General features: G+C 50.8%; 1 protein-coding gene and 1 long non-coding RNA gene across 4 annotated transcripts; both read left to right on the top strand.

Annotated features, from left to right (window-relative positions):
* Positions 1–365: 365 nt before the first annotated feature.
* On the top strand, positions 366–74145 carry B4GALT5 (beta-1,4-galactosyltransferase 5). 3 transcript variants are annotated; one of them, XM_081293137.1, is made up of 9 exons: positions 366–642; positions 56177–56311; positions 62565–62678; positions 63789–63913; positions 65239–65355; positions 66793–66980; positions 67625–67747; positions 70605–70706; positions 71144–71387. In XM_081293137.1, the coding sequence occupies exons 1-9, from the start codon at positions 528–530 to the stop codon at positions 71199–71201; spliced, it is 1077 nt and encodes a 358-aa protein (XP_081149263.1). In that variant the 5' UTR covers positions 366–527; the 3' UTR covers positions 71202–71387. The 3 variants fall into 3 exon arrangements, with proteins under 3 accessions (XP_081149263.1, XP_081149262.1, XP_081149264.1); XM_081293136.1 differs by lacking the exon at positions 71144–71387 and adding an exon at positions 71396–74145 and having other exon boundaries at positions 374–642; XM_081293138.1 differs by lacking the exons at positions 366–642; positions 71144–71387 and adding exons at positions 42929–42947; positions 71396–74145.
* A 26350-nt stretch (positions 74146–100495) lies between these two features.
* LOC308646675 lies at positions 100496–101957 on the top strand. The gene is made up of 3 exons (XR_014021447.1): positions 100496–101055; positions 101272–101442; positions 101544–101957. It is a non-coding gene; the product is annotated as an uncharacterized lncRNA (long non-coding RNA).
* Positions 101958–118622: the final 16665 nt, after the last annotated feature.

The following is a 118622-nucleotide window of genomic DNA, read 5'->3' as shown; positions in this document are numbered from 1 at the left end:
TACCAGGCCGAGCCCCCCAAGCGGTACAATCCCAGTTCTTCTGCCGCAGTGGGCTACCAGACGGTCAGACTTTGCAGATGGCCCCTTGGCCCCCTTCTCGAGGAGCCCGAGCGCGAAGCCGGCTGGCTCTTGAGAGACGCTCCCCGCAAGCCTGGGCGGTGGCCCCGCGGGGAGATGGGCTGTCGTCATTTGGTGACGCTCCCTAAAGCCGCCGCGCTGCCGCAGGGGCGACGGGGGTCGGGCGGCGAGCGCGCGCGCGGGTCTTTTGCGACGGTGCCCGGCGGCGCTGGCCCCGCCCCTCCGCCCCCGTGCGACCGCCCGCCCCGCCCCCGTCGCTGCGCTCGCTCCGGGCCGAGCGGCCCCCGCCCGCTTCATGTGGCCCGGCCCGCGGCGGCCGGCGGCTGGGATCGGCGAGGCGGCGGCGGCAGCGGCCCGCGAGGCTCGGGAGGCGGCGGCCGAGGCCCAGGCGGCGGCGCACGGGAGCGGCGGGAGCAGGCCCGGCCCTCGAGCGGCCGCCCGGCTGCAGCATGCGCGCCCGCCGGGGGCTGCTGCGGCTGCCGCGCCGCTCGCTGCTCGCCGCGCTCTTCTTCTTCTCGCTCTCGTCCTCGCTGCTCTACTTCGTCTATGTGGCGCCCGGCATAGGTAGGAGGGGGCCTCCCGGGACCCGACCCCGACCCGGGCCCGGCGCGCCTGAGGCCGCCGCACCTTCCCGCCCGGCGCGCCCGGCCCCGGGGCCCCGCCCGCCGCCCCGAGGACCCCTTCCCGCCGCCCCGGCGCGGCTCCCGGCATTCCGCGCACCGACCGGGCGCCGGCGGCAGCGCCCCGTCGCCCGCGCATCCTCCCCCGGCGCCGGAGCCCCCTGCCCGCCCGAGCCGCGCTCCGGCGCCGGGTCCCCGGGTCCCCGGTCCCCCGGTCCCGCCCGACCCCTGGCCCGCCCGCGCTGCCCACTCCCCCGCCGCGTCCTGCGCGCCCCCGGCCCCCGAGTCCGAGCCCGGGGAAGGGGGGTATCCGCGCCCTCCTTTCTTCCACTCGCCCGCTCCCAGCCTTGCGGGCGGGGAGGAGGCGGCTCCTCGTGTCAGCCGGTGCCTGCTTGGGGGACCGAGGGGAAGTTTGAATTGGCCCCAGAGGAGGGACTGTGACTAGGGCCTCCGGGAGCCGCTGCCAGGTGGAAGTGGGGGGAGCGTGGCGAAGACAGGGAAGGGGACTGGTTCTTCTCAGAGGCTCGTCCTCCAAGGAAGACGGCCCCGAGGAGCGCACCCCGCCCGCACGCACTGTGAGAACCGAGCCGGCGGAGGACAGAGGACATCCAGGTCAAACCTGGATCGCAGCCCCTGCCCGGGATGACCTTGGGCAGGTGACCGAGCCTCAGCTTTTCTCCTCTGTAAAATGGGGGTACGAACCCCAACCCATAAAGATTTAAGGGTGGAAGTAGATAAATGCTTTTTAAAGCTATTATCACTATACCTGGTGCATGAGAGTTTTCAAAATAAGTAAAAACATTGATTATGTGTAAGTTTCAGAAAAGAAGGGAGTAGGTGGAAGATTTAAAGAATATCTTTACCTGCCTTGGCATCACCATGGAACTCAGATAAAACCTCAGTGTTGGGCGAAAAATGAGCAGAAGATGCTGTTGGGGGGTGAGGCAAGGACAGTAAATTCTGCTAAAAAAATTCTGATTATTTGGGTGTCAGAGATGATGGTTTAGCTATAGGGAAAATGCCTTTTAGTATTGTAGTAGTAACGAGTGCCATTGTCTGTTGACTGCCAATACTGAACTGGCAGAACAGAGAAATTTCCAGATAGAGCAGGAGATTCTCTCCTGATTATTTAAAGAAGCATATTTTCCCTTGATGGTTAATATTGATGTTTGGTACTGTGAACTGGATCTGGGAAGCTGGAACAGGCAGCATCAGATTACCCTAACCATTTATTTACCCAGTGTCTTAGGGAAATGCATCCCTCTAGGGAGGTAGAATATGTGGCTTGTTGGCACTGAATGATTAGATGGTAAAAAGATAGGGATTCTGGCAGAACAAGAATAGATGACTAATTAGTGGAATTAATTGAGAAAATAATTCATTAGCATACTGGATATTAGATTTCTTAAAAGTGGATCCAAAGTGATGGGTTTGGACCCAGAGGCAGTGGTAGAGCCATTCTCCCCCTCCTTTTGTGAAAGTGACAGGTATTTCTGGTCTGGTTCCATAAGTCAGCTATATCTAAAGGGGAGACTGTGTCCCATGGAGGAGATAATCACCCTTTTGATTGGAAAGGTTCGGAGCCAAATTCTTCTACAGAGTTGAAAATTAGGATTAATCAAGATTCCCCAATGGTAGACTTTTGGTCCATGGAACTATGCTTAAAGTGCCATATATTGTATGACTGAAAGATGTAAAGCACTTCAATTTTCATTAGTGTCTCCTTGGATCTAAGTGTTTGCAAAGGCTGATCTACTTAGTTTTCGGTTCTGTTAGTGGGAAAGAGGAACAGTAAAAAGGATGTGGAGGAGTCCTGGTCTTTACACAACCACTGTTAGGTTTAGCAGTTTGTCTTGCCTTGTTAATAATGAACTTAATTTTCTAAATGTCTAGCTTTGGACTGTGGGGAGGCAGATGCTCCCAAAAGGTTAAGGCAGCCTGAAGGAATACATCGTCTCATGTGCCTTGGGATATGAAGACCTTATTTGAGACAGTTATTAAAATGAGCTTAGAAAATATATTAGTTTGAACCACATGAAATTCTGTTTCGTAGGTCAAAACAGTGTATTAACTGTTTCATATAGTTTGGTCTGAAACATTTGCAGATAATGACACATCTGTTTTCTGGCACAATGGAAAGTGGCAGACTCCTGTTTTCTCCTAAGTTTGATTTTTTTTTCCCGTCCTTGCTCTTGATTTATTTTGTATAACTTGTGGCCATGTGCTCAAGGGCAAAGAGAAATTATCACTCCACCAGTACAACTATATTCAGAAATAGGTAGACTTGAATTTGGAATGAAAAAAAATCATGTTAGTTATAAATGTTTTAAAGTTATTTGTGTTTAATACCACCTAGACAAAATTTCAGCCTAACCATTAACTTAGTATTTTTTAGATGATTGTAGTTCTTAACATTGTTGATCCATAATCAAAAGCAAATGGAAATTTTCTTGGACTTGAGAGTTTTCTGTGAAATGGGGGTAATGATACCAACTGACCTAGAAAATTAGGTACATGGGAAATTCCTGAATGTGACCCTAGTGTGTTTGCAACAAATCCAAAGTACTCTAATATCCCTATCCAATCCAGTGAGTATTTTAAAAATATGGTTGCGCTGGATGTTATGTTTTTTTAAATTCAGAGGTACTGTTTTAGGGCTATGGTTGTAGCTCAGTGGCAGAGTGCTAGCCTAGCATGCGAGAGGCACTGGGTTCGATCCTCAGCACCACATAAAAATATATAAATTTTTTTTTTTTAAAGAAGTAGTGTTTTATATCAGCACTGTAGGAGAAATTAAAAGGATGGGCAGAAAGTATGAGAAAAGTGGTGGATTTGAAAAGGGAAGAGGAAGGTGATAAGATCATGAACATGTATGGCCTCTGCCCTCATCACTAACATCTGTTTCACCTGTAGGTTTGAGGTATCCCTTTTCCTTTCAGGACTCTGAAGAAAACTTTGAACATATTAATGGCCCTTTAACTTAAAAAGAAATCTAAGGGCTCAGAGTACTTCTAATGTTCTAGCTTGATCAGGTCTTTTAAAAGATAACAGGAGTGAGCTATTTACAAATATACATAAAAGTGCTGATTTTAAAACATGATAGGGACTTTATGGTGCTATCATGGCAAGGTACAGGTTCTTGACCTCTGCACATTGTTAACACAGCAACCAGTACTGTGTGGTTAAGGGTAGTAGTTTATACATTAATGGAATTTTGTTAATTCTGTTCTGCCATTAATTAAGTTCTGTTCTGCCATTTAAACTACTTTTCTCTTGTTCTTTGATTGCTGAAAAAAGGAAATGAATGATTTTCTTTTTTTTTTCTTTTTTTTGGCCTGTTTAGTTTCAAGAAAAGTTTGATTTATGGCTAGCTTTTAGAAGGCAGGAACCAGGACTCTAATTTCACCTGACTTGATCAAATGACCTTGAGCAAGTCACTTGACTTCTGTGATCTGATACTTCAAAAAACAAAATGAAACTATTTGAAAAAGTAGATAGAATGGCATCTTAATACAGTTTTTAGTCAGCTTTGAAAAAAATCATACCTCAATAGAGCTAGGGAAATGTTTTAGTATGTAGAAGGTTGATGATTCTTGTACGTGCTATACAAATATTGGACCTAAGGTTTTAGAGAAGATACGTGTTTTATATAATCAATATCATTTTTTTTCTAATAATCACTAAAATTTTTTCAGATCTCCTCCAGTCAAGTATATCATGAAATAGACTTTTTTTGTTTGTTTTACACCAACATACCCTTTGACAAACACCAGGTACTTAATGCCTGGGCTTTTCTTGAATGAAATGTGTATGGGGAAATGTGGGTTATTTCATTTTAGAAAATTAAAAAACCTCATCCTGCTAAAGACACCTTCTGAATTTCCCTCAACCCACACACACTCTGGCTCACATATTTGAGTATAGTGTTGTGCATTCTTTCTTAGAAGGAATCCATATTTGGAGAACAGGTTGGAGTTATAAAACTGAGCAGCACCACCGTTGACCAGGGTTTCTCGGGGGTGGTTTCTGTTCTCTATGCGGAGGTTTATTATTTATTTATTTTTTAGGTGTAGATGGACACAACACAATGCCTTTATTTTTATGTGGTGCTGAGGATGGAACCCGGGTCCCGCTTGTGCTAGGTGAGCGCTCTCACAATCCCAGCCCCTATGCAGAGGTTTTGCTATATTGGAAGCAAGGTCTTGGGTTTGGAGTTGAAAGTTTCCTTTTTTTTTTTTTTTAAAGAGAGAGTGAGAGGGCTGGGGATGTGGCTCAAGCGGTAGCGCGCTCGCCTGGCATGCGTGCGGCCCGGGTTCGATCCTCAGCACCACATACCAACAAAGATGTTGTGTCCGCCGAGAACTAAAAAAATAAATAAATATTTAAAAAAATTCTCTCTCTCCTCTCTCACTCTCTCTCTCTCTTTTTTTTTTAATATTTTATTTTTTAGTTCTCAGCGGACACAACATCTTTGTTGGTATGTGGTGCTGAGGATCGAACCCGGGCCGCACTCATGCCAGGCGAGCGCGCTACCCCTTGAGCCACATCCCCAGCCCTCCTTTTTTTTTTTTTTTTAATACTTATTTTTTAGTTGTAGATGGACACAGTATCCTTATTTCATTTTTATGTGGTGCTGAGGATCGAACCCAGTGCCTGTGCCTCATGGGTGCTGGGTGAGCGCTCTCTACCTCTGAGCCACAACCTCAACCCCGAAATTTTCTTTAATAGCAAAAACAGGCTAGTCCTGGACAGTCTGTGGGAGCAACTGTTCACACATTCCTGGTCACTCTTCTGGGACATGGGTACTCTAGTCAGTGAGCAGCTTCTGCCACAGGCCTGTTTTCCCCTCCTGAGCTGGACAGGCTAGTGGGAGCAGTGTGTGATGAGCCCCAGGAAGGAGGTCTCTGTGGCCTTGCCTCTCAGAGCTCTTTGGGAAGGTAAAATGCAAAGAGGTGGCAGGACACAATGCTGCTGGCTGTCCTGCTGCCTTGTATTTTGTGCCTTTTCGACCCTGGAAGATGTGCTGCGCGCATCCAGGGATGTGAAACAGACACAAACTTGTAGCAGGCCAGAAGCGGGGAGTGTAAAACGGGACCTGTAAAAGGAGCGAGAAAAGTGGAGGTTAACAGTGGTCAGGATCAGAATAATCGAAGCCAGCAGATTGGGCGTGGGTTAGGGGAAGAGAGAAGGCGGGCCTGTGGGTGCTATCAGTGAAAGCACAGTTATCCTTCAGGTTTCACGCTCCCCAGATGAAGGCTTGCCTGCCTTGCACACTGTGTGTGTTTTGTAGAATATTGTGAGAAAGTTAAAGAAATTTAAGGTCACTGGGTCGTTAATCTGGCATTTGAGTGTCTTTCATGTTCCTAAATATGGGGGATCTTTGAATTCAGTTTTTTTTTTTTTAACAAGAAATTTGATTACTCTATTAACAAAAGTCTTCAAGTTGGCAGTTCCAGGGTGAATTCTAAGGTTTGAACTGCTGTTTTTATTTCATAGATGATCATATAAACCCAGGCTAGGTTAGTATCTTGCCCAAATTGGGGAATTAGTAAGATATTCCTGAGTATGATTGAAAAAATGTCACAAGAGACAGAGTAATAGAAGGCAGTGTGTAATTAGGTGCTCAATTGTGCGAGACTGGCCCTTAAAAAGATGGGGTTCAGATCTGGGAGAGAGGCGTGTAGAAGGTGTTCATTTGTTTTTGGTACCAGGAATTGAACTCAGGGGCATTCAGCCACTGAGCCACATCCCCAGCTATTTTGTATTTTATTTAGAGATAGGGTCTCACTGAGTTGTTTAGCACCTCGCTTTTGCTGAGGCTGGCTTTGAACTCGTGATCTTCCTGTCTCAGCCTCCTGAGCTGCTGGGATTACAGGTGTGCCCCACTGTGCCTGGCTCAACGTGTTTTTTTTTTTTTTTTAATTTAGTTTTATGGTTTTTTTTTTTTTTTAATGTGGTTCTAGGTATCAAACTCAGTGCCTCATGCATTCTAGGCAGGTGCTCTACCACTGAGCCACAACCGCAGCCCTCAACATAGTTTTTTAGTACCTCCTCTTGTCAGATGTGCGTTGGGGAATTGAGTGATCTAGAAGGGGTGAGGTCGAGCTATCTTTTATCATAGTACTGTGATTCTTGCGGGAGGGTTTTGTACCTGTGCTTTTACTATGATGGGGAGACAGCTAAGTACAGGTTACTTTGTATCGTGCTGGGAGTGACTTGGGAGAGCTTTTTGAAGAAGTGATGTTTGACCTGGGGTAGAGCCAATCACTCACCAGTCTCGGATGAAATGTTAGGGGCTGCCTAGCACACAGAAGGGCTCTGAGACAGGAGTGAGCTTGGGTGGAGTTGGCTGCAGTTTTGTGCGTGAGGGGCCTTCCTGTTCAGGAAGGTAGGCTGGGTGCGAGTGCAGGCCATGGGAAGATCACAGAAGAGGAGTGAACCTGAGCTGAGAGATCACCCGCCCAGTCAGCCCTGACTGAGTGGGCAGATTGTTTTCCATTTTCTTACTCATCAAATAGAGGATACTCTTTTCCCAGGGTGGCTGTCAGAATTGAGCACTGAGACTGGTACAAAGCCCTTCATGCTTGTCATTATTTCTTACCGTAGGTGATGTCCTCCTGCTCTGTACGATTCCAGGGTCCCTTTGACGTCTGAAGTTAATGATTTGGAGCAGGTGTGTGATTGGGACCTTGAAGTAGAAAGCAGGGTAGTGATTCCTTTTATCCAGTAAAGATCCTCCCCGCCTTTTCGTGTGTGTGAGATGCAGGGGATGAAACTCAGGGCTTTGTAAGTGCTGGGCAAGTGCTCCACTGCTGAGATACATCCCCAGCTCTCGGACCCCCCCACCTTTTTTTTACCCTAGGGGAGCTTTACCACTGAGCTACATCCCTAATCCCCCTATCCCCCGCTTTTTTTTTTAGAGAGAGGAGAGAGAGAAAGATAATTTTTTAATATTTATTTTTCAGTTTTCGGTGGACACATCTTTATTTTATTCTATGTGGTGTTGAGGATCTAACCCAGCGCCCCGCGCATGCCAGGCAAGCGCACCACCGCTTGAGCCACATCCCCAGCCCCACCATCCCTTTTAAAAATTTAAGTTGCAGATGGACACAATACCTTTATTTTATTTATTTATATGTGGTGCTGAGGATTGACACCAGTACTTTACCACTGGGTCACAACTCCAGCCCCCCTAGTCCTTTTTTTTTTTTTTTTGGTGTGTGTGTGTGTGTGGTACTGAGAATCGAACCCAGGGTCTTGTGCCTGCAAGGCAAGCACTCTACCAACTGAACTATATTCCCCCCACCCCAAGTCCTTTTAAAATTTTTATTTTGAGACATGGTCTTGCTAAATTTTTGGGGCCGGCCTTGAACTTGCAATCCTGCCTCAGCCTCCTGGGTTGCTGGGATTATAGGTGTGCACCACCACCCCTGGCTAAGGAACTCCAATCTTAAAGGTCCTGCCGAGGGGCTATGTCTGCTTCAGGCAGCATAGCCTCCGTCCTTGGGGTGAGGGAATAGCCCCCTGTGAGCAGCCTCTTTCTTTAGGACATTTGCCTGGGAACAGAGGTCTTAGAATTTCTACACTGAGTCTGTCTTCCAAAATCATTTTGACAAAGAAAGGGGAAAAAAGAAGGTGTGTTGTTTTGGTCAAAGGGAAAAACTGAAAGAATTTTACAGGGAATATTTTTGGGAATTTTATGGGAATATCTTTGGGGTGTTAAGAGCATTTTCCCCCCTTTTCCTTTTCAGTCCTCTTTTGTCCCCAGGGCAGTCCTTTTAAGTTTCAATCTGCAGAGTCAGTTTTCCCCCTTCAGCTGCTAAGCATGGAGCAGAGCCCTGGACTCCCCCTCAGTGCTCCAGGAGGCTGGATGTTAAGTGGAAGTGAGGGCTGCATTTTGACCCACTCATTCTTTTTGCAGGGTGGCTTTATGCTGAGGAGCATTCAGACTCCTGCCAGTCCTGTGGATTCATTCTGTTTTCCCAAGCATGGGAATCACATTCAATAATTTACGGTGCTACTTTTCTTTTCAAAGTCCTCTCTCTGTTTGTTAGTTGGAGTGAACAATTATTTGCCCCTGGGCATTGTCCTCCTTCTTTTGAGGTTAGAGTTGCCCAAAGACTTTGCTGCCATCAGAAGGGAGTGGGCCACTGTTTCTGAGGTGCCTTAGTTACAGCATCAATTATGGACAGCTCTCCCGGGAGTTGGCCTGAGGGTGCTGGTGGAACTGTGGTGCTGAGGGTCAGGTGCCAGAAAGCAAAGACCCAAGCAGGCCCAGGGTTGTGTCTGAAACTTAAATTAACTTGGGGTACTAGAGAGCATAACTAAATAAATATTAGTACCCAGGGAGCTTTTTCCGCCCTCCAGGGGTCCTAAAAGTACAACTAATAGATATTGAAACCTTTTGCTTAATTCTCCTGTGTTGAACAGCCAAAAACTTGGAAAGATGGGTGAAAAGAAAACAGAACAGTTTTTTTCTCCTTAAAAGCTGCTGGTTATTTCATCCTTAGTCCTGCTGTTAGGCACTAAGCCTAAAGTGTATTCGTGATCGGATGTGTGTATTTTTCTGTTTGTTAGCCCATCAACCTGTGATCGTGATTGTGTGTGTGTGTGTGTGTGTGTGTGTGTGTGTGTGTAGTACTGGGCAATGAACCAAGGGGCGCTCTACCACTGAGCTACTTCCCCACTCCTTTTTATTTTTAGTTTTGAGGTAGGCTCTCGCTAAACTGTGGAGGCCTTGAACATTTGATCCTCCTGTTTCAGCCTGGAGTTGCTGGGGTTACAGGTGTGCACCCACACCTGGTGCTGTGGTCATTTTGTGTAATTTAAAAAAGAAAAATCCTTTTTTTTTTTTTAAATATCTTTAGTTGTAGGTGGACACAATACCTTTATTTTGTTTATTCTTTTTTTTTTTTTTTTAATGTGGTGCTGGGGGATCAAACCCAGCAACTCATGCATGCTAAGCAGGCGATCTACCCTTGAGCCACAATCCCAGTCCCCCCCCGCCTTTATTTCTTTTCATAAAAATAGTCATCAGCTTAAGGAAGTCAAAACAGATGAACCAAAAATGATAGTAGACTGACTTGGGGATTTATGATGTATTATTTATTCCTCAAATTTTCCTATTAGGTTCCTATTATCTTCCCAGCACTTGTAATTTTCTTTCTTTTTTAAATTAATTATGTGGCTCAGTGGTCAAGTGCTTCCCTAGCATGCCCTGGATTCCATCCCCAGCACTGGAAGAAAAAATACCCTAGGCGTCCTAGTAGATGTGAAATGGTACCTCACTGCAGTTTCAGTTTGCATTTCTCTGTTGACCTACAGTGCTGAGCATCTTTTCCTGTATTACTGGCCATTTGCATATCTTGTTTAGAGAAATGTCTACTCAGGTTGTTTGCCCATTTTTGCTTTTTAATTTTTTGGTACTGGGGATTGAACCCAGGGACACATATCAGATTTGTGATTTGCAAATATTTGGTCCCATTCTATGGCTGTCTTTTCATTCCCCAGATAGTGTCCTTTGATGCACAAAGTGTTTAAAATTAAGTTTTTTTGTGTGTGTGTGTGTGTGTGTGTGTGGGGTCGGGGGGAGCGGTGCTGGAAGTAAATCCAGGGTCTTGTATGTGTTGGGCAAAGCTTTTAATTTTAATGAGGTCCAATTTATTTATTTATTTATTTTTTCCTTTGTACTTTAAAGATACCCTATCCTGCAAGTAGTATCACTTAACTTTTGGTCTCTACAGTGTTCCCATTTCTTTTTCTGCCCATGAAGCTACTGAGTTGATTGTATTTTATGTTTTTGGTACTGAGGATTGACAGTAGAGGTGTTCATCACTGAGCAACACTCCCAGACTTCTTACATTTTGAGACAGGGTCTCATTGAGTTGCTGAGGCTGGCTTTGAACTCGTGATCCTCCTGCCTCAGCCTTCTTAGCTGCTGGGATTATAAGCATGCCTTGCAGAGCCTGGCCTGATCTGATTTTTGAGAAAGCTAGAGTCAAAAGTTTTGTTTTATTTATTTATTTTTTCTCTTGTGCTAAGTGTAAGCTTAGTGTTAGTTTCTTGATTTCAGGTTCTTTGTCTTTAATATTGCTCCTCTGTTTGCCAAAGCTGAGATGCTCTCTATTGTTAGATGTTTCAAGTGTTTGAAGGAAAAGTCTTCTGGCACCTCTTCTGGGGGCAGTGGGTAGCCATATCTTTTGTATTTCTTGTTTGTTGGTTATTTTGTTCAGCAGGACCTAAGTAGAACTCAATTATTTTTTTTAACATTTTCTGCTTCTAACTGCAGTTCTGTAAATGCATGTAAGACAGGGCTAAATGTTGGGACACATTTAGCCCTGTCTTAATTTTTGGTGTGGGGGACTGTACCATTCACAGGTTATGCATAAATACAGAAGAGAACTTTGTAAAATACGGGTTGGTAAACAGTTAATGAGACGGGGCTCATTTTTTTCATATGGAAATAAAAGGGAAAAGTAAATTGTCCTTGGCATCTGCTGGGTTCTCACCTGTTCACGTGGTGCTACTTAATAATAAGTGGTGATTATAGTAAAGACGCTGAGGTGGGACGTCAAGCCTGCTATTGTGGGAGTTTGTGTGTGTGCCTTCAGATTCTAAATTCTTTATTCCCTAGAACATTCCATCTGTCTCCTCAGGCTTCCCTAGTCCATGACACAGACACAGGCTCCCAAGATGGTCCTTGATGACCATAGACAGGTGTTGTGTGACCACAGAATTTTTTTCCCCTTTTCCTTTATAATATCAGAAAGTGAATAATCAAATAATGAAGAAAAAGGACAATCTAACTTAGAGAAACCTGCTGGACCCCTGCAACTCTGATTTGGTAAAACCTGGCAATTTTAGTGTGTGTGTATATGTATGTATATATATATATATATTTTTTTTTTTTTTTTAAAGAGAGGAGAGAGAGAGAGAGAGGATTTTATTTATTTATTTATTTATTTTTAGTTTTTCGCGGACACAACATCTTTGTTGGTATGTGGTGCTGAGAATCGAACCCGGGCCGCACGCACACCAGGCAAGCGCACTACTGCTTGAGCCACATCCCCAGCCCAGTATATTTTTCTTGATATCAGCTGAATTGTATGTGGTGTTATCCAAGTGAGAAGGATAATAATAGTGATTATAGGCAGGTGGTACTAGGAAATGTTTAATATTTGGGGGCTTGGGTTAAAAGGTTAAATTACAAATTTGGCTTTGCATGTATTTGTCTGATTTGCCGCCTATTTGTATATCTTGTTTAGTAAATAGTCGGTAAGCAAATGAAGGCAGGTGAAGGTTGGCAGATCTGAAGTTCTAAGGTGTAAACTAACCTACTGTTCCCTGCTCATTTGTGTATGTTGAAACTTGCTGCACAATTGAGCCTTTAAGGTGAGGAACTAAGAGGATCAAATAAAAACATGGATTTGTAAAAATGTTAATTACAGTTGGAAGTATGATTCACAGCACAATTTCAGATTCAGGTTCATGATGCCCCCTGCAGTCAGATGCTTGGAGGCTGTTCGGGGGCCAGGTTTGTGCACAGTTGAGAAGTGTTTTCTGGCCCACTTAAGACTCAAGATGAATTTTAACATTAATTTCAAGTCGCAGTACTTTTTATTTTATATAGCATGTATAGTGATACTGTAAATCACAAATCTGTGTATTAATGGTTTGTCTTATGCCTAAACCTGAAATCTATATAAAAAAATTGACAAACATAAGGAAATAATTAGTACTGACAAGGATTGAATTTAGGCCTTTTCAAAAGCACTCTAACTGAGCTACAGTTCAGCCCTTCTAAAATTTTTATTTTGAGCTGGGCACAGTGGTGTACATTTGTAATCCCAGTGATTCAGGAGACTAAGGCAGAAGGATCTCAAGTTCAAGTCCAGCCTCAGCAATTTATCGAGGAGGCCCTAAGCAATTTAGTGAGACCCTGTCTCAAAATAAAAAACAGCAACAGCTGGGTGGAAGGCGCACGCCCTGGATCCCAACAGCTCAGGAGGCAGAGGCAGGCGGATCAAGTTCAAAGACAGCTCAGCAACCGCAGTAAGGCCCTCAGCAACGCAGGGGCCTTACTCTAAATAAAATACAGAAAAGGGGCTAGGGATGTGGCTTTGTGGTTAAGTGCCCCTGGGTTCAATCCCTGGTACCACCAAAACAACAACAAAAAGGGCCTGGGGATAGTAAATGCTCCTGAATTAAATTCACAGTACCTTTTTTTTTTTTTAAAAATTTTGAGACAAGGTCTTACAAAATTGCCCAGGCTGACCTTGAACCTGTGATCCTGTCTGCCATGTCCTAAGTAGCTGGGATTATAGGGGTGCATCACTGCACCCATTGTTATAGTAATTCTTACATATTGCTGAGAACATTGCTTCCAATTTTAATTAGAAAACACTTAAGTTTTCAAGTTTATGGTAAGATATATATTTATGGCTTAAATATGCTTGCCAATCTTTGCTTTGGATATGAAAGATTGTTTTATTCTTTATTTCTTTGAAAGAGGGACAAAGAAGAAACACTTTCCGAAAATGAAGTCCGAGCAGGTGATGTGGAAAGTCAGCCATCATTCACAAACAGCTGTTTTTTTGTGTTCCATATTATTGAGTAGAAAGTGGAAATAATTTTCCTTCTGTTGCTGCGATTATCTAAGCTAGGCCAGGCCCGAACCTGGTGGTTGCTTTGTCTGAAAGTGGCCACTGGAATCCTTCGCTGTGTGTGCTGGGCCAGTGTTGTGTGTGGGAGGAAGTTCAATGTTTGGGTTTTGGTGTTGGATTGATTTTCTGTCTCATTGTTGACTTGGCACGCCTAGCTTTTTTATTCTGGTTTAAAGTATTAGGAATCTTAAGATTTGTAGGAATTAGAAGATTTGAATTTCATTTGGCACTAAGGGGAAATTAACTCCAGGTTAAGGGCTGCTTTTTGGGTTGGCTTTGTGATCAAGGTAATTTTTTTTCCTTAATAATTATAGAAAATTTCAAACATATAAGTGTAAAGTGCATAGTAGAATGGGCAAAAGTAATTTTTTGGTGTGACCAGGGATTTATCACGCAACACATAAAGGTGAAAGGGCCCCCGCCCCCAAGTAGAACATAATCACAGACTCATCCTTAATCTTTTTTTTTTTTAACATTAAAAAAATTTTTTAAGCTGTAGATGGTCACACAATATCTTTATTTTTATGTGGTGCTGAGGATCGAACCCAGTTTGATATGTGAGGCAAACACTTCACCACTGAGCTCAGCTCCAGCCCATTAGTCTGGGTTTTTTTAAGCTTCTTGGTAACAGTGCATTTTTTTTTTTATTGTTGGTCGTTCAAAACATTACATAGTTCTTAATATATCATATTTCACAGTTTGATTCAAGTGGGTTATGAACTCCCATTTTTACCCCGTATACCGATTGCTGTATCACATCAGTTACACTTCCATTGATTTACATATTGCCATTCTAGTGTCTGATGTATTCTGCTGTCTATCCTATTCTCTACTATCCCCCTTCCCCTCCCCTCCCCTCCCCTCCCCTCCCCTCCCCTCCCCTCCCCTCCCCTCCCCTCCCCTCCCCTCCCCTCCCCTCCCCTCCCCTCCCCTCCCCTCCCCTCCCCTCCCCTTTTCTCTCTCTACCCCCTCTACTGTAAATCATTTAACAGTGCATTTTGGTTCAGGTGTCTTGCTGACCCAGGTACCTCTGAAAAGGAATGACAAACAATGTGTAAGCTCATAGGAACACTGTGAGGATTCAAGGGAGGCTGTCAGGGCTTGCTGCATCAGGTAAGTGTCCTGACCACAATGGTGGATGAGGAGAGAGCTGGCCAGCTACAGAAGGAGCCTCCTTGTACCAGCAGCGCCAGCCATCTCTGCGTGCAGAGGAGACTGGCGTTTCCGGAGGAGTTCTTTTCTTTTCTTTTTGATTACTTAGTGTTTTAATTTGAACTCAAAATTTAGAGCCTCGAGTGCCTCCCATGTGGTGGCCTTACCCTGAAGGTGCTGCTGAGCCCCAGGAGCAGGTGCCAGGGCCACTGTAGCTGCTGAAGTCTCTGAGGTGCTTAGGGAACACTCTAGTGTACGTGGCACCTGTGTCCTTTTGACTCCCTTGGCCTTTTTTTCCTGAGAATCTCTTGTTAATTTCTGTAGCTATTTATAGCACTTTGACCAAAGCCACATGGGGCTTACAAAGGAAAGGGTGGCAGTAATGCCCGAGTAGGACTTGTTAGGGCACAGATACTGTGGTGTGTGTTTAGTGACATTCCCCAGCAGCCACAAGTCAGACATCACCACTGGTCTTACTTTAGTATTTAGTTCTATTAATTTATTAGCTTTATAATTAAAACAGTCTGCATAGATGGAAGCCGTAGTCTCCGGTGGTGGGGTGTGGGGTGTGGGTGAGAATCAGGCAGTCCTCATTGTGAAGTGTGAGACTTACTGGTAGATTATTTATGTAAGTAGGCTGTGTCATCAGAGACGTTTCAGAATGAGTCATGTTTAATTAGGAACTAACAAATGTTACCACCCTTGTTCTGTTGAACTATGTTTTTAAGCTATTAAGTCAACCTTAAGAGTGATAAAAGGAATTTCACTAATTTATTCATAATCATCTCTTCATCACAAGTGTTTGTTTGCCTCTTTTCTTTACACACATGCGGATATTTGTAAGTTTTGCGACTTAGGAATTGCTAGGCCAAGAGAAAAAGCATGGTAACAATTCAGTAAGTGCTGGGTCTGTGATGCACTCTTTTTGCTGTGAGACCCTTTTCCAGGATTGTTCTGCTTCTGGTACTTTACCACACGTAGTAATGTCTGCGTGTGAGATTATTTCTGGCCAGGGGTTCTTGATTAGAAAGCTGTAAAGAAAACATACTTGCTGGTTTTACCCATGGGGGAACATTGATGGGAATTTCTCGCCTCTTTGGTGTCAAGTCTGTTTAATCTCATTCCGAAATACTGTTGACAGAATTAAATAGAAGATTTTCAAATATCATTGAATGTTACCCTACTTCTTCCTTTGCTCGGATCCCACTAAGTGGAGATAATAGCCTTTTTTAGGGAGCTGTTGGACTCAGTGATTGCTTTTCTCTGCCTGTTAGGAATGAGTAAACTTGGGTCAGGCACCCAAGTTTACTTTGAGTTTACTTTTTTAATTTATTTACTTCTGTAATCCTAGCTGCTGGGGAGGTGAGGCTAGAGGATTTCAAGTTCCAGGTCAGCCGGGCAACTTAGTGAGATTCTGTATCAAATTAAAATTTTAAAAATGGGCCGTGGGTGTACTTTCCCAGCACAATTGAGGCCTCAGGATTGATACCCAATAGTACAAAAGGGAAAAAAGAGGGACCCTGGAAGATTCAGACACTGTTGAGAGGTGGTCCCAGGGTCCCCTCGGTTTCTTTGGAGTCCTGAGGCTTGGCTGCGCTGGCCACAGCACCCAGGCCTCTGCTGTCCTTTGCTCCCCAGATGCAGCCGCATGGTGCAGCGGCGCTCTGAATCCATCCTCAGAGTTCACCTGCAGCTTCCCTGGCCCTTCGAGAGGTCTGCTTGGAAGTGCTAGGTATAATGCACATTCAGAATATTTCCTTGCTTCTGAGCTGTTGGAAATGATTAGGTTGAAATTAAATGTGGTATGTTCTTTTTCCACTTCCCTTTTTAATATCTGTACATGCTGTATGAGAATATTATTGATGTCATATAATTTTTTTTTCTGCAGTGGTAATTATATATAGTTTTGCTATAGTGTGACTTAAGTATTTCCAAAAAATCACTGTATTATACAGAATTGTTCAGTAAAAGCCAGAGAGCTTGGAGGAAAAATAATGTTATGTATCTACCATTCACACATTCCATTAGTGACACATTAAAAAAAAAAAAAAAAAAAAAAGGACCGGGCAAGGTGGTGCTTGCTTGTAATCCCAGAGACTTGGGAGGCTGAGGCAGAAAGGCAGAAGGATTGCAGGTTTGAGAGCAGCCTTGGTAACTTAAGGAGACATCCTGTCTCAAAATGAAAAAATAAAAAGGGCTGGGCTGGACTGGGGTTGTGGCTCAGCGGAAAGTACAAGGCTCTGGGTTTGATCCTCAGCACCACATAAAAATAAATAAATAAAAATAAAGGTTTGTGTCCATCCACAACTAAAAAACAAACAAACAAATAAATAAATAAAAAGGGCTGGGCTGTAGCTTGGTGGTAGAGCCCTTGCCTGGCATGTGTGAGACCCTGGGTTTGATCCCTAGCACTACCAAAAAAAAAAAAAAAAAGGTCCTAGTGAAAAAACAACATTAGCACAGTTTTGCACATTAAATGTTTACGATATACCACGAGGGGCCGGGATTGTGGCTCAGCGGTAGAGCGCTCGCCTAGCACAGGCAGGGCCTGGGTTCCATCCTCAGCACCACATAAAAATAAAGGCATTGTGTTGTGTCCATCTACACCTAATATATATATTACTATTTCAAAGTTAAAATGTGGCATTTTTACTTTGAAATATTCCTGGGGCTGGGGATGTGGCTCAAGCGGTAGCGCGCTCGCCTGGCATGCGTGCGGCCCGGGTTCGAGCCTCAGCACCACATACCAACAAAGATGTTGTGTCCGCCGAGAACTAAAAAATAAATATTAAAAAAAAAAAAAAAAAGAAATATTCCTGAAGTTTGCTTGTGGAACTGGGTCTCTGCAGCTTGTGGCCCAGTCACTGGGAAGTGATGGCAGGAAGGTAGCCCCGGTGTGGCCCTCTTGTGTGCTGGGTAGCTGCTGGGTGTTGGAGCTGTGCGGTGCACGCTGGCTGTTCAGGTGGGGGTAGTTTTCTGGGTGTTCACCAGGGAGGAAGTCACACATGCAAAAACAGAATTTGAGTCACGCTCATTGTTCCTAGGTATTCAAGCATTATAGCAGAACTGACGGTAGGAGACAAAATGTGACATGTAATTTGAATAAATGTATGGAATTTTTAAAAAGCTTTGAAATGTCGATTTACAGAAAAGTTGCAAGTTTAGTCCCGCAGTTTTTTCTGTTTGGTAACATGATGCTCTGTCTTCCCCAAATCCTACAGTGTGTTTTACCAATGAGCACTGTCCAAAAGAGAAACTCAGCCATTAAAATTAAGAAAATAATATTAATACTTCACTACTATCCAGTTACCCCAATGATGTCCCTTTTATATCAAAAGGATCCAATTTAAAGTCATAGTATTTTGTTGTCCTATTTCTTTGGTCTCCTGGAAAATCTGGAAAGTTCTTAGTCCTTGACTTTCATGACTTTGACACTTTGAAGGGTGACAGGCCATCTATTCTGCAGTGTGTCCCTCACTTGGAATCCATTTCTTTGTGGTCCCATATTCATGTTTTTCCCTGCTAGGAGTTGAACCTTGTGCCTTGGGTGTGCCACTGAACTGCATCCTCAGCCCTTTCTGTTTTTGTCTTGAGACAGGGTCTTCCCGAGTTGCCCAGGCTGGCCTCAAACTTGTGATCCTCCTGCCTCAGCTTCCCTTGTATCTGCCTTACAGTGTGCACCCACAGGCGATGTGGACTGTGACCTGTTGCATTGCTGTTGAAGGCCACATTGTCACTTGTTCCAGGGGGTATCTGCCTGGTTTTTCCAGCCCATTTTTTTTTTAACTTTTAAGTTTTCAGACAGGGTATCACCATGTTGCTAAGGCTGGCCTTGATCTTGCTTTTTTGGGGTGGGGGAGTGGGTCCTGGGGATTGAACTCGGGGCACAGAAACACTGAGCCCAAACACCAATGCAGCAGGGCTGTGTGAGGTGCCTCTGTAGAACCAGGTGCCTGTTGTTCATCATCGGACCTGTCGGTGGAGTCCTCTTTCTGTCAGTGTGGACTTACATATTTGTTTTTACAGTGCTAGGGGTTGATGGTTTTCTTTTCTTTTTTAAATTGGCACCAACCTGCAGTTTTTCTGTTAATTTTCGTGTGTGCTTGTGTTGATTGGCCATGGGGAGCCCTTCGCTCCGCTGTTTGTCTTGCCGTGTCCGTCACTCCTGAGCATTTGCGTTCTGGTAGATCAGGGTATTTGAGGCAGGTGGTGCTTTACCCATCCAGACTCGGGATGGGCTTTCTTCAGAAACCTCTCGATTGTTCTGGGGAGAGTGGGGGTTTGGAAACCAGCATCTGGGTGCTGGCTGCGCTCACTGCTCCTGGGCCCTAGTCCGGGTGTGGCGCAGCCTTCTCAGTGGGAAGGTGTGTGTGCAAGAGACCCCCCACCCCCCCACACGGTGGGATTCCCACAGTGACGCCAGCGGCGGCGCCACACCCCAGGGCTCATTCTAGCTTGCTCCCTTTCCATATTTTTAGCTCCCGTTGTCCTTACGCACTTCTGGGTCAGTCCCCGTGGGACCGCGATGCTCTGCCCTGCCCTGCCCTGCCCCTGTTGGCCATCCTCCCTGCGCACAGGCTCCAGCTCTCTGCCCGGGGCCTGCCTCTGCTCCAGCTTGTGCTCCAGCCCCCTCAAGCTGGCCGGCAGCAGGGGCGTCCTCCTCGCCCTTCCTGGCTTTGACGTTCCCAGGCTCAAGGGATGGCTCCCCAGTGTGCACCTCACCCACCCCAAAGAAAGGGGAAGAAAGCCCCCAAACAGAAATTCCAGGGGTGCTCTACCAATGAGCGACACCCCCTCCCCCGCCCCCCTTTTTAATTTTTTTTTTTTTTGCTCAAGTCCTAAGTTTATTGGAATAGACTTTTTAAAAATATAGTTGAGTGGGAATGAAAATGTGATTTTTTGTTTTTGTTTTTGTTTTTTTTTTAATTTTTTTGTTGGTTATTCAAAACATTACATAGTTCTTGATATATCATATTTCACACTTTGATTCAAGTGGGTTATGAACTCCCATTTTTACCCCGTATACAGATTGCAGAGTCACATCAGTTACACTTCCACTGATTTACATATTGACATACTCATGTCTGTTGTATTCAGCTGCCTTTCCTATCCTCTACTATCCCCCCTCCCCTCCCCTCCCCTCCCCTCTTCTCTCTCTACCCCCTCTACTGTAATTCATTTCTCCCCCTTGTATTATTTTTCCCTTTCCCCTCACTTCCTCTTGTATATAATTTTGTATAATCCTGAGGGTTTCCTTCCATTTCCAAGCAATTTCCCTTCTCTCTCCCTGTCCCTCCCACCTCTCATCCCTGTCTAATGTTAGTCATCTTCTCATGCTCTTCTTCCCTACTCTGTTCTTAGTTACTCTCCTTATATCAAAGAGGACATTTGGCATTTGTTTTTTAGGGATTGGCTAGCTTCACTTAGCATAATCTGCTCTAATGCCATCCATTTCCCTCCAAATTCTATAATTTTGTCATTTTTTAATGCAGAGTAATACTCCATTGTGTATAAATGCCACATTTTTTTTTATCCATTCATCTATTGAAGGGCATCTAGGTTGCTTCCACAGTCTTGCTATTGTGAATTGTACTGCTATGAACATCGATGTAGCAGTGTCCCTGTAGCATGCTGTTTTTAGGTCTTTAGGGAATAGACCCAGAAGGGGAACAGCTGGATCAAATGGTGGTTCCATTCCCAGCTTTCCAAGAAATCTCCATACTGCTTTCCAAATTGGTTGCACCAATTTGCAGTCCCACCAACAATGTACAAGTGTACCCTTTTCCCCACATCCTCGCCAGCACTTGTTGTGGTTTGACTTCTTAATGGCTGCCAATCTTACTGGAGTGATATGATATCTTAGGGTGGTTTTGATTTGCATTTCTCTGACTGCTAGCGATGGTGAGCATTTTTTCATGTACTTGTTGATTGATTGTATGTCCTCCTCTGAGAAGTGTCTGTTTAGGTCCTTGGCCCATTTGTTGATTGGGTTATTTGTTATCTTATTGTCTAATTTTTTGAGTTCTTTGTATACTCTGGATATTAGGGCTCTATCTGAAGTGTGAGGAGTAAAAATTTGTTCCCACCTTTTTAAATTTTTAAGTTTTGAGACAGGGTATCACCAAGTTGCTAAGGCTGGCCTTGATTTCTGGGGGGGGGGGCGGGGAATGAGGATTGAACTCGGGGGTGCTCCACCACTGAGCCACCTCCCCAGCCCTATTTTGTATTTTATTTAGAGACAGGGTCTCACTGAGTTGCTTAGTGCCTCACTACTGCTGAGGCTGACTTTGAACTCATGATCCTCCTGCCTCAGCCTCCCGAGCTGCTGGGATTTACAGGTATGTGTCACCGTGCCTGGCTTATATAAGACTTTTTGATAAATTCATATTTTAGGGAAAAATATTTGCCTTGGCTATGTCATCTAGTTTTACATCCCGAAAATAAAGTCCCATATCTGTTGGAAAAAAATTTTTTGCTTGGTTTTGTTTGGGACACAGGGTATCCCTCTGTTGCCTAGGCTGGCCTGTAACTCTTATCCTCAGTTGATCCTCCTGCCTCAGCCTTCCAAGTAGCTGAGTCCATAGATACCACATGCCATGTTGAAATTCTTTAAGACTGTTTTCTGTGTCTCTCGATGGTCTAGACATTCTTGATGTCTTCATACAGACTGCATGTATTTAGCTAACCATAGGGTGACAATGTTGTGAAACAGTCATCCCTTATAATTATGATAAATTTTTCGCCCTCCCCTCTTCAGCCTTCCCTTGTAGATAGGGACTGGGTGTTTGATGAACTGTTTTCCCAAACACTCGAAATGAGCCTGTGGTTTGTCTTGCTGGCGCTCTTGTTCCTTGGCCATCCATGCCCCCCTCCCGCCCTGACGGGAGCAGCCGGCAGGTGCTGCTCTGTCTTTGCAGAAGCGCTTTGCATGAGTCAACCTGTTAGCACACTAGCTCTTTGAGACGTAGGTGTGGTACATACAAGGAAACTAAGGCTTGGAAAAATTGAAGAATCGGTTCAGAGCCAGGCTGGTGGTGCACACCTGCCATCCCAGCCTCTTGGAAGGCTGAGGCAGGAGGAACTTAGCAAGGCCCTAAGCCTTAGGGAGACCCTGTCTCAAAAATAAAAAAAGGCTGGGATATGGCTCAGTGGTTATGCACCCCCAGGTTCAATCCCTGATTTACAGTCACCCAACTTGTACAGGGTAGATCCATGATTGGAGCCCAGATGTCTCACCGCTACTCCAGCCTGTGCTCTTGAATAACTCTTTTTGTTTTTTGCTGAGGCTGGCCTCAAACTTGCAATCCTCCTGCCTCAGCCTCCTCAGTAGCTGAGATTATAGGCTTGTGCCACCATGCCCATCTCTTGAAAGTTGTAGTTGGAAAATGAAAAGTAGATGCCATTAACGATCTGGAAACTCTGCTGCTTAAGAGGCTATATTGCTTAAATAGGTGCAAAGCAGTGGTGGGCACGAAGCCTAGCCAACCCCTTGACTCTCGTGTTGTCACGGGTGTTCTCTTTACATAGACAGTGCACTTTGAAATATGAAGAAGAGAGCTTTTCTGATTTCCCTCTGGAAACCGGTGTGAACATTAGAGTCTTAAAAAGTGGATACTTAAGCTGACTGGTGCTTTTAAAAGAAGAGCAGCGCAGACCTCTGCAGCGCGCTGCCTCCTCCCTCCAGCCTGCCGGGGAGTGGGGTCATGTGGCTCATGCCGTACCTCCTGTGCTCCTGTCCCAGCCCTGCAGTTTGCTGATTTTGTGTCTTTGGGCCAATTGCTGAATGTCCTGTTTCTACACCAGTGTCCGTAGAGGAGTGATAATGGCTAAGTGCTTATTAGCGAGGCCTGCCGTGGAGAGCATGCCCAGTAATATCAGCTGAGGCCTGGACTGCTATTCTGCCTGCTGGGACAGCATAATCTTGGATGTGGTCTCCGTGGGAATTCACATATAGAGAGGATCTGAAGAATTGCAACATTTTGAAGTAAAGCAGATAGTCAAGATTCCTGGGCCTACCTCTGTATTTTACAGATGTGGGATCTTGGAGCTGTTACTGGGTCTGCGCAGCCAGACTAGATCAGAGGCCCAGCGTAGCCCTGCAGCTACAGCAGGAGCTCTCCTTGCCGTGGTGATGAAGATGGCGTGGTGATGCGGCTGGGGTGGGCAGAGAGGCTGTGTGTAAATGGAAGCAGCTGTTCAGCCGACCATTGTTTTTATAATGCAGATGACAGTGAATAGGTTAAGACAAGTTGGCAGGTGAGAACACCCTGAAGACAGTGAGGAAGCTGTTTCTTGGGGCAGAGTTTAGAACAGGTGAGCGGCCATCTGCTGCTTTACAAACGTGGGGTGAGTGGGACGCCCAGGTGTTTCGTTGCTGGGAGAGCCAGGTTATGTGGGTCTTTGAAGTGGCAGCAGGACAAATCGGGTACAAAGGGCATTGTAACTCCATCATCACCAGAGTGTGATAAGATCTGTACATAGGGGTCATTACAGGTCAGTTACATTTCAGGTCAGGTTTTGTTTTCTCCCCAGTAACTTTTATGAAAAAGTTGGCTTATAAAATAATATATTCAATGTAGAAAATTTGAGAAATACAGCAAAACATAGTAAATCAAGGCAGCCTAAAGTCTCATAACCTGATGATCACAGGCTGTTGACATTTTGGTGCTGACTCCTCTGACTTCTTAGTTTAGTTTTGTATGTGTGTAATTTAAAAACATAATTGAGCTTGTGTTGCATGTACACTGAAAGTGTTAAAAAATATTCTAGAGGCAATGCTAGTGTCAGGTTTTCAGTCTACTAAAAAATGCTGACTCTACAAATCCCACAGAAGACCTGCGTCGGGGTGTGCTTTATTAAGGGGCGGGGTTTGAAGGTGGTGACTGTCCTGTATCTGTGGGGTTTTTATTAATATATATTTTTAATTGGCACACAGTAATAGTACATATTTATGGGGTGTGGTGTGGCTTTCAATGCATGTATTAATGTGTACTGATTCCATCAAGGTATTGACATGTTACCTCAGTCACATGTCATTTCTTTGTGCTGGGAACAGTCAGACTCCTAATTCAGAATAGTCATTTATTTGATTGTTGTCTGCCACAAGTGTCCCACTGTGCTGTAGAACATCAGGCTGTTCTTCTCACCCTGAGCCTGTCAGCCCCTCTCTTCCTCCCGCAGCCTCTCCAGGCTAGGTCATCCTTCCACTCTGTACCCCTTTGAGATCCACCCGCTCCTGTGCATACGTGAGAACATGCGGTGTTTGCCTTTCTGTGTGTATCTCTGTTTTATCAGAATGACTCATATTTTCCATCTATAGGTTGTTTTAAGTTAAAGTCATAACAAATTCCTTAATCCTCAAGGAAGTTTTGCCTGACTCAACAAACCATTTTGATCATTTACAGCTCTTATCTGCTATTTGTTAAATAATACCCAGAGCACAGCCATAGTCCGATAATTTATGTTAAATTAACTGATTGCAGGGTAACTGCAGGTCACAGCGGGAACAGCATTTCATCCTCTCCAAGCTAGGGTTCTATTTGGTCAAATGCAGAAGAGAAAACCAAGTACTCAAGGAATATAAATTATAGATACATTGACATTGAAGGTAGTGATTCTTCCCTAGAATATTTTGTGCCTCTGTGAATTTATAAAACAGCATTTCAGGAAACAAGAATAGTTGTTATACCTACGTTGGGCAATTAACCAGGGTGCTGCTGCCTTTCGAACTAAATACAGAATTATTTCATTAAAGGTACTGGCAGTACATTAATCATTACTTTTCTAAGATCAACACCAGAGACTTGATTGTTCAAAATGCAGTGGTTGAAAACAACGCTTTTTTTCTGGGAGGGGAAAAGGAGGGTAGGACTTGGGGAAGGGGCTTGAGGAAATTTTAGGGGTGATGGTGATGCTCATACTCCTGATAGAGATTTGGGCCACACAGGCGTACGTTTACCCACACCCAGCATGTGTACATTAAGCATGGTGTGAGACTGTACCCTACCAGGAAGGGAGAGAAATAAGCTATATTGATCTCTAATTAATGATATGTATGCTGATGTTTTTTAGCAGGAAGCGTATTGATCTGTGTGTTTACCTGGAAAGCATCACAGAGTAAGATGGGTTGATGGGTGGAAAGATGGAGAGGGTGGTTGTGGTTAGAGTCAGGATGCTGAGCATGTGGGAGTGTTCACTAAAATTCTTTGAACTTTTGCTATTTGAAACTCTTCATAATAAGATGTTGGTTTAAACATGTTATAGATTAGCATCTTTAAAGCTCTCATTACCTGAGGGCAGTAATGGAGACATTCAAATCCTTTAACTAGGAGGGTTGAGGTTCTTCATCTTTATTGTCTTAAGGGTCTCCCATTGTCTTTCTTATTGTCTAAAGATTCCTTTTCTGATTATTGTACTATCCTGGGAGTGATTAGGTAAAATAAACTGTATAATTGTCAAAGAGTGCTCTATTACTGAGCTGTATCTCCAGCCCCTCTACTTTATTGGATAGAGTTATTTTTAAAACCCATAGTGGTATCTGGATCTTTTCCTATTTTGTTCTTTATTTTTGTTCTGTCTCTTGGTAATTCTGATTGAAAACTGGGCACTGTATATAAAAAACTGTAGTAGCCCTGGATGGCTTTTATCTGTGTCAAAGGTGACTCATGCAATTTGCTAGGCAAATAGGCTGGGGACTGATTCCATATATCCTCTTGGCAACCACCAGTGTTTGGGTCTTGACATCTCCCACAGGCCCATGTGTGTCAAGTTTTGGTCCCAGGATGATGCTCTTGAGAGGTGGTAGAATCTTTGGGATGTGGGCCTAGTGGGAGGAGGTCTTTAAGTCACTGAGCACATGACCTTGAAGGAGATTGTGGGACCAAGGTCCCTTCCTCACTTCTTTTTGCTTCCCGATGAGTGGTTTTGCTCATTCCCTCCATGGTGTGCTGCCTTGCCGTGGGCCACCTGATTATGGACTGGAACCTCTAAAATTGTAAGCCAGAATAAACCTTTTTCTAAGTTGGTTATCCCAGGTATTTTGTTACAGGAACAGAAAGCTGACTAACACAGCACCTGAGCTGAGCACAGCTGTAATGTGGTTTGGAGTCAGGCTCCTTCTGCCTGTGGTTTGTCTGTGCCCAGCAGTGGTTCCAGCTGAGGACCTGGGCTTGCACCTTGGCCTTTGCCCCATGCTGTCTTCATTCGGTTTTTATCTCCCCAGCACATGGAATCACTGAAGACTCTGCTGTGCTCCTCAGAGGCTTTCTTTGAGATTCTGCAAATGCCTTCAGGAGGAAATTGACTCAGTCCTTTTCACCAGAATCCTGGCCTTTTGCCTCTAGTTTTGATTCTGCAGACCTGAGCTACCATCACAAGCTCTGCTGAGTTCTCTGCCTGTTGGAGTGACTCCAGTTCTGTGCTCCGGCTGTGTGCCTGCTGCCTCGGCCTTCCTCCTGGCACCCAGAATTGTCCAAGTTCTCAGGGGTGGGTCCACCCTAAGGGCTCAAACTTCTTTCAGATCTTGTCGGGGCTGCCTTGGCAGCTCTCTGAAGACTTCAAACTTTTTTTTCTTTTGTATTCTGGCTTTTCTAGTTCTCCTAGGGATCTCTGTTCTGCCATTACTACTTGGTCATAACCAAAACCTACTACTTTATGCAAATCCAGACTCCATGAGAAAGCCACCAGGAGATCCTTAACAGCAAAGATGAAGAACCTGGCAGTCCTTAGTAGCAGAAGCTACTTTATGCAAACCTTTATACAAATCTTGCAAGTGTTGTTCCTCATGTTGTAGAAGAGATGATGTATTGTACTTACTAAGGAAGGGACAGTTTATAGGGAGTTGAAAAGAAATGTGTTTATTTGTTAATCTGTAAGTGACCCTGCAGCATTGACTTGACCCTCGTCACCAGCACTCTGTATCCAACAGTGTCAGGGTGGATGTGAGGCAGTGTTGGTCTCCGCATTGTTGATATTTTGGGCTGGATAGTTGGCGCTGTGGTATTAGCAGGTCCGTGGCCTGTACCCACTTAGGTACCAATAGCTATGTCATCAAATATTGCCCGATGTACTCTGGGGAGCAAAATCAACCCTAGTCCCTAGTGGTGAACTGCTGGTCTAAAGGCAGGCATTAGCATTCCTAATTTTCTAATATTGCCAAAGGAGTGGAGTTGAATTTTGAATCACTCTGGTCATTTTTTTGACCATTGAACTGTCTGCGGGTCTGGCCTGACAGTCGGTGGTGCTCGGGCTGCCCCATGGTGTTAGGAGTAAATGGATGCTTTTCATCATTAACTTGCCTTCTGGGAGCTCCGGTGGCTCTTTCTCTGACTTGGGGTAGAGAAGATGGTCTCTCTGGGTTTCTAGGTGACAGTGCACAGCCTGGCTGTGGTATTCCCTTCTGCAGAGCTGTTAGCCCCGTCGTGGCCCGTCTTCTTTGCTATCTAATGCATGTCCAGTCGTTTTTTAAGCTAACAGGGCAAATCAGCGCAGGAGTAACCATAAGAAATTCAAGGTGGGAAGTTCATCGGAAAAAATAACTCAGAATTAGGGCGAAAACTGAGAGTTAAAGCAGAACAAAGGTTCGGGATCAGCGTGGGCAAAAAGACCCTCAGTCGAAACAACAGAAGGTGGTGGGGGAGGATAACTTAGAAGACGCCAGTTGGAGTGGACACTTCTGAAAGGCGTGAGGGCCAAAAATGATTGCAGCTGTTAGTTACTGTTGCTCCTACTCTGCGGACAGTTTCTGGTTTTCCAAGTCATTCTGCTTTGATGCCAGAGGTCTGATTAATAATGCATGCCTTCTTAAATAGTCCTTCCCTCCAGCCGTGCCTTCTAGGTGCTGAGTCAGAGGAGACTGTTAGAGCCAGCCGAGGACCGGTGAGGAGGAGGTCCTCTGCAGCCCCTGGACGGGCCATTGTTGGTGCATGTTTGTCTTGTGGCAAGCTTTTCTCCTTAAATGCTTCAAAATTTCTGTTTGGAGTATGCTATTTTATTATTCCTGAAGAATAAGACTTTAAAAGCTGGGGCTGGGGATGTGGCTCAAGTGGTAGCGCGCTCGCCTGGCATGCGTGCGGCCCGGGTTCGATCCTCAGCACCACATACCAACAAAGATGTTGTGTCCGCCGAGAACTAAAAAAAAAATGTTAAAAATTCTCTCTCTCTCTCTCTCTTAAAAAAAAAAAAACTCACACTTTTTGGGAAAAAAAAAAAAAGACTTTAAAAGCTATCCAAGAATGTCTGGTGACCTAAGAGCTCTGAGCCAGGGCTCTGAATGTTCGTGAGCGTTGCGTTGGTTTCCAGGATGGCGCTGGTGTTTTCCTGTCTGGATGTGTTTCTTCTGAGTTCTGATTTCTGTTTTGTACAACTAGAAATAGTTTCACAAAACCACCGTTATGCCTGAGAGTAGAAGAGACAGATATGAAGGAACGGGACAGAATTAATTGTTCCACGAATGCCGGGAACCAGCCCTTTCCCCCCTACCTTTGCTCTCTGGACGGCCTCTGCAGAGTCTGGCCTTTGAGAGCCCAGCCCAGCCCCCGCTCTCGCCGCTGCTTCAAGTGGGGTCCTGTCTGGGCCGCAGTTTTTCATTGTCTCTTGGTTGGAAATCACTGTTTTGAGAGTCCCTGGGATAAAAAGATGTGTTAGAGCTACCCGCTGGAGCTCTGGGATGGTAACGTGGAGAAGGGTTGCTGTCTGGGATGAGCATCGCTCTGACTCTTGCTGCCTTTAAGCTCTGTCCGGCCGAGCAGACCTGTCCAGTCAGCTCCTGATGTGGACGGGGTGTTTAAGTGCTGGAGCCGGGGTTTCCCGGGGACAGGATTCACTGTCGCCATGGATTTTAAAGGTGTCTTAAAAGTTATTGTTTCCACATTCAGAATAGCTTGTGGACACAAAAGCAGTTGTCACAACTTTTCTACAGACCTAAACTTAGAATAAAAGGCTCATAAAAGTGACCACTGTCTGTCTGAGCGAAGCCTGACGAGTTCTGATCACTGCGTTCTGGGTCTCCCCTGTGTTGTTTCTCACTCTGGAAGGACCAGGAAGTTCGGACATGAGCTTAGGACCACACACCGGCAGAGTTGGGGGCTCAGACTTCTGTCCCAGTTGAATGAAAGCCTGACCCCTCCCCATGTCATCTCTGTTCACTGGGGAGTTGGGAGAGAATTATTTCAACCAGTAGGGGCTCAGTGCATCATGGTCCGCTGGAGTACGCCTTGATTTCTTTCTGATGTAGCCCCAGTAATTTTGCATGGCACTTATTTATTTGCACAATTGTGTCCTTGGAATGTGGCCTCTTTAAAATGTTGGAAAAGCTTTTTTTTTTTAGTAATTAAAATGTCAATTCTGAGCTTACAAATTTAGGGCTAACAGTACCAGCCCTGTGCTGCAGAGCCCGCCTGTGTTGCTTCTCTGCCAGCCAGTGAGGTGGCTGTGTGACTTTCTTCTGTGCATGAGGATGCTCTACAGTGCCTTTAGGTGATTTGGCAGGGTTGCACAGTTAATGTAACGCCTGGTTAATCTTTGAGGATGGGCTCTTAGCCACCAAGCTTTATGTCTGTCTCATTGTCTATGAGCTCCTTAGATGTTGATGGATAAATAAATTAATGAATATAAAAGCAAGGTAGGTAACAATGCAGTTCTGGTTTTTATCTTTTTCGCTTCTCTCAGAGGGCATAACTCATGCTGTGTCTGTAAGGGCTGGTCAGGCACTGGTGAGGGCTTGGGTGAGCTGAAGATGATGTTCTGTTGGAGAGGCAGCTCCTAAGCCCCTCACACCCACAGCTAAGCCTCATGGTAGAGATCCTTTGACTGTTGTTCCTAGATCATTCAGTATTTCAAGAGAAGCTGGAAATCTGAGTTTTAGTGTGAGTTATTAGCAACGTTTAAATAAATATAGTATGTACTGTGTTCCAGTCTTTATTCTTTAGTATTTTACAAATATTCAAACTATGTATATTGTTATCCCCATTTTATGGATGAGAAAACTGAAGCACAAAATAATTAAATAATTTGCCCAAAGTCACTTGACTGATGAGGATTTAAACTCACACAGTCCTCCTCCAGGGATGATAGGTAGGAAGAAAACCAGAAAACATCTGGTAGACCAGACAGAACACGTTTATGTGCAGATGTTTTGCAACTTCTGAGCTGACCATTAACTATTCATGAGATCAGAATAACTTATGTTGGGATCTAGCTTGACATGATTACAGTCATCTTGGTGGTACCCACCATTTGCCCAACTAGTGACCCTGGCATACATCCCATATCCTATGGGATAAGCATATAATCATTAAGCTAGCCAACCAAGTGGTTTGTGTTGGCCACCCAGTCTGCTTCTTAGCTGCATTTAACATGTTAATAACTTTGAGAAAGCCCAGGTGTGTTCTGATGTCAGTCAGCTTGTCTAGCTTAGCATATTAACTCCTTTCTCTCGCTTCTGCGTGCAGAGGTCCACCTGTCCTGTTGCCACTCAAGACACATCCGTCCTTAAATCCCTAACAAATTGCTGTCTGTGCAATCCTGGAGTTGCTGGCCTTTCTTTATTATTTTTTGGTTCCAGGGATTGAACTCAGGGTGCTTTACCACTGAGCCACATCCCTGGCCCTTTTCTATATTTTATTTTGAGACAAGGTCTCGCTGAGTTGCTCAGGGCCTCACTAAGGTGCTGAGGCTGGCTTTGAACTTGTGATTTCCTGCCTCAGACTCCCGAGCTGCTGGGATTACAGGTGTGTGCCTTGCCTGCCTCTTTCTTCCATCTCTCTGTACCTTTCCTGTTTGGCAGCTGATTCTCCATACACTGGGTTTTAGTTTTCACTTAGAAAATGAGATAAAGTTTCATAAAATTTAAGCATCATGGAGCCGGGTGCAGCGGCATGCCTGTAATCCCAGCATCCCAGGAGGCTGAGGCAGGAGGATCAGGAGTTCACAGCCAGCCTCAGCAACTTGCCAAGGCCCTAAGCAACTCATCGAGACCCTGTCTCCAAATAAAATATAGAAAAAGATTGGGCATGTGACTCAGTGGTTAAGCACCACTGGGTTCAATGCCCAGTACCAAAAAAAGAAAAAAAGAAAAAGAAAGAAAGAATATAATTTAGAAAGTTAAAAGTTCTTCAGTAATTCCATCAATTCCTCTAAATAACTGTCATTCGAATTCTTTTAAGCTTTTTCCTGAATATAAACCTATATAATTTCCGAGTTTATTTCGGGTATATCAGTCTTTTGGGGGGTGGGGGTGGAATGGAACCCAGTAGCACTTCACCACTGAGCTACATTTTGAATTCTGTTTTTTGAGACAGGGTCTCACTATGTCACTGAGGCTGATCTTGAATCCATGACCTTTCTCCCACAGCCTCCTGGGTTGCTGAGATCACAGGTGAGTGCCATGGCACCCAGCACCTTAGACAGAGAAGCCGCATTTGTCAAGGCCTTTGCCTGACAGCTGGTAAATCCAAAACTAGAGTACTTTCAAAGTGGCCTTTTTTTGGGTTCCTTGATTTTTTGAGTTCCCTTGCTCTTTCCTTCTGTTAAATACTCCTTTAAAAAGTAAAGTCACCAATTTTTTAAGTGCAGGTTTGGTGGTTTTTCACTAACTTATCCCATTTTATTAACCTGCTCCATTAAAAGAGGAGTTTCCCCTCTGGTTCTGGTTATTTCAGCTAAAAGGAGGGATGGAAAGTACACCGTGGGCGACCGAAAGAGGGTAACAGGATATGTGTCATTTAAATGGTGACATCTGTGGTGGTGGTGGTGCTAGGATCGTCCCGGCCTTCCTTGTGCTGGACACGTGCTTTCACACAGGCCTACTTTCCAGTCCTTTTTAATTGAGAAATTTACCTTGAATTTTGGAGCATTGTTCTGTATTTGAAATGTGTTATAAATTGTATTTTCATATTCTAGTTTCAGTTGGGTCATATTCTTGACTATCTCCGTTAACTATTTTATCCACTCTCCCCCCAGTTAGAATAGAAATCACGAACTTTCCCCTAGGCTCACTAAGTATATTACATAGATTCTCTCAACTGCATTTGACAATATTTATTGCTGTGCTACCAAATACTGTGCACTGCTCTGGGCCCGGGATACAGGAACAGAACATACAGAAATCTCTGCACGTGCAGAGTTATATTCTGCTGTGCAGGGGTGAAATCAGACAAATAAAAAGGCAAATCACGTGTCATAGTAGGTGATTAGTGCTAAGCAGAGAAGGGGGAAGGTGTGGTTCTGGGGAGGCGTGGGGAGAGTGTAATATTAAGTAGTGTGTTCAGGCAAGGTCTCACTGCAGGGACGGCTACGTAAGACTCCATTACGCCCCGGAGGGGAGAGAGCAGCATGGGCAGTGGCCCCAAGGTGGGAGCTGACGTGGGGGTCTGCAGAAGAGCCAGGAGGCCACCGTGGCTGGTGTGGAGGGAGGGAGGCCAACAGTTGAGCTCAGAGGGGAATGCAGATCATGGAGCTGGTGTGGACAGACTTACTCCATTAAGGGCAGGTGTGAATGCACAGGCTTGGCTTTGCCTGTGCTGAAGCATCCAGAAGTACTTGCCTGGTTTGTTCAGGGTCGTGGATTCAAGTCCCCGCACACACACAAAAAAGTCACTTCCATTGTGTACAATGTTTCAAAATTCATTCTACTGTCATTTACAATTAAAAAAAATATTTTTTTAAAAAAGTCAGAAAAATAATTCTACACTGAGCATTTTTTTCCTCACTGCAGCCTTTCTTCTTATTGTCATTATTCCAGTAACAATAAAGCATAACAACTATTTATGCAGCATTATGTTGTATTAGGCATTATGATAGCTATTACAGTGCCTGTAGCACGTTTGACTCTTAGTGGATTTTAAGTTCAGAACTTAATGTTCTTGGGTTAGGTTTATTATTTGCTACTTGTCATCTGAAGTTATAATTCTGGTTTTCACATACAGCTTTTTTTTTTTAGAGAGAATTTTTTAAAAAAATATTTATTTATTGTTCTTTAGTTTTCGGCGGGACACAACATCTTTGTATGTGGTGCTGAGGATCGAACCCGGGTCGCACGCATGCCAGGCGAGCGCGCTACCGCTTGAGCCACATCCCCAGCCCTCATATACAGCTTTAAAAATTGTTCAACTGATGCTGGGCATGGTAGCATGCACCTGTAATCCCAGCAACCTGGGAGGCTGACGCAGGAGGATCGCAAGTTCAAGGCCAGCCTCAGCAATTTAGTGAGGCCTAAGCAACTTAGTGAGGCCCTGTCTCTAAAAATAAAAAGGGCTGGAGATGTGGCTTAGTGGTTGACCACCCCTGGGTTCAATCTCTAGTATCCCCGCCCCCTTGTTCAAATAAAGTATAGGGAGGGTATGCATCGGCTATACCAAATGCTAGGTCATTTTTTACAAGGAACTTAAGCATGCTTTTTGCTGATACTTTATTTATAACTGTACTTATAAGAACAGGCAGTAGGCAGGATTCAACCCTAAAGTCCTTGACTTCTGATTTAGAGCCTTGGAAGGCTTTGTTCAGAGTTTGATGCTTTCTCTGAGTAAGATGAGGATTCACTGCAGGGCTTTTTTTTTTTTTTTAATTTATTCATTTTTTATTAATTAAATTTAAAAATTATTTGTCTTGATTTGTTACACATGACAGCAGAATGCATTTCAATTGATAGTATACATATGGAGCACAATTTTTCATTTCTCTGGTTGTACACTAAGTAGAGTCACACCATTTGTGTCTTCATACATGTACCTAGGTAATGATGTCCATCCCATTCCACCGTCTTTCCTATCCCATGTCTTCTTCCTTCCCCTCCCTCCCCTTTGTCCTATCCAAAGTACCTCCGTTCCTCCCATGCTCCCCCTCACCCCCATTATGGATTAATATCCACTCATCAGAAAAAGCATTCAGCCTTTGTATTTTGGGGATTGACTTACTTCACTTAGCATGATATTCTTCAACTCCATCCATTTACCTGCAAATGCCATGATTTTATTCTTTTTTAATGCTGAGTAATATTCCATTGTGTATATATATCCATTCATCTATTGAAGGGCATCTAGGTTGCTTCTACAGTTTAGCATTGTGAATTGTGCTGCTGTAAACATTGATGTGGCTGCATCACTGCAGTATGCTGATTTTAAGTTCTTTGGGTATTAACCGAGGAGTGAGATAGCTGGGCCAAAAAGTGATTCCATTCCAAGTTTTCTAAGGAATCTCCATACTGCTTCACTGCAGGTTTTTGACCAGAGTGGGATAATTTGCTAATTGAAAGGATCAGATTGCCATTAACAAGGCCAGGAAGAGCATTCTCAGACTAACATGATTCGATGAACTTTGTGATATATGTGGCATTTTAAATCAAGGGGTAAGTTTGTCTCATTTGAAATGGAAAACATGAAAAAATTCCAGTTTAAAGGTAATAATCGAGTCAGTAGATTTCTTTTTTTGAAAATGGGATAAATTGTTTTTAGGGAGAGGTATTTGGAGAGTGTAATTTTGTAGCTTGCTCATTTGAGAAATTGCTGACTTCGGGGCAAGTCCTGCAATGCCTCCCTATTGCTTTAAGGCATGTACAGTGCAACAGTGAGTTATTCGCTCTCCTAAATAAGATATTCAGACTTTGCCCAATAGCTGCACTTATGGCAGTGATATGCCTCAACCTGACTCTCCTTTGCGGTTCAGGAGTCAAGTCCACCGAATGCGAATAAGGTGTTGTTTGTTCAGCTAGCAGCCAGCATTGTGGGCAGGGTCCAGTGTTGTCTTGACTGAGGCGGCAGAGAATTACCAAGGATAGAATGAAAATTAATTTTCAGTTTCTCATCAGGACTGGCAGTTGCAGGAAAAATCCTTGAGTCAGAGGAGAAGAAAATTAACAGGCAAGAGGTTATTTTTAAGAGGAGCCTGTTTAGTCTAGAGTCCAAGTAAACCTTCCAGGTCATTTCCCATAAGCCAGAGTCATCTCAGCAGTTCTGAAAACAGCTGTAATGAAAATTGAAAAGGAAAATCAAGTATCCATTGTTCTCTCCTTTGTATTGTGCTTAGTTTGGGGATTGGCCTTATCGTCCCTGTCCCTGTCCCTGTGTAATCATCTGCTAAGCAAAAATTTTTACTAATATATCTAGGAAATTGGAGGGACTTTGCTTTGGGCTCCAGGAGCCCTGAGGTCATGTATTTCTGTCCTTTAGCAGTAACAATGCCAGCAGTGTCATTTGAAGTGACTGTGGAGGCCAAGGATCTCCAAGGCCTTCATATATTTTTTTAAACCTTTATTTAATTTATTTATTTTTATGTGGTGCTGAGAATAGAATCCCGGGCCTTGCACCTGCTAGGTGTCGCTCTATGACTGAGCCACAACCCCAGCCCCTCCAAGACCTTCATATTAATAGCTCGCTTAGCAGTGGACTCTTAAGCCAGATCAGAGCAACGCTGGATTCTCAACTCATTTTTCTATAAATGGGAATAATGCCTGCTTCCTCAAAATTAGATGAAACTTCTGAGCTTTAATTTTCCTTTTGATGAAGGCATGAACAGGAAGGAAGTCTGAGAAGAACATGTGTCATAGTCACCCTTCCGTCTGGGCTCGTCCTCTGAGCCTGTCTGCCCCTGGATGTCTTCCAGGGCTTGGTGGTGGATTTCCTGAGCATTCCTTACTGGGCTTTCCCCTAGATCTCTTGCCCTTCCTGGGGAACACCTGCACCAAGTGGTGGTATCCCCTCCAGGACTTGTGACTCTTGGCTGCAAGAGGTCAGTGTGCACATTCTTGGGACTGTAGGTGAATACACCCAGGCAAGGGCCGCCCTCTTGTCCAGCCCTATGCTCGTTCACCTGTCCTGGACTGTATGTAGGTAATGCTGGGACACGCTTCCCATCCTGTTTGAGTTCCAGGGCTGGTTTCTGTCCTGATTCCTTTGAGCTGTCCCGGGGAAGCTAGATGACCTTGTCTTTCATTTAGCCGGGTGGCCTGTGCTGTACTGCACACCAGGAGGGGGGAGGTCCAGGCCAACAGCAGTGTCATCTGATTCTCTGCCTTTGGTTTTTCCTCTGCTCTCAAAAAATAAAATTTGGGGGCTGGGGATGTGGCTCAAGCGGTAGCGCGCTCGCCTGGCATGCGTGCGGCCCGGGTTCGATCCTCAGCACCACATACAAACAAGGATGTTGTGTCCGCCGAAAACTAGAAAATAAATATTAAAAAATTCTCTCTCTCTCTCTCTCTCTCTCTCTCTCTCTCTCTCTTTCTTTCTTTTTTTTTTTAATATTTATCTTTTACTTCTCGGCGGACACAACATCTTTGTTGGTATGTGGTGCTGAGGATCGAACCCGGGCCGCACGCATGCCAGGCAAGCGTGCTACCGCCTGAGCCACATTCCCAGCCCTCTAACTCTTTCTTAAAAAAAAAATAATAAAATAAAATTTGTTTATTCTCTCGCCTAGGGTGGAATGTCTTTTAGAGCACATGCCAACATATAATTTAAGAGATATCTACCCATTCCATCGACCAAACCAGAGAGGTGATTCTGGAGGTGTGACCTGGGTTTTACACGGCCTTCCGGTTACATACAATGCCTGTTTTATCCATTCAAGTGCATAAGGGAAGAAGGCAGTGTCCACTCTTTCCAGGTGCAGACACTTCCACCTCAGAAATCAGGAATTCATTGAATGAACATTCTCATGTACTCATCTCACTACTTGTTCTCGAGGAGCCTACTCTAACATAATTGCCAATAGACGTCTGTCCCTACCATGTGGGCTCAGAGGTTGGTATGCTCACAGTCTAAGTGGTGTGCGAGGAGAACTAGTCCACTGTGACCGATGCTCAGTGGTCGGGGTTGAGGCGCAGCGCTGTCCTGGGTGGAGGGGAGGGGGGTGGTACATGAAGAAGGAGATTGGTGAGGCTCCATAGTTCCATGCTGGTGCTTCTAAGGCTAGACCTTTGGGAAGGAGGTTACAAGACTTAAAGAGGATGAAACCACTGTAGCTTGCTCTTAGGTCTCCTTTGTACGCAGGTTGTCTTTATTGACATCTCCGACACCCTGCACTCCCCGCTCAGCCCTGCCCAGCAGTGCCATTAAAAAGTTGTAGTGTTCTCTGATACTCCAAAGGTCCTTCTGAAAAACCTGCAGAAATACCCCAGGAAACAAAAAACGTACAAAAATAGAATGACTGCTTAAAGATAAGAACAGGTACCCATCCTAGGGCAGTATCAGAGTGCCCCAGTCACAGGTATGGGACGATCATGTAGGTGGAGGAATACCGAAGACATCGCTGTGTCTCCGGATGATCCCCATATTAATCACCAGAAAAACAGCAGATGGCGGTCGCCTCAAACATAGAACTAATGCTGTCTAAGTTGTTCTTTTAAATAGGGGAGACCTTTCACCTTCAGATCTCATTTCCCCTCCCTCAGAGGGCCAGACAGAGGTGCACACGCTCCTGCCCAGGTACGGACCTTTGATCAGCCGACCTCCAAGCATCTTGTGTGCCCCTGCTCCAGCACTAGGACTGTGGGGTCTTCACAGCTACCCAAGCTCAGCCACTGGAGCTTCCAAGAGGGAAGAGATTGGCAGGCCATCTAGAGCTGGGTCTTGAAGAAGGTGTTCATTTTTTTTTTTTTTTTTTTTTTTTTTTTTTAGTATTAGTGTGATATTTAGTCAATAGCTTAACTTCATCTCTGCTTTTATTACTGCTTCCAGCATCAATTAGTTTTCATAAATGCAGATATAATCTCATAAAATTACTTGGTATTAGTGTCTTGCTGTGAGCATCATTTTGAGTGTTTTGTGCTCTAATTGCAAATGAGCAACACACAAAGAGTCTGTCTGTGGATTCATCTACAGGGGTAGTTTGGATGTAAGGTTGCTGTCAGTGTTACTTGGTCAATATTTTTTCTTGTGAGGGAATTTTTCATTTATTCTTAATATATTTAATAGCTTTCCTGTAACCATTTATAAATTTTTAATTTACCTTTTTACCCGATCATATTTTAATCCCTCTAGGGTGGACAGAGTTGTTGTATAGACGAGGATCCAGAAAACGTGGAGCTGTGTGGGGCTGGGGTTGGGGTGAGACAAGGGTCCTTAGTGAGCAGGGGACCTGAGGAATCTCGACAGGAGGGCACGCTGTCATTTGAGGTCAGCGGTGAGATGTATGTTAGGATAGCCTTAGAGTTCAGCTGCTTCTTGAAGGTGAAATCGCTCACCCCTTAAAGATTTGCTAGATTGAAAAAAAAAAAAGCCTAGAGCTGAAAAAGTGCTCCTTTCTAGCAGCGATCTAACTGAGAAGCACAGGTGGCTTCTGACAGATTCTGAATGTCAGGCATTTGCTGAGTTTAAAAATAACTCTGAGAAGGGAGAACCAAGGGAAGAGGGGCCAGCTTTGTTGGGATTGGGATCTTCGGGCAACAAGAGAAACAAAACCCAGCAATACTAGATTGGCTCTGGCAGTTCTGTTATTGCCGGCTCTGCCTCCCTGGCAGGAGGAACTGGGCGTTGGTGCATTGATTGGCATAGGCTCTGGGGCAGAGGCTGTCCGGGAAATCCACAGGGCCACCGGTGTACCGAGCTGTGGTGGGAAATGGTAATTGGCCTCTCGAGGAGACCCGAGGGTAGGGTTCTCTTCCCTTGGTGAACTTACTCCCTCTGGCAGTCTTGTTAGTATTTAAAAAGAGTGCCAAATCTATTACAGAGCATTGTAATTTAATTTTTGTTGCATTTCAGAGCTGTGTGGCTGCCAGCACAGGATTCATACCCAAAGGTCTTTGCCCCAACTAAATTTTAACTGTTGTTTACCTCTTTAGTTTTTGTTTGTTTGTTTTTAATTTTGATGTGTGCTGGCCTGGGACTTGGTTTTTTTTTTTTTTTTTTGGTGGGGGGGGTCATGGGGAATTGAACTCGGGGGCACTCAACCACTGAGCCACATCCCCAGCCCTATTTTGTATTTTATTTAGAGACAGGGTCTCACTGAGTTGCTTAGCACCTTGTGGTTGCTGAGGCTGGCTTTGAACTCACAATTCTCTTGTCTCAGCCTCCCTAGATGCTGGGATTGCAGGTGTGTGCCACCACGCCTGGCCTGGGGCTTGGTTTTATCTGAGAGTAACCCCAGCAGCCCCAGCCTGGGGATCTCTCTGACTTGCCTGGGTGAGCCTGCCTGTGGGGTTGAAGAGAGCCTCAGGGCGGAGCGCAGGGATGCTGGCTGTGGTCTTCATTGGAGTCTTTCCCTCGCTCCCTTTCCTCTCATCCCTTTCCCTCTTTTCTTCCTGAGCTCAGAATTTAGTTTGGTTGTGTCATGATTCCTTTTGAAATCTGTGTATTGTGTCTTTAAAGTTCAGGCAGCACGGTCAGCGTTGTCCGGGATCTTGTCCTGTTCCCGAGAGCTGCTCTTAGTCCATTATGGCCCGAGTTGGGAGTGGCAAGAACTGAAATGGCAGAGGCAGGGGTCAGGTTTTATGGGCTCTTCTAAGTCATGCTAAGCATGAGGAATTTGGATTTGACCTTGAATGCAGTGGAAAGCCATTCAAAGACTGTGAGAGAGCAGCAGGAAGGTATATTTGTAATTTCTTTTAGCTCTTCTGTGAAATTATAGAAAAAGAATAAATGGATTTTTTTTTTTTTTGGTACCAGGGATTGAACTCAGGGGCACTTAACCACTGAGACACACCCCCAGCCCTTTTTTTGTGTGTGTTTTATTAGAGACAGGGTCTCACTGAGTTGTTTAGCACCTCGCTAAGTTGCTGAGGCTGGCTTTGAACTCGTGATCCTCCTGCCTCAGCCTCCCAAGCTGCTGGGATTATAGGTGTGCGCTACTGTGACGGGCCCATAAATGGAATTCTTGATTCCAGAAAACAAATAATGAATTTTGGGGAGTGGAGTATTGCCACCAAATGCTTTAACTCCATGTGTGAACATTACTAGGATCTTTATTCCCTGAATTACAATTCTTTTTAAAAATGTCTTCATTAGCGTGTTGTAGTAATGTATAGTATTGGGGCTTGCTGGGACCTGTTCAGGCATGCATGTAACATTTGGCTCCATTTAATTCCCCATACTTTACCTTGCCTCCCCAACTCCCTTTCTTTACTCTACTAATCTCCCTTCTGTTCATCTAATTGGTAAGTTGTGATCATATATAAAGTGGGGTGTGTTGTGTCTTATAGGCACATAGCACCATTTGGTTGATTTCATTCCCTCAAATTTCCTTTTCCTTCCTCCTCCCTCCCCTTTGAGTCCCTTTCTCTACTGAATTACAGTTCTTGACCCACTTATGGGATTTTTAGTGTACTTGGGTTTAGGTTTAACTGACAATTTAGATACATCTAAATTAATAAATACAATTTTATCCATCTTTTTAATCGTGAAAAATTGAAAAATTTTTTATTCATCTTTTTATCATGAAAAAATGAAAAACTTTCATTCAGGAAAGTTAACGCAGGGGACATATCACTTTCCGCCCAGAGTTATCAGTCATCATCATCTTGCTTTTTTTGTTGTTGTTCTGGGGATGAATCTGAGAGGTACTCTGTCTCTGCCTACCACTGACCTACACCCCCAGCCTGTTTTGTTTTATATTTGGAGATAAGGTCTCCCTAAATTTCTATGGCTGGCCTCCAATTTACGATCCTTCTGCCTGTGCCTCCTGAGTAGCTGGGATGACAAGGTGTGGGCCACCGTTCTTGTCCTGTTGTAACTCTGTTTCTGTTTTTTCTTCTGAGCCATGGGAAATTAAATTGTTGATAGTTACCAAGACAGTTAACTTCTAAATATTTAAGTTCCAGTCTCTTTTAATAAGCAGTATTCCTCTGTATAACTGTTGCAACTAAGAAAATTAACAGTTCTTTCATAATATCTTCTAATATCCACTCCACATCTGGATTTCCCTGGGCTGTTCAAAGTGTTTTTATATCCGCACCCCCACCCCCATGCCATGTTCCCCCTGTCCCTTTGGTCTATCCACCTGCCTCTCTCCTCTAGGCCAGTGGTTGTGGAGTACCCTACATTCTGGAACTTCCTGATGTCAGTTTGATGTGTTCCTTAATGATCTATAGTTTTGTAAATGATAGTTCCAAAATCTTGATTAGATTTAGGTTAAAAGTGCTTGGCAAGCATATTCTGAAGATAATATTAGCTGGTTCTGGTTTTAGTGGTACCCAGTTTAGTCCCTTCATTAAGTAGTACCTGAGTAGCTGAGTACCTCACTGTTAATACACATTTTCCCTCTTGAAATTAAGTAGTCTGTGGGAAGAATTTGTTTTTCATGTTCCAGAATACAGTCTTGAGTTTTGAGTAATCATTCTGCTGTTCCCGCGTTGCCCATCGAATAGGCTGGCCCTTCTGTTTCCGTGGACTTGGGTCTGAATTGTTTTAGTGGGTGAACATCATACAACCCAAGAAAGAAAAACCAGGGCTGCAGGTGTGGCTCAGTGGTAGAGTGCTTGCCTGGCACGTGCGAAACTCTGTTTGACCCCCAGCACTACTGGGGGGAAAAAAAAGGAAAAATCAATGTCTGATTCTGGGTGAAGTGATGGAGCGCTTTCTCTGGCGTCTCTTGCCTTTCCTTGGAAGGCCTGGCTCTGATCTCAAACTTGCGGTGTTGATATCAGCTAAATGATGCCTTCTTGAACAAATCCCTACTGGGGATGGAATGCAGTGGTGGAGTGTTTGCCTAGGATGTGCCAGTCCCTGGGCTCCACCCCCAGCACCCCCCCCCCCAAAAAAAAAAGTAGATAACCCCATTAGTGTGTTACAATCTTCAGGCTAACAGTAATGTGATTATAATATATTATCCCCACAGGACATGAAGAATAATCTCCTTTTCAAAAGAGGATCAGGACCGAGACCAAAGAATAGGCCGTGGAAGAGTGCATTTGGATTGTAGGCCAGATAGAGGAGCCTGGCTTGGCAGAGTTAAAGCTAGGAGTGCCCAGTCGGAAGGGTGATTAGGAGTCATTAGGGAGGAGGCCAAGGTGGAGCAACCGCTTAGGCAGGGGAGGACTGGAGCCTAGAGCAGTGCAGATGGGGGACCCTTAGTAGGACAGCCTGGTTGTGTTTCCATGTCCCCTTCATACAGGTCTGATCACCTGTGGACAGCCACGCCAGATGCTCTCACCTTCAAGTCCTGATGACCACGGGGATCTGAAAGATCTCTGTAGTCTGGCCTGGTAGTGCCATGACTCCTGGCTCCATCTTTTCCCTCTCTCGGATAATAAGGGGTGACCCTGGGAGTGGGTAATCCTACCCTTTGCCTCATCTGAATGGCTTCTCCCCAGTAAAAGGGTTCAGCATGTGCTCTCTCCCTCTTTCCACGGAACCTAAGGTTGGAGGAGCCATCACAGGACCCAAAGAAAAAGTTATTTTTCTGTCTCTGTGTGATTATTTTGTGCTGCCCAGTTCACCTGGAGTGTCTAGGAACTCGACAATCACCTTTTAAAAAAAAGAAAAACGACCCCGTGCCAAGGCAGCTCCTAAGATCACACTCTTAAGGTGTGACCCTAGACAGTGAGTGACCCTAGACAGTGAGCAGGTGCTGTGTGGTAAGGCCTCCTGGGTGACTCTGGAAACGGAGATTTGGGGTTGGTCAGTTCAGACCTGGTCACTGAGAAAGACATCCTTGAATGCACTTCTTTTTCTGGAGGAGTTCCTCAAGCTCTGCCCTACCTCACTTTCGGAAGTGGCTGATCTGTACATCCAAGAACCAAATTAGGTACTGTTGATGACAGTCAAGTCCTTCAACTGCATGACTGATTCAACACATCAAGTAAGAAACGAGCCCTTCCAATACCATGGGAAACATCTTCCCTCATCTCTCCTTTTTTTTTTCCTATTCTTACCAAATCTTTAAAAGTTCTTTTTTTTTTTTTTTGCCATAAAAATTTGTATTCCATAGCCATTCTCAAACTGAGAGTGGACTTCTTACGTATGTATGTGTTTCTTCAGGGCGGACACCCGAAGGTAGGAGCTCTTGGGTGGCTGTGAGCATCTTTGGACTCTGGCCAAGTAGCCCTCTACGGGCAGTTACCAGTTGATGCCGGTTTATGCTGCCATGAATGAGATAGGAGATACTTATTTCAGCAGAGCCTCACCAGAGTTCTTCATTATTAGGTATTTGGTTTAAAAAAGAGGTGTCCCCAAGGAGCTCATGTATGAGACAGTGCCAGGATGTTGGGAGGCAAAATGAGCAGCTCATGAGAGCTATAATCTAATCCACGGATTATTCCACTTGATGGATTAACTGGGTGGTAGGGAGGGTGTGGCTGGAGGAAGTAGGTCACTGGGGGTGTGCCTTTGGGGTTTATATTTTGTCCCTGGCAAGCGGAGCGCTCTCTCCTTCCTGGTTATCATGCCCTGAGCTGTGACCCTCTGCCACTCCCTTCACCATGATGCTCTGCCCCATTGCAGGTTCGGAGCTGTGGAGTCACTGACCATGGACTGACCCCTGAAACCATGAGTCAAAGTAAACTTTCCCTCTAGTAAGTTCTCGGGTCTTTGGGTCTTTTCAGTAATGCAAAAGCCCAACTAAAACATTAGCTTTTGAGTCATTTAGACAAGCAGCTTCTAGCTTTGTCTTAAAATTTCATCACATGTTTGCAAAGGGCTGGAAAAAATTTAGTTGTAGGCAGGTAACATTTCAGAGTTGAAGAAATTAAGCTCTTTGCTCTAGAATTGCATTCTTTTAAATCATGACTCATTGAGAGGAACTTCCCAGGAGCCAAAGGAGACAAACATTAAAATTCATTTTCTCTCTACCATGGTAAGAGAGGACGCAGAATTAGATGCCTTCTGTGGTTCATGCTGGCCCTAGGTGGGCAGGCCCCGTCCCTCCCTGACCCACTGACTCAGGCTCTGCTCCCGAGCCCCTCCTCTGGGAGGACAGGCAGGCAGCAGGGGGCATGGAGCCTTGTGGAAAGCGGGGAGAGGGAGGGGGAAGATTGTAAACCTGAGGTGTGTGAAAGCCAGTTTCTCCATTTGGGAAGAAGGGAGAAACGATTATTTAATTGTTAGACTGTTTAAAAAAAAATTGTAGTTGTAGATAGATGGGAAGCCTTTCTTTTCTTTTTTTTTTTTTTTAATGTGGTGCTAAGGATTGAAGCCAGGACCTCACACATGCTAGGCAGGCGCTCTACAGCCAATTAGCTCTACAGCTCCAGCCCCTATAATTGTGAGATTAAAAAACAATTTTTTTTCCTCTTCATTTGTAGATGGACACGGTACCTGTAATTAATTTACTTATTTTTATGTGGTGCTAAGGATCAAATCCAGTGCCTCACACGTGGTAGGCAAGCGCTCTACCACTGAGCTACAACCCCAGCCTCTATTATAGAGATTTTCTTTCTTTTTTTTTTAATATTTATTTTTTAGGTGTAGTTGGACACAATGCCTTTATTTTATTTACTTATTTTTGTGTGGTGCTGAGGATCGAACCCAGGGCCTCGCACGGGCTAGGCAAGCGCTCTACCACTGAGCCACAGCCCCAGATTTTCAAAGACACTTTGCAACTAGTGATTTTCAAGTCCAAGAGGAAGAGAGATGAGTCGAAATTTCCAGGGTTTGTGTAATTTTATAGAATTCCATTTAAAGTTCTGTGGTTTGTATTTGGGAAACAGTCAATGTGGATATAAACTGGTGACACCTTTTATTCAGGAAACTGTTCTGTAACCTAACAAAGTAAGTTTGCAGATGACTTCCTGGGCTATCAGGGGTAGGGTCAGGACCTTGCTCCAGTTTACTAATGCCATCGTCAGATTAGGAGCTGAGGTCCAGAGAGCCCGCCAGGGGCAGGGTCGTGACCAGCGTTGGTCTCCTCAGGCCAGGAATGCCCTCTGCCACCTCCATCTTTCTCCCTCAGAAGGAGGATCTTGTGGTGGTTTCTTTCTCTTCCCATCATGGCTGTTATTTAGGTGGTGGGTTATCCACTGCTCCCAAGAGATGGAGCACTAGAGTCTTAGATATGCCTCAATTCTTGGTTTCTGTGGACAGTTCTGGTTCTGAGAAGCTCTTCATGGACAACTTAAGACTGTGGTACCGTATTGGCACCTTTCCTGAACGGAACGTGGATGTGGAAGTGGTTCAGGTATGGCAGCACAACGGCCTGTGCCAAGCTGTAATTCATTAACACGTAGCCAAATGCTGCTATTCATCGACACCCCAGAGGGGACAGTCCGACGGTCTGTACTCCTAGGGAACTTAGAGCCTACTGAGGAGAGACATGGAGAAGTCCTGGGTCAGCTGGAAAAGAGCTCAAAGGGGGGAGTGGACAGGTCTGGTCTTGGGGGATGACAACAGGAGAAGCTAGGAAGAGTTCCATTGGAACTTAACCCAGCTATCAGGAGACAGGAGGACGGCAAGTTCAAGGACAGCTGGGCAACTAGTGAGACCCTGTCTCAAAATAGAGAAGGTCAGGGTGCAGCTCAGTGATGGAAAGCACTTGGCTGGTCGGGGTGAGACCCTTGGTTCAGTCCTCAATCCTCAAAAGAGAAAGAAGAGGAAAAAAAGCTGGGTCTGAGCTTTAGGAGCCTGGAACTGTAGACAGGGTGGGGCGGGGATCGGCTGCAAAAAAAAAAAAAAAAAAAAAAACAAACCAAACCCGGAGAGGGGACCCACCCTGTTCTGGCATCTGTGCCCTGAGCTTCCCAGAGCACGCTGTCCCGCCTCACTGTGACTTCCCCAGCTAGGGCGCCAGGCATCCGTTCAGTGCTGGCAGCACCCAAGGGTGTTGGTGGTTCTCTGTGACCTGGGTTCCACTTGGGTGTGCGGCAGGGGATTAGGGCATCTTCACTTGCTGCCCCCCCCCCCCCCAGGAGCACGTGCCTGTAGACGGGGTCAGTGTGGTGCCGTTCAGAATTTACAATTTTTTTGGGCTGGGGATGTGGCTCAAGCAGTAGCTCGCTCACCTGGCATGCGTGCGGCCCGGGTTCGATCCTCAGCACCACATACCAACAAAGGTGTTGTGTCCGCCGAGAACTAAAAAAAATAAATATTAAAAAAAAAAAATTCTCTCTCCCCTCTCTCTTTAAAAAAAAAAAAAAAAGAATTTACAATTTTTATTTGTAATTAGAATTTATTTTATCTTTTAAAGAAGGAAAGAAATAAGAACTTTTTTAACCTTTAAAAAACATTCTTTTGGATATGAATCTTTTATTATTGCATTTTTCTTATACAGAGTAATGGGTTTCGTTATGGCATATTTATACATAAAATAACATGCTTTGATGGTATGCAGTCAGTCCCCTGCCTGTCCCCTGCCGCCTTCTGTAGTCTCCTTGTTATTTTCATGTCATCTCTTTAATCCAAGGTTCCACACATGAGGGAAAACGTGTAATTGTCTTTCTAGAATGTACATTCTCAGTTAAGTGGTCGCCGTAGGTTACTCAGTCGGTTCATTTTTGTTTAGACAACATTTCCACGTCTTGTCTCATACACAGCTTAACCACACACAGGTAATAGACCCCCAGGTCAGTGGAAATGTTTACACAGTACTTCACAGCTGTTCACTTTACCATTTGGTTTTTGGTTTTAGTGGGAATAACAGCATGGAGAATAACTAAAGATGGACTCTGTGGATTTCTGTCTGAAGTGGGAAGGACTGGGAAAGTAAAAGATCAAATTGAGTTTCTCTCCCCAAATGATTCTTTTGGGGAGGTATTAGGTATTGAATCCAGGGGTGCTTAAGCACTAAGCCACATCTCCATCCCTTTTTATTCTTTATTTTGAGACAGGGTCTCACTGAATTGCTTAGGGTCTCAACAAGTTGCTGAGGCTGGCTTGGAACTTGCGATCCTCCTTCCTCACCCCCCGAATTGCTGGGATTATAGGTGTGCCACCATGCCTGGGCCCCAGAATAAGATTTGAGATCATTTTCTCTGTTAATATGTGTACTACCCCACCCCCAGTTTTCTTTAACCACTTTTTATGTGAAAATAGACACAGTTGCTCCAAAACGTTTGAATAGATGTGACAATGTTGCCAAAAAATTCCTTTCATCTTAAAGTAAGAAAGCTGTATTTGTTTCTTAAATGTGTGCCACCGTGTGCTTACAACCTTGGACCTCAGCATCTCCTGGTGCCTGCTACGAGCGTCCAGTATTTTAAATAGATTTGAAATGCCAACATTCATGATCCCCATTAGAGCTTCAAATTTAGAAGATTTCATAAACCTTATAAAATGTGTGGGATGCATCGTGCCATCATGAGTATTGGCACCACTGCTGAAGTGGAGTATTGGAAACTGGTCACACCTGAGATGTACACAGGAAGGATCCAGATTAGGGGGGTTGTGGGGAACCTAGCTGAGGGCTAGGTGTCGAGCCCCTAGGACACTTCCAGTGAGGTTGCTGAAGACATGGGCTCTGGGCAAAAGACTGCTGAGAAACCTCTGCTCCAGACGTTAGCGACTTCCTCAGACTCACTTCCTCGTCTGCAAAATGGGGTAACCACCTGCCTGTCCATTACCGTGCAGATGAAGTGAGATGACACACAGGGGTCTGGGAACAGCACATAAAGACTCAAATAAGGGGCTGGGGATGTGGCTCAAGGGGTAGCGCGCTCGCCTGGCATGCGTGCGGCCCGGGTTCGATCCTCAGCACCACATACCAACAAAGATGTTGTGTCCGCCGAAAACTAAAAAATAAATATTAAAAAAATTCTCTCTGTCTCTCACTCTCACTCTTTCTTTAAAAAAAAAGACTCAAATAAGTGCATTAATATTTTCGTAGGAATCCATTTCCTCATAAGCAGAATGAGTGGATTCATTTTTTCACAAAACATCTGATGGGTGGAGCAGGTAATCTCAGATTGGGGGTAGAGTTCGATTATTTTTTAGGTTCTGATACTATAGTGACATAGCCACACAGTGTACATAGCAGCTGAATTCACAGTAGCTAAACTGTGGAACCAACCTAGATGCCCATCAATACATGAAGGATAAGAAACTGTGGCATATATACACAATGGAATACTACTCAGCATTAAAGGAGAATAAAATTGTGGCATTTGTAGGTAAATGGATGGAGTTGGAGAAGATTATGCTAAGCGATGTAAGCCAATCCCCCCAAACCAAAGGCTGAATGTTTTCTCTGATTAGTGGATGCTGATCTATGATGGGGGGGGGGTCGTGTCATGGGAAGAATGGAGGAACTTTGGATTGGATAAAGGTGGGATGAAAGGGGGTAATGGGGATAGGAAAGATGGTGGAATGAGGTGGTCATCATTGCCTTAGGTACACGTATGATTGCATGAAAGATGCGTGTCTACACTGTGTACAACCACGTTGCGGTCCGTTTGTGTATGATGAAATGCATCCTGTTGTCATGTACAACTAAGTAGAACAAATAAAAATAATACATAAATAATTAGATAGCACAGGTTTTGCAGATACCCTAACATGCAAATAAATAAATAAAATAAAATAAAATAAAATCTGTGCCTGGGGGGTATACCTGAGTGGCAGAGCACTTGTCTAGCACATGCGAGGCACTAGGTTCCATCCTCAGCACTCCATAAAAATAAGTGAATAAAATAAAGGTGTTGTGTCCATCTACGACTTAAGAAAAAAGGGTGTTCTTTTGACACACTTCTTTTGACACACTTTGTTTTCCCTTTTTTTGCAGTCGGGGGGTTGAACTCACACACACTAGGCAAGCGCCCTGCCCGAGCGCCTCCCCCCCTTCCTAGTTCCTGTTGTGTCCTGGGGACATGCTTCTCACCTGGGAAGGGCACGGTGTGAGAGTGGCCACGAGCCCCCTTCCCGTTTCCTTCTTTGAGTCCCCTTTGCTTCTGTTCTCTGTTTTCTTCCCCGTCCTTAATTTTATTTTGAAAGCATGGGCATGTGAATAAGGTGTAACCACGTATTCAGAGATCGGCTCCAGTGTTTTCCTAAAACTCCCACATTGTTGTCTGGAGGGGTGTTGAGAGCAGAGAAATGTGACGAGTGAGCCCAGGGAAAGGATGCGCCCCCCGCCTGCCAGGGATGGGGATGCTAAGCAGCTCCCTGCTGGCTCTGCAGCCCTCACTGCCCACCCACCCTCTCTGCCTAGCATGAGGGTGTCCATGGCTTCACTCCTCCTGCCCACCTCTTCAGGATTCTGAAGACGTGCTTTCTTCCTGCTGCTTCATGTAGACAGAAAGGACAGACTGGCACGGTTTGGGCGCCCAGCTTAGAGTAACCAACTGTGATTTTACATACAAAGCCTCACTCATTCATCCAGGAGGCTTGGGTCTGGGCAGTTCAGTCCATAATCATCTGGAGCTCCAGATTTTGACTAGGGGTGAATTTACTTGTTTGATTGATTTCTACTAGTCGGTCCCCTTGGATTGAAGTGCAGTCCTGGCCCACTTCTTCCATGCCAGGGCTTTGAGAATGAATTTCACACCCCAAGTGCAGCATATGAAGCCTTTTGTAGTCTGGATGCTCCTGCTCTAGCTGCACCATAGGTGCCCTTCATGGTGATCTTGCCGGGCTGACTTTAGTTGCTCAGGTGTGTTTTCTGCCTGTACCCGAAAGTCTTTATTTCTGCTCTTCCTTTCCTGTGTTGGGGCTCTTCCTTCAAGACCTCACCCCCACCCCCACCTCCACTCCAGGAGGATTTTCCTGGCCCTTGTCCCGGCACAGTTCTCCTGTTCCCAGACAGATGTGACTGGAGGCCAGGCCTCCTTGTTAGCCTTTTCCAAGACGACCCTGGGACTGTTTAGGTCATTTCCCCAGAGTGAAGGGCAGTCCTGGCACGTCACACCTATGTGATGACTCTTGGTGACGGTGTGCTTGAGACAGTTGGAAGGGCTCGTCACCAGTCTCTGACTGGGGTTCTGTGTCTGTTGTGAGGTTGTGGGAAATCATGAGGGCTCTTTGCTAAGCAAGTTCAGGGAACCTTGGCTCTCTGCATTCTCCCCGTAAGCAACCTGAGCTCCAGGTCAGCTCTGAGTCTCGCAGAAAAGTAGTAACCTACTCAACCTGGCAGTTGCAACAAACTTAATTAACAACAAGTGTTTCTTTCAGAAAGAAATGGCAGCCTCACAGGGAGAGAGACGAGTGGTGATTATGCAAACACCCCTCACCTGCATCTGCCACTTGCTAGAATTTTGCCACATTCCATGTGGCTCCACAGACACCTGAACCCCCTGCGTGCATGTGCACATTTTTCTAACCATTTGGAAGTAAAGTTGTAGATATCTGATGCTAGCCCTCTACACACTTAAATATGCTCCTCCTAAGAAGAGGGCACTCTGTATGACCACAGCGCTGTGATCACTGAAGGACCCGAGGTGGGCTCGGTGAGTTCCATGTTCAGGTTTTTTCCCCTTGTCTCAGTGTGCCTTTCGCCTTTCCTGTTTCCTGTTCATGGTTTAATCAGAGTTCCTGGGCTGCATTGGGTATGTCTCTTAATCTAGAACGGTTCCAGTACTTTTATGTGATGCCCCACATTTTGGAATTCTCTTCTGATCTCCTCTGAAATAGGCTAGCAGGACCATTGGGTAGGAGGAGCCGGTTCCTCTTACTTGCCTGTGTTAGGAGGTGCAACCTGAGGATGCTGGGGTGCCTGGGTCGGGACCCTTGGGCATGGGGGAGGGGTGAAGGTGGCTGCTACTCGTCCTGCCTTTTGATCTGGGTTCTGGTTACTAGGCATATCCATGCCTAGGTATGAGCTGGGACCTTGGTGAGGGGTCAGCGAGCGCCCGCCTTTGCAGCGTTACACTTCCTTGTGTGATTAGCATGTGATACATGGGGTGAGGCATGGGGCTGTGTTGTGGTTGCCTCCTTCCAGTCGGCCTTTCCCTTTCCCCTGAGGGTTTAGCAGCCCTGAGCCCTTGAGATCCGTGCCAGGGGGTGACTCAAGTGAGGCTTCAGACACCAGACCTGCCAGAGTCCCGGATCCTTAGGGATGGCTTTTTTTTCTTTTCTTTTTCTTTTTTTTTGAACAGGGGATTGAACCCAGAGGCCTTAACTGCTAAGCTACAGGGCCTTGCTGAGTTGCTGGGGCTGGCTTTGAACTTGTGATCCTCCTGCCTCAGCCTCCTGAGTGGCTGGGATTACAGATGGGGCCACTGCCCAGCCCTTGATGGTTCTTTTTGTCCTTCACGTGTACCCCATTAAGGATGTTGTGTCTGAGTGCTGTGTTCACAAGTTACTTGAATTGTTTTCTGTGGGCCCTATTTTTCTTCCTGGTAATTAGTTCATGGATTTCGTCATTTTTTGGTAACTATTATTGACGTATAATATACATATTAAAACCCGTGTAAGTGAGCAGCTTGATGGATCTTTACAGCGTGGATATGCCTAGGTAACCGGAACCCAGGTCCAAAGGCAGGACGAGTAGCAGCCACCTTCATCCCTCCCCACGCCCAAGGTGGGGCCCTCCGTGGGCACATGGGTTGGGGTGCTGCTCTTAGACGATGCGGACACCCATCCCACCACACATGGCTTTGGTGTCTGGCTTTGCTCCACGTGACGTGTGGGAGCCCTCCCGTGGTCCCAGCTCTTTCCTGTTGGTGTGCAATAATCCCCAGATGGGGGCAGGTCACTGGTGAGCCTCTGGGCCATTTGATGTTCAGGACCCTCCCAACACTCCTGGTCTCCTTTATGCCCTCGCGCACTCCGCCCGCCGCGAGTCCTTATTCAGCCACTTGCCTTTGGATGAACTTTCAGTTTTTTCCTTTTTTCCCAGGGTTTCCTGTTACAATTAATGTCTCACAAGTTCTGGATAAATTTGTGCTTTATAGTAAGGGGCATTTTTAAGGAGCTTTTCTGAGCAGGAGGAGCAGCAGGGAACACTTTGGGGAGAAAGCTCATCTCTGTGCTCTGCGCAATGGTGAGGGCGCCGGGCCTTTCCTGGAGCAGGTGCACGCCGTGCTGGGTTCCCGAGAACGGAGTCTGGCTGTGGGGAATAAAGGCTTCCAGTCCCATCGGGTCCCTCTGGAGCAGGGTGGCGCTGAGGAGAGTCCACTGCCCTGTCCCAGTCCTCGCCCTTTATCAGCACATTCACTTGTGAGTGCATCTCACTGTGTGTCCTCGTGTCCCTGGCGCCTGTTCTGTGTAGCCACGGGGTGCCTGCCTGGTCCCCCTGGAGCTTGTGTCCTAGTGGGAGGCCAGGTAGGCTTGCAGATTTGTGGCCCTCCAGGGGACGCAGGGGCGGGTGTGGAGGGGCTCTGGAGGGCGGCTTTCTCCTCAGCCCACCCTGCTGGCCTCCAGGGGGCTGGCGAGCCAGCGGAGGGTGCCTGCCATGCACGCGTAAGTGTCCTGCTTCATGATGTCAAATCAGGTGGCTCCTGATCGGGAGAGTCAGTTTCATTGTTCTGTGAGGAATTTTTCCAAGTCATGGTCATTTTTAGTGTGTTCAAGGGGACATGTGTCGCCTGATGACAAGATGGAGGCTGGCGGGATTCTGACGGAGGGGGAGAGTAGGTCTTCCTGTTAGAGTCCTGGGCAAGAGGAGGGCAGGCTGCTCTCTTGGCCAAGAGGTAACCTTGGTCCCCTGCCGCGGATGAGGCCCTGGCCCAAGGCTGCTGCACTGGCCTCTGGGTGGAAGTTTCGGATTGCAACCTCAGTGCGGTTGATTTTTCTCAGCTGAACTGTGGTTTTGAGAGCTTCCTCACCTAGACTCAGGAAGAGGTGAAAATTGGTATCTGATGACATGCACAACGCAGGGTCCTCGTCCTGCACTGCACTCACAGTTCTGGCCGAAGCCATCCTTTGCCTGCCCCCTACCTGCCGCCTGCCCCCTGCCTGCTGAGGGAGCTCATCCTGGCGCCCTGGGGCTAGAGCTGTGCACAGTGGGGCAGGTGCCCAGCAGGCACTTGCAGGAACCTCAGAGGATTAACAAGCAGCTAGCCGCTGCCCACTTAATACTGTGCTTTCACTGCTGTTCGGCTGCTGGCTCAGGCGCATGCTTCTGCAGTTTCCAGGGCGGAGGGCATGAGTTAGGTCACGAAGCACCTAACTTTACCTCTTGGGTTTTAACTTGCAGTCATATAGCCTTAGGCGAATTACCTCTGGAGGGCTTGATGTCTTAAATGGAAAGTTGAGATGGTATCTGTCACAGAGGTGTCAACCGTAAAGGGAAAGCTGGTGTGGGAGGGCACAGAGTTCCTCCTTTGGGCCAGAGCCCTGGGCTGAGTAGTAAGGCTTCTGACAGAGACACTGGGAGGCCCTACGTTCCTTCTCTACGACCAAGCGGCACAAAACAGAAGGGAGCTTAGCATCTGCTGCTAAGACGGGGGATTCTGCTTCCACTGATCTCAGTGTGGCTCTGAGGAGCGACTGCTTCCACAACAGGCATCAGGTGTCAGCCGAATACCTACCTGACCCAGGGGAGGACCCTCTAAAGTCCACTCACAGAAGTACCCCAAACAGAATTTCCCAAGGTGAGCTCTGCAGAGAGCCACTCCATGTCACTGGTTATTATGCAGAGAAGGGTGCTGGGTTGGGAAGTGGCAGGTTGGGTAGCTGAACATTCTGGGAATTTCTGGGCCTTGAGTCACTGTACATCACAAATCTCCAGAAGGGGCCGAGTGGACAGTTCTTTCGCAACAGATGGAGCAGGGCTCCTAGTGGCTTTCCTTGTTCCTGGGCTCCTCCGAGTGCACCTGGACCACTCTGTCACTGTGGGTGCTGGTTTGTCGAAGGCAGACAGCTGGGCCAGTGTTCAGAAAGAGCAATGGGGGGGGGGGTGTGGCGCACACAGGAGGATGGAGAGGGAGGCAGGTGAGAGGCAGGAGGTGAAGGGGACTGGGAAACACTGTGGCCTGAACCAGGGTAGACTTTTCTTTGCAGACGGTGTGCGGACTGTCTGTGTGCATGGAATCCGTCATTTCTGGGTAGTGTGGAAGCATGAGAGGATGTTGAGGAGTGTCCTTAAAATCCCAGCTGGTCCCAAGCCTGTGAATTTGTGATTGTTTCCTTTTGTTTGGTAATATTTACTTCCTCAGTCTTTTCTTATTTTTAAGCATTGTACTAGTTCCTGTGGATAATTAGAAACAGTATCAGCAAGTGTGAATTTATTAGCTGAACAGCGAGACTAGCACAGGAGACACAGGCGGCAAACTCAAGACAAAGTAAACAAAAGCCAATCTTTGAGATCTGTTTGAGAAATGGAAGAGAACTGGCCTGGTACCAAGGCTTCCTCCAGAACCACATCAGCTGGGCTTGAGGGGTTAATAGGATGTGCCTGGCAGAGAGGGCAGAGCCCCTGCAGGTCAGCGGCAGCTCAGGGATGAAGGCCGAGCCCGGGCGTGCATCTGCTTGGCCAGGACTGCGAGGAGGAAAGATCCCTGCAGTCGGGAGGGAGCTGAAGACTTGAGAGCCACGTGGGTCTTGAAACCTGGGAGGGAGCTGGTGACAGTGTAGCTGGACCAGTGAAGCAGGGTTAAGAGGGTGGCACACTGGGTCACTTCCGTGGTGCCTGGAGAACCCGAGGCCGAAGGTAACTGGCGTGCGTTAGTCATAGTTGCTGGCCTCTCAGGTTAATTTCAAGGATTGAGAAAAAGAATCACACAATTCAGGACACAATAAATACGGACGATTTTTATTTATTGTGTAACTGAAGTTCCCTGTAGCGGTGGGACAGCAATACGGTATCTGTCACCCGAGAGCTGGTTATAGTGCAAGCTTGTGGGCCCTGCATACCCAAGGACTCGGAGCCTTGCAGGAAACAGGCTCTCGGAAGCTCTGGAGGAGCAGGACAGGCCTGGAGAGGCGTGAGGAGGCCATCGCACAGGAATCCACAGCTGGAAGCAAAGCCGAGGGGGGGAGGCTGAAGCGGCTGAGCCCCTGTGGGAGGAGTGGACTCTGCAGGCCCAGCACAGGCTCTGCCGTGCTGCTCGGTGAACACTGTCACTGGTTTAGCAGTCAGTGGGGATGAGGGGAGATTTCAGGGCCACAGCAACATATTATATAGCCCAGATGACAACATAGAACAAAGTTAGAAACTTGGTGCAAAGTTGGAATCTTAGGGTCACTGGCTATTCACGGATGGCTGGCCCGCTGCGAGCCAGCACTGTGCTGTATTCTGGAGTTAGAAAATGAGATGTCACTCCTGTTGCTTAGGTTTCGCAGAATTACATGTTGCTCGGGTTTGGAAGCTCTCTTTTTCCTTAGCTTTTTCTAGCCATGATATCTGATCTGTTTTCTGACCGAGTCGGAAAGTAGTGGCCGCCTTGGTCAGCGCAGAGCGCTCTGAGCCACGCCCCACTCCTGACGCGCTGCACACTGAGTGTCTGCTCATAGAGGGGACTTGGAATCTTTGGACGAGCTCGTGTCCATTTCATGTTGGCCTCGGGGTTTAACACTGGGGAGTTGTGCCCGTCATTGTCCCCAGCCTCACTCCCATCACCACTACCAGCATAGATACCAAACACAGCTGCTTGGAATAAAGTAAATTGACTTTTGAGCGTCATTCATTCATCTGCTCAGTCACCGTTTACTCCCATTATGTCCCGGACACTCTGGTAATAATGATCAGTGTCAGCAGGATGCTTCTGTTGAAGAGCAGAATTGGTGGCCCAGGCTGCACACGCTGCCTGGAGGGTCACTCTGCTGAGGCCTGTGCTGCCTGCGGCTAGGCTAGAGTCTAGCCAAATGTTGGGGTGGTTCTACCTTCAGACACAGAGCTTGGATTGTAACTGACCACCCATGAAGGACACCCCTTCTCCCTGATGAGGGAGAGTGAGTAAATAGAATGCCTGATTGGGAGTGTCTTAAAGCCACACAGTTTCTTGAAAATAGGCGCCCTCATGTTTGAGATGGCGAACGGGGTTCACGAGTTCCGTTCGACGTGTCTGTGATCTCCTGGTTTTGCATTCTAGAGAGACTTAAGGGACATCAGGTGGTCACCCTGCAGAGATGACAGTGACAGATTAGGCTGGCTAATCTGAATGCTCATCTGTTCAGTGTATGCCCAGGTGACAAGACCATGCTGCCTGCGCTTTCCCTGTTGCCTCGCACCGTTGTGCTGGTTTGGTGGGGACGCAGGGCGGCTGGCATTCTGTTGTTACAAACCCCACAGGAGTGTGGAGCCTTAGTCTGCCATTTCAGGAGGGTTCACAGGGCCAGACCCGATGCCAGTGTGTGCAGAGGCAGAGGAGTCAGCAGTTTCAGTTCTCTGTGGGGGCCATCTGGTGTGGAAAAGGTGACCTTAAAGAGAGCAGAGACCTTAAAAATGATTTAATGGACTCAGGGCTGGGGTTGTAGCTCAGCGGTAGAGCGCTTGCCTTGCATGTGTGAAGCCCTGGGCTCGATCCTCAGCACCATGTAAAAATAAATAAATAAAAATAAAGATATTGTGTCCATCTACAACTAAAAAAAATATTAAAAAAAAGTCTTCCTAGCATCACGGTGCTAGGACAGAGATTGGGGCTGGAGACCAGCTTTTCTACAACTGATGAATATTGACAGAAATTCCCCTGAGCCTTCCAGGAAATGTTAGTGTCCTGAAAACACTGAATCCAGCATGGAAAGTAGAGATGTGGCCTTGTCGGGTTTTAGAGCTGAAAGAGGTTTTACAGGTGCAAAAAGAAAAGAAATCCATGGCTCAGCGGTAGAGCGCTCGCTCGCATGTGAGGCCCGGGTCCGATTCTCAGCACCACATAAAAATAAATAACTAGAAAAGACATTGTGTTCAATACAACTAAACAATAAACGTTAAAAAAAAGAGAGAGAGAAACCCAAAGTGGCACGCTGCTGAGTTCCCGTGCTCTGCGCTCTTGTTCCGCAGTGAACACCTACCTCTTCATGATGCAGGCTCAAGGCATCCTGCTCCGGGACAACGTGCGGACCATAGGTGCCCAGGTGTATGAGCAGGTGGTGCGCAGCGCTTACGCCAAGAGGAACAGCAGCCTGAATGACTCAGGTATGTTCTTAGTAAGAGGGAGTCCTGGGGTGTCTCCTCCCAAGGGGTAGATTGGCTTCAAAATGGGAAAGGGTGCGTTTGAAGGTGAGGCGGGCGGCCTGGCCCCGCTGCGGAGGGGGCGCTCCTACCCGGCGCCTAGCTCACTCCTGCTCACAGGCCGTGAGGGCGAATGGGTGTCTTGTTACCCCTCCTCATGCTTTTCAGGCAGGTAAAGGGCCTTTCAGAATACTCTCAAAGACCCCCTTCCCTGTAGTGGCCACCAGTGTCCTGCAGTAAGCAGGTTGAGTGTGTGTTTAGGACCACAGCAGAGCAGGGGTTCAGAAGCTACTGGAGGAAATGATTTTGACTTATTTTCAGGAAACGTGTTTGTCCAGCTGGGAAGGGGAGCCCGATGAGCCCCTCGGCCTGGCTGCATGGCTTCACACTGGGCTTGTTGATCTGATTTGGAGGTACACGTGGTGGGGAGGGGTCGAGTCTGTGTGGTGCTCTGCGGTGTCATAATCTGGCGCTGGTTGCTGAATCAGGAGAGGTGGTCCAGCTCTTTGTCCTCCTGGACCCTCTTGAATTTTTCCAGCCTGAGACGTCTCCAGCCCCTGTTCACGGGTGCTGTTGTCGAATCTGAACGGATTTCCATTTCATGATGGTCATGTGATTTGGGGACAGTTTTCACAAACCACAGTGGCAGAAAGGCAGCTCCTGGAGCAGGTGCAGGTGCAGAGGGTGTGCTGGCTTTCCCTCTGGTCAGGTGTGGGGCTCACCTGTGGTCTGGTCTCTGCTGCGTGGTTGGGTCTGGTGTGTGAGCTTCCGTTGCTTAACACACACCTGAAATAAGCAGCCTAGGAGACGCTCACTGTGGCTCACCGTCTGAGAGGTCCCAGGCCACGGTCAGCTGGCACCACAGCCAAATAAATAAATAAAATAAGAAATTTCATTGATAACTTAATAAAAATATTTTTAAAAAAGACTGTGCCCATCAAGTTCTTCACCTTTAAGATGAAGCTTTTCCTTTCTTTTTAACTTTCCAGAAACTGAATACAACAGACCTTATAAAAGGAGGTTTTCCTGTCCAGCCAGGGATGGTTTAAAAAAAAAAAAAAAACTAGAAGGGTCTGAGATGTTTGCATAAGCACTCAAAATTTGCCCCCTATTTAACCAAGGATAATATGCTTTTCTGTGGCTTCTTAGATTCCATCTAAGCCCAGTTGTTTGTGTATATTTTTTTTAATTTTTTTATCTGGTGCTGAGGATCGAACCCGGGCCACATGCATGCCAGGCGAGCGCGCTACCGCTTGAGCCACATCCCCAGCCCATTTGTGTATATTTTTAAGTAGGTTCTTTCTTCTGAATCAGTCCTCTCTCCTGTCATAAGTTCTGAGATGGTCTGAAGTTCACTGTAGAAAGTGAAATTGCTTTGCTGTGAGAATCACCCTGTGGTACTTGGGAAATCAAGAGAAAGTATTGCTTCTTTTTTTTTCTGTTTTTTTTTTTCAAATTTTTTTTTATTGGTTGTTCACAACATTACAAAGCTCTTGACATATCATATTTCATACATTAGATTGAATTGGGTTATGAACCCCCAATTTTACCCCAAATGCAGATTGCAGAATCACGTCGGTTACACATCCACAATTTTACATAATGCCCTATTAGTAATTGTTGTATTCTGCTACCTTTCCTATCCCCTACTATCCCCCCTCCCCTGCCCTCCCATCTTCTCTCTCTACCCCATCTACTGTAATTCATTTCTCTCCTTGTTTATTTTCCCATTCCCCTCACAACCTCTTATATGTAATTTTGTATAGCAATGAGGGTCTCCCTTCATTTCCATGCAATTTCCCTTTTCTCTCTCTTTCCCTCCCATCTCATGTCTCTGTTTAAAGTTAATCTTTTCTTCCTGCTCTTCATCCCTACTCTGTTCATAGTTGCTCTCATTATATCAAAGAAGACATTTGGTATTTGTTTTTTAGGGATTGGCTAGCTTCACTAAGCATAATCTGCTCTAGTGCCATCCATTTCCCTGCAAATTCTATGATTTTGTCATTTTTTTATTGCTGCATAGTACTCCATTGTGTATAGATGCCACATTTTTTTTTATCCATTCATCTATTGAAGGGCATCTGGGTTGGTTCCACAGTCTAGCTGTTGTGAATTGTGCTGCTATGAACATCGATGTGGCAGTATCCCTGTAGCATGCTCTTTTAAGGTCTAAGTATTGCTTCTTGAAGGGAAGTTAAATCCTTAAAAGATTGACCATCAGCCTGCCGCTGGCCAGTTTAGCAGCAACGTAGGTCGTGAGTCCGCAGAGTGATAAGCCCCTCGCCCCTTCTCCCTGATGGGCTTTGGATCCAGTGCTGCACCACTGAGCTACACCCCTGGCCCCTTTTGCTTTTTATCTGGAGGCAGGGTCTTGCTAAGCTGCTGAGGGTTTGGGATCCTCCTGCCTCAGCCTCCTGAGTGGCTGCGGTGCCCCCACATCCAGCTGTTTGTTTTGACCCTGTCTGCTTTGTCTTCTGAGTTTTGGAAATGACATCTGACCACATCATTTCTCTGTCTCCTCTCTAGCCACCCCCTCCTGTCTCCCTTTGCTGTTGATCCAAGCCAGGGCCTCAAGCCTGCTAAGATGGGGTACCACTGAGCCACACTCCAGCCCCTCCATTTTTTCACAGGGGGAAAATACTCTTGGGGTTGGGTAGTGGCTTACCGACCCCTGCCTTGGAAATTCAGCAAGCCTGTCTTTGAGCAGTTGCCTCATTCAGTGGCACAGAAGACACTGATGTTGGGTAGAGGCCCCCTGAGCGGGGCGTGCAGTGACCCGCTACTTCTTGGCAGTCCCTGTGCCATCTTCCCAGGGCCAGAGCTGCTCATTTTCTCTGCCTCTTCCACAACCTTTTTGTTGATTATTTGTACCAGAGATTGAACCCAGGGATGATCAGCACTGAGCCACATCCCCAGCCATTTTTATGTTTTTTTTTTTTTTTTTTGAGACAGGGTCTCACTAAGTTGCTGAGTCTGACTTTGAACTCACTATCCTTCTGCCTCAGCTTCTGGAATTGGTGGAATTACAGGCGTGCACCACTGCGCCCAGCTGTCTTCCATTTCTTTAAAAGGTTTCTATGGTTGCTAAGAAAGTAAATTTATTTTTTGCAGAGCTGGGGATGGGACCTAGGGCCTTGTGCATGCTAGATAAGCACGTTGCCACTGAGCCTCTTCCCCAGCCCTTTTTGACATTTTTGCTTAAAGGATTTAAAATAAGAAATGAGGAAATTGGGTTTTGTTTTGTTTTACCTCTAAGGTGTAGTGTATTTGAGAGTTGTTTTTTTTTTTCCCTTAAATGGTCCGTTATTAATGTAGTAGTCAGAAGAAAAGTATTGTTTTGTTTCATGCTACTTGTTACCGTGTTTATTTTTTCAATGTTTGAAGGAAGTAGAAGGCAGTTTATCTTCTGACACACCCCAAATAGCAGAATCCTTCCAGATGGAAATGTCTGGTCTCTTTTTGATTCCCCTCCCCCCTGAAATTTCCTGTTTCCTGTTGAGGTTGTGCCTTTAAGGCTTGAAACTGCCCTTGCCTAGACTATTCCTATTCTGTTTTTGTTGTGGCCTGTGGCCTTCAAGGTGTGTCTAATGGTGGTGCTGCTATTCCCACCAGTTCCTCTCTCCTCACCAGGGCCCCTCGCCAGCTCATAGACCTATCAGGGACGTGTTGGTCAGCAATGAAACATCCTTTTTTTTTTTTTTTTCTTAAGAGAAACACATCTCAGAATCATCCAGGGTCATAGTTAGTACTTGGGTTCTTCACATAGATTTTGAAGTCGTTATTACCTTCAGAAGGAGGGTTGGCTCGGGCTTCCTCGGTTTATAAAGTCTTCACATTCTGGTTTCCACAAGTGCAGGTTCAGTGTCTCAGGACAGCTCTAGCTAGAAGGACAGAGTCTTCCTTTGTTAAGACCCAGTTAAAATCCCCTTCAGGCCGCCTCTCATTGGCTTTTGCCACAGGTGCTTACAGAGTTGGTGCCAAGTCCATGTATTTTGAAAGAATTTAGTGATTCATTCGATTCTTGGAGGCCCTTTCTCAGTGCTTTTTAAAAAATAATCTGAGTTGAAGATTCTGCGGTTCTAGGTTGCAAAGTGAATGTGAACACCAAATCTTCATTTTCATGGAATCATCACGAATCTAAAAGGACTGGGAAAGAGACTTCAGTAAACTCTGCAAGAGCCACGCACCAGCCCCCTCCTGTGGGAGGTGTGCGCTCGGCGCTCCCCTCTATCAGTCTGGAAAGGCAGGCGAGGGCAGAAGGGGGCCCCAGTTATAGTCCCTAGGAAAGGGGCGTCTGCTGCCACCCTCTGCAAAGCCCACTGAAGTGAGGGGACGGTGCATTCATTTTTTAATGTCAGGAATCCTTAAGAATCAGGAGGGGAAGGACCCCCCCAGCCAAAAGCTTTGGAGGTCGGAAAGCAGAGGATAAAAGCAACCCGTGGTAACGGACGTCTGCGTCCCGAGAAAACTGACTGCTCATGCAGCAGCAGGGACAGCCACAGCCAGCCCAGACACCAGAGTCCCCCACAAGCCAGGAATCACCCGTGTCTGCTGTTTTTGGAAATAAGAATTAAGGTGCAGCGAAGATGAAGCTGGGCTAGACGCTGTTGAAAAGCAGCCAAGGCCAGTTCTCCTCCCCAGGCATCCTAGCATGGGAGGACACGGGAGGACGGGACCTCAGACCTCAGAGTCCCACTGTTTCAGTCAGCTGTTCTGTCACCGTGACTAAGTGCCTGACAAGAACAACTTAAAGGAGGAAAAGTTTACTTGGGGCTCACAGTTTCAGAGGTCTCCGTCCACTGGTGGCTGACTCCATTGCTCTGGGACCTGGTGAGGCAGCGCGTCGTGGCAGAAGGGCCACTGCAGAGGAGGACTGCTCGGCTCATGGCAGGGTCTGGAAGCAGAGAGGGAAAGAGGAGGGGAGAAGGGGCCACAGGGAAGGTGCGTCTCCCAGGGCACCCCCGTGACCCTCCTCCAGCCATGCCCACCTGCCTGCAGTCACCCGTCAGTCAAACTAGGATGGGGGGATTTGAGTCAGAGCCCTTGCCACCCGGCTTCTCCCTCTGAATCGTGCTGCCCTATAGGAGCTTCGGGACGCCCCCATCCAAGCCATCTCCTCTCCCCTGCTCGGCACGATGGCACGATGGCACGGGCAGCTTAGCAGGACCTTCTGTCAAAGAGGGCTGGGGCTGGAACTCGGTGGGAGAGCGCTCGCCTAGCACACCTCTGGCTCCTCTTCCTCTTCGCACTGCGTGGACAGAAGACTGACCAGGTGGCCGCACAGTGAGGGACGGTAGAGCCTCAGTAGGCACCCTGATAGGAAATCTCTTGAAATGTGAGAAGTTCTTCATACATCCAGGAAGAAATTACTGGCTACCTGTAAAGATTAAGAACTGAGCGGGGCTGGCATGTGGCTCAAGTGGTAGCGTGCTCGCCTAGCATGCATGAGGCACTGGGTTCGAGTCTCAGCACCACACAAAAATGAAACAAACAAACAAGAACTGGAAGGCTTCAGCCCTAGCAGCCACCTGGGAGGCAGGGACACAGCACCTTCACGTCGCAAAGGGAAATTATTTCCAGTCGAGAATTCTGTAAACTGAACCACACCAAAATGAGAAAGAACAGAAACTCTCAAATGACGAGGTTTCAGGACTGCGCTTCCTCTCGCTCCCCTTAGGAAGCTGGGGGGTGTGAGGCTCAGCCTTCTCCTCCAGGCCTTGACACAGCTGGAAAGCCACCTCTCGCAGGGAGTGGAGTTGACAGCCCTCCGGCCACAGTGAGCTGAGCCAGAGGAAAGGCAGGAGGTGGCTCCAGGAAAGCTAGGGGCAGGCTTCCTGGTGATCAGCCCTGATGTTTACTACACCATCACGTCCACACTGCGAGGGCCCCAACTCCAGCTAGGGTGTGTGACCCTGGGGCAGGAACTGGAGAAGGGAGGGGGTGACCTCCTCACCTCCTGTAGTAGGAAGTAGCAGACCAGCTTCGCGGCCACTTTAGGGCTGATAGGAGGGAGAGAAGAAGCCTGTGGCAGGAAGGGAGCCTGGTTAAAGCCGTCCCCTCCAGTTCCCTTTCTATCAGTGGGTTCCCGTTTTTAAGCGGTGGCTTAAAGCCACCCCTGCCTGCTCCCAGCCGCACCGAGGAAGGCCTCCCCAGAGGCAGGAGGGATGGCGTTGCTCTCATGGACCGCTCTGAGTTGCTTTTCCCCTTGTCCCCCCAGATTACCCTCTTGACTTGAACCACAGTGAGACCTTCCTCCAGACCACGACCTTTCTTCCTGAAGACTTCACCTACTTCGCCAACCACCCCTGCCCCGAGAGGCTCCCTTCCATGAGTGAGTAGAGCGCAGCTCCCCAGCCTCTGCTTTGAAGCAGATTAGTGTTTGTGTCTGTGGGACTCGCAGTGGCTCTGTCTGCTGGTCTCCCTCTCTGAAGCCCATAAACACTCCTGGCCTCTGGAGCGGCCCGCTGCAGGCATTGGTGCTGGCTCCGCGTCACGCCTCCCGGGCTCGCCTGGGCTGGGCTGCTGCTCCTGCCCCTGGTTTATAAGCTGTGGCCTATTAGGTTGTCCTGGAAAAGGCAGAGACGGCCAGCTGTGTCCCCTCGGTACAGAGCACACTGTTGATAGCCAGTTGGGTAGGCACACGTTATTTTCTTCACAAGCTGCTGCGTGTTTTGAAAAAGTCTTGGGCCTGGTGCAGTGGCACACGCCGTCATCCCAGTGACTTGGGACACTAAGTTTGTGGCCAGCCTCACCAGCTTAGCAAGACCCTCTCTCTAAATAAAAAATAAAAGGGGCTGAGGGTAGCTCAGTGCTAAAGCACCCTGCATCAGTACCCAGCATCACTCAGCCAGCCAGCCAATAACATCAGTTTGGGATATTTTTTCTATTTGGAACTCCACGTGTGATCTGACACATTGACAGCTCACACTTTTTCTGTACTTTGGGGCTTCTTAGTTGTGCTTTTTATTTTTTATTTTTTTAAGACAGAAGCTAGTGTTACCAGGTCATCCTTTTGCTAGCATTTATTGATTGTCGAGTGTGTCCTCAGCCTAAGTCAAAGGCTAGTGTTCTGAGACTGTACACAATCCCCTGGGCCCTGGCTCACGGGCGGGTGAGTCCAGAGACAGCAGTGTGACTGGACCTGCGTCAGGAGCGGGCTAACACAGCCTGAGCTCAGCCACTCTGTCCTCCTCTGAGAAATTCAGCTGCCATTCTGCACCCTGGGATGAACTCTGAAGTCCAGACTCCTTGAGCCGCTTCTTTATGGATGGCAGTGCTCCGCTGAAGTGCAGAGGTGGAAAGCCACACAGAGGACCCCACTGTCCCCCGGCACACAGTCAGATGCGAAGGCTCAGAACTTCTCCAGAGAATGAAACCCTGAATAGAGGGGGAAAACAATCATTTTTTGTTCTTTTAATTTTATTTTTCCCTCTCTCTTCAGAGGGCCCAATAGACGTAAACATGAGTGAAATTGGAATGGCTGACATTCATGCACTCTTCTCCAGAGACCCGACCATCAAGCTCGGAGGCCACTGGAAACCTTCGGATTGCCTGCCTCGGTGGAAGGTAGGCCGTGAAGTTGGACCCCAAGTGCTGGAGGGTTCATCTGGGGTTGGCCATCCTTTCTAACCACCCAGGAATTCCTAATTGTGGCCTTTTCTAATTTGCCCTCCTCGAACACCACACCCCCAACATATTTGCATTTAGTACTGCAAAATACTGAATATTTTGAAGACATGAGCTTTCCCAAGGACTCTTGTGTAGCCACAGGAATTTGCATCATCCTGATGATGAAGCAAGACCCTTTTGTCTTCCTCACAGGAGTATTAGCAAAGCAGGGGGTGGTAGGTCTCGGGTGTCACGTTTGCAGGAGTCCTCTCCAGTCCTCTCGTGTTTCAGGCCTGATCGCTCTAAGATCAGTGGGAGAGAAAGCAGAGTCAGGTCAACACTGAACTTTGTCCAGTGGTGTGCTGCGTGACCAGGTCAAGAGAGGAGACTTGACGTGGTGCAGGTCGAGCTCATGACATCCGCTTAAGTCTGTTCTTTCAGCAAGTGTTTCTTAAGGAGCGGGTTCTGTGCTGGTCCCTTCAGGCGCTCGTGGTGCGCAGAGGTCAGGCAGGTCTGGAGCGCAGCAGTGTCCCACCCATCACTGGGATGTAAAATCAGTCTAACAACAAGCTCTTAGAAATATGTTCATAGAGCCAGGTACAGCAGTCACACCTGTAATCCCAGCAACTCAGGAGGCTGAGGCAGAAGGATCACAAGTTTGAGGTCAGCCCTGTTAACTTAGCAAGACCCTGTTTCAAAATCAAAAGGGCGGGGCTGGGGTTATGGCTCAGCGGTAGAGCGTGCCTCACACATGCAAGGCCCCGGGTTCGATTCTCAGCACCACATATAAATAAATAAATAAAGTTAAAAAAAATCAAAAGGGCTGGTGCCGAGCTCATGGTGAAGCACTCTTGGATTCAGTCCTAGCTGCGCTCCCACAAAACGTACAGACACACATGCACTTTTGGCTATGTATGTGGTAATGTACGGGATAGTCTGTAAGTGTGCAGTGTGCATACAGCTGAAAGCTTGTTCTGATCTACCCACATGTTTACCTGTCTGTGGGTGTGTTTGCGTGTAGAATGTGTTCACAGTGTAGAATGCGTGTCTTCAGGGTGTATTCTAGCGTGGATTGGTGGAGCAGGCCCTCCCTGTACACGCTGTGGTGATGTAAGAATGAGATTCGATTAGTTCTGGGGTGGACTCACCAGCTCAGGCCTGTATTAGAGAATGTCAAGGACTCCCCGGGGACGGTCCAGCCATGCTGCAGGGATGTCCACTGTGGAGCAGAAATTCAAGGACTAAGAAGTTCAGGTGACCTGTTTTGCTGTAATCACCTCCAGGTGGCGATCCTCATCCCCTTCCGGAACCGCCACGAGCACCTCCCGGTCCTGCTCAGACACCTGATCCCCATGCTCCAGCGCCAGCGCCTGCAGTTTGCGTTTTATGTGGTCGAGCAGGTACATGGTCCTGCCTCTCCCTCTCCTTTCTCTTTTGAAACCGCAGTGTAGAACGCCGGCCCGTCTTCGGTGTGAAGAGCCAGGGAGCTGAGATCTTCGGGCTGAGCTCCCTGAGGGGGAAGGGCAGAGACACTTCTGCGCTTGGTGTGAGACGTTGCCGGCCCGGCAGATTCAAGTCTGGGATGGAAAGGCTGCCTGCCTGCCAACAAAGGCCTCTTGTTATGGGGTTTTGCTGGCAGCTGCTTTGGGTGACGTGTTTAGGCTCCCAACCCTTAAGATAGGAGCTGCCTGTTGGTCCAGCTCAGAGAATATGGCCTTGGAGTCAGGAGTCTGCACCTGCTGTTAACCAACCGCATGGCCCAGGACTTTCACAGACTTCTAAACCTTGGGGTTGGTTTTGCTTCAGTCTAGAGTATTGGATTAGATTCCTTCTAAGTCTTTTTTTTTCCCCCCAGTCCCATGTGGTATTTTGCCTGGCTCAGTTACAGTCACATTACTGACCAGGCTTCTTAGGCACATTTTAAACATGTGATCCTTTAACTAGAAGCTCTAGGGACAAATGAATGGTTGACAGATTCCCCTCAGTGCTCCGATTCTCAACTGTGCGCACTGTTAGCAAACCTGTCCCCCTCCAGGCAGGCCTCTGAGCCTTGTCTGCCTCCCCAGGGGGTCTCACAGGGAGTGAAGCCCAAGGAATGAGCCCCACTGTTCTAACAGGGGAGGGAGTTCTGTGTGCAAGGGGAAGAGCCCAGGGTGCTCTGGAGAGAAGCTTTCGTGTCTGCATTGCTGTGGCTGGTTGACATTGCTGTCAAACATGTCCACTCATTAAGTACCAGATCAGGTGTTTTGGTTAAACCTCACGCGCCTATCCTGAGTCGGGAGTTTTCTTATTGGCAAGGGTGAGTGAATGCTGGCATTTAGATAAGTTAGGCGCTGCCTGTTGTGCACTAGCGTCTTCATAAGTCACCAGCCTCTTTATTCAGGGGCAGGAGTCTTTGGTGTGTTCAGGGACAATTGTCTTAGTTGAACCTTCAAAATAAAACCAGTCAAACAAAAACCTCTATTATTATATTTGATTATGAAATAGAAATGGCAGATTGGTCAGCGTGCTGGTGGCAGGTGCTAGGGATGTGGTAAGAAGCAGAAGTGGCCGTGTCCCTCACCTGGTCTCCCTGTGCGTGCTGTTACGGGCTGGAACTTCTGCCTTTGGCAGTCTGGGCGGAGAAGCTCGGCTTTCTCACCTCTTACTGCCAAAGAAGTCGAGGCCAGAGGTCCTTTGACCTCTGGGTCACACCAGGTGTCATTGATGAGAGGTGCTGGTCCCACTCACAGGAGCCCAGGGGTCTCTTTCGTTGGTTCTAGTAAGTTCTTTCTGCCTGGCAAAGGTTGTGGGGGGTTTGTTCCCAGGCTGCTTTTCAAAGAGAGTTCTTCCTTTAGGTCGGGACCCAGCCCTTCAACCGAGCCATGCTTTTCAACGTTGGCTTTCGAGAGGCGATGAAGGACCTGGACTGGGACTGTCTGATTTTCCATGATGTGGACCACATTCCAGAGAGTGACCGCAACTACTATGGGTGTGGACAGATGCCCAGGCACTTTGCCACGAAGCTGGACAAGTACATGTATCTGTGAGTGTCATTTCCCTGAAGGAAGAGGTCTCATCTGAAAGGGTGAGAGATGCAGAGACCCTGAAATGCAGTTAGCTGCGGCCCCGTGTCCAGCAGCTGGTGAAGGGACAGCAGGCTGTGGCACGTCCGTGCAGTGGAGTGCTGCCTGACAGACCCAGGAATGAAGTGCTGACTCCCACCACGGCGCAGGGCAGCCGTGAGCCCGGCCAAAGGAAAGAAGCCAGGCACAGAGGTCCTGGGTAGAGTAGCACGTCCTGTGTGTGAGATGTCCACTTAGGGCAAATCTGTAAGATAGAAAGGAGATCATGGGCACCTAGGACTGGGGGCTTGGGGTGGTGACTGCTGATGGGTACAGAGCTTCTGGGAGGGTGATGAAGTACACTGATAATGATTGTGGCACGCTCATACACAGACAGCTGTTGAATCACTCCCTTTGAATTGGGGGTCAGGAACATCTCTGTAAAGCTATGGTTAAAAACCAAATAGGAGAAATTCAGTCCTCTCCTTTGGTGTGTGTCGGCACCAGGAGACAAATTCGGCTGGCTCAGGCCAGCAGCTTGGAGAGGCCGTGGGCCTCCGCTGAGCTGGCCCGCTGCACAAGAGGCCGTCCTTCGACACAGGAGACATGCTCGCTCTCCCTGCAGGCTTCCCTACACGGAGTTCTTCGGTGGAGTAAGCGGCTTAACAGTGGAGCAGTTTCGGAAGATCAACGGCTTTCCCAATGCTTTCTGGGGCTGGGGCGGAGAAGACGATGACCTCTGGAACAGGTACTGCCCTTAGCTCGGGTGCTGAGGCTGCGTGCAGGCTGCCCTCCAGGCAGAGCAACAGCCAGGACGACACAGATGTCCCAGGAGCCACCTTCCTTTCTTTTTTCCCCAAGGATGCGGGATTGAACCCTGGGGTGCTGTACCAGTGAGTCCTTTCCATTGTTTATTTTGAGACAAAGTGTTGCTGAGGCTGTCTTTGAACTTGCCATCCTCCTGCCTCAGCCTCCGGGTCACTGGGATTGCAGCGTGTGCCGACTAGTAGCCATATTTTAAAAGATTCAAGTAAAAGAGGTGAAATTCATTTTGGTAGTGGATTAACAAAATATTTAACACCCTATATTCAAAATAGTATTTCAGTGTGCAGTCAACATAAAATGCCCGTGAATTGGCCCGCTCTCAGTCTTTGAAGGCTGCTGGGCACTCTGTGCTCACAGCCCCCGCCCTTCTGAGCAGCCAGCTGGGCTCCTGGCCACAACGCTGGTCACAGCAGCTTCACACAGTTCTTCCTCTGGCTGGAATTTAGCAGCTAACTAGTTTTCTTTAATGACAAAGACCAGAGTATTTGCAGTCAGAAAAATGATTTTTATGTATTTTAAAAGTGATAGTTATAACATTAAAAACACACCAAAAAAAGCCTCTTACCACCCTACAAAAAAACTACCTCCCACCAAAGCAGCTGTTTTCTTTTTGTTCTCTTTTGACTGTAAAAATAAACCTAAATGATTTTTCTTATAATAAGGAATATACTTGGGCTGGGGATGTGGCTCAAGCAGTAACACGCTCGCCTGGCATGCGCGGGGCGCTGGGTTTGATCCTCAGCACCACATAAAAATAAAAATGTTGTGTCCACCAAAAACTGAAAAATAGATATTAAAAATCATTCTCTCTCTCTCTCAAAAAAAAAAAAAAAAGAATATACTCATCATTAAATACAGGTGATTACAAAAATTCATTACCCACAACCTGAACACCCAGAAATAACATTCATTACCATCTCAGTGAGTTTGTCTTTAAAAAGTGGAAGGTGGTGCAGGTACTATGGCGCACACCTGTAATCCCAGCTGATGCAGGAGAATCTCAAGTTTGAGGCCAGTCTTAGCAATTTAGTGAGACTCTATCTTGGGGGATGGTGGTGGCTAGGGATATAGCTCAGTGGTTGAGAAACCTGGGTTCAATCCCTAGTACTACCAGAAAAAATAAAAGAATTAAAAGTGATAAGTGGAAAGTTAGGGACATGGCTTAGTGGTAGAGCACCAAACTAGCATGTGTGAGGCCTGGGGTTCAATCCTCAGTAACTACCTCTGCCCCCCCCCAAATTTGTATAAAATCTCTGTGCTCCCCCCACACCAAAAACAAAGATATAAAATCTCTGAGCAGGGCTAGGGCTGGGGCTATGGCTTAGCCGTAGAGCACTCGCCTAGCACGTGTGAGGCCCTGGGTTCGATCCTCAGAACCACATAAAAATAAATAAAATAAAGGTATTATGTCCAACTACAACTAAAAAGTAGTATTAAAAAAAATAAAAAATAGTAAAATAAAATCTCTGAGCATCAGTTTTTTAGATCTGTAAAATCACAGTAGCATGAGTCTCAGGGACGTGAGAATCAGGTGAGGACGTGTGTGGTGCCCCTTCCCAGTGTCTGACCAGCAGTGTGACGTCATTAGATGTATTGCGGGTAGGATGCCAACATTAAGTAAGTCACGTTCGGTGAGTGGCTCATGTAATCCTTTCTGCGGTTGTGCCCTGCTTGCTCTAACTGTCCCTGTCGTGTGCTGCCCGCCCTTTCCCTGCTGTAGAGTATGACATAAAAAAGCGCTTGCTTTTTCGCACCTGGGAAGAAGCCCTAGAAATGATGCAGCCAGAATAGGACTGTTTTAAGGCCCTTAAGCTACGTTATGACAAGTTGATACCTTAAGTTTGCACGTGGCTAGCATTCTGTGTGCTAAGTGCCCACATCACCAAAGCCTCCCTAGTAAAGTGGCATTTTGGTCGTGTGCAGTTTGTCCCTGCTGTCCCAGGAGGCTCGCACTGTACACGCTCATGTGAACTCCCGGTGTGAGTGGTGGGTGTTTATACACTGATGAGTAAAGAGTAATAATAAGGAACAGGTGCGAAAGGATTCCCACCGTCTGTTTACTTTCTGGCTTAGCTTTTGAAAATAAAGTAAATATTGGTCATTAATTGAAGTTAATTTTCTGTAAGTATTCAGATGACACGCAGGTATACAAACTCAGAAGGGTCTAAGTGTCTTCCCAGTGCCGTCCTGCCCCTCTCCCTGGTAGTGCCCATGGAACAAGCTCTACTCCTTTCCTGTTGGTGACTGTCAGAAGTTATAACTGTGAACCTCCTTGTTCATATGTGCAGGCATTTATTTAGACTAAATAGTTGTGCAGCTAACAGCCAAGAAATCCATGCATTTCTGCTGGGCATGGCGGCGCACACCTGTGACCCCAGCAACTCATCAGACCCTGTCTCAAAGTAAAATTTAAAAAGACCCAATGGGTATCTCAGTGGTAAAGCACCCTGGGTTCTCCAGTATGGGGTGGGGGTGCAGAATTTAAGCACTTTAAAATTCAGATTTTTTTTGCCAAACTCTCCTTTAAAAAAAAAATCACTTTGCCATTCTTTCTTTCAAAGCAGTCAACTCTTTTCATGGAAAGAACGGTTTGTGTTGTTGTTAATTTGTGTATGATTCAATTAAATTGCAAAACTTTGGTATTAGGCACAGTTAGCATAAAGTCTGGGTGGGAACTGCTGGCCTCTGCTGAGCGGCTGGCTGGCGGGTGGTGCAGGCCCCAGGTGGGAGCGGTTAACTCTAAGTCCAGGTGGCGTGACAGGCGGGTCTTGCTCCTGCAGAGTGCAGAACGCAGGCTACTCTGTGAGCCGGCCGGAAGGTGACACGGGGAAGTACAAGTCCATCCCTCACCACCACCGAGGAGAAGTGCAGTTTCTTGGAAGGTTGGTGCCGTGTCCCCGCTAGACCTCTCGTTCCAGCCCCCTCCCTGCCCCAGGCTGCAGTGTTCTGATGTAACTGTGAGGCCGGTACCAGGGGGACAGACCATTGGAGGAAATGTGGGCAGCCACGTCTCTCAGGGGGTCTCCTCTCAGCCCACAGGGAGGTAGGAGAAGCCCCCTGGGTGCTCCCGAGCTTCACGCGTGGCCTTGGCAGCTGGGTTCCCTCTTGTCTTTTAAAAGTAAGGTGCAAATGGGCACAGTGACATTCTCCATGCTCCTAGAGTGACTTTTCCTGGGCCTTGCAGACTGTGAGCTGGACTTTCTGTAGAAAGCAATTCTGATCGCTTAGCTCTGTCCCTGGGGGAGGGATGGGCACGGACTTACTGTCATTGGATCTATCTATAATGTCTCACCTCCCTTCCCCACTCTGTCACCTCCAGCAAGTCAGTTAACAGGGCTGAGCCGTGGCTCCTCGCTGGCTCGGGGCTGGGCGGTTAGTGAGGTGACCAGTGAGCGCAGCCCGGCGGCAGCTGGGGGTGTCTAGGAAACTACCGCCAGAAGCCGCGTCAGGATGGCCAGCCACCGCCTGTGGCCCACAAGTGCTGGCCTGGCTCCGTCCCCCTGGGCTGCCCTGCTCTGTGCCTCTGAAGCGCTGGAGTCCCCGCTGAGAGCCACTGTGGTGGTTTCCACAGGTATGCGCTGCTGAGGAAGTCCAAAGAGCGGCAGGGGCTGGACGGCCTCAACAACCTCCACTACGTCGCCAACGTCACGTACGACGCCCTGTACAAGAACATCACTGTCAACCTGACGCCTGAGCTGGCGCAGGTGAGCGAGTACTGAGACTCCCGGGAGGACGCGTTTGCTTTCCCACCGCCACACGGACACGGTCCTGCCGGCTGTCCTGGGTCTGCACGGGGAGAGCAGAAGCGGTCCAGCAGAGGACCTCAAGGTTCCAGGAAACGTGACCGAGCACACGCACAACGCTTTCATTTGGGGACCTGCTCGGATGGAGGGTCAGCCCTGGCTTTCTGTGCCCACGAGGTGGACGTCTGTCCTGCTGCTCTCTCCTGTCTCCCACCCCAGCGTCCTGACGTAGCCAGTCTCCAGAACCCTGGCCAGCCGTGAGCGGCCGAGGCCCTGCCGTCGCCTGGCCAGCCTTGGGTCCTAGGCAGCGTGGCTGGCGGCGGCTGGATCTCCACCATCCCCTGCATCTCTGCTGTTCTCTTGGTTTCATTTAAAAAAAAAAAAATTTATCTGCTTTGGGCAGGGATTGAGGGTGGGGGAGGGCTTTGGGTACAACAACTAGACATAAATATATAACAGCCACTTCTTGAAGAAGTATAATTGTAAATAAGCCATGTAAAATGCCTTTTTAAAATTTAATTTTATAGCTGGCTCCAATTCAAAGCGAGGATTTATACATTAGATCACTTTTTTGGTTGGCAAAAGCAGGAACTCAGTTAAATTGCAGTTGAAGAATATCATCTCCCAAATTGTGGTCACTTGGAAGGGAGACAGGGCACATCACCCAAGAGCAAAACAATCTGACCACCTCACCAGTAGCTGGCCTTTCTGTTCCCTCCCTGTCCCTCCTACAGAGTCCTGCTTGGCTCCTGCTGTGCAGACCCTCCCTATGGCCCTGAGGCCTACGGGGGCCCTGTGGGACAGGAGAGGCGCTGCTGTCTGTGCCAAGCAGACCCGGGCTCCCCAGGCACCGGCTCTCTGGACTTCAGTTCTGGGCCTTCGACATCATAAGACAGTGGGCGTTTCCCTCTGTTTTTCTTCTCCCTCCTGTGGACATTGGCCAGTTTCTAGGAGCTGTGCCCTACACGACCAGCTGGCTTCAGGGATTCCTCTGCTTCCTGTCTCCTCCTTTTCTGGGAAGATTCTTTATCCTCATGGTTCTGTTCTGGGCCACACAGAATGACGAGCAGTTCCACTGGGGGAGTGAAGCCAGAGAGCAGGTGACACCTGTGTCCTGGGTCAGCTGGGGTCCAGGGGAGACTCCAGCCCAGCTTGAGGTTAGCAGAGCACCCGTGCTTTCTGAGGTCAGATTCTGTCTTGCGTTTGAATTTGTGCCTCTTTCTTTCCCCTGAGCCAAAGCCCTCAGTTCATAGCTCTGTCCACTTGTGCAGGATCCTGGAGAATCCCGGCTCCTCTCCTTTTCCACGCAGCATATTTACACATGTGATTGGGAGTGCTTTCTGAAGAGTACTTCATATTTTTTTTAATTGCCTTGTTTGCCTTCAACCTCCTGAATTTTCATGGTTTACATGGGTGTGTGTAGGGCGTGTGTGAGTGGGTGTGTGTGTGTGTGTGTGTGTTGGGTTCCATGGACGTATGATCCCCACGAGCTGTGGGAGTGATTGGCCAGGCCTTATTTTTTTGTTTTTTGGTTATTTTGGTTCGAGTTTTTGTTCTTTTGAAGAACAGAGTGGTATTTAGGAATAAATTGCAAACTCTCACCAGCTCATATGAGAGAGCAGGTACCTGCCCTTGAAAATGCTGGTGAGTGACATCACGCATTAAAGAAATGTGTGCGTTTCATGTGTTGAAATCCCCAGGGAACGGCACGCACACGTCCCTTGCCCGATGCTGCCGACAGTGGTCCCCCTCCACCCGCGCGCCCACCGGCCCTTCTCATCCCCCTCATCACTGAAGGCTGTGGTCTGCTTTCCCGTGACGGACTGGGTGTCATTTGGAACTCTCTGCCAGAACAGATGCGTTCTGGTCCAGGGTGAGGTGTGTGGGGCTGGCGGGAGCAGGACGTGGGAGGCCACCACACCCTCCTGAGGACAGAGGAAAGCTCTCCTCTGCTGCAGGGCCGTTCAGATTCCCTTCAGTCGTGTCTGAGTCTTCTATCAGGTGGAGTTTCTTCATGTGCACTGTTGATCATTTGTGCCCCACGTTGATGCCATGTGTAACCGTTATGATCACACAGCCAGGCACATTGCTGTCACAGCATGGAATTCTCGTGTTAAAAACACCCCTAGAACTAAATGTGACCTTGAGCATATTTCGGCAGCTGAAATTCTTCAAGGCTACTGATGGGGTCCCCATAAGCCAATCTCATCTTGGATTGTTGTGTGCGAGAAAGGTTTCCCTTGACGCTGGTGTTTGGGGGGTGATATTTGCAGAAATGTTCATTTGACCTGCCAGGGACCCCGTCAGAGCTCATGGCTTCCGCTCATGCTGATGATGGCATTGAAGGTAGCTAGCTTCTTTCCATCACTACATTGTTTTGAGCTTGCTCTTATGTTTTAAGAGGTGCCAGGGGTACATTTTTGCACTGAAACCTAAAAATGTTTTAAAAAACACTTTTCACAAAAATAGTCCTTTGTCATTACATTATTTACTCATGTGTTTGTACATTTTTGTATGTTAATTTATGAATGATTTTTTCAGTAAAAAATACATACTCAAGAACCAAACCTTGGTCGCCTCTCTCTTTTGTCTAGCACACTGTGGCTCCTTGGGGACCTTTCCCTTCTCAGCAGCCAGCTGACCTGTCCCTGGTATATACTGTGGCAGAGGTGCCTGTCTGCCCACGGTGGGCATCCCCGTGCCTGGTTTACTTTTAGGGATTACCACGTCATACCTGTGAAGTTGAGGGGCAGCGGGGGGCATGGAGTTTCCTTCTAGAGGGTTCTCTGGGGCCTGACCCTGCTCAGAGGTTGTACCCACGGCTTCTGCTGCGTGCTCACCGCTCAGGGTGCAGAGTGAGGCCGGGGCTGTGCCTGGGGCCAGCGGAGCGCAAAACCGCGCAGAGGCAGAGGCAGAGGCAGGTGCAGCTTGCTGTGGGCTAAGTTCCGCCCCTGGGGCATCCGAAGGAGCGCCGTGGGGGTGCAGAGGGCAGTTAAGGGACAGAAAGAAAGTGGTGTGGCCTGAGCAGAGCAGGTGAAGGGGCGCTGGATGGCTGGGCAATGGGCCAGGCCGTGCAGGACGGGGCCTTGTGGGGCCCCAGCCAGGAGGCTTCTGGGCCTCGGGCCACGCGGTGGGTTTGCAGGGCCTCCTTAGGGGAGGCCTTGGTCGGACGGAGGAGGCAGCGGGGCTGACGCTGGGGTGCAGGGTGCACATGGGGGGCCGTCACGCTGCCCCGGAAGATCACAAGGTTCCTCCTGACCCCTGCCTTCGGGGATCTGGACACTGCTCAGTAGAAACTGCCGGGAGGCGGCCCCTGGCCGGCTTCGCACTCAGGCCAGCCGGGCCAGGCAGAGCAGCAGGTAGTGAAGGCCTGCGAGTGGCCGGCAGGCAGGAGGAGCAGCAGGAGGACACGGGAGTGGCAGGTGACAGGGTCGCAAAGTGATGGAGACAAAAGCCGAAAATAATGGGAAGGGGTGGGGGGCAAAGGTGCTGGAGGAGAACGGGGCTCCCGGAGAGTTTGGGCTCTGGTTTTCCAGCAAGAGCAGATTGAGTTTTTGAGGCATAGGGACATCAACAGGAAAGGTGGCACAAGGTACCTGGGACACGGGACATACACGGGGTGTTCCTGCAGGAACTGCCCGCATTGGTGGCCGGGAAAGAGATTACAAAGGAGAGCTGGGGGCTGGGGTTGTGGCTGGGGCAGAGCGCTCACCTAACATGCGTGAGCCCCTGGGTTCCATCCTCACACCATAGAAAAATAGAATAAAGGTATTGTGTCCACCCACAGCTAAAAAATAAATATTAAAAAAAAGGAGGGCTTGGAATTCTTGTCCCTGTGAAGCTGTGGCTGTGGGTGAGGAGGGCTTCCTGCTGGTCCCAGAGTGAACCCAGCCAATCAGGGTCCTCATTCCACCCCTTCCTTCTCACCTGGGGACACCCGGTGGTAAAGACAGCAGTTCCTCTGAGGAGGACCTGTCTGGCCGGGTCTGTGCAGAGCACATTGGATACAACCCAGACCCTCACCCTCACTCTAATAACCCTGCAGGGTGGACACCACCCTTGCCCTGGAGCAGGGCCCCTCCACTGCCCACTTGACGTTCTGGGCCAGGTTATCCTCTACCTGGAGGTGGCGGGTGGAGCGTGGCAGGACAGGTGGTTAAATATAGGGTGCAGTGCTCTTAGTTGGGTGTTTACCAGCACCCCTGACCTCTGTCCTCTGCATGGTTTTCAAGTGTCACCAGGGCCAGGTATGGTGGCACATGCTTATAATCCAAGCCACTTGAGAGGTGAGACAGGAGGGTCACTAAGTTTGAGGCCAACCTTAGCAAGACCCTGTGTCAAAAATAAAAAAGGGTTGGGGATGTAGCTTAGTGGAAATCACCCCTGGTTCAGTCGTTCGTATAGAGGGGGCAAAGGGAGATAGGGGCTGTCACCAGACTATCAGGTGACTCCAGAGAAGCAGTGGGAACAGCTGCTCTAGATGACTGGCAGCCCCCAGCTTGCCTGAAGTCACAAAGTGAGCAGCTGAGCCAACCAGGGAGGTGCCAGCCCTTGACCCTTAGGCCACTTTGACCCAACTTCTGTTTTGCGTCCGTGCTCTTAGTAGCTTTCTCTTTATAGCTTTTGTTCCCAGGAGTTTAATAGTATTTTTTTATTATTATAAAAGCAATAAGGGAGTACAGGCCTGCTAGAAGGCAAGACAAGGTCCTCACATTGTGAATGACGGGACTCTGCGCCCAACTGGCAGGGTGGTGTCTGTACTGGAACCTGTTCCCTTGCAATGGTGAATAGGGAGACAGACAGTCCTAGTTCTTAAATGTCCTGCATTACCTTGGCTCGTTCTTCTAGCATCCTTGGAGACCTCTTTCCCACGAGTGACAGTAGAGGCACCTTGTTGGGGAGACTTTGTAAGGGCTTGGGCCAGGGCACACCCTCCCTCCCTCTCCTTACACCGCTGTTTTGCTTCCCGGGATTTCTCACTCCGCATCATGTTGCACTTGTGTAATTCTTTGTTCACTGTCAGCCTCAAACGTAATCCCACCAAGATAGACTCTTGTTCTGCGCTCCATCCCTGGTGCCAAGAACTCGTCCTGACACATAGTAAATGCTCAATAAATATTTGTCAAATGAATGACTGTGGGCCTATCGTATTCCTTTGATGACTGCATGTAATAACTCATGGTATGTATGTATATAACCTGTTCAGCCATTCCCCATGATGGATCTGGAGGTTTCCCATGATTGCATTATATGTACTACAGTGAACACAGCCATGCATGAATCCAGGAAAGCTATATGAGCAGGCCACCTTGAGAGACTGCAAGAAATGACACTGATGGAACAAAGGATCCCCACATTGTGAATGATGGGATACCCCAAGCTAAACGCAGTGTGAGCCAGCCATGGTGGTGCATGCCAGTAGCTGCAGGTTTGAGGCCAGACTCAGCAACTTAGTGAAGCCTTAAGCAGTCAGTGAGACCCTGCCTCAAAAAATAAAAAAGAGCTTGGGATATGGCTCAGTGGTTAAATGCTTCTGGGTTCAACCCCATTACCCCCCCCAAAAAAATAATTAATTAATTAAAATTACAGAGTGAATTAGCCCTTCTGCCTTCCCCCATGGATGACATATGGCCCTCGATGGCCCTTCTATCATCTATAAATGACCTCTTGCCATTTATATCTCTAATCCCCTGGAATTGATTTTGTGTATATGAGATAGGGGATCTATTTTTTTTTTCTGAATGGATTGCTAATTGTCCCAAAGAATATTGAATAATTCATAATTTCCCCCATGTCTTTAACAAACCCCATCTGGTACATGTAAATTCTTGATGAAGGCCCTTCCTTTCACCCGGCCCTGGGTCTCACTGTGAGCAGTTCTCTGTAGTAGGTTTTCCTAAAAGACAAGTGTCTCATCCCCATGTTAGTCTGTCTTCAGCAGCTGTGTCAACACCTGACACTGGGAAGTTTATAATCAACAGAAGTTTATTTGGCTCATGGTTCTAGAAGGATTCCAAGAGCGTCATGCTGGCCTCTGGTGAGGGCCATCGAGGGCCACGTGTCATGCATGGGGGAAGGCGGAAGGGCAAGAAGGCTGAGCTTGCTTTTCTAACAACCCATTTGTCGTCAGGCCCGGGGCTCAGCTGTAGCTCCAGCTGCTCAGGAGACTGAGGCAGGAGGATCTAAAGAGGGGCAGGGGGACAGTAACGGTGATAATGACGTTAGTTCATTTAGGAGGCAGAGCTGCCACCAGGCCCTGCCTTGACACTCTTGCATCAGGATTGTTTCTAACACATGAGCTTCTGGGGACACATTGTCCTCCGTGCTTTTTAAGCTTTTATAAAAGGGTGGTAAACATACAATCCATGAATCATAAGCCAGCAGCTCTTTGAATGGTCAGTGTGAACGTAGTCATGTCACTCCATGATTGTTTATTACAGTTTTCTCAGTAATTATATTTCAGGGAGGATTGAACCCCCTGGTGCTTAACCACTGAGCCACGTCTCCAGCCCTTTATTTATATTTTATTTTGAAATAGGATTTCACTAAGTTGTTCAGGGCCTCTCTATGTTGCTGAGGCTGGCTTTGAACTCACTCTCCTCCTGCATGCACCACTGTGCCCAGCTTTCTTTGCAAATTTTACGCAGTTTCTCCATCCAGTGAAATCAAAATTTATTTTGTGAAGTTCTATCAAAAACCTACTGAGGGGGCTGGGGATGTGGCTCAAGCGGTAGCGTGCTCGCCTGGCATGCGTGCGGCCCGGGTTCGATCCTCAGCACCACATACCAACAAAGATGTTGTGTCCGCCGAGAACTAAAAAAATAATATTAAAAAAAAAAAAAAAAAACCTACTGAGGCGGCTGGCGATGTGGTCCAGTGGTAAACACTTGGCCTCTCATGCACCAGGCCTGGGTTCAACTCCCAGCACCACCAAAAAAAAGGGATCGTATGTAGGGGCTAGGGTGCTGCGTGTGTCAGGCCCTGGATTTTATCCTCAGCACCTTGCGGGGGCGGGGGGGGGAGAAGGCCTCTCAAGCACGAGGATGGTCATTGTGTCCACTGCACTTGGTTGTTGACCTGGGGAGGCTCCGCTTCTTTAGCGTGTTTGTGACAGTCGGTCTTCATTCAGGAATCACTAACGTTTTGGCTGAGAGAAACTTGGCTGAACTGCGTTCTTATTGGCGGGTCCACAGCCAAAAGTAGTGTGAGAGGAAGAACCAGTGGAGCCCAGACCTTTCTGGTGTCGTCTTGCACAAAGTTCCCTGAAGACCTTCCCTCAAGGGGGACGCTGGTGGTTTGGCACCGACCTGCCGCCTTGCCCAGGTGCTGTGGCCTGGCCTCAGGGACGGGCTTTCCTGAGCTCCCTCCTGCAGGAGGAGGCTGCCACAGGCCGCGGCTGGTGCACCTCAGCCAGCCGCCGTGCTTACTGTCTCGGGGACCTGGGTTGGAAAGGAGAAAACAGGAGAAAACTGCAGCTTCACCCCGGCGCTGGGCTCCCAGGTGGGACTCAGTGGCTCTCGGCTCGCCTCCTGCTGTGGCCTTGCCTCGCCGGGTCCTGTCAGCCCTGAAGGCTCCTCTTTCCCGTCATTCAGCAAGTCTGTGCCCCCACTGTGCCCACCCCGCGTGCCCAAGTCCTGGAGCTGGTGCTGGGGACTGAGCTCCGTCCTGTCCTGTCCTGATGGGGAAGAAGGACCACGAAGACCAGGCCATTCCAGCGCCTCCAGCACACACCGGGGGCGGGGCAGCCCCTGTCCTCGGGTCTGGGCGATGCCAGGGACCGGCCCGGGCCCCGTGCTGACCACATCCAGCCCTCGCTTCCCGCTTTCTGGTTTGACCAGGTGTTCAGACAGGCGACAGACACGATGTAGGGAACCGCATTGCCCTCAGTGTCCAGTTCCCTCTCTGGCCAGTCCCAGAACCCAAGAGGGTGGTTTCCCACTGCCCCCCACACGCCCTTCCTGCCGTGTGCCCGCATGATGGGTCGCGGCCGGTCACTTCCTTTTCCTCTTTGATGACGGAGCCTCTCTGCTGGCCTGTCTCCTCTCCTTGCTGCTCTGGTGTCCTCCTGTTCTTGCCGTCCGGTCACCTGCCATGGACTGGCCAGGACACGTTCTCATCTGTCCTTCCTGGATGCCTTGCTCTGTGGCTCCTCTTCCTTTTCCTCTTGTCCTGGGAGTGGACCTGGGTGCTCCACAGGCTGGGCAAGTGCTCTGCCCCAGCCACACCCCAGCCCCTTTATAAAAATTTTAATTTTCAGACAGGGCCTCGCTAAGTTGCTGACGCTGGCCTCCAACCTGTGATCCTCCTGCCTCGCCCTCCTGAGTTGCTGGGATTCCAGGGATGTGCCACCGCACCTGGGTTCACTCTTCATATTCTGTTAATTTTTAACTTCACTCAGAAGTTGGCAACTTGTGGCCAGTCCGCTGCTTGGGTGTAAATAAAGTTTTATTGGCACACAGCCTCGCCCATTTGTCTGTACTTAGTCTATGGCTGTTTCCAGCTCTAGCAGCAGAGTCCAGTAGTTGAGTAGTGGTCGGACTACTCACGGCCCGGGACTCAAGTACTCGCCATCAGGCCCCTGACAGAAGGCTTGCTGGCCCTTGCTTTTGTTGAAAGACGCTGTGACGGTGCCTCTGAACTTAAGGGTCCACAGAAAGAGAGAGAGAGAGAGAGAGAGAGAGAGAGAGAGAGAGAGAGAGAGGGAGAGGGAGGGCGGGCACTCGCTGACCCCTTTTATTGAGGAGAAGCTATTCACATGAGGCAGGGGTCAGGTTTCAGGGGGCTGAGTCTATCTTCATGATGTCCACTGTCAGCAGGTTGACTGACACCTGGGTAGGCCACACCCAAGGGCACAGTAAGAGAAGGGGACACACACAAGGCACTTCCATTCTGTCCCAAACAGGGCAGGGGGTGATATCACAAAGGAACAGGTGAGCGTAGCTCCACCCACGGGGCTGCAGGAAGGCACGCCCACGCCCGGGCACGAAGACAGGCCGCTCACACCCTAGAAGAGCGGGACAGCGTGACCAGCGTGACCGCCGCCCGATGCCACCCGCTCAGCAGGGGAGTCAGCCTCCCACACAGGTGACCCCGCTCCTCCGTGTTTGTCTACCTGCTTGTTCACGGGTCGCCCCTCAAAGCTGTGACCTCCCTGAGGACAAGGGCCTGGTGCCCCACCATCCAAGGCAGTTTGGACAACAGACGGTGCCCAGAGGTTTGTCCAGGGAACAAATGGAATGTTCCTGCAGGTTTCTTTACAGTCTGACCCTGGGCTCTGTGGCCACCCTGGTTCACCTGATTTCTGTCCCCTGACTGCTGGGAACAGGTCTCCAGGGAAGGAGGCGGCTTCCCGGCGGAGCACAGCTGGGGAGCACCTCGCTGGTCCTGCTCTCTCCAGAGCTGGGAGTGGGAGATGTCTCCCCGTCCCCCTGTTCCTTCCCCAGGCCCCCACCGCTGAGTGGGGCGCCGAGGCTGTGGGAGAGGGTGGCAGGGAGGTTTGTGGTGGGACAGGGGGAGGACACGCCTTGTTGGTGGCTCTCAGCCTCCAGGGACGGCGTCCGGCAGCACCCAGCAGAGCTCATTCCCCAGGTGGCGTCCACTGCTCCTGACAGTCTGTCCTTGCTGCTGGCCACCGCAGGGGTACAGGTGACACACTACCCGCCCACCCTGTGCTGCAGCTGTGAGGCTCCGGGTCAGGAGGGAGCCAGCATCTGGGTCTGCCCTGAACCAGGAGCTTTGTGTCAGGCCTGGGCCTTACCGTGGCCGGTGTGGGAGGTGCCCCGTCCCCATCATTTAACATCCCAAAGCCACCCCAGTAAACACAAAATGAGGAAGACCAGCCTCTAGGCAAAGGCACCTCCGACAAACCCCCGCCCCTGCTTTTGACCAGGTGCCCAAAGCCCTGCTCCCCAAAGACGTCCCTGCTGGCTGCTCATGGTGCCCTTCTCACGGACCAGGAAACCGGCCCCAGAGGCCGCGACTTGGTCTAGATTCACGCTCTCATTTCAGAATCCAATACAATTAGGAATAAGTCACCAAAAGACCCCAAATTCTTAACCTCTTAAAGAACCGGAGCCACTCTTCTAAATAGACCCAGAATCAGAGGGAGATCAAGATGGAGATGGCAGGTCGTGTAGACTAGAGTAGGGACCACAGAAGATGCTGCCCATAAATGTAAAAGTCAGGGTCCTTAAAATGTTCATTATTTTTAAAAAATTAAAACAAATGGATAAATCAATTTAAGAAAATAGCAAGCTGGGCTGGGGGTGGCGCACACCTGTAATCCCAGCAGCTCAGGAGGTTGAGGCAGGAGGATCATGAGTTCAAAGCCAGCCTCAGCAACAGGGAGGTGCTAAGCGACTCAGTGAGACCCTGTCTCTAAATAAAATACGAAATAGCTGGGGATGTGGCTCAGTGGGCAAGTGCCCCTGAGTTCAATCCTCCATACCCCCCAAAATGAAAATAGTATGATTTAAGATTAAAGGATAGAAGTATGAAATTAAAGGTAACTGTGCAGTTAATGAGGACAAATTATTAGAAGTGATGACTAACATGAAAAAAAATTCTCTAAAAAGAAAATCACACCTGAGTCAGGTGTAATCCCAGCAACTCAGGAGGCTGAGGCAGGAGGATGGAAAGTTGGAGACCAGCCTCAGCAACTTAGTGAGACTCTGTCCCAAAATAAAAAATAAAAACAGGGAGGACATGGCTCAGTGGTGGAATGCCCCCGGGTCTGTGGAGGATGTGACAGCCCCACCTCGATTGTCACCAGGGTTGCCTTTTGCCTGAGAAGGGCCCTCTACAGGGGTGGCCAGGCCTATAGTCTCGTCCACATAGTGTCTCAAGGTCCCCTTTGCGACCCCCAGTGGGGACAACTCAGAAGGTCCTCTGGCCTGCGACTCTGCAGGGCCGCCAGCCCCTGGTCCTGGCCACACCTCCTGGTCCCAGGGCAGCCAACCTCCCAGAGGCTCCCCAGCAGCCACCTGTGCGTCCAGTGAAGGCGCAGGTTGGAAGAGGCCCCGCTGCAGGCTGAGCTGAGGTGTCCTCCTGTCCTTCTGTCCTCCTCAGGCTGCCCGAGGAAGGGCCGGAGGGCTGGAGAGACCAGGAGGAGCAGCAGGACGGGAATCTCCAGGGCTGTGGCTTTGCTGGAGTCCCTCTGTGTGGGGGGTGGCCCCCTCTAGTGCTGCGGGGTGAGTGGGGGTCGTCCTCCTTCAAACCTGCCCCTCCTGGGAGACTGCCATTGGGTTTCTGTGGCTTCCAACCTCCCCTGTCCCTGCAGAGCCCCAGCTTTGCACACTGTCAAAGCTGGGGACAAGGGCAGTGACCTGAAACCGTGAAACCGCTCCTGCGTCTGCATCTGGCCAGCTCCACGCCTGGGCCTGAAGCTCTGGGCTCTGAGCCCTCCTGCAGCCCCTCGGGCACAGCGCAGGGGCTTCCCACCCACCTCTCCAAGGGTCACCAGCCCTGAGGTTGGCGATGCAGGTGGCCCTGCCCTCGGTGCCCCCGACCTGGCTGAAGAGGCAGACGCAAACTGCTCCACTTCCTAAGGTCCAGAAAGAACGGCCTGTTGTCTCCTGGGGGTGCAGCAGGCACCCGTTGGGACCAGTTCTGAGAGCTCTGAATGTCCCACAGAAGGGTCTGTTGTCTATTTTGTAGGGGCAGGAAGCCAAGGTGGGTCTCTGGAGAGAGGCAGGGTCCAGCTGTGGCCGCATGGCCAGCGCCCATCTGTTAAGTGTTATTGAGCCTCTACTATGTGCCAGACACTGTGCCAGGTACCTGGCTTCCAACATGGAATCCATGTTCTGGGGAGAAGGGTAGATGCCGCAGTCTGGCTGGGCACAAGATCACGAGCCACTCACAGCTTTGTCGATTCAAACAGCAATTCTTTATTCCCGAACTCACACCGGCCTCTACACACGTTCTGGGGAAATCCAAGTTCTGGGCCCAAATTCACCTACTCCATGAGGCTTTGAATCCCAAAAACCTTCTCAGTTCCACGAGAACTCAACAGGAACTCAGGCAGCAGGATACACCCTATTCCCAGCAGCAATAACCTTAAACCTGGAACCGCCCTAAACCCAGATTGTCCTAAACCCAAGGAGCGGGATACTTCCTAAAACCTGCAGGATACACCCTAAACCTGGATCCACCCTGGTCCTTGAGCAGGGTCACCTTTCTCAAACACACATGCAATGTCACAGCGAATGTCCAAGGCAAGTCCATTTCCACGAGTCCTTCCTCTAAGCAACATGGGGTACACTGGCAAGGAAATTTCGATGCGTCATTCCTACTTGGCAATAGCCCTCAGCAGGTAGATAGACGAGAAACAGGCCAAGAAGAGAGCTCCAAGTGGGAGTGGTGGGGTTGGCAGTGGCCAGGCGGGAAGGGATCCCTTAAATGATCAGAGAAGTGACTCTGATGTGATGGTTGAGATGAGGCAGCTATGGGGAGAACAGGAGGCTGAGCGAGTGACAGTTGTAGGAAATGCCACTTCAGAGGCCCTTTTTGCAGGAGCCTGGGCCCGCTGTGGGGAGTGGCAGGAAGCCCTGCAGCTGGAGAGGGGCTGCGGGTGGACAGGGCTCCGGGCTTGGAGGCCAAGGTGAGAGCTGAGGAGCCTGGTAGGGCAGCCGGGCCCCTGGAAGCCTTGTGGAGGCTGTTTTGATTTTGTCGTTTCTGGAGGTTCCCCTGGCTGAGAAACAGAGAAGGAGGCTTCAGGCAGCGTGGTGGGCTGGACGGGGCCACGGTGAAGTGGAGGAGTGGGCGAGCAGGAAGGCTTCTGTCGTGCTGGCGAGGGAGACGGGAATCGAGGTGACACCCACCCCAGGTCTGGCCACGCGGGTGTCACTGAGGAGCGAGGCTGGAGGCCAGCAGGACGGAGGACAGGGGAGACTGACCAGCTTCTGGGGATGCTTCAAGCAGACACTTAGGAGCTCTGGGGCGAAGCCCAGGAGAGGGCCAAGGGCGCTGGCGGACCTGAGGTGTCTGCGCACGGCCTTCTCAGCAGTGCAGGAGGGCGGCCAGCTCGGTGTCCAGAGTGGGCAGGGCTGCGGCCAAGGACGTTTCTGGAAGGAGCTCGCTCAGCGGGGCGGGGAGGCTCTCCTGGGGGCGTGGCTGGGAGGCTCTCCCGGGGGCGTGGCTGGGAGGCTCTCCCGGGGGCGTGGCTGGGAGGCTCTCCCGGGGGCGTGGCTGGGAGGCTCTCCTGGGGGCGTGGCTGGGAGGCTCTCCTGGGGGCGTGGCTGGGAGGCTCTCCTGGGGGCGTGGCTGGGAGGCTCTCCTGGGGGCGTGGCTGGGAGGGTCTCCTGGGGGCGTGGCTGGGAGGCTCTCCTGGGGGCGTGGCTGGGAGGCTCTCCTGGGGTTGGGGCTGGGAGGCTCTCCTGGGGGCGTGGCTGGGAGGCTCTCCTGGGGGCGGGGCTGGGAGGCTCTCCTGGGGGCGTGGCTGGGAGGCTCTCCTGGGGGCGTGGCTGGGAGGCTCTCCTGGGGGCGTGGCTGGGAGGCTCTCCTGGGGGCGTGGCTGGGAGGGTCTCCTGGGGGCGTGGCTGGGAGGCTCTCCTGGGGGCGTGGCTGGGAGGCTTTCCTGGGGGCGTGGCTGGGAGGCTTTCCTGGGGTTGGGGCTGGGAGGCTCTCCTGGGGGCGTGGCTGGGAGGCTTTCCTGGGGGCGGGGCTGGGAGGCTCTCCTGGGGGCGTGGCTGGGAGGCTCTCCTGGGGTTGGGGCTGGGAGGCTCTCCTGGGGGCGTGGCTGGGAGGCTTTCCTGGGGGCGGGGCTGGGAGGCTCTCCTGGGGGCGGGGCTGGGAGGGTCTCCTGGGGGCGTGGCTGGGAGGCTCTCCTGGGGGCGGGGCTGGGAGGGTCTCCTGGGGGCGTGGCTGGGAGGCTCTCCTGGGGGCGTGGCTGGGAGGCTCTCCTGGGGGCATGGCTGGGAGGCTCTCCTGGGGGCGTGGCTGGGAGGCTTTCCTGGGGTTGGGGCTGGGAGGCTCTCCTGGGGGCGTGGCTGGGAGGCTTTCCTGGGGGCGGGGCTGGGAGGCTCTCCTGGGGGCGTGGCTGGGAGGCTTTCCTGGGGGCGGGGCTGGGAGGCTCTCCTGGGGGCGTGGCTGGGAGGCTTTCCTGGGGGCGTGGCTGGGAGGCTCTCCTGGGGGCGGGGCTGGGAGGCTCTCCTGGGGGCGTGGCTGGGAGGCTCTCCTGGGGGCGGGGCTGGGAGGCTCTCCTGGGGGCGGCGGGTAGGCTGGGCTCTGAGCCTTCTCTTGGTTTGTTCCTGTTCTGCGCTGCCCGGGCCTGAGCCTGCCAGGCGAGCACCCTGCCACCGGGCCGCAGGCACCGTCCCTTCCAAGTCTTTTGAGAGAACCTAAGAGCGGGGAGACGGCTGCCCAGGAGAGGCAGGTGGGCTCCCTCCCTGGGTGACCTTGGGCGTCTGAGCCTCAGCTTTTGAATCTCCAAGTTGGTCACACAGGCCCAGGTGGATGTGGGCCTGACCGCGGGAAAGGGCCTGGCAGGAAGCAGCAGTGATGGCCACGACTCTCAGTTGCATTGTCCCCAGAGAGGCCACCAGGCCTTACCAAGTCCACCTTGTGCTCTTGAGGCCGTGAAGGCCTGGCTGGCCAGGGTGACATGACTCGAATGAGGAGGGTGAGAGTTTTAAAGTCCAGGGGCTGCGTGACCTAGTCCGGGGCTCTGGAACAAGACAGGCCTGGGTTTGATCCTGGCTCTGCTGCTTGCTGGCTTGGGGACATTGAGCAAGAACTCCACCCCTCTGGACCTTCGTGTCCTCATCTGCAAAATAGACACCCTCCCCCTCCTCCTCCCCCCATCCCAGGCTGAGATGAAGTGGGGCCATAGCCACAGCTCCGTGGGGACAGCTGGCGTCAGGTGTCAATAAACGCTGGTGCTGGCTCACTCTGTTTTCTAAGAAGAAGCAGGTCCCACAGAGGAGTGTCCCTCTTCCAATTGTCTGGGTGGGGCCGGGCCCTGGGACAGCTTTGGCCTCTGCCCCTTCCACAGCCTGCGGCCTTGGGCTCCCAGGCCTGCCCTTTCCTGTCCCGCCCTGTGCACCCTCTGCCCTGAACCCTGGGTCAGCAACCAGCCTCAAGTGAACAGGGAGGGGCGCAGCTGACTAGCACTGGGGCCAGACTATTGGGGCACTGCAGGCCCAGAAAGGGCAGGGCACTTGCCGGAGGCCACACAGCAAAGGAAGGAGAACATTTCTGGTGGCAGCTTGTCAGCCTGTCACTGGGGCTCCGAGTGGTGGTGACCTGCACTGCCTGGGGAACGAGGGGTGGGTGCACTTGACAAGTGCTGGGTGGGGTGCTGGGGACAGACTCTGGGGTGGCTACTGCTGCCAGAGGTCAGCTCTGTGCCCAGTCTGGTGACTCGCAGAGCCTGCTGGCCGGGCCTGGTCATGATCCCAGCTGCCCGGCAGGGAGGGGGCCTTCATCCCAACAGTACCCAGTGTTCCCTGGAGGTCCCGTAGCAGGGCTTGGAAGCTGGGTCCTAGCTGGGGCCAGCTGGCCCCTCAGTGCCCCTGCCACCCCACAGGCTGGGTCAGCCCTGCTCTGCTGCTCAGCAGTAGGGTGACCTTGGCCTTGGGCAAATCCTTCCCCCTTTGGAGCCTCATTTGTTTCTGCATCTGTGCACAGGGGTGGGGTGGGGGTGGGGTGGGAGGGTGCTGATGCTCCAGTGGGAAGGGTGAACTGCAGGGAGCCGGGGCAGCAAGGCTGTGCCCACCCAGGCCCATCCCCCACCAGCCCGCCCTGCCCTGGGCTTACTCCAGCCTCCAGCCCCCCTCTGTGCTCTGCCTCCCTGGGCTCTCTCCCCCTAGGACATGTGCTCTGGTGGATCCTTCAACTGTCCCCAGAGCCACCACCTCAGAGCCCCGCCACCGCACCCTGGCTGCTCACACCCGTTGGACCTCCTTGGTAGGAGCTCCAGTTTGCCTGTTCCTGACCCTGGAGTGTGGGCCGCTTGGTCACAGGGACTGAATCCCTGAGGCACTGGGTACCTGTGGCTGGAGGAGAGAAAGATGAGGTCACCCCTTAATTCGCTTATTCATTCAAAACTGGGCCGTCACGGTGGTGCACACCTGTAATCCCAGTGGCTCAGGAGGCTGAGGCAGGAGGACCTCGAGTTCAAAGCCAGCCTCAGCCATGGGGAGGCGCCAAACAACTCAGTGAGTCCCTGTCTCTAAATAAAATGCAAAATAGGGCTGGGGACGTGGCTCAGTGGTCAAGTGCCCTGGAGTTCCATCCCTGGTACCAAAAAAGCAAAAACAAAAAACTGTCCCTCTGTCCACCTCGTGTGGCAGGCCCCAAGCTGGCACTGGGGATAGAGCTGTGAAGCGGAGTGTCCCACGGTGCCAACTCTCAGGCAAGAGTAGCTCAGCCCTCCGCCATCTGCAGTGGCTCCCTATTGCCCCAGGCCAGGGTCTGCCCTTCTCCCTGTGGGGGTCCAGGCGGCTGTTGGAGCAGCAGCTCTCAGTGTTTGTGGCCACCACGACGTTGTCTTCCGTTCTCGGCGTCCCTGTTCCTGCTGCCGCAGCTCCTCTGGCTGCTCCTGAGCCTGAGACGATGCGCTCCCCCCCCCCCCCCCAAGCGCCTGCCTGGCCCCTCCCAGCCTGGAGCACTGGTGCTGGTCAGTGCTGGTCACCACTGGGCCCTCAGCCTGTCAGCCATTCTTTGTGGAAATAGCCTCCCATCAGGACCTCACGCCTACCCCGTGGCCCAGGAGGGGTGATCTTATCCCTACTTCACAGAGGTGGAGACCACAGCACAGAGAAGTTAAGTGACTTGTCAAAGACACACAGCTGGTCCTCAGGACTCGGCCGGCAGGCTGACTCTGGGTCTGCTGTCCCCACCCCTGCTCTGCTCCAGGCACTTCAGCTGGGCCTGTCCAGGGTGCTCTCTGTCAGCCTGTGAGGAGCACACCCTCGCTTCCCCCACCCTGGCGGAGGCCCGGTCACAGCTCCTCCTGGCTCCTGCCCCCAGAGGCTGGTCAGGCCTGTGCTGTCCTCTGCCTGCCCTCCTGAGGCTGCCATCCAGAGCTCTGGAAGCCATCCTGGGTCATTGCCCTGGTCATTGCCCTGCATCCAGCTCTCAGGGTCCCCATTTCCTGACGGGGACACTGAGGCACGGGAACGGCAGTCACACCTGCCCCAGGTGTGTGAGCAGGAGATCCGAGGTCTGATGAGCAGAAACCTCAGCCATGCCCCCCCTCGTCTTCATGCTGGGTACCATGGTAGCCAGGCACTGCAGACGGCCACCTCCCATGGCCACTGCAGCCGACCACCTGCTGGGAAGTCCTTCCTGTTTTCCTGCTTTTTTAGATGGCGTGCACGGTGTGGCCAGGGTTACTCAGCCAGCAGGAGGTGGGGCTGGACTTAGCAGGGCCACCCGAGCCCTATGGTGCACCAGGCCCTGTCCTGGCACTGAAGTTCCTGCAGTGGACATCCCAGACGCTCTCTGTCCCGGGGAGGCCACTCCACATACGGGGAAGACAAGGCCCAGAGACTCAGCGACTTCTGCTCTGCGAGGCCCCGGTGGAGCTGGGCCCCCTCCCCTGCCCACACGGACTTGACCCTTGGTGTTCTGCTTCCTTGAATAGCCTTGGGGCGATCATCTGGGGTCCAGCAATGCCTGCTGGTGGGTCCTTGGGCGTGAGCCCCACTTGCCTTGGGTGGGGCCCCAGGTCAGCCCAGGACACAGGGACACTCAGTAAACAGATGGCTGAGCAGGCGCAGGGCAGTGGCTCTGGAGGTGCCGTCCCCCTCTGCAATCTGAACAGGTCCAGTGTGCAGTGCCGAGGACGACGCGGCGCTCTGTATTCTGAGACAGGGACTCAGGCTGGTCTTGAACTTGTGATCTTCCTGCCCCAGCCTCAGGAGTAGCTGGGATGCCAGCCCTGAGCCACCTGGCTCTGGCAGTGCCTGTCACCTGGGGAAGGAGGTGATGCTGCCAAGGTCCTGCAGCGCGGGAGAGGCCGGGCCAGGCGGGTGGTGGGCCGGGCGCCGCGGCCTGGCGCCACCTGGTGGCTGCACAGAGACTGAGCGGCCCCGCGGGACCGGCGGGAGCAGGAAGCATCCCTCCGCGTCCCTGTACTGGTGGCACCCCGCCTTGGTCGCCGCGTGTCCCGGTGCCACGGACCCCAACCAGGAGGCGTCTGGGAGCAGGCGCGTCTGAGGGCTTCTCCAGGTCTCCCCAGAGCCCCTCGGCCGCAGCTCCCCCACCAGACCCAGGGGGTCCCCAGCCCTCTGTCGCCCCATGTCCCAGTCCCATCCACCTTCGGGATCCAGCCAGACTCTGACTCGGTTTCCCCACCTGCCCTGCCCCCACCAGGCCCCAGCCACCACGATCTGGGCCGCCACCCACCGTGTCCCTGGGTTCCACCTTCCACCCTTGTCCCTAGAGGACTGGCCTCCTGAGCCAGTGGGGTCCTGTGAGAACCCAAGTCAGGCAAGGGCCCCCCCAGCTCAGAACCTTCCAGTGACCCCCCCCCCACGGTGGGGTCCCCCGCCAGGCCCGCGAGGTGGGCTCCACCATTTTTTTTTACCTTTATTCCATTCATTTATTTTTATGTGGTGCTGAGGCTCGAACCCAGGGCCCCGCGTGCTAGGCCAGCGCTCTGCCTCTGAGCCCCAGCCCCACCATTTAGAGGTGAAACCCACCCACAGCACCCACCCTCCCTCTCTGCAGCGGGAAGCACCAGGGACTCCGACTTGACTTTCTTATCTCCCTTCTTGTCCGACTCATCCAGGTGGCCACTTCCTGCGGCGGGCAGGGGCGGGTCTGTTAGGTCACAGCTGTCCCCTCGGCTGGTGCCGGCATATTCCAGTATTCAGGTATCTGTGGATGGACGGATCTGCACCACAGCAGCACGGTGGCTTAACAGGACAAATCCCAGGGCGGGCTGGGGCTCAGTGGTGAGCACGTCCTACCACAGGTGAAGCACTGGGTTCAGTCCTCATCACCACATAAAAACAGATAAATAAAGTACAAGTTCTAAAAAAAAATCCCTTCTTCACATGACAACTTTGTAGGTTCTAGTCCCACCTCCACCTTCTATAAACTGCAACCTTGAGCAGGAGAGTTAACCTCTCTGGGGCTCAGCTTCCCACCTAAAAATAAAAATAGTACCATCTGGTGTTTTGACAGCATTAAATGAATCAGTCCACACAAACTTCCAGCTAAATCTGGGCTGAGGCATATAGTGGGTGCTCAATAAATGAATGCAGTTGAGCAGGTGTCATGGCCATGCTTCTGGCCACTGTGGGGGCAAGCAGTTGGTGCTCAAAAGAGACAATGTTTGGGGCTGGGGATGTGGCTCAAGCGGTAGCGCGCTCGCCTGGCATGCGTGCGGCCCGGGTTCGATCCTCAGCACCACATACCAACAAAGATGTTGTGTCCGCCGAGAACTAAAATAAATAAATAAATTCATTCTCATTCTCTCTCTCTCTCTCTCTCTCTCTCTCTCCCTTTCCTCTCTTTAAAAAAAAAAAAGAAAGAAATATAGACTTGACAGGGAAAGGAAAGAGGATTCTCTTTCTTCTAAGCTAACTGTCTCCACCCCTTCTTTAAAAAAAAAAAAAGAGAGAGACAATGTTTGGGTCACATTCCCATTGTCCTCCTCCTCTTACCTTCTAGGACCCTGAAGAGATGGGTTCATGTCCCGCCGTTTTTTTCCTTAGTCCTTTGCGCACAGTAGGTGCTCATTAATTGCTGGTGTTGAGGGAGGAACATTGGTGCGCATCCTGGAAGACAGCCTCTGCTGCCTCGTCTTAGGTGAAGAAACCAAGGGTCCCAGAGGACACAGATGACCCCGTGCCTGGGAGCTGGTGAGGTGCCTCTGGCCAGCTCTGGGGAGCAGAGCGGAGGGCTGTCATTGCCTGGAGTGACCAGCAGGGGGAGTGCAGAGTCCCAGACTCCCCGGTGGCTCCTAGCACCAGGGCTGCTGGTGACAGCTCAGAAGAAGACCTAAGGCCATTGTCCCACCCTAGTGCCAGCCCAGGCGCGTGGACTGTTTCACTGGGAGACTGTTCCCCTGCCTCGCGCTGGGCGCGCTCAGGCAGGCGCCCATTACTGGGGCTGGACCCGGTGGGCACCAGCCAGAGCGATGCTGCCCCCTGCTGCCTGTGGGTGCCTGGAGGCCAACCTTGTGCCTGAGGTGGAGCCGTGACAGTGTCAGAAGTGTCACTCCTCCGGGGAGGGAGGGGCAAGCAGACAGCTGTGACCAGCAGTGTGGACGCAGTGGACTGCAGGGGCTTCTGTCCATAGTGCATCGCGGCACCTCCATGTCACAGCCAGAGGCTGGTAGTCGGGGCTGGGGCAGCGGGAGAAGGCAGCGGGAGGGGAACACGTGGAGGCAGGGGGCAGGGGGAGGACGTGTGGGGCTGAAGGACAGCATGTGCAGGGCTCTGGGGAGCTCAAGGAACCGAGTCTGGCTGCAGAGCCATGGGAGGACTGCGGGGCCTGGGCGAGGCAGCAGGGGCAACTCCTGAGACCTGGCCACACGGTCAGACCGCCTGCAGGGGACCCGGGACACACAGGATGCCGTGGCACCCCAGGAGACGGCCTCCACTGCCCATCGAACTTCAAAGGGCTACCTACCCATGTTCGGGGGACTTTGATTGGCAGGGAGGCTGAGGGGCACAGGCGTGGGACCCACTGGGCCAGCCATGACCACGGCTGTGCACTTGCGCCTGCTCTGAGCACGTCCACGTTTCTCTGCTTTTCAGGAAAACACGATGGCGGGGCACCGTGTCGCGCCTGTGGTTCCCAGAGGCTGAGGCAGGAGGAGCACAGGTTCGAGGCTGGCCTGTGCAGTACATAGAGGCCCTGACTCAAAAGGAGAATCGTAAGGGCTGAGGATGTGACTCACAGGGGAAGCACTTCAGTTCTCAGTGGAGACAAGAAGGAAGGAAGGAAGGAAGGAGGGAGGGAGGGACATTTGAGTGGGTTCCGACTGAGGGAGCGAGGTCTTGGGGTCCTTCACGGGCTGTCTACTGAATCCGCAGAGATGACCACAGGAGGGAGGAGCTGTTTGCTTTTCTTCTACAAAGAACAAAGGCTCAGAGAGGGCTAGTGACTCGCCCAAGATCACACAGGCCACATGTGTCAGGAGCAGAGTTCAAGCCCAGCCCCTTGATCCGTAGTCCACACAAGTCTCCTCCAAACCCCAGGCAGCTCTGAGCTGGTGCCACCTCTGCTCTGTTTTCCCTGATATGTATTTTCAGGGGATTCCCCAGCCGTCTTTTTAAAAAGGTCACTAGACTTGTTCTGTCCAAAGGAAACTTTACATCATTAGCGAACGTGGAAAACTTGTATGAAAGTAAAGACAAGAAGAGCGAAGAACATTAGTGTTCCTGCAGCCGCGGTGCCCGCCCAGGCTGGCGTCAGAGGTCCACCAGAGCTGGGCGAGACGGAGAGCCAGGCAGGCACAGCAAGGGCGCTTCTCCCTTGAGATGCTCAGAGCAGGGGCCCAGGGCCCCGGCAGGAGGCCTCCCTCTGCAGGAAGTGAGGCCTGTGTGACCAGGGCCCCTGCCGTCCTCAGGTGCCCCAGGCTTGGCCCGCCTGTCCAGCCCAGGCCGGACCCTTCTCCCCAGCTCTCCTGGGCCCTCCCAGCCCTGCATCTAGACACTTGTCTGGGTGGGATGGGTCCTGGGAACACAGCCTAGGACAGTCCACCTCACCCTGTGCCCCTCCTTCTGGAGGCCCCTGTAAGCAGGGTATACAGCTGGTGCTCAGCCAGGCCTCTGGAGCCCAGGCTGCAGAGGTTCAGCGTCTAATCATGGGTTTTATTTATTTTCGTTTTGTTTGTAATGGCAAAACGTTCCTGAGCCACCAGCTCTCTCCTGGGCAGGGTTTGGAAACCATTTCCAGATGAGAAACAATTTTAGGAAAGAAAAATGGCTAAAATTACAGGCCCTTCTGCCGCCAGCCGCCCGGGCTGCCTCCTGGGGGAGGGTGGGTCTGAGCGCCTCCAGGATGCAGGGCGCCTCCAGGATGCAGGGCGCCTCCCGCAGCCTGGGCAGCTGGTTCAGGGGCTGCACGCTGGTGTCCCACCACCCGAGAGCTGGGGACGGTCCCCCATGAAGCCTCTGGGCCCAGCGCCCTGTAGCTGGGAGTCCTGGGGGGAAGTGCCCAAGGACACCATAACCGGAGCCAGGGCAGGCCCAGGTTTGGCAATAGGTCAACTGTGGGAGAGCCAGGGGACAGGAGGAAATGGGCTTAAGTCACCACACTTTCACACACAGCCGCAACGGGCTGGCCAAGATGAGAGGGGCCACGCGGAGGCTGCCATTGCTCTCAGAGGGAGGGGTGGCGAGGGCCGGTTCCTGCAGGGCCGCGGGGAGGTGGCCTGGACATGGGGTGTGTGGCCTTATCACAGATGGTCACTGTTTACAGTGGTCCTTTATCAGCAATTGATTAAAAAATTTTTTTTAGGGTGCAGTGGTGCACGCCCCTAATCCCAGCAGGTCTGGAGGCTGAGGCAGGAGGATGGCAAGTTCAAAGCCAGCCTCAGCAAATGCCCCGTAGAAAGGACGAGGTGGACACTGGGGATGCTGGGCCCTTCCCTGGGCGGGGAGTGAGCTGCCTCGAACCCCAGCCCCCCGCTGCTCCTTTTCCACTCAACAGATATTCTCAGGCCACAGCGGGGTGGGGGGGAGAGACCTTGGCCCCAGAGCACAGAGGGGCAGGGAGGAGCCCAGGCGGGAAGGAGCCTGGCGACTACATTTCACTCCTTGTTTCTTCCTCTGTCCTCCCTCCCTGCCTCCGCCCTCCTCCTTCTTGTCTTCTGAGCCCCGAGCACCCGAGGACCACGGACCTCGGCTGCCTCCTTCCCGTGCTGGACCCTGCTCCGGGGAGGGACAGGACGAGGCTCGGGAGGCTGACAGTGACAGCCCCAGACCTGCCCTTGTGCCCACCTTGCCACTTGTCCCTGGGACCCCTGCTCTGCCGGGTTCCCAGGCTGCCAGGACCCCAAGCCAGGAAAGAAATGGGGATTCCAGAGACCCTCGTGGGTCCCGCGGAGCCCCCGGCTGCTCTGGGCAGACCCTGTGCCCGACGTCAGAGAGACGGAGAAGGGAACGTCGGCCCCTGCTTGGACGGGCCTCAAGGGGACACGGAGGGTCCTTCCTCAATGGAGCTGCACCGAGAGCCACGTGTTGATGTCGGCGGACGAGGTGGACCCCCGAGGAGTTCTCTGGAAGCAGGTTTATTTACTGCAGGATCCAGAAGGGCTTCACCTGAAAACCTCCGGGCCCCAAGTCTGGGAATCCTTCAAACGTCACCCGCAGCAGGCGTCCGTGTCCACGGGGGAACTCAGCCGTCACCCTGGGTCCCCTGCTCTCGGCTGGCCCGAGGTTTCCCAGCTGTCTGCAAACCGGCCTTTACGGGGAAGGGCAGCTGCCAACCACCCTGCGCCTCTGCAGAGCTCCTGGGTCGGCCTGGGGACACGCGGAAACCTTTCTGACAGAAGAGGAGTGCGCCACAGCCGGGGTCCTCTGGGTGGGGTGCCGTGGGCGTCAGTGTGGGGGAGTCGGGGGCGAGGGGGGAGAAGGTGGGGGGAGCCGCGGGGAGGAGGAGGCTGGGGTGGGGATGGGGCCTGGGCTCTGGGCCTGCCCAGCACATGGAGGGTTCTGGAAGGCCGGTGGGAGCCGTGGAAGGACTGGGGCAGGGCGAGGCCTGAGAGTGTGGGAAGGCCTGGCAGTGGGGCCGGGCAGGGCAAGGCTGCTGGGGACAGCTCCTGACGGTGGGGCCCTGGCGCCCCTCTGCCTCACCCCGATCTCTGCTGCCTCAGCCCTGGCCACGGGGCAGTGGGACGTGGACTTCAGAGCCATCTTCCTGGCTTCCGGGGACAGAAGGGGACTGTAGGGAGGGGAAGAGGGCAGCAGCAGAAGGTGGGCAGGGCAGGGAGAGGCTGGGCTGGGGACCCTGGGGCTCAGGAGCTCCTTTTCACTCAGCGCGGTACCCGCCCTTCTTTCTCAGACAAGCTGTGTGACCTTGGCCACTTACTTCACCTCTCTGTGCCTTCCTCCTTTTCTCACCCGTGAAGCAGGATGGCAAGGCCCATCTAGAGGGTGTTTGTGGGGCTGAGTGAGCTCATGTGTGAGGCCCGTGGTTCCTGGTGAGAGCTGCAGTGTTGGCTGCTGTTCTTATGATTTAATCACTGTCACTATCACCCTCCAAACTTCACCTGTGAACGCAGACCCAGAACAACTCGGAAACCTGGGGTTTCACTTCTGAAACTATTTCATCCATGGATGTGGCTCTGACCTCGAGGGTCCCAGCACCCAATACCTCAGGCCCTCGAACCCCATCCTGGTGCCCCAGGACCCCATCCCTGAGCTTTTGGCCCTGTCTGGCCCCCATACCTGGCCCACATCCACCCAGTGCGGACCTGGGCGGGGCCTGCTGGCACAGCCTTCCTCCTGCTTCCACCTGTCCCTGTCCCGCGGTTTCCCCTGTGACATCCTTCGCCAAAACAGTCTACTTCTCTGTCTCAGTGGCCACTGCCCTGCCCGGGCCACCCTCACAGTGACAGCCTCCTGCTCATCTCTGGCTTAGGAAGAAGAGGGTCCGTGTTTAATGTCAAGTCTCAACCTACAACCCCCCCCCCCAGCAGGAGCCCGCGGCCCTCGAGGCGGCTGGTGGAGCTGCCATGGGGCGGGGGCAGGGACGAGTATTTCATCCTTCAGCTCTGTGACAAGAAGCCGGTTTCCTGTCTAAAAAAATCCGTGCAACAGACCAGCCCTGGGCCAGGAAAGACGCGGTGGGACACGGCTCGGCGGCAGGCCGCTGGCCTGGCGTGTACAAGGCCGTGTGGCGGTCCCCAGCACAGGGACTGACCGTCGTCATCATCGTGTGAAACATCCAAGTTGTGAAGATGGCGTGAGCTGTGGAGTCGTGTCCACCGGGCCCGGGCCTCGGTCCACGACCCCAAGGCAGCCGTGACGGCGGTTCCCGTGGCCTCCTCAGTCCCCCTGTGCAGGCCCACGCCACTGACCGTCCTCTGTCACACAGAGAGGGACAGGGCGCATCCGCCGCCTGTCTTTTCTTTTCGGCGCCAGGATCGACCCTTTTTATTCTTTCATTTTGAGTCAGGGTCTTGCTCAGCGACCAGCTGGTGACCCTCCCGCTCCAGCCTCCAGAGTCGGGGTTACAGATGTGGCCGCCACCTGGTGCCCTGCTGAACTCATCTGGTGACCTTCCTGATTCATCCTGGGCACACCCCTGCCACCTGCGGTCACTGTCTGGACCCCATGGACTTCAAGGTCCCTGACGGATAGACCTAGAGATCGGCTGGCTTTCCGGTCACAGAGCAAACCGTGGAGGCTGTTTGTCCTTAACGTCTCTGGGCATCTGTCCGTGGGGCCGACTGCTGAGAGTCAGACCTGAAGGCGCTGGGAGTCCTCATGCCGGGACCCACGAGGCGGGCAGCCTGCCTCCCAGGGCGCTGGTGGCGGGGCCTGCTTCCCCGCGGCTCACCGACACTGGGTATGGGGGGCGTCTTGGCTTTTCTTGTGGCTCTAGGAGAGGAAACAGGCCCCTCCGTGAGCAGGGCACCTTTGGCGTTGAGCTGACACAGTGTCCCCGGAGTCCCCGCCGGTCAGGAAGCCCCTTGTTCTGATTTACTGCACTTTGTTAGAGTTTCTCCTTCGTCCTTGATCCCCAGGCCCATGACCCCGTCCCTGGTGGCTGCATGTCCTTAGGAAACAGTCTCACCCAGGAGTGCCAGGCCCCTGGGGTCTCTGTCACATGCGGCCTGGCCTCTCCAGCCTGCGACACACTCATCCCTCTTCCTTTGCTCGGGTCTTTGGGGGGAACAGTTTTCAGGCCTGAGGAACCTGGGCCCAGGCCCGTCTGCTCGGGAGGACCCGCAGGACGGGGCGGGAGCGGGACGCAGCTGCCCGGTGACGAAGCCTCCCCCACTGGGCGTCCAGACAGGTCAGCCAGGACCATGGCCTCGCGGGGCCAGAACAGCTGTCTGGCTGGGCCTTGGGAGGGGCAGGGGCGGTGCTGGGGCCCACTCGGGGCCCACTCGGGCCAGGGCCCCTTCAAAGCTGCCGGCCACAGCGCTCTCTCTCTCCTGCTGAGGCACAGGAGGCTGGCCCCTTCTGGGAGCTGGGTGGGGACACTGCTCAGTGTGACTGTGGGGCAGGGGCGGCCATGCAGAGGGCCAGACACCAGTGAGTGTCTCTGAGCCACCGTCTCCACACCAGGAAGTCGAGGGGACCCCGGCACGTCTGTCACCCCTCGGCCCCCTTCCTTCACATTCTCCTCACCAACCCTGCAGTCACCAGGTCTCTCTGGCACATTCACTAAAGCCACCCACCATGCCAGGCGCTGGGCACGAGGCAGCCGCAGGCCCCGCGGGAGCTGCCACCGGTGTGTGTGAGGCAGAGAGAACGATGTCTCTTCCCCCAGAGGCCCCGGCCCAGAACCTGTGGCCAGGGCGGGTCACAGGGAGAGGGACCCGAGGCCGCTGGTGGAATTGTTTGCTTGGCAGCTGACCCCGAGCTGGGGAGAAGAGCCCGGGTCCTCAGTGGGCCCCATGCAACCACTCGGCCTTGTGAGCAAGAGGAAGCAGGACACCCGGCACAGGACAGCTGGACCTGGTGGCTTTGAAGATGGGGAGGGAGCCGCGGGCTGGGGGTGGCCAGAAGCTGGGGAACGCAGGAGGTGATCAGCCCAGAGTCTACAGCAGAGCCGGCGCCCACACCGCTGCTAGCCCGGGAGGCCCACACCACACTTCTGCCCCCCAGGATCCTCGGATAATAAACCTGTGGACACAGTACTTTATTTTATTTATCTATTTGTATGTGGTGCTGAGAATCCAACCCAGGGCCTCGCACGTGTGAGGCAAGCGCTCTGCCACTGAGCCCCAGCCACAGCCCAAAACCTGTGTCATTTTCAGCTACAAAGTTTGTGGGAATTTGTTATAACAGCCACAGGAGCCAAAGACACAGGCCGACAAGTATAAAGAGGACGGCCACCTGGCCAGGAGTGCCGTGGGGACGGAGCCAGCCGGAGCAGAGAGAATGCTGGGAATGGTGTGCGGATTTAAACAAGGTGAACAGTCAGGGAGAGCCTCACTGGGGGGGTGACATGTAAACGGAGGACTCCAAGGTGAGGGTCTGAGCCATATGCTTAATGGTTGAAGCCAAGCCAGGTGGCAGGTGCAAAGGCCCTGAGGTGGGAGCATCTGGTGTGTGCAGGGTGTGGCAGGGCAGCACCGCAGCTGGGCAGAGTGAGTGAGGATAGGAGGTGGCCAGGGAGGTGCAGGGGGCTTCAGGGGAGCTCTGGTGAGATGGACCTGCAACAGGAGCTGCTCCACAGACACATTTTATGGTTCTAAGAGTCCCGCTGGGCCAAACGTCCCAGCCTGGGCGTCAGAGCTTTTCTCCAGAAGCAAGAGTTTAAATTGTCCCTCTGCCCAGGCCTGGCGAAGGGGTTTCCAAGTCACCAGAGCAGGGAGGGTGGCCGCTCCCCGCAGTCCTGCTTCGCAGGGCAGCAGGTGCTTGGAGTTACCCTTTGGATGTCAGAGCCTGGTACGGCCTGCTCCAGGCGGGGCAGGAGTCTGCCCTGGGGGATCCTGGCCTCTCCCTCACCCCGGAACTGCCAGCCTGGAGGAGAGGCCTGGCTGCTCCCGGGAGTCAGAGCCCTGGAGGAGAAAGGTCACCGTTTTCCTTCCAATTTCTGCACTTCCTACTGGTCAGAGGCTGCCCCCTCTGGGCCTCAGTTTCCCTGCAGGCCGTGAGTGGTTGGTGAATCTGGGTCTCTGCAGCCACATCCTGCCCACGGATGAGTTTCAGGGTTTTGAAATTAGTCCCAACGGTTAAGAGTTGAGAAATTTCTTGTAAAACTCAAGGTCTCTGGTTTTTCTTGAGAAATCAGGGCTGAGTAGCCAGCGGCTGCCACCGTCCCCACCAGCTGAGTTGGTGGTTTTGTGCGTGTGTGTGTGTGTGTGTGTGTGTGTGTGTGTGTGCTGGGGCTTGAACCCGGGACTTGTGTTACTTGTGGTTTCTGATCCCTGCCTGGCGCTGGGCGCTGGGCGCTGGGTGCTGGGCGCTGGTTTGTGGCCCTGCTCTCCAGAGACCCTCCCATTGCTGATGTCACTCATTCGTTCATGTGACTCGATGTCATGCTCAGTACCGTAGGACTAAGTGACAATAATCCTGGCCGGGCCAGGTGACCAAGGGAGGCTTGGAGAGGGTCACCCAGGAGGGGTGGGGGCTGATAGTGGACGACTGGTCTCTGGCCCCAGTTTATCAAGCGCTGACCCGGCCCAGCCACAGCCCTTCCCAGACACGAGGTCCTGCCTCTGGGGGCTGATGTCACCCAGCAGCCAGGAGGTCAGCGGTACAGAGGGGACAGTGTGGTGCGGAGATGGGCCGATGTGTGAGGCCTGGGCCAGCGTGGCCTCCTTCCTCCTCCTGTGAACCCCGTGGACACTTGGGTGAAGGACAGTGGGGGTCTCACTCCTCGTGGCAGGTTTTCCACTGAACTGATGGTGACCATGTGGCTCTGGAGCCAGATGGCTTCCGGTGCCTGCCGCTCACTCTCTGTGTGATCTTGGATTAAGGGCCGTAATCTCCGGGACCTCAGTTGCCAGATCAGTAAGACGGGACAAAGTGTCCGCCCCCCAGGGGTGTGGTGGCGGCGGAATGAGTTACGGAGTCATGAGGAAGGGGGCTGGGACACAGTTGGGGTCAGGTGGGTGGCATTGGAGTGGCCTCCGCAGCGGAAGCTGAAGAGGCTGTAGCCCACCCACGGGGCAGCAAGGACCCAATGGCAGAGCCGGGAGGCCAGCATGAGCCAGCGGGGAGCCACTGCGGGACTGGGTCCTGGTGGCCCCGTGGGCGTTGGCCCTCAGCTGACCGCGGGGACTGCCCACCGCGGCGGGGTCCTGGGTCCACTCTGGGGCACACAGGAGACCAGGATGGGTATGTCCCCTGGCTGAACCCAGCCTGCCCCAGGGTGCTGCCTGGGGCAGGGGCTGGAGGAGGGGACAGCGGTTCCTGCAGCCGCAGCCGCGGAACCCAGTGTCCCCTGGCCCGGAGCAGGTTCTTGGCTGATCCTGTGGAAACTGTTGCTTCCCGACAGGCCGCAGCTGTCCTGCCCCCCCCCCCCGCGCGCCTGACAAGAGACCCCCGCTCACCAGCCAGCTCCAGCCACCTCCCTCCCCCAGGGCTCAGGGGAAACGCTCACCCGAAGCCCAGCCCAGCCCCGGGCCTGGCCCAGTCCTGGAGGGAGAAGGGCTGCGCCTTGGCAGAGAGCCGTCACTGAGGTCCCGACCCTCCGTCCCCCACCCCACAACCCCTCGAGCTCCCCTGGCCCTGGATCTCCCAGGAGAGGGGCCCTCTCAGCTGGGGACAGGGTGGAGCAGGAATGCGGGGGGTGGGCTGAGAGAGGCCCTGTGACCCCACTCCGTCCCTCACCCAGACAGTGCTGGCACAGAGTGACCTCCAATAAGCGTGTTGGATGGACAGACGGGGGGACGTCTTTGTGGGTGAGTGGGCGTGTGGACAACAGAGGGGTGCTGGGTGGAGGGGGGTGAGTGCAGGGGAGCGGAGGATGGGGGATGGGTGCGTGGGTGGACGGATGGTCAGGGCCTGATCCTGAAAACACTGATCTTGGAGGGACATTGCTGGGTCATCGTGATCCTGACCCCAGGGCCGTCTGGGGTGACTCCTCTTCCTTCCCTTGTGTCTCCCTTGGGTCCTAGGATCATGCCAGAGAGCAGTGTCCCTAGGGCAGGAGAGAGGCTCCCTGGACGCCACCTGTGGAGGGGGTAGTGGACAGCAGCCGCAGCCTCCGGCCTCAGGCCCCGATGGCCTCCTCCTCCGCCTCCTGGGGAGCTCCCTGGCCCTGCTCCTGCCCGTCACTAACCAGGTGGGTGATGTGGTGCGGGCCTCAGCTGAAGCCCCTGCGAGGCTGTCTGCCCTGGGCCTGCCGGGATTCGTCGCGGCCAACAGTGACCCTTTCTTCTCTCAACAGTGACCCTTTCTTCTCGCGGTGGCACTCTCCAGGTGCTGTCTATAAACAGGCTCATCTGGCTCTGACCCCGGGAGGGGTGGACTCACCGCTTTCCCATTTTATGGATGAAGGCAGGAGGGCCCTCGGAAGGCTGAGCTGGACGGAGGGGAGGCTGGCCCCCCACCGGGCCTGTGGCATCGTCCCCAGGGAGCTGCGGAGGCCAGTCTTGTGGCTTTGGAGTAGTTTCTGGGTCCCAGGGAACAAGGGAAGAGGGCCTCAGCGTGGAGCTGGTCTGTCTCCCACACCCTCTCACAGCCGCCAGTCGCCTAGAGGAAGAGGGCAGCCCCGGCTCAGAGGGTCCATCTGCACTGCCGTCTGTCAAGGATTTGATAAGGTCACTTCTTTGAGGAATTAATAATTTTTCTGCTGTTTATAGCCAGTGGCTTCTATTTGTTGTGACTTCATCGAGATTCCTTTAAGAACCGGGTAGGGTGACTCAGGCCGGTAAGCCTAGCTGCTTGGGAGGCTGAGGCAGGAGGATCACAGGTTCAAAGCCAGCCTCAGCATCTTAGCAAGGCCTTAGCAACTCAGTGAGACCCTGACTCTAAATGATGTAAAAAGGGCTGGGAGGTGGCTCAGTGGTTAAGTGCCCCTGAGTTCAGTCCCTGGTACCAAAAACCAAAACCCAAAACCAAAACCACAAGATTCCTTTAAGTAAGTCTCTCTTTGTTTGTTTATTTTGTGGTGCTGGGGATTGAACCCAGGGCCTTGTGCTTGAGAGGCAAGCACCCCACCAACTGAGCTGTGTCCCAGCCCAGGAGTAAGTTTCTTTAAATAAAATAACTGGCTTAAAGAAAAATGCTAAGGGCTGGGCTGTGGCTCAGTGGTAGCGCACTTGCTTGGCCCTGTGAGGCCCTGGGTTCGGTCCCCAGCTCCGCATGTGAATAAAAAATTAATGCTAGGGGATTGGCTGTAAGCAGGTGTGCGCACATGTCCAGCGATGGGTTGCTGGACACGCTCCGTTGAGCTGGGCTCTTATCTCTTGTCACAGCAACAAGACTATCTCAGAGATCTTTCCAGCCCAGACACTCCCTGAACCCTTGCCTGGCAGACACCTGCTGCAGGAGAGGCCCCACCTGGGAGGCCGAGGAGCCTGGGGGGGGGGAGGGGGGGCAGACCAGGGGCAGGAGCAGCCAGAGCAGAGCAACAGGTGGCCATGAGGCTGGCCTCTGACAGTGACCTCAAGGTCAGCGCGGTGGCCTCGCCCCCACCCCCAAGTGTGGTCCCCAGCCACAGCCTCACTTTCCCAGAGTGTGTCCCTGCGCAGACCTGCTCCCTCCACCGAGACCCGGCGACTAGTGTTACAGAAGGTTCAGGATCATCCGTGGGCACTGTGATCCTCGAGGGCGGAGACCAGGCTGTCCTGCCCTCTGTCTGCACATCTCCCTCCAGCACCTCCCAGGCTTTCCACGCAGGTGGCCGGACAGAGAATGAGAAGAAGAGGCGTCCCCAGGCGCCCGGCAGGAGCCCGCAGAGCCCAGGGCAGGACCAGGAGGGGACGGGAGCTGGGTGCCGTCCAAGGCACGGCCCGGGGCTTATTTTTGATTTTTGATTTTTTTAATGAGCGCTATTTCCTGCCTCCGCTTCACAAAGCTCCCTGCTGTCCTCCCCCTAGAGTCGCAGGCTCTGGGTCATTGTGGCCTGGGGTTGGGGTGACAGGAAATGACACTCTGGGCAGTAACGCTGTTCCCCAGGAGGGGCGCCTGGGGGGAGCTATGGTCTGAGGAGAGCGGAGCCAGCGGAGCCGCTGGCCCTGACCCGTGGGGGTCTGGGTTCCGCTGTGACCTCCCCCAGGCTGTCTGCATCCTAAAGCCCCTTCCCCACGGGCCCAGGTCCCCAGGTTCCCAGGTCGGGGTCCTACAGCCACCATCTGTGTAAACAAAGTATTTTGGGGCCTAGAAAAATAACTTCTCTGGCCAACATTTCTGGACATGATGGTTCCCTCACCTCCAACTCCCTGTGAAAACACCAAGACGGGCCCCAAACAGCACAGGATTTCATTCCTGAATGTCGCTTCAAAAACAAGACACGTCTGGACTCCAGGGTCCCCGGGGAGTGACTGGTGGCAGCGGGTCCTGCTCTGGAAGGCTTTGGATGCCAACCAACGGGAGGGACGGCTATTCCCAGAGTCCCGCTGTTTTCTTAGGGTCTCTGATCCTTGGCCTTCGGCCTTCCGGGTCTGTCCCTGGGCCCCTCAGTTTCCTGGACCTCCTCTGGGCCTCCCTCTGCCTGCACAGGAGGAGCAGCGTCCACAGCAGAAATGTTTGGCCTAAAGGTCCTGGAGGCCGTCTGGGGGGCTCCTGGCAGCGGCGCCCGGGCCCAGCTAACTGCCCAGTTTCTCCCAGCAGCGTGGCGCCACCTCGGTCCTTCCTGCTGCCTGCAGTGTCCGCCTCCCCGGGCCGCACCCCCAGGGCCACCGCGAGTCTGGTGTCCCCTAACTCCATCGCCACTCCAGAGCCACCCCCCACACGCGGCCTGGGTCAACACCCATGTTTCCAGCGGCCCCTTTGCAGCCGGGGTCCCCAGGCCACCCGCCGTGGACACTCAGGTGCCTGTGGCCGGACACCCTTCCTCACGGCAGAGGCCGACCGCGCGGTTCCGGGACAGGCCTGCGGCTGAACCCCGCCTGGGCCGGCTGGCTGAGGACTGGGAGCGGGTCCCCTGGCCTTCTGGCTTCCTCCCCTGCGGTGTGAACAGAGCCGTGTCCTTAACCAGGGGTCACTTTGCGTCCAGGAATCTTGTGGCAGGGTCTGGACATACTTCAGGCTGTTTCCACCGGAGCCTGCTATTGGCCCCAGGGGGGGAGTGTCCAGGGACAGTTGGCCCAGACAGGGACTTGGCCAGAGTGACTCAGTAGGGTCGAGGTCGAGGAGCCCAGAGGGCAGCGATGCCCACCTGGAGGGCAGCTGACGCGGGTCCCGCCGGAGCTAAGCTCCAGATCCACCGCAGCAGGTCTCACCTCTGCCCCCTCCTGCCCTGACCGAGGCCAGGGAGCAGCCTCCACGCGGGGCCACGGGGCTCCACCTGAATCCTGCAGTGGCCTCCCCTGGCCTCCCTGCCTCCCTCCCCGCTCCCCACTGCCACCTCAAGGAGCTCACTGATGACTGGGAAGGTTTTCCGAGCTGTGTGCAGTGCTTTATGCTCATACATATGTTAGTTGTAGGTGGACACAACACCGTTAGTTTTTATTCATTCATATCTGGTGCTGAGGACCGAACCCAGCGCCTCACACGCACTAAGTGGGTGCTCTACTGCCGAGCCACAGCCCCGGTCCCACACATTATCTTTCTTCATTTATTTATTTATTTATTTATTAGTTGTAGATGCTGAGGATGGAACCCAAGGCCTCACACGTGCAAGCCAAGTGCTCTACCATTGAGCCCCAGCCCCAGCCCACATCATCTTTCTTAATCCTTAGAGTAACCTCAGGAGGCAAATACTAAGATAAATGTCTCCATTTTAGAGGAGGAGAAAGTGTGCCTCAGAGAAGTGCAGTAACTGGCCTACAGTCACACAGCAGCCGTAGAGCCGGGGCTTCAAACCAGGCTTGTCTGAGACCAGAGCTTCTCTGCTCTCTCTAAAAGGGCGGCTGCCTCCAGATCCCCGGGATGGGGCCTGTTGACACAGCGGTCCAGGGATCTGGGGACTGACAGTGGTCCCCAGTCCCCACGGTGGGGGATTCTGACGCTCTGGTCATAAACCACACTCAGATCCTGTTGCTCTGCTTCCTAAACCCACCAGTGGCTCCCTTCCCCTCAGAGTGAGTCCGAGGTCTCGGGGTGGAGAGCCCTGCTCTCACTCCAGCTTTGGAGCGTGTCTGGTCTCTCTCGCCCCCGGGCATTAGCACGTCTGACGCCCTCCCGCCGTGCCCGTGGTCCCTGGCTGGGGGTGAGGACGCCTCTTGGGACCGTGGTCTCACTGCGGAACCTTGGTCATAGCCTTCGCTCTCTTGGGGCCTCAGTTTCTCCCCCGAGCTGAGAGGATGGGACTCGATGCGGGTCCTCTGCACGGACGGGAAGAGCAGCACCAGCTGCCCAGGCTGGGCGTCTGGGCCGCTGTGGGGTCGCAGGTCAGCACCCTGTGTTCCTGGCAGGTGCTGAGCGCTAAGTCATCCTGCTGAGATGTTCTCGGGAATCCAGGCCTGGCGCCTGGGCTGCAGCGGCTCTGGCCAAATCCATGTTTCCCCACCTTATCTCCAACAGGCTCACTCATAATATTTAGACACTTGGCCCCAAGTTGGGTGACTCATAGAGAGAGCAGCTGCGCTGGCTGCTGACCCCTGGCCCTGCACCCCCACGCCCTCCGGAGAAGGAACACACTTTCTCCACCAGCAGCCCTCCGGGAGGCGAAGGAAACTGGAGACCAGAGAGGAGAAAGAGCAGCACACAATGGTACAGAAGCTTTCAACGTTTACTGAACACCTACTATGTGCATGTACCTTAGGCAGGCGCTGAAACGGCAGACAGACAGGACAGAGAAAGGATCTGTCTCCAAGGGGACTTTATCCCTAGGCAAGGCTCCTGAGCACAGTAAAGGTCACCCTTACGAAGGTTTTACATGGGTTGAAACCCGCCCCAAGTGCTTTTGTGATTTATTTAATCTCCATAGTAAACCAATGAGGCGGCCACTGTTGGAAACTGCGGCACAGTGAGGTAAAGACACTTGCCTAAGGTCACACAGCTGCATGGTGGTCCTCTAAGGCATTGGGTCCTAATCCCAGAGCCTTACGTGGTCAAGCCTGGAGATTTGATTGAATGAAGGATTTTGAGATGAGGGGATTCTCCTGGGTTGTCTAGTTAGACTCTAAACGGCATCAGATTTATGATAAGAGGAAGAAAAAGAGCAGACAGACACACAGAAGAGGCAGCGGCAAGGCAAAGACCTGGGCAGAGACCACAGTGACACGGCTATCAGCAAAGGAATGCCGGCAACGGCCCGAAGTTGGGAAGGGCGAGGAGTGATTTTCCCCGTAGAGCCTTCTAAGGGATTGTGACCCTGTTGGTGCTTTGATTTTGGCCTGGTCAAACTGATACCAATCTTGAATCCTTGCTCTTTATGTTTTTGGTGTATGTGTGTGCATGCTTCGTTATGCTGGCAGGGAGGTAGGATTGAAGGCTGGAGCTAGAGCAACTATGTTGTACCCAGAAGTCAAGGCTGCATGTTGGAAATAGCTAAGTTGCCTTACCAACTCTGGACCAGTGATCTCTAGATTGTAACACTAGAAACAAAACAAACTTTTATGTTATTAAAAAAAAAGATGGAAAGAGAAAAAAAGAAAACAGACCTCATAATTTGAGTGCCTTCCAGAAATGCCTGTGACATAGGCTGCCTCCCACTTTGTGGAGAGTGAAATGAGCAGTGTCTGTTTCAACATTTTTTTCTGTTATAGTCCATATATGAACATCCCTCACAGCCACTCTCCTTGGAGCCAAGGCCAAGAAAATGTCTGTGTCTCCAAACAAACTTACATATATCTATCTATATGTCCTCTTTTCCTTTTTAAAAAATTTTCAGTTAAATAGGATGCTGCTACCAACACATTTCCCTTTTCACCTTGGCTGCCAGGAGGCTGCAGATGTCATTCAAACGCCATGATTGGTTCATCTCAGGTGCATGGTAACGTTGGTGTCTGTGCTACACTGACTTGAGCTTCACCACTTAATATTTTTAGTTTTTCTGAGATACTTTGCAGAAGAGACAAAGATCCAAATTGATTTCTGTCTTATGTACCAACTGAGGACATTCTTGTTTCCCTGCTTGCAAAATGGGGATGATGATCACACAGCAATAGACTATTGAGAGTTCCTTTTCCTTCTTCTTTTTTTAAAAGATATTTTTAGTTGTAGATAGGCACAAAACTTTTATTTTCTTTATTTAGTTTTATGTGGTGCTGGGGATGGAACCCAGGGCCTCACACATGCTAGGCAAGTGCCCTACTGCTGAGCGACAGCCCAGCCCCATTCTTTTCCCTTCTTGATAGCTCTTGTTTCCCTCCTGATGCTGTATCTGTCAGCTACTGCTGCATAACAAGCTTCCCCAAAACTCAGTGACTTAAAGTCATCGCTCACAAGTCAGTGGTCTCCTGGGAATTGCTGGTCCCAGCTGGTCTCATGCACCTATGGCCAGCAGGGTTCAGGTAGGCAGCTCTGCTGATGTCCATGGCTCATTTACACATCCAGAGGTCAGACGGCTGCTATCTGGTCTGGGGTGGCTTTTGCTGGAGGATGGGTTTCTTTTTCATGTGGTTTATCCACCGGAAGCAAATTGGTGCAGGTTGGTTCTGGTAGTAGCTACCCAGAGTCTTCAGAGAAAGAGGAGAAACTGCAAGGACCCTTCAAGTCCAGGCTGGGGACAAGCACAGCCCCCTTTCCCTTGTAGTCTCAAGCCCAGCCCAGATTCAGGGCATAAAAGTAAACTCACAGCCCAAGGGACTCCACCTCCAGCTCCACAGGTGGGCAGGAGTCCCTGGGCCTGGCCAACAGGAGCCTCTCATATGACTAAAGGGATTAGTAAAGGGATCTGCATCTGACTTCAGTCAGGCCAACCTGAGCCAGTCTGAGACTTTCATTAAGACGAGATAAAGAGACTTGTCCTACTGAGGTGGAGACTGTAAGGGCAGCTAAGGGCCATCTTGACATGACACAGGGAGAGGCTGCCTGGAGGGGAAGCCAACCCAGAGGAAGACACTACTGAGAGCGGGAGAGAAATGAATCCTGACACCTTTGGAGTCCCTGGATCCTGCTGCTCCTGAAGCTGTTTCAATTCCGGTTCCCTGAAGCCAAGATTCCACCCCTGGACTTTTCCTGCCTAAGCCAAAAAATCACCTTTTTTTTTTTTTTTTTTTTTTTTTGGATTAATGAGGTAGTTTTTCCTGAAGGGATCAAGTGACATGGGTCAACTGGAGCACAGAATCCGAATCCTGTCCCATTATCAGGATTGGGGCCACAGTGAACGGGAGCAGAGAAGGCCAGGCTTGGGGCCACCTGATGCCACCATGGCTCCCAAGCTCCACAGCATGGTTAAGGGCTCGAGACTCTTCCTGCCCAGGGGGGTCCAGGACTCAAGTCCTCCTGCTCCTCTACCCTGGCTGAAGAGAGGACTTCACTAAAGGGCGCTTCCTAACTTTGACCTTTCCCCTTGGGGTTGTTTCCTGGAAACCAAGATGGGTCCAGGCAGAGGCCATCTGGGAGAGGAGCAGAGGATGGAGGGAAACTCAGCAGCTGAGCTTGTCTCTAAAACATCCAAGTGAAACCTGTTTATGGAGAATAGTTTAAATTATTAGCCTGGCTTAAGATTTTTTATTTCTTCCGTTGTGAGGGCAAGACCAGGATCAGACCAGGGACAGGGAACAGTAATAGTGTCTTTTGTGGTATTTACTATATGCCAGACATCCGTCCACCCGCATTCCTCTGCAAAGCAAACTGAGGTCCAGAGGGGTGAAGTGACCTGTCTCCAGCCACACAGTATCAAGAGTGAGATTTGAATCCGGGCCCTCCAGCTTCAGAATATCCTGTGCTGCTAACCACTGCACTACACAGCCCCTGTGGAAAATGTAGAAAGTTCTGTTTTTCTTGTTTGCTTTTTCTTTATGGGAATCAAATCCAGGGGTACTTTGCCACTGAGCTACACCCCATTCCTTTTTCATTTTGAGACAGTGTCTCTCTACATGGTAGAGACTGGCCTGAAACCAGCCTTTTTGGTTGTTGTTGCAGGTCTAAATTCAGAGTGAATTTGCTGGGGAATTTGAACTCCGGCAGGTAGCAGTGGTTCACTTCTTGCTTTGAATACAGGCAACTTATTTTTAAAGCGGACTTGCTTCTTACTCTCCGCTCTCCCTGCTCCTCCTTCATTTCTCCCGGTCCCTCATCTCAGGAGAGAAAGGATTATACCTTCTTCCCCATTTTTGGCAGATTTATCTGTCCTTGAGCACCCACTCGCCATGGGAACCAAGTAATGCAGCCTTTGGGGCAGGTACCAGAAGATCTGAGAAAGGACTTTCCCAAATTAACAAGCGAATCACAGGCCCAAGGGGACAGGGCGCTGTAACCTGTGAGAGCCCTGCAAGGGCTTCCTCCTGCGGGCGGAACCACGGCCTCGGACCGTCCCTGGTGTCCTGTGCGGCCAAGCGAGCAGTTTGCTCTCCCTTTTCCTAACGACCTGAGCTCCTCGCTGCAGTTCGGCACCGAGCTCACCAGCTCCCACGTAAGTAGCCTTCAGTTTTGTGGACATTCCGGGACTCGGAACTAGTCATGCCGGGGTCGTGTCCATGCGGGGCCGGGTCCAGGCCTGGACATATTTTATCGGGTCCTCAGTGGTGTACGTGCTGGGAACGTGCCCCTCTGTCCCGAGTCTCCGGATACGGGCCGGGCTGGGGCTGGATTGAGGCCGGGCGGCGGGGAGCCAGGGCCTCCCGACAGCAGCGGCCAGTCTGGGCAGCGTCTGGGCAGCTTCCTGCGGAGGCTGCCGCTCATTCCTGCCGGGCACAATGGCCTGCTGTCCCGGGGATGGGGGACACGGTCCCAGGCTCTGCGGCTTTGCCCACCCGGCCCCTGTGGCCTTCCCGGTCCTCCTTCGTGGCGTGGCAGGAGCACGTGGCCTGGCTTCCCGCCCTCTGGCCCCACTTCCCGCCCTCTGCTGGAAACCCTATTTTCTCATTGGCTGCCCACCCAGGTCAGGGGGCGGGCACATGCCCAAATCAGCCAATCAGACTCTCTCAGGGCCGTGAGCGAGCCAGTGACGAGCGGGGAGGCGGAGGGAGCCTGGAAGACCCCGCCCATCGCTCCTGCCCCCGCCTGTTCCCGCCCTTCCCAGGTCGTGGCGGTGGGCGCCCACTGCCCAGCACCACCCAGGTTCTTGGCCTGGTGCCAGGTGACCGTCTCTGCTCCTGAAGTTGATGAGAGGGTCACCCGCCGGCGCACGAGGCAGGACCGTGAAGGGCCGCGCAATCCGGAGTCGCCAGGCACGGCACGTGCAGGCTCTGGACCTAGGCCCCGCGACAGGCTCCTCCCCACCCCTTTCCTGCGGTGGGACCTCGGGTTCTTTGCCTCCCCGGCCTTCGCCGGTGCAAGCGAGATTGTGAGGCACCTCACGTCTGTTGGGATAGCTGCTGTCAAAGACAAGAGGTGACAGGGTTGGGGGTGCGGAGGAAAGGGCCCTGCTGGTGGGAGAGTGGATGGGTGCAGCCATTCTGGAACACAGTTCGCAAGTTCCCAAAGACATTAAACATAGAACCGCCGTGTGACCTGGAAATCCCTCTTCTCCGTGCGTGCGTAGCCAAAGGAAAGAAAGCGCTGCTCTGGAAAGATGCTTGCACCCAGTGTTCAGTGCAGTGTTCTCCACAGTAGCCCAGATGTGGAGACCAACTCCGTGTCCATCAGTGAATGAATGGGCCGAAGAAACTGCGCATGTGTGTACACAATGGAATATTACTCAGCCTTGTAAAGGAAGGTCCTGCCATCTGGCACAACATGGGTCAGCCTGGAGGACATGCTGCCGAATGAAAGAAGCTGCACACAAACACGTATCACCTGAGGTCCATTTATATGTGGGGTCTGAAGAGGGAGGAAGGAAGGAAGGAAGTCACCAAGTTGCAGTGGGGGTTGGGGAATGATGATGGGGTCAAAGGACACAAAGTAGCAAGTATGCAGGTGAACACACTGGAAGATTTCAGGAGCAATAGGTGGGCTGTAGTTAGCAGCATATTGTATTCAGATTTTAGTGAATCACAGCTACTATTGCCACAGTGGGGAAAAATGTATGTGAGAAGATGGTTATGTAAATTTGTTCCACTGTAGTAAATAAATAAATAAACGTGTGTGTATGATACATCATGTTGTATACCTAAACACACAGTAAAACTATTATTATTACTGTTGTTGTTGTTGTTGTTATTGACAGGGTCTTACTATGCTGCCCAGGTTGGCACTGGACTCCTGGTCTCAAGCCGTCCTCCTGCCTCAGCCTCCTGAATACCTGGGACTCTAGGCATGCACCACTATGCTTGGCTCATAAACTTAATTTTTTAAAAATATTAAGAATTTCAGGATTGAGAGCAGAGCATTAGGCTATGCATAGGGCCACCGAGCATAGAGCCCTGTGTGGCACCAGGCACAGCCCTGAGGCTGGCTCTAATATGCGGCTGGCCACGGGGGAGCATCTTACCCAGGCTGGGCGAGGGGGAGGGAGAGGGTGCCCTCCGCCCTAGTTGGAATCTAGTCCCTGCAGCCTGGCTCTGGAACCGAGCTCTTGTGGGCCAGCCTCTGCGGACAGGTGGTGCATGTGGACGTTGGGCTCCATGATGGTGCACACATCAGGTTTTGGGGCTGCGGACTGTGGTCATGATTCAGTGGCCACCTGGAGGTTTTCTGATTTTTAAAGAGAAGGCTGTTTGAGAGAGAGCTGTGTGAACCCCGGGCAGACCCGGAGCTAACACCTGGAGATGTGGGCCAGACTCATGACCCGGCCTGTTTGGCCTGTCTGGCTGCCTGTCCCTTCCCCACACCCAGAGGGTCCAAAGCAGAACCACCCAGGTATTGAGGACAAGACCTGCCTTTTCTGCTGTGGAGGAACAGAATGATCACGGGACCCTCTCCCCCGAGGTGCCCCTGGAAAACGCTGGCCTCTCCTTGCAGACTTCCATGCAACGGGCCGGAGGTGAGTCCATGGCAGCGCGGGCACACCCTCCTCTGAGAACAGGGTTCATGTCGTATCAGACGCTCTGTGGGTGACCTCTTCCTTGCACTCCGTGTTATGTGCAGTCCCACGTTTAATTTCCTGTCCTCGGCGTCATTCGTAATGGCCACAGTCTGCTGTTGGGTCATGCGGACACCAAAGGAAATAGATCTCCCTCTACAGGCAGTGAGCCAACCGCTGCTCTCAGTAAATGTCTAAGGGAGCCCGTTTCCCAGGGCCCACCAACGAGGCACCTGACCCAACCTTTGTCCTGGTGGGTGAACATGTTCATGGCAGTTTTTGTCTGTTTTGGGAGGAGGCCCTGCTCGCTTGCTGAGGCTGGCCCTGAACTCAGTCGCTGCCTCAGCCCTGAGCAGCTGGGATCACAGGCCTGTGCCACTGTCTGTCCAGCTGCCCGTGCAGCTTGGTTTGCGCCTACTGAATGCCGAGGAGGCGTCTGCGTCTCGCTTTCTGTGAGCTGTTGGTGTTCCTGTCCACTCCCCCTACTGAGTGGCTGGTGAGCTGGCTCAGCTCCAAAGACGTCCCCCCCAGCCCACCCCCCTGCATGTGCGTGGCTGGCCTTTTGTGAAATCAGCCGCAGCGCCGTGTGTTCGGGCAAGGAAGGGGTGGCACACAGTGGGTCTACGTGACGTGAACCCATTTTCTTAAAGAGAGACGTGCCCGTGTGGACCTGGATTCACTTGCTGACCTGCTGTGTAGACATAAGTCTAGAAGAGAAGCTCGGGTGGAGTCAGTGCCCCTTCCCCTGAATCAGGCTAGTGCTGTGACAACTGCTCGGACCAGTGCCCCAGTGCCGTGTGGAGAAGTGACATTCTGAGAATTCCAGACTCAGGCCCTAAGAAGGCCTGACAGCTCTGTTTCTTCATGTTAGATCTGAAGATCTGAAGAAATCCAAGATTTCCTGATACAGCAAGAGGTCACAGGGAGAGGTCCTGAGGAGTGACAAAGAGACATGTGGAGGACAGCCAGCCCTAGGAGCAGACAGACTGCCCTGAGTTCAACCCCTGGTACCAAAAAAAAAAAAAAAAAAAAAAAAAAAATCATGAATGGCGCTGTGTGTGATTTGATAGGGTTGGTAGAGAAGACCTGTCTCTGCTCAGCTTCCTGCAGCCGGAGGATCCCCCTCCATGTGGCCCACTCCCGCGGCTGGAGCTGGTGCTGGCTGTAGTGAAGATGGATCCACCTCCACCAACCCCGGGCTCCCCTCAGGGTGCACACAGGAAGCCAGGTGTCTGACCTAGCTTTGGGGCTATTTCTAGAAAATATGACCTACCACATTAACTTTGTTACCTAATAAGTTTCTGAATGGATGTGATTTACTTCTGAGCCATTTAGTTCCTATCTATTGATCAACAAGTGCTGCCAATTTTGGATCACCAAGACCTCATGGTCTGGCTGATTCCTCATGGAGGCAATTCCCTTTCATAGCTCCTCTCTTCCAGATAACTTCCTGTGAAATTTTGCTCATTTAATTTTTCATATTATTAACTTTAAATTCGAGGTAAAAAGGTGCTGGTTGTCTTCTTGGGATAGCATTGGACGTATAAATCAGCCTAGGTGAGCACAGCCAGCCACCCTGTCCACCCTCACGCGTTTCTGTCCCTTGCTACAGGTGTCTGTGTGTGTTCAGTGGCGAGTTCAAGTTTCCTTTACCTAGGACTTGCGCATCTCTGGTTAAATGTATTCCTAGATGCCAATGTCTTGGCTTGGCACAGAATCACGAGCCACCACACAGCTTTGTAGATTCAAACAGCAATTCTTTATTCCCGAACTCACACCGGCCTCCACACACGTTCTGGGGCAATCCCAGTTCTGCTGCCGCCCAATTCACCTACTCCACGAGGCTTTCTTTTCCAATACTTTCTTAATCTCACGAGAACTCAACGGGAACTCAGGCAGCAGGAACGCCCTATTCCCAGCAGCAATAATCTTCAACCTCCAACTTCCCTAAAACCCATATTGTCTTAAACTGGGAACGCCTTAAACTTGTCTTAAACCGGGAATGCCCTAAACCCAAGGAGCGGGATACTTCCTCAAACTGCAGGATACACCCTAATCCTGGATCCACCCTGGTCCTTGAGCAGGGTCACCTTTCTCAAACACACATGCAATGTCAACAGCGAATGTCCAAGGCAAGTCCATTTAACATGGGGTATGCTGGCAAGGAAATTTCGATGCGTCATTCCTACTTGGCAATGGCCCTCAGCACCTAGATATTTAACCTTATTTTTGACATTGTGAATGAGGAATTTTATCATATCCTCTAATGGATGGTTGTTTAGGAAAGTCGCTAACTTAGAGTTTCCAGATATCAGGGCAGTTGATTGCATACACAGGATACTGTTCCTTCTACCTTCATTAGTTCTGTTTTGATGTCTCTGTTTTTCTAATGGCCACCCCATTATATTGGCTGGGAATTCCAGGACTATTTTAACCGTGCAGCTCGGTGTGACATCATAATGGGGAGGGGAGAACTATTTGTTTCTCTTTCACTGAGTGGTATATTATGTACTGAATGCTTGTGTGTGTGACTCTCATCAAGAATGGGTGTTGAACTTTCTCAAATCCCTTCAGGTCATGACTTTTCTCCTTATATCTGTTAATAAGATAAATTACTAGAATTCCCAGTATTGAACTATCTTTGCATTCCTGGAGTAAAACCAGTTGGCCATAATATGTTACTTTTTGTTTTGTGTTGTTTTTTGTGGTGCTGGGGATGGAACCCAGGGCCTTGCCCCTGCGGGCGAGGGCTCCACCACTGAGCCGCACCCTAGCTCTGAGTTATTCTTTTCTTGTGCTTCTGGGTTTTGTTTATTTTACTTAGAATTCTTGAACCAGTTGTTACAGGTGTGACTTGTTGGTCTCTTTGTGAGGTCTTTCTTAGGCTTCAATGCCAATATTATACTTGCTTCCTAAAAATAATTTTAAAGTTTTCTTTCTTTGCTAATGAAACAATTTAAATACCTTAGAATAATCTCCTGTTTAAAAGTTTCATAAAATGTCCTGTGAAACTGTCTGGTGTTTATCTATTATTACCATTTGTGTTACTGGGGGTTGAACCAGGGTCACCCCGCCCCTGAACCGACTGCATTCCCAGCCCTGGTCTCACCAAGCTGCCCGGGCCGGCCTTGAACCTGCCATCCTCCTGCCTCTGTCTCTCCAAGTTAGGGAGATGTCACTTGTCTTGTTTTTTGCTTTTTGTTGAGTGGATCTTTGACAATCTTCATTTTCCTATGGCCTCAACATTGGAAGTGTCACTTAGAGACCAGCCGCAGAACCAACCCCGCCATCGCAAGCCTTTATTTTGTTTGTTTACTTTTATGTGGTGCTGAGGTTCGAACCCAGTGCCTCCTAGGCGAGGCAAGCGCTCTCCCGTTGAGCCACAGCCCAGCCCTCATCTAGATTGTTAATTATCTATAGAGAGGAGAAAAAAACAGACCTTAACAACCCTTTTGATTTTCTCTTTCTCCGTGGTTAATTCTCTCTTCCGCCTTCTCTTACTTAGTGCCCTGTACCGTCTCCGCGCTCTCTGGATGTGCTTGTGGGGGACCCTTGTGCTGAAGGACTAACATTTTCCCTCCCGTGACTGGAAGAGGCTCTGTCAGTTACCTTTGTAGTTGTTGTCTACACTAAAGCCTTTTAATAAAGCCTTTCATTTGTAGAAAACCTTTTAAATTGAATGCCTGATTTCCCCTTCTTTCACTGATAGACTTAAGGCCCATATGGTTATTCATCACTCCCTGGAAACTTCCAGGCTCTGATGTGGAATTGCTGTTCTCATTGTGTTTTAACTGTTCTAAAATATTGGTTTTGTTTCTTCTTTGACTAAAGAATTAGAGATGTGCCTTTAAAAAATGTCCAAGTGAATGGACCCTTTAAAATTATTTTGTTATTGGCTTCTAACCTAACTGCACTGTGATCTCAGACTATTATTTGTACTTTTATTTTGCTTTTAAAAAATGATGGAGGTGTCTTTGAGGCCTGTGGATGGTCCGTGTTTGCAGATGCTCACTGGGTGTTCTTTGACCTTGAGATCCGTAGCTTGTGTTCCCTTGTGTTCTATTCAAGGGCAGAGGTGAACCGAGTCTCCAGGTCTGTAAGGACTTGTTGCTGGGGGATTGGGCACAGGGATGCTCACATCTCTGTGTCTTTAATGACAATTGTACCGTCAGCACCGTAAAGAGCTCCTCTTTGTCCCATTCAAGGCTTCCTTCCTTGGATTCTGACTGATGGAACACTGCAGTCCCGTCTCCCATTTTGTCTGCATTTGCCTGATGTTTTTACACCCTTCCTCTCCCCTCTCCTGTTTAATCTTTCTCACATTGTTTTGCTTGTTTTTTGTTTTACACTGGGAACAGAACCCAGGGGGGCTCTACCACTGAGCCACTCGCCAGCCCTTTTTATTTTTCACTTTCAGACAGGGTCTCACTAAGTTGCTTAGGTCCTCACTAAGATGCTGAGGCTGGCCTCGAACTTTTGATCCTCCTGCCTCAGCCTCCTGAGTCACAAGGATCACAGGCGTGGACCACTGTGCTTAGCTTACTATATTTCTTCTTTGGAGGACTCCAATTATGTATGTGTTGGCTCACCTTTGTCTGTCTCCTTTCTAATCTTTCTAGTGCTTTCTTACTTCTGTCTCTTTTTCTTGTTTCTAGAACTGTGCCCCCTCACTGTATTCTCCACAGGGGCTGTTCCTTCGTGTTCCCTCCAACGTTGTCTTAATTGCTGTGACTTTCCCCTTTCTACCTCTCTCTCATGTTCAACCCCCTCTTGCTCATCACCTCCGTGTTTTCTGAGTTCCTGGATTGTGGCTCCCTTACCTTCCGTCATGGAGGTGACTGTCGTTTCGGTTTTTCTCCTTTAAACTTCATGCCAAGATGACTTGGATTCACTTTGTGTGAACATTTTCTCATCAGGTGGTAGATTTTTCTGCATATTTTATTATAACATCTTACATTTGGGTTTTTACACTCATTGTTTCCATCCTGTCCTAGAAGGGTTGAGTTCCCTGGGTCTGTTCTTTGCTGGCTGCTCCCGTGGGTGGGAAGACTCAGAGCCGTTTCCTGGGCTTCATACCAGCAAGTCTCTCCTCTGCCACAAGGACAGAGGGCTTCCTGCCAACATGTCATCTCTAAAGCTCCTCGTCACTCCTGCTCTGTTTCTCTGAACCCAGCCAGCTCTGGGGGGACCTTCTCCCCCTCTCCCCAGGTCCCCAAACTCGTTTTCTAAACAAGGACTCCAGCTCTTCTCACCTGGGGCAAGGCGAGTGTAGTTTTGCTGACTCCCGCTGAGATCTGTTGCCACTGAGCCTGCTCCCGCCTGGGCTCTGCCTTCTCTCAGCAGCTTCTAGAAAACATCACTCAGGCTCTGAAGCCTGTGGATTCCATTTCTCTCCTGCTCTTGCTAAAACTGGAGCTTCTGGTTTTGTTTGTTTCCTCGTTCTTCTTGGTGCTTTAAGGGAGTTTCCAGAAGAAGGGAAAATGTCACAGAGGCAGCCGTTTCCCCACCCCCATCGTCTCACTGAGTCCTCTTCGGCAACTCTGGGACATGAGCAGAGCCACTGTTTGTTGTCCCCATTTCCTTTTTTTTATACTGGGGATTGAACTCAGGGACACTCAACCACTGAGACACATTCCAGCCCTACTTTGTATTTTATTGAGAGATGGAGACTCAGTGAGTTGCTAAGCACCTTGCTTTTGCTGAGGCTGGCTTTGAACTTGTGATCCTCCTGTCTCAGCCTCCCGAGCTGCTGGGATTACAGGTGTGTGCGACTGAGCCCGGCTGTTGCCCCATTTTCTATATGAGCAAACAGAGGGGCTGTGGCTCTCCAGGTCTGTCTGGGTGGGGGATCCACATGGGTCTCTTTTCTTCTTGACCTCTGCAGGGGCCTGGCTCCCAGGCAGAACAGCAGGGAGCTGAGGGGGTTGAGGGCTGCCTGGATCACTTTTTCCAGTGCAAGGTGCCCAGGCAGCGGGTAGGGGCCATGGCGGCCTATGCACTGGTCTTGAGGAAGCCAAAGGAGGCAAGGCCACCTGGAGCCCTCTCCTCTAGTGCCCTCCCCCTCTGGCCTCTAGCCTGGAAGAGGGTGGCCACTCCCCAGAATCCTCTCCCAGCCCCAGATGGCACCTGTGTGGAATCATCCTGAGGAAGCTGAACAAAGGGCCGTCCGTCCAGCCCCTGTGCGTCTGCAGCTGCCCTGGCCTCTGGGCTTTCTGCCCAACACATTCCCTTCGTAATCCCAGCTCTCCTGGAGAGAGGACACTGCAGGGCAGCTTCGTGGCGGCTGACGTCCTTCAGATCTCTCAATATACAGACGGGCCCCATCCACAGAGGCGGCTGGCAGCAGGA

Source organism: Spermophilus citellus (assembly GCF_964194105.1).
Source record: "Spermophilus citellus genome assembly, chromosome: 4".
In the NCBI taxonomy this organism is placed as follows: Eukaryota; Metazoa; Chordata; class Mammalia; order Rodentia; family Sciuridae; genus Spermophilus; species Spermophilus citellus.
This window is presented reverse-complemented; position numbering and strand designations above follow the sequence as displayed.

Excerpts from the sequence above, each read along its gene's own strand:
- B4GALT5 (XM_081293136.1), top strand. The coding sequence starts at position 528 with ATGCGCGCCCGCCGGGGGCTGCTGCGGCTGCCGCGCCGCTCGCTGCTC. Across the intron at positions 56,312-62,564 it reads CAGCAGCCTGAATGACTCAG|ATTACCCTCTTGACTTGAAC; the intron begins GTATGTTCTTAG and ends TTGTCCCCCCAG. Across the intron at positions 63,914-65,238 it reads ATTGCCTGCCTCGGTGGAAG|GTGGCGATCCTCATCCCCTT; the intron begins GTAGGCCGTGAA and ends AATCACCTCCAG.